Source organism: Homalodisca vitripennis, chromosome 5, assembly GCF_021130785.1.
Source record: "Homalodisca vitripennis isolate AUS2020 chromosome 5, UT_GWSS_2.1, whole genome shotgun sequence".
NCBI lineage: Eukaryota > Metazoa > Arthropoda > Insecta > Hemiptera > Cicadellidae > Homalodisca > Homalodisca vitripennis.
In genome coordinates, this window is record NC_060211.1 from 35,841,553 (window position 1) to 35,985,731 (window position 144,179).

The 144,179-nt window shown below is 34.8% G+C and overlaps 6 protein-coding genes across 6 annotated transcripts in view; 3 read left to right on the forward strand and 3 right to left on the reverse strand.

Moving 5' to 3' along the window:
- The window catches only part of LOC124363420 (protein TonB-like), a 4,839-nt gene extending 2,175 nt beyond the window's left edge, over positions 1-2,664 (reverse strand). The window contains exons 1-2 of the mRNA XM_046818671.1: positions 2,555-2,664; positions 179-229 (exon numbers count right to left, since the gene is read on the reverse strand). Of these exons, the coding sequence (XP_046674627.1) occupies positions 179-229 (51 nt within the window). The 5' untranslated portion in view covers positions 2,555-2,664. The remainder of the gene's footprint in view (positions 1-178; positions 230-2,554) is intronic.
- A 16,138-nt stretch (positions 2,665-18,802) lies between these two features.
- LOC124361997 (inactive angiotensin-converting enzyme-related protein-like) lies at positions 18,803-23,420 on the forward strand. Its single transcript, XM_046816130.1, has 3 exons — positions 18,803-18,909; positions 21,228-21,278; positions 22,621-23,420. Exons 2-3 carry the CDS (start codon positions 21,228-21,230, stop codon positions 23,239-23,241), a joined length of 672 nt encoding a protein of 223 aa, XP_046672086.1. The 5' UTR covers positions 18,803-18,909; the 3' UTR covers positions 23,242-23,420.
- Positions 23,421-48,340: 24,920 nt separating this feature from the next.
- Positions 48,341-65,525, forward strand: LOC124361999 (TIP41-like protein). Its single transcript, XM_046816132.1, has 6 exons — positions 48,341-48,612; positions 50,993-51,168; positions 52,308-52,487; positions 62,294-62,516; positions 63,036-63,194; positions 65,332-65,525. The coding sequence occupies exons 2-6, from the start codon at positions 50,996-50,998 to the stop codon at positions 65,446-65,448; spliced, it is 852 nt and encodes a 283-aa protein (XP_046672088.1). The 5' UTR covers positions 48,341-48,612; positions 50,993-50,995; the 3' UTR covers positions 65,449-65,525.
- Positions 53,042-54,449, reverse strand: LOC124361998 (KRAB-A domain-containing protein 2-like). Its single transcript, XM_046816131.1, has one exon. The coding sequence runs from the start codon at positions 54,359-54,361 to the stop codon at positions 53,366-53,368; it is 996 nt and encodes a 331-aa protein (XP_046672087.1). The 5' UTR covers positions 54,362-54,449; the 3' UTR covers positions 53,042-53,365.
- A 1,514-nt stretch (positions 65,526-67,039) lies between the features above and the next one.
- Positions 67,040-97,483, reverse strand: LOC124362000 (odorant receptor 33a-like). Its single transcript, XM_046816133.1, has 5 exons — positions 96,637-97,483; positions 79,436-79,535; positions 75,478-75,585; positions 69,629-69,784; positions 67,040-67,481 (listed from the first exon to the last, which is right to left on the reverse strand). The coding sequence occupies exons 1-5, from the start codon at positions 97,425-97,427 to the stop codon at positions 67,419-67,421; spliced, it is 1,218 nt and encodes a 405-aa protein (XP_046672089.1). The 5' UTR covers positions 97,428-97,483; the 3' UTR covers positions 67,040-67,418.
- Positions 72,907-104,053, forward strand: LOC124362001 (BTB/POZ domain-containing protein 6-A-like). The gene is made up of 2 exons (XM_046816134.1): positions 72,907-73,224; positions 103,018-104,053. The coding sequence occupies exons 1-2, from the start codon at positions 73,221-73,223 to the stop codon at positions 104,040-104,042; spliced, it is 1,029 nt and encodes a 342-aa protein (XP_046672090.1). The 5' UTR covers positions 72,907-73,220; the 3' UTR covers positions 104,043-104,053.
- Positions 104,054-144,179: the final 40,126 nt, after the last annotated feature.

Genomic DNA, 144,179 nt, shown 5'->3' on the forward strand with positions numbered 1-144,179 from the left:
TAAAATAGTAAATAAAAAATATATTTATATAAAAAATAAATAAGTATAAACAAATATTAAAAGAAATAAATATTAATATTTATTTTTATTTTTGTATTGCATAAAATTAAAACATGTAAAATTAAAACATTAATATTTTGTAAAAATGTAATTTTATCTTAATTTTTACGAACTGTACCGAAAAGCCCCACACTATGATCACCACCAGAGTCCATGCCAAATATCTCATCTGAAACAATTCATTGGGAGAGAGTAATGAAATTAAATTTATTTAAAATTTTTTAACATCTACATATACATAGAAAGATATATTAGTACATTAGATTCAGTCATACTCAGTTATAATCTATAATCAACTACATACACTCATTACTTATACTAACATGGGAGTGTTTGTTAACAAGAGAAAGGAGAAAGCCGAATTTTAATATCAACTTTTAACGATATGTGGTATGTGAGCGCGTTTTTGGAACGCAAAGTCTAATTTTAGAAATATTTTAATCAGTGGTATTTCGTTTAGGCAAAAAGCTCCCCCCTTCCATAAAAAGAGCTTAACACCAAAATAAATACGAATGTTCAACTATTTTGGTGCAAAGAAATCACGCAGTGGCGTAACTAGTACGTGGCTTTGGAAAAGACGTATTTTTCAATTTTATTGAAGATCACACCACAACGGGGGTAAGGAATAGATATGAATGACTCTTTATTTCAATATTTACAAAGTGGATTCGAATGAAAGAAAATATAATAATAAAAAGAAATAACTGCTTTTCTTTAATAACGTATAGAAAATAATAAAAAGTACATTTTACAATCAGAAAATGTAGAAGATTATTACATTTCAAACTTTTGGTTGGAAAAAAATTGAAAAAAGATAGTCGTAAACTCTAAGTAAAGTTAAAATTAGTTAAAGTTAAAACAACTCCAAATAAAAATAAAGAAGGACTTGTATATGCTGGATATTACAATACAATAATACAAAATTAAAAAAAAAATAATAAAAACGTATTAAAACCATTATTGCCTTAAAATATGTAATATTTTATCTTCATCTACTGTATCTAGTATAAAACAATCTAATTCTGAATTATTTAAAATTTTTATAGTTTGTTATCGTTTTAAAGTAGTAGTCTATTCAAATAAGTTCAGGGGTTATATTTACCATCCTTATACATTTATCTTATTATAAATTAAGAGCAACATAAATTCTTAAAATTAGACACTGAAATTTGTATTAATTCCAAAATGCAATTATTTCTTTCATTCATTTGTTACCTGATTTCTATACAGTCAATTATTTATATAGTTTTAATAATGATTATTTTCTGTTATTTGTGATACTAACGAAACCTCTGAATAGTCGTGCATTAACTTGTCTCGAACCCAAAGAATACTGATCTTTGGGTACGTATTAGATGATTTACAAAAACCATAATGATTCGGTTTGAGGATTCGATGTGTTTTAAGAAAACCGTATAGCCTGATGCATACGATTTTTTATAACTTTGTGTGTTACCACAACTTATTTATTATTTTAGTTACGTCAGATATATAAAATTCTACAATTTTATACCAAACGATAGATTTGGATTTGTACATAACCCGTCTCCCATAAAAAGAGTCTAAATTAGTTATTTATTCTTGCAACATAAAAAATACATAATTTTGAGATGCGTTGTACTAATCCTTCTACTAATTTAGTTTACAATAAAATATTTGGGTTCGAATGATTCTTCCTATGAACACAATGGCACATATCTGGTAATTATCTTTTATCATCAAAGTTTAAAAAACTTTACGTGTCCATGATTTTTACTCGATGTTCATAGATTTCTCCACCATTTCTATTAAAAGTAAAAGAACATAGGATCAACCATGTACCAGTGTCTATAACAATCCGAAACCTAATATTTAGTAAGTTTAAACAGAGAATTAAAAAAATTAATAAGTAGGCCTACTCGACTTTTGACACATCAGGTCTTGATTTTGTTCTATTTAACTGTAAAACAATATTTTTGTTCCACCCTCTGGAGCCAACATGCCAAAAAGTAATTTCGATGCTTGATTACAGAATAAAAATAAAAAAAAACACATAAGAACACACTTCTCGTTTTGCTTTAACAGACTCATTCATTACTGAGTAAACAACGTTTTTATACTTGCTAAATTCTACTATAATTTGTTCATGACGTTTTCTATGATCAATATAAGATTTTACAGTGGATTTAAAGATTTTTAAAGTAGATTTTACACATTACTTAGGCAGTAAAGTTTCCACCATTAACAGGGTTTTCAACCTAATCTCCACTCTTTTAACAAAAAAAGTAAATGAAGTAATAGTAGAAAATAAAAACCAGTTCTTTTAAGACTTTGTTTGTTAATAATTTAGCATGAACATGATTTTTCTTCAATCATAGTGGCACTCTATTAAAATAAATTTGTAATACAGTTTTTTTTAGATCCACTAAGACCGTTAATGAATAAAGCTAATTTTCTAATAAATCGATCTTATGTGTTAAAAATTATCAACTAATCTAGTGTTAAGTGACAATACCTTAACAGTTGGTGTGGCAATAATATTACAAGACCGTTTGTGTTCTATATATATTGTGTGATTTATATAAGCCAGTAAAGTGAACGAATTTACTATAAAAGTGGTAATTTGGAGAACCGACGACCGTAAAAAACGTGCTTTAAAGGCAACGGTACGTTAAAACCCACTCTGAGTTAATTGATTTCGTTTTAGAATAGAAGAATAGAATAAACTTTATTTCTCATAAATATGCACACATTCCAACATATTCAATACAAATATACAATTTTAATACCAATTGTATTGTTATCATGACAATGGTATCACACAATGGTACGTGGTTATTTCATTAATTAATGATTGTACAGACCGTTTAGTAATGATTTCGTCCTACGTATACTCGCTCGATTGAGAGTTAATGGTCTTCTTCGATATCTTCGAACGCTACTCTATCAAATTTTATGGCCAATTGAAGTTAGAATTGTTCATAAAACCCCCACAGTTTAAATTACATTAAATGCTATTGTAAGGCAGATAAAACATTCACTCATTAGTTGTTTTGTGAACTGAGGGTACAAAATCGTAAAACAATTTATTACAAGGAAAAAAAAATCAACAACCATGCATTGCATTTATTAGTTTAATTTTGTCTGAATGAAGCCCATTAGGAAGTCCTGGATATATTAATAACTGTTTTAGCCATGCCATCTCCTATTGTGTACCATGTAATATTTGAGACACATTTAGACCACTTTGACTCAGTAACTGGACTGAATTGTAATATATATTTCAGAAATATTATGTGAGGGGACTCTTTATACACTAATGTGATTCACTAAGAGATTCTTAAGATAAAACGGTTCAAACTCATACAAAACTTTTAATGGCTTCCCTGAAATCTAACCCGTGTCCTCTCGGTAAGATAGCCGCAGTCTTATCCTATAGATAGGCCAAGGGGATCTGTGCGCGTGGGCCGGCGAGGAAAAGGTGCGTCTTTCCGAGAACATTGGGCTTTCCCTTAGAGCCCATTCATCGTCATTCTCGTGGCACAAGAGGCAAGAACTGGAATATTTCCCCCCCCACCCCCCCCCCCCCCCACCCCCCCCCCCCCCCACCCCCCCCCCCCCCCACCCCCCCCCCCCCCCACCCCCCCCCCCCCCCACCCCCCCCCCAAAGGCAGGATTCGAATAGTAAATGAGCTTGACAATTACTGCCAGCCTAACCGACCACGCAGCTAAAGGATGACCGACCTTTCAAAATGCATGGCACTCAAAGGACAGTTTATTATTTTATTGTTTTCACACTTGAATATATAAATAACATTATATCATGTTTCCAAATCACGTTACGAGTATTTTAAATGTGATTATTACAAAATAATAGGTGCAGTTTTAAACTATGCAACAAAAATTACAATAACATGATTTACTCTTGAATGTATTTAAAATATTCTTTAATTTAAGTATTATAATAAATATCCTATTTTAGACACCTTTACAGGTCTTTAGGATTATCACAGTTTGAATAAATCAATTTTGAAAACAATAAAGAAATCAGTCATGAAAGATATGCTATCATATTCCTACTGTAAAGCTGTGGTTTTTTATGGTATTAACAATTAGAAAGGCCATGGATTTAACTTTTTCTGCCAACCGTCATTATAATTTTAAGTAGTGAATTTATTAATCAGGGATCCGGTACATCCATTTATAGTGTTACGAACGATGGGAGGAATTTATTACACGTACCGCAGTTTATTTTCTTCTATTCTATTGAACATGAGACGTTAAAGAATACCAAGGAAGACGATTACTAAAATTCCTTTGGACGCAACAGTACGGAACCCACATCTCGAGGAAATTGGGCTCTAAAATACTAATTTTTAATTAATTAATTCATTACTGCTTTCAGTGGATTTTTGTGAAAAGAAATTACTAGTATAAACGATATAAATAACACCATATCTGTTGTAAAGCACTTTATGTATATTTCATTTCGTTTTACTAATAAATTATTGTTTATCAGGCAAACTCAAGCCTTGCAGATACTGCGTTAGAAGAAAACCAAGTAGAGGCAATCGCTGAAGAAGAGGACGCGAGTCTTCCCGAAGATTTTACTCGAGGGCGAGACGGGAGGAGGAAGGACTGACCACACCACCGGACTTGAAACCCGCCGAAGACCCTCCTGGCGAAGACGAAAACCTCGGCCTAAGCATAAACTAAAACCAAAGCCAAAATTAAAACCAAAGCCAAAACTAAAACCAAAGAAAAAACTAAAACTAAAGCCAAAACTAAAACCAAAGCCAAAAACAAACCTAAATACACTGCTGATCCGAAAAATGACGGATCTTGGAACCAATTTACCCAATCATTCTTACATGCAGTAGTTGAAGGAGTGGGGTCTGAATTAGGACATCAAGCTTAGATACCTTACTGACATGTCGACAACAACTAATAGAAAAAAATAGCACTAGTCTTAGTGACTGTGTACCGTTTATTAACTTACAAAATGATTTGCAAGAGAAAGAAACAAATGGACAGGAGGAAACAACAGATGTTCCAGATGAAACAACAGATGTTCAAGATGAAACATCTGATGGTCAATATGATACATCAAATCTTGATGAACGGCGGAACATGTGATCCAGAAGGTTCGATCAGCAGTCCCACCCATCCAGGACGCAGTCAATGTCAGCGGTGCTTGATCTGGTTATCTCTCGATAGCCACCGTACCAACTACACTGCGCCAGAGACTGTGGAATTTACTATCTAAAATGGGAGATTTCTGGATTGTTAAACAACTTTAAGGATAAGAGAAGTCATTATTTATGCATGAGGTACTAAATGCAAATTTTAAAATTAAATGATTTCCCACATTAGAGTACGAAATGCAATTTAATTTTCCTATTTTCCAACAGGAAATACCGAATCTTTTCCTCATAAATCGAATTAGCTTAGTCAATCGTGTAGCTCAATGAATACGATATTTTATCAGACTGTCCTCTGATTGTTACAATGAGCACGATGGTAAACTATAGCGAGGAGTTATCAAGGTTTCTACAACTACTGCTAAAGGTCTCTAGTCGTTTATACGTAATATTAGATGAATTAAAGGTTTTTTTTTTTAAATAAATCGTATTGGTGAGCGTTAGCGGAAGCCTGTCCACTCGACGGCTGGAAATATTTAATTTCTGTCTCATGATATATCGAGAACGAACTATAGATTTGAAGTGTTTCGAACAGAAACCAGTAGAGATTTGATTATCAATCAATGGTTGGCTAAAGATGTCTTGAATTGGGTGTTTTTTAATTACCTTTAATTTTGGAGGACCACCGATTTCTTGACATGAACAAAAACCGGTGAAAATCACCATATTACGCCAATCGAGAGTTTTTCAATACAGGCGCGAACTAGCGTCTTGAAATAGAAGAACCTCGATTGACAATCACTGTTTTTACGGGGGCGAATAGGGACATAATTGATGTTAATTACTTTGGGGAATGGATATTTAAAAGTCTTTAAATGGGGAAAGCGTATATTGTCAGATTTAGCACTTCTGTACGACATGATAACAGGGTTGTCAATGGTTTCCAAACAAGGAAACAACTATTTGCTGACAAAATCAGACGAAAGGGAACCTGCTTTTTTCGTGCGTCTTAAAGAGAAACATGTAGAGGTCTTAAAGAGGTACTAATTGCCTTGGTGCTAAAAGAGCTGCAATAGAAGGTAACTTTGATGGTGAACTCTCAACAAGTAATAGCAAATTATCTGATATTAATGACCAAGTGTAATTAACTCCTTTTTTAGAAGGGTTTTCTCACTAGAAGCAGACAGGAACCGGTCTACAGGGGCCTGCAATAACGGAAAAGAATATATTTCAATTCTTTACGAATTGAAACTTCTTGAAAGCAAGAACTGGCCCCTAGAAGGATCCGTTAAATGTCCGAAAAAAGAAATACAAAATGTCTGTGCAAAAATTAAGCTACATTAAAAAAAGATTAAAAAGGGCTTCAGAGATTGCTTATAAAACAAGCACGACCATTCCATAAACCATTTCTAAAACCCTCTAATCAATTGCTGCAATCTCATCAGAGTGTGAGCGGGGCTTTGGTCACATGAACGTTAATGATGTCACCATCTAGATCGAGACTTACCTACATTCATGTATCAGTGCTGATATTTATCAGGCTGAATGGATAAAACACCAGGACATGGAAACCAGGGGACTACATCAGGACATGGCTACAAAACCGTTCAGCCGATGTTACTAGAACTCGACGAGGTCAACCTAACAGAAAATAAGTGGAAAAGGACGTATTTGCTAACTATTCAGTTATAGTTTAGTTTTACTTCGTTCTTTGTTATTTTTGGAATATAAATTTAATTTAAAGAAAGAGGTTATTATAGTAAAGTTCATTGAATCTTCATATCAATTCTTGATTACATGTAATAAAGTACTGCTAAATAAATAATTTAAATCCATAAAAATAAGATACCTATCTTATTTTTCTTATAATTTTCAATATAAATTAACGTAAACTTCCTTAAAGGCTCGATTTTATTCCGTGAGCATAGGTACACTTTACTTTTTAGGCCCGTAACTATTTTAGGTATTCCAGGAAAATCGTATATAAAGTTTCCTTACAATTTTTCAAATCTACCTAGCGTTCCGACACTGGAAAATTTTGTCACTACACCACTGCTGGTCGAATGGCAGTTTATGGAAAGAATCTCATTAACCAAACTTTGAACATTTGTATAATAAATTAATTAAAATGTGACATACATCTTAGTTTGGGAGGTATGATTAATAAAATTTTAAAAGTATTAATGAACATAATAAAATTATTAATGTTCAATTTATCTATTTGAATAAAATATTGGATGAATCTAAGCTAGTCTTGCTTGATATGTGAAATGAATTTAAATTTTTTACGATTATTTCCATAAAATAATACGTGCAAATGAACATAAAGACCGAATATAATGGAATTAGATTCGACACATAGTGAACCATAGTAACTGATATGTTATCATTAAAACATGCCGTTATTGAACAATGCACTATTGTTAGGAAAACAAAACAGCATTCTGTGCAGAAATTACTAACCATATCAAAATATTAAAAAAATCAATAAATAAACAATACAATACACAAATTAGAATTAGATCTAATTCGGTTTAAGAAACCAGATGCTTGACAACTATAGAGGACTTAGCTCAATTTCCTAAAAAAATGTAAGCTATTAAAAAACTCTCCCACTAATATTATGGATTATGCAACAAAATTAGATCCTGAACAATGGCTTCTCTAATGAGAGAATCCCACCCTACCTCATTTTATATTAGTTTTTTATTCAGTGAATTTTGAGTGGTGCTTTAGTTTTTTGACTTAGGCTAGGCATTACATTTTTTTTGCTTACTTTGTGCTCCATATGGTAAGTAGAATTATGGGAAGAGTAAAATTAGGCAAGAAAATCAGAAGCAATTTGAAAAGAAAGTCAGTTTCTAAAGGATTTGTCTAAAGATGATCTTCTAAAAAGATGCACCTCAGGAAAAACTCAAAAAACGCAAACGAGTCCCTACATGGGGTTATATGGAGTAAATGTCCAAAAACAATTTTTAACTACCAAAAGGAAGCTTGATGCCTTGGTGGCAGTGGGCATTAGCTTGTACAATAAGGGGACATGCCTAGACAATGACCAAGCTCTTTTTCTAAGGCTGGTATTTTCACCGGGGAGTAATGCAGTGCGACCCAAAAGACGGACTCTTCATCGTCTTCACCTTCGGAAAGAAAGAAGACACAGAAAAATAACAAGAAGTACAGGAAACTAGTTGAAAAGTGCCCAGCTGAAAGAGGAAGAAAATAAAAAAAAGTGGAGGGTGTTACATATGGTGCAGGAGAGTTTTAAAGCCACTAAAAACAAATGTTAACTTTTTACGGCCGTTTTCTCAAAACTTAGATTTAGAGGAACTTGCTTCACGTAAGTTTGAATAACTTTGTTACTATGATAGATATAGCTGTCAAATTTTTACCATAGTACCTTGATATTATGAAGAAGGTTTGTGTGTATAGGCAATGCAATACAAGGATTATTTCTATAAAAGTAGGAGAACAAAAAATAAAATTAGAAAAACTGAGGGATTTTTTTATAATTTTTATAAAATTCCTTTGACGCACAGTACGGAACCCACTCCGAGGAAATTGGGCTTAAAACTAATTTTTAATTAATTAATTCATTACTGCTTTCAGTGGATTTTGTGAAAAGAAATTACTAGTATAAACGATATAAATAACACCATATCTGTTGTAAAGCACTTTATGTATATTTTCATTTCGTTTACTAATAAATTATTGTTTATCAGGCAAACTCAAGCCTTGCAGATACTGCGTTAGAAGAAAACCAAGTAGAGGCAATCGCTGAAGAAGAGGACGCGAGTCTTCCCGAAGATTTACTCGAGGGCGAGACGGAGGAGGAAGGACTGAACACCACCGGACTTGAAACCCGCCGAAGACCCTCCTGGCGAATACGAAAACCTCGGCCTAAGCATAAACTAAAACCAAAGCCAAAATTAAAACCAAAGCCAAAACTAAAACCAAAGAAAAAACTAAAAAACTAAAGCCAAAACTAAAACCAAAGCCAAAAACAAAACCTAAATACACTGCTGATCCGAAAAATGACGGATCTTGGAACCAATTTACCCAATCATTCTTACATGCAGTAGTTGAAGGAGTGGGGTCTGAATTAGGACATCAAGCTGTAGATACCTTACTGACATGTCGACAACAACTAATAGAAAAAAAATAGCACTAGTCTTAGTGACTGTGTACCGTTTATTAACTTACAAAATGATTTGCAAGAGAAAGAAACAAATGGACAGGAGGAAACAACAGATGTTCCAGATGAAACAACAGATGTTCAAGATGAAACATCTGATGGTCAATATGATACATCAAATCTTGATGAACGGCGGAACAGTGATCCAGGAAGGTTCGATCAGCAGCCACCCATCCAGGACGCAGTCAATGTCAGCGGTGCTTGATCTGGTTATCTCTCGATAGCCACCGTACCACTACACTGCGCCAGAGACTGTGGAATTTACTATCTAAAATGGGAGATTTCTGGATTGTTAAACAACTTTAAGGATAAGAGAAGTCATTATTATGCATGAGGTACTAAATGCAAATTTTAAAATTAAATGATTCCCACATTAGAGTACGAAATGCAATTTAATTTTTCCTATTTTTCCAACAGGAAATACCGAATCTTTTCCTCATAAATCGAATTAGCTTAGTCAATCGTGTAGCTCAATGAATACGATATTTTATCAGACTGTCCTCTGATTGTTACAATGAGCACGATGGTAAACTATAGCGAGGAGTTATCAAGGTTTCTACAACTACTGCTAAAGGTCTCTAGTCGTTATACGTAATATTAGATGAATTAAAGGTTTTTTTTTTTTTTTAAATAAATCGTATTGGTGAGCGTTAGCGAAGCCTGTCACTCGACGGGCTGGAAATATTTAATTTCTGTCTCATGATATATCGAGAACGAACTATAGATTTGAAGTGTTTCGAACAGAAACCAGTAGAGATTTGATTATCCAATCAATGGTTGGCTAAAGATGTCTTGAATTGGGTGTTTTTTAATTACCTTTAATTTTGGAGGACCACCGATTTCTTGACATGAACAAAAACCGGTGAAAATCACCATATTACGCAATCGAGAGTTTTTCAATACAGGCGCGAACTAGCGTCTTGAAATAGAGAACCTCGATTGACAATCACTGTTTTACGGGGGGCGAATAGGGACATAATTGATGTTAATTACTTTGGGGAATGGATATTTAAAAGTCTTTAATGGGGAAAGCGTATATTGTCAGATTTAGCACTTCTGTACGACATGATAACAGGGTTGTCAATGGTTTCCAAACAAGGAAACAACTATTTGCTGACAAAATCAGACGAAGGGAACCTGCTTTTTTCGTGCGTCTTAAAGAGAAACATGTAGAGGTCTTAAAGAGGTACTAATTGCCTTGGTGCTAAAAGAGCTGCAATAGAAGGTAACTTTGATGGTGAACTCTCAACAAGTAATAGCAAATTATCTGATATTAATGACCAAGTGTAATTAACTCCTTTTTAGAAGGGTTTTCTCACTAGAAGCAGACAGGAACCGTCTACAGGGGCCTGCAATAACGGAAAAGAATATATTTCAATTCTTTACGAATTGAAACTTCTTGAAAGCAAGAACTGGCCCCTAGAAGGATCCGTTAAATGTCGAAAAAAGAAATACAAAATGTCTGTGCAAAAATTAAGCTACATTAAAAAAAGATTAAAAAGGGCTTCAGAGATTGCTTATAAAACAGCACGACCATTCCATAAACCATTTCTAAACCCTCTAATCAATTGCTGCAATCTCATCAGAGTGTGAGCGGGGCTTTGGTCACATGAACGTAATGATGTCACCATCTAGATCGAGACTTACCTACATTCATGTATCAGTGCTGATATTTATCAGGCTGAATGGATAAAACACCAGGACATGGAAACCAGGGGACTACATCAGGACATGGCTACAAAAACCGTTCAGCCGATGTTACTAGAACTCGACGAGGTCAACCTGAACAGAAAATAAGTGGAAAAGGACGTATTTGCTAACTATTCAGTTATAGTTTAGTTTTACTTCGTTCTTTGTTATTTTTGGAATATAAATTTAATTTAAAGAAAGAGGTTATTATAGTAAAGTTCATTGAATCTTCATATCAATTCTTGATTACATGTAATAAAGTACTGCTAAATAAATAATTTAAATCCATAAAAATAAGATACCTATCTTATTTTTCTTATAATTTTCAATATAAATTAACGTAAACTTCCTAAAGGCTCGATTTTATTCCGTGAGCATAGGTACATTTACTTTTAGGCCCGTAACTATTTTAGGTATTCCAGGAAATCGTATAAAGTTTCCTTACAATTTTTCAAATCTACCTAGCGTTCCGACACTGGAAAATTTTGTCACTACACCACTGCTGGTCGAATGGCAGTTTATGGAAAGAATCTCATTAACCAAACTTTGAACATTTGTATAATAAATTAATTAAAATGTGACATACATCTTAGTTTGGGAGGTATGATTAATAAAATTTTAAAAGTATTAATGAACATAATAAAATTATTAATGTTCAATTTATCTATTTGAATAAAATATTGGATGAATCTAAGCTAGTCTTGCTTGATATGTGAAATGAATTTAAATTTTTTACGATTATTTCATAAAATAATACGTGCAAATGAACATAAAGACCGAATATAATGGAATTAGATTCGACACATAGTGAACCATAGTAACTGATATGTTATCATTAAAACATGCCGTTATTGAACAATGCACTATTGTTAGGAAAACAAAACAGCATTCTGTGCAGAAATTACTAACCATATCAAAATATTAAAAAATCAATAAATAACAATACAATACACAAATTAGAATTAGATCTAATTCGGTTTAAGAAACCAGATGCTTGACAACTATAGAGGACTTAGCTCAATTTCCTAAAAAATGTAAGCTATTAAAAACTCTCCCACTAATATTATGGATTATGCAACAAAATTAGATCCTGAACAATGGCTTCTCTAATGAGAGAATCCACCCTACCTCATTTTATATAGTTTTTATTCAGTGAATTTTGAGTGGTGCTTTAGTTTTTTGACTTAGGCTAGGCATACATTTTTTGCTTACTTTGTGCTCATATGGTAAGTAAATATGGGAAGAGTAAAATTAGGCAAGAAAATCAGAAGCAATTTGAAAAGAAAGTCAGTTTCTAAAGGATTTGTCTAAAGATGATCTTCTAAAAAGATGCACCTCAGGAAAAACTCAAAACGCAAACGAGTCCCTACATGGCGTTATATGGAGTAAATGTCCAAAAACAATTTTTTACTACCAAAAGGAAGCTTGATGCCTTGGTGGCAGTGGGCATTAGCTTGTACAATAAGGGACATGCCTAGACAATGACCAAGCTCTTTTCTAAGGCTGGTATTTCACCGGGGAGTAATGCAGTGCGACCCAAAAGACGGACTCTCATCGTCCTTTCACCTTCGGAAAGAAAGAGACACAGAAAAATACAAGAAGTACAGGAAACTAGTGAAAAGTGCCCAGCTGAAAGAGGAAGAAAATAAAAAAAAGTGGAGGGTGTTACATATGGTGCAGGAGAGTTTTAAAGCCACTAAAAACAAATGTTAACTTTTACGGCCGTTTTTCTTCAAAACTTAGATTTAGAGGAACTTGCTTCACGTAAGTTTGAATAACTTTGTTACTATGATAGATATAGCTGTCAAATTTTTACCATAGTACCTTGATATTATGAAGAAGGTTTGTGTGTATAGGCAATGCAATACAAGGATTATTTCTATAAAAGTAGGAGAACAAAAAATAAAATTAGAAAAACTGAGGGATTTTTTTATAATTTTGTAAAATATTTCATAAGTAAGTTATTTTTTAAGTTACCAAGTTGATCATACAAAGGGATATTCTTGGTAGTGTTAGAAACAAACTAATATCCAACTTTTTAATATAGGTTTGTAAATAAAAAAGTTATTTAGAATTTTTTTTAACTAAAAATTTTTGAAAAGCTTCATAAAAACAAAATTAATTGTTGAGTTTTTGGTTTCAATGCATAAATCCTCTAATTAAGTCCTATTCAATAATAAAAAAAAAGTTTAAAACACCTAAAAAAGTCAAGATGAAAAAAAAATCTGAGATAGTGGCGGATCCCCTTAATTATATATTAAAGGTGAGTTTTCTAAAATATGAAGTCGCAATTTTGGTTACCTCTGATTATCATAACCAAAAACACAGTAATAATATCTATTTGATACGTTCCTATTTCAAAATTATCATAATGTGCCTTGATGATACTTACGCCTTTAATGCCATATTAAAGGTGAGTTTTCTAAAATGTGATACGAACTTAGACTTTATTATTTCTCCACACTGGCCTAAAATACTTCAAGTCATACTGATTTCTATTACATATAATGGAATGCTGCTGCAGTCTAATCACAGAGCCTCAAAATACTGCTCTATAAACTTTAAGTCTTTAAAGTTATTCTAGAACTGATCAGAAGATTGGAATATATTACAGTGACTACCGCTTATCACAGAAATGCGTCATTTAAAAAGGATATAATAATAATAATCTAGTCATATTAAACTTTATTTGCTCTTAAACAGGATTTACAAAAGATACATATGATAAAGATAATTAACAATGTATGAAACATATTGCATCTATGAAAGAATATGAACAATGTATGGTTAACAGAACACTATTCTACATTAACAGACACAAAAGAGTACGATTCCTCCAAGGCGAGCCTGTTCAGAGATTTCTTACATCATAATATAAGTAACTCATGCCAATTTTAGTATAAAGTAAACATATGAAATGAAAAAATGTAATAGTTTTATCAAGCTCTATGAAATAAATCGCTTATGGTATTGATAACATATAATCCAATAATAACAAAAAACAAAAAAGAAGAGTGGTTCAAAGTCTAATAAAAAAAGAGCGCAAAAATAAACTAAAATGCTTACTAATAACAATACAAACAAACAGCAATAAACTAAATAAAGCAGTTACCATTACTGATACATAACGCTAACAGAATTTGAATATAATTAAAAAATTAAAAACTTATGCATATAATATAACGGTACATAAATAATTACTGAGAACCACCTTTATACTAAACAGTAAATTTTCAATATCATTACCCGTAAACAACCATCTTTTTAGAACTTTACTAAACGAATGATTTGTTGTGTAATTGTTTTTTTAAATAAGCTGGAATACGATTAAACAATTTGGTCCTAGAAAATAAGTATTTTCATGTTTCGGGACAAAAAATCACAATTGTTTCTCAGTTTGTATATGCAAGTGCTATGTACAGCATATGAATTACTTCTTGCATAAAAGGTTTTAAGACCTTTGTATGCATACATATATTTTAAAAGTAAAACAACGAGAAAAGCAAAAATTGGATAAGATTCATGTTTGTGTTTCCGTGTAGTAAAATTTTTTGACTTATGATTACAGGATTAAGATTTTTATTTATGTCCCACCCCAACAAGTAATTAAATAGTCAAGCCTGCTGTGCACTAATGATAGATTCAGCATCTGCATTAGTTCATTGTTCGCATTTTCACCATTTTCCTAAAACAGTAAAAAAAAATCTTAAAATGTGAAAACATATTTAGTTTCAGTTCAGATCATTGTATTTTCCATGCTAGACGTTATCAAGCATTATATTTAAATACTTTAAAGAATCTACCGTTAGAATTTCATGCCAATTCTCGATGCAACGCCTGTTACTTTTAATACAATTAAAACATTGATAAGTATTACTGTACACTTCGTAAACTTAATTTGCCGTGAAGGTTGAAGTTTATAAATTTTATTTTGCTTTAGCTCTATATCATATCGTTTTTAATAAATTACAATTCGAGCATCTCCAAAGCAGAATTGACCTGCAATGCTATATCATCAACTTCGTTAGCAAAATATTAAAAAGCCGAATCATCAGAAAAACAAGTTGCATGCCCGTAAGTATTCCATTTCAAAGATCATTAATATATACATATATATATATATATATATATATATATATATATATATATATATATATATATATAATGTATGTATATATCTGTATATAAAAAAAAACACTGATCCCAGAACTGAGCCTTGTGGGACTCTACTTACTATAGCTCCAAATTCTCCTACAATCATTAAACTTTTACACACTGGCTTCTCCCAATCAAAGTACTAAACAAATTAAGAACGACACACCCCTAATACCACATTTATATAATTTAATTGAATAGAATTTTATGATTAACTGTGTCAAACGCTTTGGTGTAATCTAGGAAAAGCCCACTTACAGAACATCCGTTATTTATACCAGATTATACTTTTTCCATAGAATTAAGTATAGCTTGTCCGTCTCTGTGTTGTTTTAAAAATTATATGCTGTTTAAAAGCTTAATACTTTTCTTTTCACGCTTTCCCACATATTTTAGAAAAAAAGACGACAGGGAGAAATTGGTCTATAGTTATTACACTGTTACGTTTGGTCTTTCTTAAAAACCTGAATTACAATACTAAAACTGATTTCATACTATTCAGAAAACCCACAATCTGAACGCTAAGATTAATAAAATGCAATAGAACGTTACTAATTCTGGAAAAAATAAATGTTGTTATTTTAGAACTAATTCCATCTAGACCTGAAGACATGCCATTTTTCAATGATCCAACAGCCTAAGACATCTCATTTTCCAAAACCGGTTGAAGAAACATAGGATTACATGTAGAATAGTCATCAAAGCAACTATTATAATTTTAAAATTTACTTGACTTGGAACTATTTCCCCTCAGTTCTGATGATACATTCAGAAAATATTTATTAAATTGGACAGCAATCTGCAAGAGTTCATCAACAAATATACCATCTATTTCTAGACTATCAATGTCAGTCTATTTGTTTTCTTAAATATGATTTCTTTCACAATATCCCATGATTTAGGACTGTTTTTGTGTTTCTCAAATAGTGTAGTATAATAATCATTCTTTAACTTTCGAATTTCAGAGTTTAGTTTAGTTTAGTTAAGTTTATATAGTAATTAAATTCAAATGATATAAAAATAATATTATTTGGTTGTTTTATTTTTTTAACTTCTTTAATAGACTATTATTTCTAGTTGTTATGCGCTTAAAGATAGAATCACTTATCCAAGGCTTCAGCTTAACAATATTTTTTCTAGCTCTTAATTCTATTTTACATTTATTAATTATATTACTTGACAGTTTAAGAAATGTATCAAAAGCACATCATCACAAGAAACATCAGTTTATAAAAAATCTCCATCCCAATCTGTTATATCTGGAATCTCTGTAAGAGTTTATACGGTAGGCCTTATGACTGACGTTAACTTTGGCCTTGATATTGCTAAATGACCCGCCCACAATTTACACCGTCACAGCTGTAAGACAGTGATCAGTGATGTCACAATCGATAACCGAAGCTTTTAAAGTAATACAATATGTATTTGTAATTTTAGAAAGAATTTAGACAATATATGTTTGAGACGTCTCAGTCCTACGAGTAAGAACATTAATTAAAGATTGTAATCCAAAGGAAGATAATAATAATTTGTACTCGTCAATTAAACCACTATTGTCTAATTTAGCTGTGCTCGGAGGGCCCAAATACTACACTTTCCACAAATAAACGCTATCTATGTGGAGGGTTGTGTTTACGCAACAATCTCTTTAACTACTTTAAATTCACGATTTCAATTAGTATTGACAAATACGTTGTTTTAAAAAACACGTTAAACAACACTATAACAACTGAAAAACAAGGATAAGTCCTATTATTGCTATTATTTGGCATTCTCTTATCATTTAATTCCACCACAATCATCACTGTCACAAAACAGACTGATTTTAGCGAGTGTGATGAGTTATTTGAGCCAACACGATTCCTGAAAGGAGGGGTTTACACATGAGTTAAAGTAAATAATGTTTCCGGGACGCAGCGCATAATGATACCGCGCCACCCCTCCCGCCTATCACCACACACTACAGGTGGGCCAGTGGATCTGGGCGCGCGGCCGAGGCTGTACTACCCATCCACGAAACATTGACCTCACCTACGCGCTGTCATTCAGTGATTGATTTAATAGAACTGAACTACCGGAATACATTTTAGTTGGATATAACCACCAAAACAGTAAATATTCCAGTTCTTGCCTCTTGTGCCACGAGAATGACGATGAATGGGCTCTAAGGGAAAGCCCAATGTTCTCGGAAAGACGCACCTTTTCCTCGCCGGCCCACGCGCACAGATCCCCTTGGCCTATCTATAGGATAAGACTGCGGCTATCTTACCGAGAGGACACGGGTTAGATTTCAGGGAAGCCATTAAAAGTTTTGCATGAGTTTGAACCGTTTTATCTTAAGAATCTCTTAGTGAATCACATTAGTGTATAAAGAGTCCCCTCACATAATATTTCTGAAATATATATTACAATTCAGTCCAGTTACTGAGTCAAAGTGGTCTAAATGTGTCTCAAATATTACATGGTACACAATAGGAGATGGCATGGCTAAAACAGTTATTGATATATCCAGGACTTCCTAATGGGCTTCATTCAGACAAAATTAAACTAATAAATGCAATGCATGGTTGTTGATTTTTTTTTCCTTGTAATAAATTGTTTTACGATTTTGTACCCTCAGTTCACAAAACAAATAATGAGTGAATGTTTTATCCGCCTTACAATAGCATTTAATGTATTTTAAACTGTGGGGGTTTTATGAACAATTCTAACTTCAATTGGTCATAAAATTTGATAGAGTATCTATAGGATAAGACTGCGGCTATCTTACCGAGAGGACACGGGTTAGATGTCAGGGAAGCCATTAAAAGTTTTACATGAGTTTGAACCGTTTTATCTTAAGAATCCCTTAGTGAATCACATTAGTGTATAAAGAGTCCTCTCAAATAAGGTTTTGGAAATATATATCAGAATTCAGTCCAGTTACTGAGTCAAAGTGGTCTGGATGTGTCTCAAATACTACATGATACACAATAAGAGATGGCATGGCTAAAACAGTTATTGATATTCCCAGGACTTCCTAATGGGCTTCGGTCAGACAAAATTAAACTAATAAATGCAACGTTAATCATGGTTGTTGATTTTTTTTATCCTTGTAATAAATTGTTTTACGATTTTGTACCCTCAGTTCACAAAACAAATAATGAGTGAATGTTTTATCTGCCTTACAATAGCATTTAATGTAATTTAAACTGTGGGGGTTTTATGAACAATTCTAACTTCAATTGGTCATAAAATTTGATAGAGTAGCGTTCGAAGATATCGAAGAAGACCATTAACTCTCAAACGAGCGAGTATACGTAGGACGAAATCATTACTAAACGGTCTGTACAATCATTAATTAATGAAATAACCACGTACCATTGTGTGATACCATTGTCATGATAACAATACAATTGGTATTAAAATTGTATATTTGTATTGAATATGTTGGAATGTGTGCATATTTATGAGAAATAAAGTTTATTCTATTCTTCTATTCTAAAACGAAATCAATTAACTCAGAGTGGTTTTAACGTACCATTGCCTTTAAAATCCGTTTTTTACGGTCGTCGGTTCTCCAAATTACCACTTTTATAGTAAATTCGTTCACTTTACTGGCTTATATAAATCACAAAATATATATAGAACACTATATATATATATATAGGACACAAACGGTCTTGTAATATTATTGCCACACCAACTGTTAAGGTATTGTCTTATCACTTAACACTAGATTAGTTGATAATTTTTAACACATAAGATCGATTTATTAGAAAATTAGCTTTACTCATTAACAATCTTAGTGGATCTAAAAAAAATGTATTACAAATTTATTTTAATAGAGTGCCACTATGATTAAAGAAAAATCATGTTCATGCTAAATTAGTAACAAACAAAGTCTTAAAAGAACTGGTTTTTATTTTCTACTATTACTTCATTTACTTTTTTTGTTAAAAGAGTGGAGATTAGGTTGAAAACCCTGTTAATGGTGGAAACTTTACTGCCTAAGTAATGTGTAAAATCTACTTTAAAAAACTTAAAATCCACTGTAAAATCTAATATTGATCATAGAAGACGTCATGAACAAATTATAGTAGAATTTAGCAAGTATAAAAACGTTGTTTACTTAGTAATGAAGGAGGCTGTTAAAGCGAAACGAGAAATGTGTTTAATACCACCAAAACATGTATATTGTTTTTTTTATTTTTATTCTGTAATCAAGCATCGAAATTACTTTTTGGCATGTTGGCTCCAGAGGGACAAAAATATTGTTTTACAGTTAAATAGAACAAAATCAAGACCTGATGTGTCAAAAGTCGAGTACTTATTAATTTTTTTAATTCTCTGTTTAAACTTACTAAATATTAGGTTTCGGATTGTTATAGACACTGGTACATGGTTGATCCTATGTTCTATTACTTTTTATAGAAATGGTGGAGAAATCTATGAACATCGAGTAAAAATCATGGACACGTAAAGTTTTTTAAACTTTGATGATAAAAGATAATTACCAGATATGTGCCATTGTGTTCATAGAAAGAATCATCCGAACCCAAATATTTTATTCTAAACTAAATTAGTAGGAGGATTAGTACAACGCATCTCAAAATTATGTATTTTTTAAGTTGCAAGAATAAATAACTAATTTAGCTACTTTTTATGGGAGAGGGGTTATGTACAAATCCAAATCTATCGTTTGGTATAAAATTGTAGAACTTCATATCTGACGTAACTAAAGTAATAAATAAGTTGTGGTGGCACCCAAAGTTAAAAAAAAAATCGTACGTATCTGGCTATACGATTTTCTTAAAACACATCGAATCCTCAAACCGAATCATTATGGTTTTTGTAAATCATCTAATACGTACCCAAATATCAGTATTCTTTGGGTTCGAGACAAGTTAATGCACGACTAATCAGAGTTTTCGTTAGTATCACAAATAACAGAAAATAATCAGTATTAAAACTATATAAATAATTCACTGTAAATAAATCAGGTAACAAATGAATGAAAGAAATAATTGTATTTTGGAATTAATACAAATTTCAGTGTCTAATTTTAAGAATTTATGTTGCTCTTAATTTATAATAAGGTAAATGTATAAGGATGGTAAATATAACCCCTGAACTTATATGAATACTATTTTAAAACGATAACAGAACTATAAAAATTTTAAATAATTCAGAATTAGATTGTTTTATACTAGATACAGTAGATGAAGATAAAATATTACATATTTTTTACAATGGTTTTAATACGTTTTTTTTTAATTTTTTTTTTAATTTTGTATTATTGTATTGTAATATCCAGCATATACAAGTCCTTCTTTATTTTTATTTGGAGTTGTTTTAACTTTGTCTAATTTTAACTTTACTTAGAGTTTACGACTATCTTTTTTTTTCATTTTTTTCCAACCAAAAGTTTGAAATGTAATAATCTTCTACATTTTCTGATTGTAAAATGTATTTTTATTTTTTCTATACATTATTAAAGAAAAGTAGTTATTTCTTTTTATTATTATATTTTCTTTCATTCGAATCCACTTTGTAAATATTCAAATACAGAGTCATTCATATCTATTCCTTACCCCCGTTGTGGTGTGATCTTCAATAAAATTGAAAAATACGTCTCCCCCAAAGCCACGTACAAGTGACGCCACTGCGTGATTTCTTTACACCAAAACAGTTGAACATTCGTATTTTTTTGGTGTTAAGCTCTTTTTATAGAAGGGGGAGTGTTTTGCCCAAACAAAAAAACTACTGATTAAAATAACTCTACAATTAGACTTTGCGTTCCAAAAACGCGCTCACATACAACATGTAGTTAAAAGTACATATTAAAATTCGGCTTTCTCCTTCCGCACACTCGCATGTTAGTATAAGTAATGAGTGTATGTAGTTGATTATAGATTATAACTGAGTATGACTGAATCTAATGTACTAATATATCTTTCTATGTATATGTAGATGTTAAAAAAATTTAAATAAATTTAATATCATTACTCTCTCCCAATGAATTGTTTCAGATGAGATATTTGGCATGGACTCTGGTGGTGATCATAGTGTGGGGCTTTTCGGTACGGTTCGCAATAATTAAGATAAAATTACATTTTTACAAAATAGTAATGTTTTAATTTTATGCAATACAAAAATAAAAATAAAATAATATTATTATTTATTTTTTTCAATATTTGTTTATACTTATTTATATTTTTTATAAATACATTATTATTGATTTTTTATTTACTTTTTTAATTATTTTATCTTTATATTTATTTATATTTTTTGTATATTAATTGTTTTATCTGTATATATTTTTATTTTTTTACGTGCAGCAATATAATAATAATAAATAATATCAATATTTATATTTTTCAATATTCTTTATATTTTTTTATAAATGTATTTTTTATTTATTTTTATATTTATTTTTATTTACTTTTTTAATTATTTTTATTTATATTTTATTATATTTTTTATATATTTTTATTTTTATTTGTTAATATTTTTTTACTTGCAGCACGTGTTAAAGTGACACGTCCATAATAAATATGATTATTCAAGCTAAAACCGTTATCTTGGTACATCGCTGAAAGGCAGGATTCGAATAGTAAATAGCTTACTAAGGCATTGCTAAAACATATGGGAGCACTATAGTGTAATACAAATTACTGCCAGCCTAACCGACCACGCTAATGGTTGACTACCTTTCAAAATGCATGGCACTCAAAGGACAGTCTTATTATTTCACACATAATATATACATTATCATGTTCAAATCAAATCACGTACGAGTATTTTAATGTGATATTAATTAATATGCAGTTTTACTGCAACAATGTTATGAAAGAATTACAAAACCTGATTTACTCTTGAATGTATTAAAATATCCTTTTTAAGTTTATATAAATATCCTATTTAGACACCTTTACAGGTTTTAGATTATCACAGTTGATAAATCAATTTTGAAACAATAAAGAAATCGTATGAAAGATATGCTTTCAAATTCTACTGTAAACTGTGGTTTTTATGGTATTACAATAGAAAGGCCATGGATTTACTTTCTTATGCCAACCGAGAATAATTATAGTAGTGAATTTATTAACAGGGATCGGTACATCCATGTAGTGTACGAACGATGGGAGGAATTTATTACATGTACCGTAGTTATTTCCATTCTATTGAATGAGACGTAAAGAATACCAAGAAGACGATACAAAATTCCTTTGACGCACAGTCCGGAACCCACTCCGAGGAAATTGGGGTTAAAATTAGTTTTTCATTAATTAATTCATTACTGCTTTCAGTGGATTTTGTGAAAAAAAATTACTAGTATAAACAATATAAATAACACCATATCTGTTGTAAAGCACTTTATGTATATTTCATTTCGTTTACTAATACATTATTGTTTATCAGGCAAACTCAAGCCTTGCAGATACTGAGTTAGAAGAAAACCAAGTAGAGGCAATCGCTGAAGAAGAGGACGCGAGTCTTCCCAAAAATTTACTCGATGGTGAGACGGAGGAAGAAGGACTGAAAACCACAGGACTTGAAACCCGCCGAAGACCCGTCTTTATTCCAAGACCAAAACCTCGGCCTAAGCCAGCGCCACGGCCAGCGCCACGGCCAGCGCCAAAGCCAAAATCAAAACCAAAACCAAAAACACAACCTAAATACACTGCTGATCCGAAAAATGACGGATCTTGGAACCAATTTACCAAAAAATTCTTAGATGGAATAGTTGAAGGAGTGGGTTCTGAATTAGTACATCAAGCTGTAGATATGTTACTGACATGCCGACAAACACTAATAGAAAAAAATAGCTCTAGTCTTAGTGACTGTATACCGTTTATTAACTTTCAAAATTATTTGCAAGAGAAAGAAACAAATGGACAGGAGGATACAACAGATGTCCAAGATGAAACATCAGATGGTCAATATGATACATCAAATCTTGATGAACGGTGGAACTCTGATCCAGGAATGTTCGCTCAGCAGCCACCCATTCAGGACGCAGTCAATGTCAGCGGTGCTTAATCTGGTTATCTCTCAATAGACACCGCACCCACTACACTGCGCCAGAGACTGTGGAATTTACTATCTAAAATGGGAGATTTCTGGATTTTTAAACAACTTTAAGGATAAGAGAAGTCTCATGATTATGCATGAGGTACTAAATACAAATTTTAAAATTAAATGAATTCCACATTAGAGTACAAAGTGCAATTTTATTTTCCTATTTTCCAACAGGAAATACCGAATCTTTTCCTCATAAATTGAATTAGCTTAGTCAATCGTGTAGCTCAGTGAATACCATATTTTATCAGACTGTCCTCTGATTGTTACAATGAGCACGATGGTAAACTATAGCGAGGAGTTATCAAGGTTTCTACAACTACTGCTAAAGGTCTCTAGTCGTTATATGTAATATTAGTTGAATTAAAGTTTTTTTTTAAATAAATCGTAATGGTGAGCGTTAGCGAAGCCTGTCATTCAACGGGCTGGAAATATTTAATTTCTGTCTCATGATATATCGAGAACGAGCTGACTTATAGATTTGAAGTGTTTCGAACAGAAACCAGTAGAGATTTGATTTTCCAATCAATGGTTGGCTAAAGATGTCTTGAATTGGGTGTTTTTTAATTACCTTTAATTTTGGAGGACCACCGATTTCTTGACATGAACGGAAACCGGTGAGGAGGCTTGATGGTGAAAGGGTCTGATAAGGATGTCTTGAAGCACAGGATCACCATATTACGCAATCGAGAGTCTTTCAATACAGCTGCGGAGGCGCAAACTAGTGTCTTGAAATGGAGAACCTCGATTGACAATCACTGTTTTACGGGGGGCGAATAGGGATATAATTTATGTTAATTACTTTGGGGAATGGATATAAGTAGAAGTCTTTACAGTTTTTAATGGGGAAAGCGTATATTGTCAGATTTGGGCACTTTTGTAAGACATGATAACAGGGTTGTCGATGTCGATGTGTTCAGAATGTCTTCAAAACAAGGAAACAACTATTTGCTGACAAAATCAGACGAAGGGAACCTATTTTTTTCGTGCGTCTTAAAGAGAAACTTGGTACTAATTGCCTTGGTGCTAAAAGAGCTGCAATAGAAGGTAACTTTGATGGTGAACTCTCAGCAAGTAATAGCAAATTATCTGATATTAATGACCAAGTGTAATTAACTCCTTTTTAGAAGGGGTTTCTCACTAGAAGCAGACAGTAACCGTCTACAGGGGCCTGCAATAACGGAAAAGAATATATAATTCAATTCTTTACGAATTGCAAATTCTTGAAAGCAAGAACTGGCCCCTAGAAGGATCCGTTAAATGTGGTGAAAAAGAAATACAAAATGTCTGTGCAAGAATTAAGCTACATTAAAAAAAGATTAAAAAGAGCTTCAGAGATTGCTTATAAAACAGCACGACCATTCCATAAACCATTTCTAAACCCTCTAATCAATTGCTGGAATCTCATCAGAGTGTGAGCGGGGTTTTGGTCACATGAACGTAATGATGTCTCCATCTAGATCGAGAATTACCTACATTCATGTATCAGTGCTGATATTTATCAGGCTGAATGGACCAAACATCAGGGCATGGAAACCAGGGGACTACATCAGGACATGGCTACAAAACCGTTCAGCCGATGTTACTAGAACTCGACGAGGTCAACCTGACAGAAAATAAGTGGAAAAGGACGTATTTGCTAACTATTCAGTTATAGTTTAGTTTTACTTCGTTCTTTGTTATTTTTGGAATATAAATTTAATTTAAAGAAAGAGGTTATTATAGTAAAGTTCATTGAATCTTCATATCAATTCTTGATTATATGTAATAAAGTACTGCTAAATAAATAATTTAAATCCATAAAAATAAGATACCTATCTTATTTTTCTTATAATTTTCAATATAAGTTAACGTAAACTTCCTAAAGGCTCGATTTTATTCCGTGAGCATAGGTACATTTACTTTTAGGCCCGTAACTATTTTAGGTATTCCAGGAAATCATATAAAGTTTCCTTACAATTTTTCAAATCTACCTAGCGTTCCGACACTGGAAATTTGGTCACTACACCACTGCTGGCAGAATGACAGTTTATGGAAAGAATCTCATTAACCAAACTTTGAACATTTGTATAGTAAATTAATTAAAATGTGACATACATCTTAGTTTGGAAGGTATGATTAATAAAATTTTAAAAGTATTAATGAACATAATAAAATTTTATTAATGTTCAATTTGTCTATTTGAATAAAATATTGTATGAATCTAAGCTAGTCTGCTTGAGATGTGAAATGAATTGAAATGTTTTACGATTATTTCATAAAATAATACACGCAAATGAACATGAACACCGAATATAATGTAAATTAGATTCGATACATAGTGAACCATAGTAACTGATATGTTATCATTAAAACATGCCGTTATTGAACAATGCGCTATTGTTAGGAAAACAAAACAGCATTCTGTGCAGAAATTACTAACCATATCAAAATATTAAAAAATCAATAAATAACAATACAATACACAAGTTAGAATTAGATCTAATTCGGTTTAAGAAACCAGATGCTTGACAACTATAGAGGACTTAGCTCAATTTCCTCAAAAATATAAACTATTGAAAACTCTCCCACTAATATTATGGAAGATGCAACAAAATTAGATCCTGAACAATGGCTTCTCTAATGACTTGATTGACTTTTGTACTTGGTTCTAAAGATTGCTTCACTTTGAATTCCTAATAAGTTATGCTGTTTCAAAACATTAGTCTACGGACGATCTTACGCTTATTTCACGGTTTTCCTGGAGTGGTGCAGCTTATAGTTCAAAATCATCTTTCGGAACTATCAAACCACCAAAATTAAAAATTTTATATTTTATTAATCTAATGAAAAGTTACTAAAACCCTTTCAAAAATATTTTTATTGAAATACACGTGTTTCGGATTTTAACCATCATCAGTGTACATTAACCTCTAAATAAATAAATAATAAACAATGAAATATACACATGTGGACCTTTTAAAAATATATTAAATTTAAATGACACAGTTGTAAATTTTAATTAGTAATCTGTATCTAATATTTTAATTTTTTCAAAAACTGGATTTGTTTTATTTTTTAGATTACTATTTAAAATTTTATGAGGATCTTTATTATAACTTAGATATTTTATTTATATATATTTAGTAGCCGGGTGAATGTGCTACCATTACACCACAGAGCCCTCACTTTTTAAGATTCAATTATTTTGTATTTGGCAGCACCGAAGGCGCTGATGTCAATTAAAGAAAAACATCCCTCGAGATAGTACCTATCAGTAAAATATAAAATTCTAGAAGGGCTGATCAGAAATATAAATTGAAATGTAATGCAAAGGCAATTATGTAAAGTTAAAAAACTTAATAAATCATGAAAAACTCAAATATAACTTAAATATATAGATGGATATTAACAGAGAACACTTACCATTAGTGTGTTGGCGGATATAGCTGAGCAGCAGCAACAAAAAAGTGGATTTTAAAAAATTGCGACATTTAAAACTTCTTTTCTTACTAATTTTTCTAATTTTCCTATCGCAACGAAACAACAAAGTCTCCCGGTTTAAAAACAACACGCGACTGCACGACGAACAAATACACTCATTATTAAAAATTCCATATTCAATTAAAAATGAAATAATTTCGTTTCGGTTAAAACGTAAACTCTTTACGTGTCCTACTAAACACTCCGACACACACAATTCACTAGGGTTGGTCGAACTAGTGGATGGTTGATTCACCTACTGAACACGATATCTTGAGAACCACTGACTCTGCCCCGGAGAACTCAGATAACAGATACGTTATCAGGCTGCTATCAGTCCCGGCCGCAGATAATATTCAAGTAAACAGATTATCCAGACACAGCACACAAATTGAACATTAAAACATTAGAAACTTAACCACTTATGAATATACCCCCTAAAATCATGTTATTTGTCATTTGCACCCCCTAGTACTATATATATTTTTTGTTCAGGAGGGTGAGGAGAATACGTTGGTAACGTCAATTTCGTGATTTGCCGCCCCGGCCTTTTATCTTACAGCTACGTAATGTTTTAATATACCACCTTTAAAATATCATGTGACTTCAGCATCTAGTGTTTTCTCGTTGCCATCATGGTTACCCCCCTTGAGTGCCGCGGAGCCCGGAGCAGGCTCTTAGGTTATGGTCGCTTGAGTGCCGCGGAGCCCGGAGCAGGCTCTTAGGTTATGGTCGCTTGAGTGCCGCGGAGCCCGGAGCAGTCTCTTTAGGTTATGGTCGCTTGAGTGCCGCGGAGCACGGAGCAGGCTCTTAGGTTATGGTCGCTTAAATGCCGCGGAGCCCGGAGCAGTCTCTTAGGTTATGGTCGCTTGAGTGCCGTGGATCCCGGAGCAGGCTCTTAGGTTATGGTCGCTTGAGTGCCGCGGAGCCCGGAGCAGTCTCTTAGGTTATGGTCGCTTGAGTGCCGCGGAGCCCGGAGCATACTCTTAGGTTATGGTCGCTTAAGTGCCGCGGAGCCCGGAGCAGGCTCTTAGGTTATGGTCGCTTGAGTGCCGCGGAGCCCGGAGCAGGCTCCTTAGCATTCGATTTAGTACAACAATATTTTACAATGTTTCTGGCTGAAACTTTACCAGATGCCAATTAAAGAACTGTTTGACATTTTATCTATGCACTGTCTTCAGACATAACCAATGACAATTGCTAAACAAGAGCTGTTTTCAGCTGAGTTGCAACTGTGCAGTTGGTGGCCAGTTGTTTACGTCCATTGTGAGTGAATTCGATTGTGCCAGCTTTTTGCGTCTTATGTTGTTTTAATAGTTGAAATGGATGAAAGTAAAATTAGAAAACTTTTACAAGAAGACAGTATTACTTCAATTGAACATTCAGAAGAATATAGTGTTACGTTAGAAGCGACCTATTATGACAAAAAAACAAGTTTTTCTTCAAGATGATTTTTTTCCTTGTGAATACAGTTTCTAAAATATAATTACTATGTTTCTCACATGATTTCTGCTTGTTTTTAAATTCTCTAATAATATTAAATAATATACAAATAATATTGCGGCATTTTTACAAGATATTTTTTTTATTTCGGCACTCAAAGGTTTAAAAATGTAAAAATATTTTCTAGCCTGGAATATTACATGGAAAATAAATGACAAAAACCTACACCAAAATCATTTGTTTAAAACTCAATCAGTAACAAATTAATCATACGATATTCTCTCCTCATTAACATTGTATTGGACACATGTATATAACAATGTCTGGACCTCGAACTTCTCTGGATAACATCAGGATTCGAGGCAATTCTTCATCACTCGACAGATAAGAGATATATCCAGTGTTTTCCTCAACAGGCGTGATACACTTTCTGTATTAGAATGTAGTAGAATAATTCATATTCTTGGGTCAGAGTCTCTCCTACTACAATTTTCAACTGGAGCAAAATAGGGGGTTGACATCGTTGCCTTCTTTCCATCGGAAAGTTGACCATGATCATACACAGCATTGCCATGTAGAAGCGTAGCTTCCTCCAACCAGAGACTCATACTTTGATGTTCGGTGGTGCCTATAAACAGGACAATGGGTAAGACGTCATAACTGAGCAGACTCTCCAGTTGAACATACGTCCATGTTGAGTGGAATTTGTTGGTGCACAGAGTAATTAACGGATCGAGTTGAGAGGATCTTTTGAGACCAATTTCCAGTGACAATTCTGAGATTAAGATTTTTCGAAGTCAATTTGATCGTTTTCTACAATATACTTTTACATCTCTCTACTTGTCCACTATTGTAGAAGGGTTGTACGCATAGTTCTTCTACCTGAGATTATTCCACGTAAACTCTAGAAATCTTTTACCTCATAGGACATGAAAAATGCTTTCCTGTCTGAATGGGTGTAGGCAGGTGTCTTAAAAACAGTGAAGAGCTGTTTTAAATTAGCTTTGGCTGTTGTTAAAGAAACATATGTACAAGAGAATGCAATAGTAGATCGGGATTACTCACCAACAATAACCAGAAGATGAAGATTTTTACTTACGGTAGCCAGGTGTACTTTGAAATCTAAACTCAGCATTTCAAAAAGGTGTAGCCTTAAATGTGAACCTCGGTGACGGATGACGGTAGAATCTTGATTTCACAGAATCACAAACAATACACGAAGCTGTTCTACTCATTATTTCTTCCAAACAGAAAGGTGTGTTTACAGTGTATGCAATGATGAAGTCAAATAACACCAGGGTGACAACGTGACACGTGAACCTCTTTCACAGCCAAAAGAAGACTTAGTAAAACATCTCAAAAACAGCATCAGCTGCCGCGTAATCGGATTCTAATATATAAACAGTGCCGTACTAGAAAACATGACAGTTCCAATCTCCAACGCTTGATCTTCTAATTCTTCACTTTGCTATGGAAAATCTTATAAAGCATGAAAGCCACAGACATCTGGTATGTTATCACTTTGAAATGATTACCGATAAGTTAAGGTTTCATTTACGCAAAGCTTTAACTATCGCCTGAGCCTCTTTTTCTAAATAGAATGGTTCTGCCTTGATCCACACAAAATTCTTGCAAAGAACCCAACAGGACGATCTGCCTGGGATAAAGTTGCAGCAATAGCATTTCCCGGTGCACCCTCTCAATCGTGAAAGGCATTTGAGGATCAATGCATGTTACAACAGAGTTTTCTATATCAAAGGCTTCCTGTGATAAAGGAATAGTACAACGTGCAAGGAACACTATTTTCTGAAATACGAGAAATAAGATATGCATAGTGACAGAACATACCTTATGATCTTTTCAATAAACCTGCAGAGTCTTTGGAATGAGGCAGTTTTCTTAGAGACTTCATTCGATTAGGATCTAGTTTAATGGACCTATTACCAATCAAGTGTCCCCGTAGATTGATAAACCTAAAATAAAATAGGGATTGCGCAGTATTTATTGCATTCATTGTATCTATTCCTCTATGAAATGGAGCAGCACCATTGGTTACGCCAATCTCCCATCTTAATGGAAACCTGACGATAGGCAGACTGTAGATCAATAGTGTTCAAGAAACTGTAAATAGCAAGGAGAGTCACTCGGTTCGATTACGTCTTCTTTCAAAAAGCAATCAGATTTGTTTGCTACGACCTTAATTTCACCTTAAGATTTATGTTGTGATTTTATGGCAACAGATTTATAGCCAGGGCTTAGTTAGATTAGTAGATAATGAAGCAGGAGGAACAGCTGCAGCTCCTACACTACAAACTGTCAGTGGATCTTTATTGTCACCAAACATCAATTTCATACTAGCTCGTTTCTTCAATATATTATCATGCCCAATTATTATATTATAAACAAGTCTGGCTAGAGAAAGAGTGTTGTAACTCTGTATTTATGTTCGAGTAAAGCAAAATTTACCGTCTACTCGTCTGCGATTTAAAAAAAAAATTACTTCGTTTATGTCAAAGATACTGTTCGCGTTGAAGGAAATTTTTGAAACCTAAGATTTGTTGCAGTGTTTCATTTTGCAAAACTAAGAACTTACCCGATAAATTAAGGCAAAATCTTGTTTAACATTAACTGCAGCTGTTAAGAGTCATCTTTTCTAGACCATCCAAAAGTGGTTACCCAATATATCCTCAAACTTGGCCTTTAAGCTGTATCTCTTCCATGTTGATTAGTAAAACGCTCGAACCTTGGAAAAATGTTCTTCTTTCACACAAGCAATGCAAGTTTTATTTCTAGCACGCGGCACCAAAGTGAATACGAGGACCTTGGTACAAATACGCGAGCTTGTAAACACAATAAAAATAACTAATAAGTTGCTAGATTATATATTTAATATTAAATGTTTCAACATAGTATGCCAATTACCACTAAACTATTAACTTCTTACAGAAACAGCATCCCACCACTATGCCACAAATAATATTAAAATAATATTAAATCCAGACTTAACTGTTTACAGACGCGTTATTTTCACATAGGCTACGTTTTCAACTAAATTTTAACTCAGGTAAAACTACACCTTTTTTTGAAAAACATTATGTAATTTTAGGTAAGCAAATTTTTGTTTTCTCGTACTTTTCAAGATTCTTAATATTTTATCCAAAATATCTATTAAAATTTCAAGATAGTGGACGATTATAGTTTGAAAAAGTAATGGTTATAGCTCAGTTATTATGCATCGTAGATCTGAACATAAAAGTGTTTTCGAATTTCCTGGACATTTAAAATCATGCTTATTTTTGGTCAACATGATTCTTAATATTTCTTAAGGGTTTTCAGACTGTGGCCGTACAATTTTTGAATAATATGCTATGTAGTAACACTGTGTGAATAATTTGTTTAAACTAAAGTTGGGACTGAGTTATTTATGCAGGCCACAGAACAAAAATCGTCCAAATCTCAAACAAATTCTCTGAACCGATTCAGCTGAGCTATGGTGTTCCTCAGGAATCAATACTCAGTCCGATTCTTTTCCTCATCTATATCAATGACATGGAGTCATCACTACTGCATGGAAGACTTGTGCAGTGCGCTGATGACACGACACTTTGTTTCACCAACAAATCAAAACTATTCTGAAACAGCATATCTTTCTTGACACAGAAAGTGTTGTGTCCTACACTTCAACAGCCTCAACCTCAAAGAGAATTCTTCAAAATCAAATTTCTTGACTTTGGCGTTGCGATCAGGAAACTTTAATGACGGGCCAGCCGTTTTATTGTATGACTGTTTCCTGGAGGAAGTCGACTGTTCAAAATTCCTCGGAATATTCCTGGATCGGGGATTGACTTGGAATTATCACATTGATCATGTTTGCTCAAAACTGGCCTCGGGCATCTATGTGTTGAGGTCTTTAGCCAAATACTGCCCCATTCAGATACTGATGACGGCTTATTATGGCTTGATCTACCCCCACCTCACCTACGGTTTGGTGCTGTGGGGAGCCAGCTCAAACTATCAATTTTTCAGAGCATTCAAATTGCAGAAGCAAGCAATTCGCATAATCGCACAGTTAAGGTTCAGAGAAACATGCAAGGAAGCTTTTAAAAAAACTGCAACTGTTAACTCTGCCGTGTCTCTACATCCTAGAGACAATCTTTTTTGTATGTCTAAATGTGCCATGACACGTGGCCGAGACATACATTCGTATAGGACAAGAGGCAGAGATACCTACCGAACTGGAAGTCACATGTAATATTTGAAGGAAGCCACTCCCAGTCTGATTTTTTCAATAATATTTTACGTATCATGTTTTGCCTAAATTATACTACAATATTTTATATATGTTTAGCGATAGCTTTCATGTGTATCTTTGTGTCCAGTTACTGTCAGTATATAGGGGCAGACTAATGTGAATAAAGCAAAGCATGTGGCGTGGGTAAAGTGGCTGAAGAGTGAAAGGCCTACTAGCCCATCCCTGTTAGGCCGGCCACACACGTAACGGTATACAGTTGGAGGAATTTAGCTGTGCTCGTGCAGCCCTAATACTACCCTTTCAAAAAACGAACGCTATCTGTGTGGCGGGTTGCGTTTACGTGCTAGCCGCTGAGATGAAGGCGCAAGAATCTCTTAACGACTTTTAACTCACGATTTCGATTTGCCGATTATTATGCACACATACGTTATTTTCAAAAACACGTTAAACAACAATATAACAACTGAAAAACAAGGATAAGTCCTATTATTGTTATTATTTGGTATTCTCTTATTATTTAATTTACAATCATTTCAATAATATTTAATTAATTTAAATGCTAGAATATAATTTTCTAATAACAAATGTTACTTACAATGATTGTTTTTTCATTGGGTTCTTCAATTCCACTCAAGTTGTCCTCCTCTTCTGGGTCACTGTCACTGCTGTCTGTATCCGAACCAACTGATATAATAAGGGATTCAATAATATTGTCAATCTGGGGTTCTGCGGCTGCATAGTCCCTTTCGATTTTTGTCTACGTGCTTGCACTTTACTGACCACTCTTCTGCGCCCATACTTGATATCTTGTCTTCGCATAGAGCTTTAGCTTGATACATAGTGAAAGATGTATTTCTCATAACCACATGATGTTGACTTCGGCCCAAATTAACTCAATGGGATTGAGGTCTGGGTGGTAGGGCGGAAGTCGTAAGATGTCATGACCCTGTAGTTGAACAGTTTCGTCCAAGGCGTACCGGACATGCCTTGGTTTATATAGCTGCACAAGTTTGTAGAGTTCAGGATAAAAGGATATCGTCGCAGAATGGTATTCCGTTTTTTGAAAGCCACAACTTCATATCTTGCTTCCTACTTTCAGAAGTAGGAGCTTTATAAATTTGTATGTTATGGCATGGCGCGTAATTGAATAACAGTACTGAATTTGGTTCCAAATTCGGTAACACTTTTTCCTTTATCTACTTCATAAAAATGTCCCCATTCACGTTGTCGTGGTAGTCTCCACTATGGTTGCTTGCTTTCCAACATGTAAAAGCATTGTGCAAGAACCCTTTCTCTCCATCTGTATGGATAATTATTAGTCTTTCGCCTTTGGAAATCGGCACGTGTAACCCTTCATTTGAGCCATTTGACCAAGTTTGGTTAGATACGTGAGACGATAGTATATAAGATTCGTCTAAATAAATTATGGGGCGTCCTTGCTCCCTGTAATTTTTCAACGCTCTCAAGTATGTTATCCTCTTCTCTCGGATTTCTGGCTTTTCAATTAATAATTTCCTTTTGTTTGCCGTCTTTCTCCAAGTAAATTCCAGGTCTTTTAATACCCATCTAAAACTTTTCTCACATCCCTGGAAATATATTTTGTCCCTTAGCGCCTCCCTCAAAAGTTTTGCAGTCGGTATTCGATGTTCTTCAACATGGAAATTGTCAACTATTCTACGTCGTTGACGGTTTTTGTTTGGTGTAGTAAAACTTGCCTCACACATGTTACTAACCTTCAACTTGTTAAGTTAACTGTTTATTTTAGTCACAACTCGCTCTGACACTCCAGTTCCTGCAGCAGTTCTTTGACGAGCCTTTGACAACGGAATTTTAACAGTTTGATGGTCTGCCTCTTCCTTCATAAATTTATAAACATTACTCACAATTTCGCGAGCCTGACTATGAATAGGCTTTTGACTTTTGACTTTAACTCAACAGACATTATCGGTAAAAGCGAAGCACAAGCTACACTCAGCACTGTCACAAAACAGACTAATTGTGGCGAGTGCGATGAGTTATTTGGGCCAATACGATTCCTGAAAGGAGGGTTTTAACCATGAGTCAAAGGAAATGTTTTCGGGACGCAGCGCATAATGCTACCCCGCCACCCCTCCCGCCCATCACCACACACTCCAGGTCACGCGCACAGCTAAAGTCCTCGAACTGTACATGACAGGTAAACCTGTACAGGTCACCTGAGCAGGCAAACCGGAGCGTGTGTGCCAGTCGCTGCAGGCGAAAGTGCACAGGCGAAGCGACCTGCGCAGGTCACCTGACAGGAACGGAGATTTGGTATCTTGTACCTGCGCAGTCGTCAGTTATACCCTAGACCTGAGCGTGTGTGTGAGTACGTCCGGTCGCCTGCGCAGTAGTTTTGTTTAGTTCAGGCTTCTTCCTGTGAAGAGAGTGTCTTTTGTCTTTGTGTTTTGTAGTTAGCGGACTATCTTGTGGCTACTGGTGCTAGTGATGTCGAGTCGTAAACGCAACCAAGTAATTGAAGAGTTTATCGATATGTATAAACTCGAGCCGTGCCTGGGGCGGGTAAAAAGTAAAGAGTATCACGATCGCGAAAAGAGAGATGCAGCTTATGCGAAACTTGTGCTCAAGTTGAAAGAACTGGAACCCGATGCAACAATCTCTCATGGGGAAAAATCGATTTCCTCATAACCGTGTCTTTCTTTTCAATTAATGGAGTCACGAGTAAGAACAGCTGTTCATAGGCGTCTTCATCCATCCGCAAATAATTACGGAAGTCTGAAGGCTCACCACCCAAGTCTTTCAATAATCTTGTATGAGTGTATTCATTTCTTTTAGTAAGCCACTTTTTACTCCACATTTTACGTTTAAACTTCTTCTTCTTCTTCTTACTGTTTAAAACCACACACAATCCGACTAAAGCTATCATATCATCTTCATCTTGTTGGCTCGCCATCTCTCAACTGAGCTAAACGTACGGTGTACCGTTACGTGTGTGGACTCTAGTTTGCACAGGTATACATGACAGGTAAACCTGCGCATGTTTACCTGTCATGTATACCGTTACGTGTGTGGCCGGCCTTAAACACGAAGCTGTGCGCTCCAGCGCGTGTGAGAGTCGGACGTCGCGCACCTGGCTCGGGTCCCCCGCTCGGCAAATGTCGGAGGCGCTCGGGAAGTTCCGATCCCCTCCACAGTAACTACTCATTTCCCTCCCTACAACCGATTTTGCCAGCGCTCCAAGCGGATTTTTGAAACATCGTACTCTGATTTCTGGCCTGTGGTAGAGCGCACCCTTAAATAAGTTCGGAGGCTAGTCTCAACCAACAAAATGTTTCAAAATGGCGGCTATTCGTATTTGTGAAAAATCTTTATCTGGGGTATTTTATAATATAAATAAAAGTTTAAAAATTGTGAATCAATTTTTATTGTTTGAAATTTTTCGGTAGGGGAAAACGGGGTAATGGAGGTCACCTAAGGGAGAAATTCAATACAAAATAGAAAACGTGCGAATAATCTTTTAGAAGCCGGTGGACGTATAATGTTATTAGTTATGTCATATGATTGTTGAAATACGTTACGATAAAGGTAAACTATATTACAATGTAAAAAGTTTAAAATGTGCTTTGACCCGTTTTCCCCCACCTTTGGGGTAATGGTGGTCAAGTATTTCCTAATGTAAAACAAATGGGAAAATAGAAAAATAACATTTTACTAAAGACAAACTTTTATTAAGCACAACAAACAATAAATTTGAATGAATTTAAGAAAAATATGACATTTTCAACAACATTACTCACAAATATAATCGTTTGGAGTGTCGAAGCCGCTGCAGAATGCATGCACCCAAATTCCACAAGAAGTGCATCTGTACCATTCCTCTTAGTCTTTTCCATAGTCTCCACATATGAAACAGGTTTCTTCTTCTTCTCCGGACAGCTCATCGAATTCGTCATCGTCACATATGGGATTTTCGTCAACATTTTTTTCCTCTTCTTCACTGTTTGTAAAAAAATTTAGATTTCGTCAAGCTTTCTTTCCTTAAATTATTTTTTAGATTTCTTATATTTGTGGGTCAAATTATTTTTCTTTGCATTCTCAATTCTTCGTTTCCTTTTCAACTCTTTTCCCGTTCTTTCTCTTCTTTTATCTTCATCCTCTCTAATATTAGATTCGTTTGTGGGGTAGAGGTCAATACTTCTGAATGTTGTTTTTTAGTCCTTTTTTTGTGTTCCTACAGGCATTTTCTTTGGCAGTGGTATCAAATTTTCATCTTCTCTATCCAGTCCTGTGATTCTATTAATACTCACGGCTTCTGGTTTGCGGACACGAAGTGGATTCCTTTTTATAAAGCCCTCAAACCAGTCTCTTCCAGCAAGTTTAGTACTTTTTGAAAAGTTATGGGGTAGATTCATGGATTCAGCATATTCGTAAGCGATTCGCCGAATTTCCAATGGAGATAATCCATAAAATAAACTATTTAACAGCTGGAGTCTGGCAGTCAGTAATTTCTCGTCTTCAGTTGACAAGACTGTCCAACGACCAAGTTTAGGTTTTCCTACATTCTCCTTACATTTTCTTTTCCTCAATGTTTCAAATGGGATGTTAAACTGTTTACTGGCAGTTCTTACCGAGTTCCCTGCTTTGACAAAATCGAGAGCTTGTTTTAGATGATCCTCAGACCAGCTCCCTCTAGTGGTTTTCCGTACATATGTTCTATGCATATCTACCTGAAACAATAGAGTAACCAATAGCGTCTTGTATTGTTGTAAATGTAATACTTAACGTTTAAAACAATGTGGGCTAATGAGGGTCAGGTGACCCCCATTCCCCACGAGATTGACCACCATTACCCGCATTGTAAACAAATAATTTTCGACACATTTAGAAAAACCTACTTGCCCTAATTATTAACATTAACACCCGCGCAAATGTTTAGAACAACATTATCTACGTACCAGAATATGAAATCTAAGGAAACATAATGGTGTTATGGTACTTACAGGCTGCTAAAGTTCATTTAAAATAATAATAAAAGTGGCACATACACAAAGGCCTCACTCGGCTAATGGTGGCGACTGAACTGCCGGCTCTCGTAGGTTAGCTCTCGAAGCTGATGACCAGAGCGCAGCACCATACACACCTCTGCACGGCTGTTGCTTTTTCTAATACTGATGTGACCCCCATTACACACTGACTCTCATTACCCCACTCTCCCCTACTATAAAGTTTTAAGATGTCAGCCATTCCAAGGTTTTAGAAGTATACAATAACATTGATTTAATAGTATTCAAGTCCATGATTTGGAAACAAAGTTATATGCTTATCACAATTTTGTCTTGTAATATTTATAAATGTTTAAAAGTGGTAGAGTACACGTATACCAACACGGAAACGTGTCAGAGTTATCGTACGATCGGTCTTGTGCAAATTAAAAGTTTAAACTAATAACACATCAATAGTTTATACATATCGAGATGCCAAATTCATGTGAAAACTACCTTACCGTTGACTAAGCCGGATGATATGTTTATAATTAAGGTAGGTTTTACGGTTTGATGAGAAACTCATTTCTGTTATTTCTCTTAAGGAGATACGGCTTCTAGTCTCCCTTACCTGCCTTCTCACCTCAAAACACCATAACATTCCGATCACATCAAGATAGAATCTAAAACTGTGTGAACTCGCAAGCCACTGTTACATTATAACCATCAGTCAACTGTTGGCAAGACTGGCTGGATCAGAAATAATGTGGTGTATTTGCTGTGTTGTTTTTTAATTGAATTGAGTATTTATACCTAAGTTGCAAGAGTTTTGACTTCCTTGATTAATTATTGAACGTCTGTTGAATGCCTCATATTAAGCGGAAAACTCTGTAAGTTCCTCTAAGTAGTTTGACAGTTTTATAACACTGCCGCGCATCATTGGAGCGCATACATCTCACTGCTGCCAGAAGCTGGGAATATTTCCCTGCCTGTAACTGCTGGCGCTGCGCCGCGCCGCTAGCCGCGGCCGCTGCCTGTATTACGGCTGGCAGCGTTTGCGCCTGGAATATTTGAAGGCAACTCTAACATCTTTACTGCATGCGGTACTTGTATCAAGGGTTTTGAAGGCACTGTACAATTTCAACTTATCACTAACTCTAGTTAAAACTCTACCAACAGTGAGTCATCGGTTAGACTTGTGATTTGTTTCAAAAATGGTTCTTACCAGGGCTAAAACTAAATCTTACAATCTGTCCATTGATTAAATTCTTAAAGACACTTTGAATCTTGATGATGTATCTGAGACTTTGGTTACTGATTTATGCATGGTTTTAAATAAACTAAAAGTTAATTACCCTGAGATTGAACTGGACGATTTGGAATCAACTGTTGCACGGTTGATAACTTCTCTGAGTGATGCCGTGACTCGAGGCTCCAGCCTTCAAACATCGCTTGACACCTGCCAGCGTGAGACAGCCCAACTTGAGTCCAAATATCAGGATGAAAAAACTCGAAGAATCTCGGACTTCAATGACTCGATAACGGCACAGGATGTAGTTAATGAAGAAAAAGACTCTTTAGCTCATGAAAATAGTTGCCTGAAATCTAGTATTAGTACACTTAAGGATGAAATTAGTTTAATGGAAAGCCAAAGTATTACTGTACAAAAGTTACTATCTGAGAAGGAGAGTTTTATCTCGAATCTTGAAAATCAAATTGAGCGGCATCAGAGGCAAAATGTCGAATTAATATCTGTTCAAAGTAAATTGGCAGCTCAGTTGCGAGATGCAGAGGAAAAATCTTGGCATAACAGTAGGTGGCTAGAAGATAAAATTATTGATTCCTATTTCGAATCCTTTGCTGACAAACAGACGAGTAAAGATTCGGAAACTCTCTTTTTCGGTCCATCTGTTACGCAATTTGTTAAGTTGGATGATTCTAGTGATGTTTTGCCAATTCTAGAGGAATTATCATTTTATAACTCAAAATATGCGTTTTTTTGTGTAGGCAATAACCTTGATAAAAGTAAAAGTGATTCTGGTGATCACTGGAGTTTACTATTCGTAGACTTGTTTGTAAAGCAGGCATTCCATTTTGATTCGCTTGGCAAACACAATCTCTTAAGTGCGAAAATTTTGATCGAAAGACTTAATGCTGGACATACTCTTGATGAGGTGGATTGTGCAAAACAAAACAACAACTATGAGTGTGACTTGAATGTCTTGATGTATGCTAAATTGATAAATGAAGCTTACTGTAATAAGATGTTGCAGATACCGTTTCTTGATTGGTACACTAATGTGATATTGCATGTAAATTCTGATTTAAGTGAGGTTTGTTCTTCAAGTAGCTTGATAGTGTCGCCAACTGATCAACCTGAACTCATGAAAGTACAGCTTAAATCAGCTTCCCTGGAGGCTGGAGGGGAGCAGTCAGATGAGTTAGGTTGGGTAACTGTCCAAACTTCCAGTAAAATTCATCCCAGTACCTCTCTTGATGTCTCTTTTGAGCACAATAATCCTTACTCCATCCTCTCTTCCCTTGACGAATCTGAACCTCCTTGTGAGGTGGTAGGGGTAACTCCAAGAGTAAGTGGAGATTTTGGTGGTAGTCCAATAAGATTGCACAACTCTCCTAGTCACCGAGACACAAGACTTCTAGGTCAAACAAATGTGCTAATAGTAGAACAAATGTAATCAGTACGGAAGTGTTAAGCTTAACACCAGAATATTGCGATGAGGAAAATGTCTCTCCTTCTGTTTCTGTAAGACTTCCAAGAAGGAAAATTAGGTTGTTAACCGACAGTCATGGTAAACTGCTAAGTAACTTGTTACAAGAAAAATGTAATAGTGGTTCTGATGTACTTTCTTTTGTCAGACCTGGTGCTAAGTTGGATCATGTTGTACATGATATAGATGATGTATCTAGTGATTTATGTAAAAATGATTATTTGATAATTTTTTGTGGGACCAATGATGTAAACTCTGGACACTGTAGTATTGAAGATTTATTAAACTCATTTACCAGATTATTGACATCGACTAGCAACACAAACGTGATTGTGGTTGGCCTTCCTTATAGACGGGATAGGCCTGATCTAAATAGTTTGATTTCTAAGATTAATATGACAATTTTTAAAATCGTTTCACAGTTTGTTCATGCCCATTTCCTGTCACTCAGCTCAGTATTCAAGCCTCAACTTTACACCAAATTTGGCCTCCATCTTAACATTTCAGGGAAGAGGAGAATAGCTAGTCTCCTTTTTAACATGATGCCTGTTGACTGTAGCTCCCAAACCTCTCCTATGCCTGTCTTAATTAACCGAGATCTCTCATATAACTATATGTCCGAATCACTCCCAGTTATGTCGGATACAGTGCCGAAAGACACCTATCCTCTTAAGAATGACTGTTTTTTGAGGGCTGTTTGCCGAGAGTGGATAGTGTTTTAATGAATGGTAATTGTTCTTTGGTGAGCAGGCCTCTATTACGAAGTCTCCGAGTTATCCATCAGAATGTGCAGGGTGCCAAAGCAAAAATGCCTCAAATTGAAGTTTTACTTGATCTGTACTCCCCAGATTTACTTTGTATCTCTGAGCATTTTTTTAATAAAGCGGACCTAGACTCTTTCAGCATGCCTGGCTACTGTATTGCTTCGGGGTACTGTCGTTCTATCTTAAAAAGAGGAGGCGTTTGTATTTTATTTAAGGAACTACTTAAGTTTTATGAAATTGATATGTCTGAGTTCTCGATTGAGGGTGTTTGTGAGTTGTGTGGTGTTAGAGTTGAGTCTGAAGCAAATAGTATTACTTTTATATGTGTCTATAGACCACCTAATCAGAGCATTTCTGAAATAAATTATTTTTTTCTATCGATTCAGCATTGTTTGGAAACCTGTATCCTTCTTGACAGATGGATTGTTTTGTCTGGTGATTTCAATATAGATTTTTCACCATTAGTCAGTCATCTAAAATTTTTATCGATCTGATGAATTCGTTCGGCTTGGTGAGCACAATAGACACTTTCACTCGAGAATTTAATGGTTCCAGTTCACTCATTGACAACATATTTAGCAATATTTCAAAGAATATGTTTTCACCTCAGGTTCTAATTACTGGAATTTCCGATCATCATGCGCAAATTGGAGACATTGCCTCATTTGTTCCTTCAACCCACAATATTATTAAATTTACATTCAAGCGGTGCTTCACCCCGGACGGCATTCGGGTCTTGTGGAGGGTGAGGGTGAATCATGGCATGAGCTTTTTGGAGCCGCTGATGTTGATGAAATGTTTGACTTATTTCTTGCAATTTTGTCATTTCATATTGATTGTGTTTTTCCTACAAAAAAGATTAAGTTCGGTACATGGGGCACTCAGATGAGGATTTCTTTGGACGAAGATCTAAAAAAACTTCATAATCGCCTTTTGTTTCTCTACTCGCTGTCTAAGCATCTTGACTCTTCTCATCCTTTGAGAGTTTCTTTTATTCAAACCAAGAAGGAGTTTAGGAATCGCAACCATTCCGCCAAAGCGAAAAAGTATTGACCTACATCAGCGGGGCTCAGAATAAACAGCGAGCTGCTTGGAATGTGGTTAAGGATCTCATTCCTGATAAGAAAGCTAAAGCCTTCACACATATTACGCTTAATGACGAGAATGGCGATCTGATGAACAATCCTAGGATGATTTCAGAGAAATTCAACATCCATTTTGCAGAAATAAGCCAGAGTTTGAGAGATTCTGAAGGTAGTTAGTTCTTCATTTGTTCCTCCAAAATCATTGTCTTCATCGAGTGTGAGTTCCTCTGTAATTTTGCTCCAACTGATAAGAATGAAATCATCTCAGTCGTAAAGTCCTTGAAAACAAGCAATTCATCAGGATCTGATGGAGTTTCATCCAGGATTTTGTTGAGCTTTATAGATATATTGGCTGATCCCCTTGCACAGATTGCGAACTCGTCATTTGAATCTGGGAAGTTCCCATTACACTTGAAGCTCTCAATTGTAAAACCTATATTTAAGAAAAAAGGAAGTCCAAATGAACTTAGCAATTACCGCCCCATTTCGATCCTTTCTACATTTTCAAAAGTTCTTGAAAGGCTTGTGCTAACCAGACTTTCCAATTACCTGTCTGTCAATGGAATTTTACGTGACCATCAATTTGGCTTTCGTGAGGGATTGTCTACAGTCAATGCAATTTTTAGTCTTCTAACTGAGGTATCAAACTCATTGGATAACAGGAATCACGTGTTTGGCCTATTTTTGGATCTTACGAAGGCTTTCGACGTTGTGGATCACGGGTTGTTGCTCAAAAAACTTGAAAACTTGGGTATTAGAGGGAAAGCTTTTGATTGGATTGCTTCTTATCTCCTGAACCGTAGACAGATTGTTGAAATTCCTTTTATTGATGATACAGGGTGCTTGAGAAAACAATTTTCTGAGTAGCGAGAAGTACGCACTGGAGTTCCCCAAGGCTCCGTACTTGGTCCTTTATTATTTTTACTATTCATAAATGACATCCATCGAAGCGTGAAAGGTACCAAGTTGTTTTTGTTTGCTGATGATACCTCCTTGGTCATCTCTGGTTGCAATCGAGCCGAGCTTGAAATCCAAACCTTTGTTCAGGCCAGTAATTTGCTGCAGTGGTTGGGTGAAAACTCTCTGTTTGTAAATACATCTAAAACCAATTTTCTTGATTTTGGAATTAGAAAGTCTGCTAAAACGTTGACTGAATCTCAAAACATTATGATTGGTGAGTCAGAAATGTGTCATTCTTTGAATGTTAATTATCTTGGAATTGTTTTGGATGATCAGCTAAACTTTTTAGTCACATTGATAAAGTCACAAAAAACTTAAGCAGCTGCATATTTTTGATGTATAGACTATCCTGTTTTGCTAGTGAGGAAATTCTTTTGCTTACTTACTATGGCTGTTTTTATCCTTACCTTTGCTATGGAGTCTCTATATGGGGATACGAGAGTAAAAAAACTCAATATGTTTTTCGTCTCCAGAAAAGAGCTATAAGGATTATTTTCAAGTTGAGTCGTTCCCAGTCTTGTAGAGGTTTCTTTCGCAGTAATAATATCCTTACGTTCCCATCCATTTATATCCTTCAGTGTCTTTCTTTTTACAAAAAGTATCCCCACCTTTTTTCAGTCAACGTTAATCCAGCCCATAATTACTCCTTAAGAAAGAGAAACAACCTAATCCTACCCTGCCATAAAACATCTTTTTTGAAAAACAAAGTCTTTACTCCTGCATCCGCCTTTTTAACTCTTTGCCATCCTGGTTGAAAATTGTTGTGGACGATAGGGAATTTCAATATCGTCTGAAAAAATTTCTTATTTCGAGAGAATATTACAGTGTCCGGGAATACGTTGAGGATAATAAATTGTAGATCACTCCTGTTATATTGATTTGGTCTTGTTGTGTTTGATCTGTCAGTAGTGTATACTTTAAGTTAGGATATTATAATTTTCTTGACGAATGCCTATGCATGTTATGTTTTTGGCAATAAATGAATTGATTGATTGATTGATCTGACCTTAATTGCTACAAATAATACAGTGTTCGTTAAAAGTATGGATGCACTCTGTTTGGTTTTGTATTGATAAATGTGGAGGGATGGAACTCAGGAAATAGAAGTGAACTTTTTAGTTACTGTTACAACTTTGCCCATTTCCCCATAACGTGCTCAAAATTTTAATACGTAAAGACCCATTAATCCAAACATCCAAGCTCAGATCACGTAACCGTTACCATGTAACAATACAGACACTAAACAATATCTAAAACTAGTAGTATATTTTTGTTTCCATCGGTAAGAGCTATGCACCTTAATGTAATAAGTACCTAAATGTGCCATGATGGCGTTAAATCAATTATTATAATTTGGTGAAACGCCAATTTCAGCCTTACTCTCTTTTCCGTTATGCCAGTATACATTCCATAATATTTTTTCCCATAGGGACACCACACGAAAACTACAACACACGCAATACACTACATGGGAATCATAACATATATATTCCTTTAGCTTGTTCTGCTGAATAAACTTTTATGGAATTTAAATGTAATGTCATTATCATTTAAATCGATCCACAGCATATCATAGAGGTTGACAACTTAAATAAAAATCTGCTAGTATTGGAAAAACGCACGAGCAGCAATGAGTCCAAGATTATTGCTCTCGAGGAAAAGTACGATACTTTGTGTGCCTCAGGTCCTACCTGTGGCCCGGAGGAGATTATGGCAGAAATGCATGATCGCATCCGTCGTTCAAGAAACGTAATGATCTTCATCCTAACTGAATCTCATGATAGGAACGTTGAAACCCGCAAACTACACGATCGTTCTCTGGTCAATAAATTGCTAAATTCTACTCTTCCGGATATTGACTCAACTGTTGTTAAGATCTTGAGAGTTGGCAAGACTAAACCTGACCAGAATCGGCCTATCAAACTGATCTTTGCATGTGATTCTGATGCAAGATCTTTTCTTGCAGGCTTCTTTTCTGCTGCAGCGACCCAAGTCGATCAGAACTTTTCAACTATTAAGGTTTCTAGAGACAGGACTCCTCGAGAAATAGAACACCTAACCTGGCTGAGATCTGAGCTGAGCAGGAGGTTATCAGGTGGCGAGAAGGACCTGACTATAAAATTTATCAATAACGTCCCACAAATTGTATCAAACAAAAAAAAACGTACAACTTCCAACGGTACAAAGAGCATGAATTTGGATTGTTACTTCCAAAATGTCAATGGCATGAGAATGAAACTGGTTGAGTTAACTAAGGCACTGGCTACTGCTGCCTATCATATTATTGCTTTGGTTGAAACCAATTTAGGCCCTGAGATTAGTGATTCCGAGCTGGGATTTGTAAACCATAATATATTTAGATGTGACCGATCCCCTCTGACTAGTGGTAAGTGCAGTGGAGGGGGAACGCTTATTGCGGTTCACAACTCTTTGCAATGCCACATGATTTCATCTGGCAATCACACTACTGAAAGTGTATTTGTAAGGTGTACTTCCACGATGCCTCATACAACAATTGGCTGTGCCTATATTTCACCAAATCATGAAGCTTCTACGTACTTGAATTTCTGCAGGTCTGTTGATGAGGCTGTTGGCTGTGGCCGAGGGTCTGATAGTTTGCTCATTGTTGGTGACTTCAATTTACCTCACACTGATTGGCTCGACGATTCCAGTTACTTTGATATTTCTTCTCGTCACATTATGAATATGACTGCTTTCCATGACCTTAAACAATGCAATGGCATAGCAAATCAACGTGGAGTCACTTTGGATCTGGTATTCTCGTCAGTTGCTGCCACGGAAGTCACGCATGCTGTGGACGTACTTCTTACAGAAGACAGACATCACCCTGCTCTGGATATTGCGCTCTCCCTGGACTTGCGTACGACACGTCCGTGCACTAGGTACATACCTGATTTTAGGAAGTGTGATTTCAACATGGTCTTCAGTCGGTTACAGGCTCTTAGTCTCCCCTATATTGACAACTCGGATGAAGTGGAACCTAAATTTTCGTTGTTTTGTCAATATCTCTCGTCCATCATTGAACGGAGTACTCCCTTGAAGAGGATTGCAGAGACTCATTTTCCTAAATGGTTCTCAAGAAGACTTATATACCTGATAATCGAGAAGAAGGCTGCACACAAGAGATTTAAAACTTCTGGAAACTTTTTGGATCATGAAATATTTTTAAGGCTTCGCCGAAGATGGAAGTACTTGGCCTCAAACTGCCACAGAAACTACATTTCAAAGATTGAGGAAAGCATTCCACACAACATTAAATCATTTTGGGCGCATTTTAAACAACTTGAAATGTAACTACACTATGCCACTTGAAATGGGGTTGAATGGATCTGTGGCTAGTGACTCCTCAAGTATATGTAACCTTTTTGCTCAGCACTTCTCTTCAGTTTTCTCGAACCCAGCAATTGATATCCCCTCCTTTGACTTTGGTTGGAACAGTACCCTTTCTCGGATCACTTTATCTGCCACTGATGTCCAGAGGGCACTTGAAGATCTTGATCACAACAAGGGTGCAGGCCCAGACGAAATCCCTCCTGCGATATTGAAGTACTGCGTGCCTATACTTGCATTACATTTGTCCTTGCTGTTCAACTCACTTCTAGGTGCTGGGATCTTCCCATCATGCTTGAAGACTGGATTTGTCGTTCCAATTTTTAAGAAAGGCGACAGAACAGAAATAAGTAACTATAGACGTATAGTGATTCAATCATCCTTAGCTAAGGTATTTGAGGCCCTCGTTCTTGAACAAATCCAATTCTATTTAAAACCCTTTATACACGAGAGTCAACATGGATTTCTTCCTGGTCGCTCCGCGATATCGAATCTCCTGCTGTTCCAGGAATTTGTGATGTCTTCCTTCGTCAGTGCATGTCAAGTTGACTGCATATACCTGGATTACTCTAAGGTGTTCGATAGGGTTCATCACAACCTACTGATTGCAAAACTTGAGGGTTATGGCGTTGGTGGTAAACTTCTGGATTGGCTTCAGAGCTACCTTGTGGACCGTTCTCTAAAAGTACAGTGGATCCATCTCGGCACCCTTCCCGGTATTATCTGGGATCCCTCAGGGATCTTACCTTGGGCCCTTGTTGTTCATCTTGTTTATCAACGACATCTTCAGAGTGGTCTCAGCCTCCTTTCTTTTGTTCGCGGATGACATGAAGATTTATGCTAGAATCCTCTCTTCAGATGACCAGGAGAATCTACAGAAATCCCTTTCCAGCATTGTTGAGTGGTGTGTGGCAAATTCTATGGACCTAAATATCTCCAAGTCCCAAGTTATCTCGTTCACTCGCGCTACGTTAACCTTCAACTTTAACTACCATATAGGTGGTGTGCCCCTTAACAGAGTTGATCGTCTGAGGAACCTTGGAGTTATTTTGACCAGTTCACTAAGTCCTTCTGATCATATTGCGTCCATCACTTCTAAGGCATATACTCTCCTTGGCTTTATTGGAGGATCGACAAGTCTCGGGCTTCAAGTCACACGACTCAATGCTGGTTTTGTATAAATCCATAGTGCGACCAATGCTTGAATATGAAACTGTGATCTCGTCCCCTTACCAACTAGAAGGGGCCACGTAGAAGACTTGAAGAGGGTGCAGACACGTTTTTTGAGGATGCTGGGAGCTCGTCTGGCCTACGCCTATATGGAAACGTCTGTTCTCCAACTGGAACAGCGTTTTAATCTGCAGTCACTGTACCATTGGCGCATCATCTTCGATCTTCTCTTCCTGTTCAAGCTGATCAACGGACTGGTGGACTGCCCTGCTCTCTTGGAAATGGTTGATTTGAGCGTCCCTAGGGGAACGAGATCACGGACTGTTTTCTGCCGCAAATTCCTGCCCACGAACTACGCATGCAACAGTGGCGTTGCAAGAATTCTGAGGCATGGTGGTGTGTGGTCCGGGCAGGTGGATTTCTTCCTGGGGTCTCTTCGCCTTTCAAAGAAAAAATAAAGCAAATTGTTAACTAATTATAGGTCCTAATACTCAGTAACTTTGTTGTGATGTAACTTGTTATTGTTATTCTCTTGTCTTGTTAAAATTATTTATTTTGTTACTAGTCTTTGTTATGTTTGTTACTGTATTGTTATCTTATTGTTTTGTTGATATTATGCATGTTGATATTCGATTGTTCTGTTAATACCATTTTCATTGTTACAATTTATTGCAATGTAATCTTGTTAAGATTGTCTTGGTAAACTAGAAGTTTTGATTGCATGTTGTATGTAAACATAGTTTTAAGTTGTTCTTATACCTAGATAAATAAGTCATTTTTTTAGTCATAGGCTAAATGGTTATTTACCGTTGGAAGAAATAAATAAATAAATCATAGTACAGCTGGGAGCCACAACGAGGAAGTCTAGTTTTCCCACTACGTACATGACGGTAGCATTGTTTTGTTGTTTCTCCTTCGTGTTTACAGACGAGACTTAAAATGAGAGAGAGAGAGAGAGTGAGAGTTAATGACAGAGTTCAGTCATAGTAAAAAGTGTAAGAAAATAATTTTTTTGGATTGTTTGCAAACGTTTTGTCCAGTCCAGTTTCATTTAATATAAGGATTAGAGCCCCATTATACTGCATTTCGTTTTGTAAGACGTTCTATTTGAAAGATCAAGTGTTTCCTTTTTGTTTATAGCGATTCTTAATACAGGTAACAATCATGAAAGCAGTTTTATTCAGATAAAGTTTATTTAAGGTTACAAATATGATTTTGGTACCAACATAGGCCTATGTGATTTAATTTTTTAAATATGTTGTGTACTTTATTTGGATATGTAAAAATTATTAAACTTTATTTGAGTTACTCTATTTTTAGTTGTAAGAAGCCTAATTTCTTTTACACACTTGGCTACTACTTCAATTTATAGCCTAGCTTACAGGTTCAAAAATTACAATAGGTAATTACTCTGGATGGAGGATAGCCATTGAATACATTGTTATTGTGTATATATTCAATATAGTATATTGAATATATTTGCTATAAGGGTGAATATTTACTTTCACCGCTTTACATTATTTGTTATTTCAAAAGGCAAATGCTTTAACCTTGTAGTGTTAATCAACAATATTTTTTTGGGCAGGGTAAGATAAGCGGACCCGGTTTTTCATATCGAAATTGGCAAACGATATTACTTAATCATAACCATCAATATAATCAATCGATATTGATTAATTATTTTGAATTATTAACTTAAATAGTCTATATCAACAGCTGTAAACACTTTAAAATAATAATTATTAAAAAAGGGCAGTCAATTTTAGAAAACTACACGACATTGCATTGAAAGATGATAAGACATAAATAAAATGTATTGTTTTTGTAGCTTCAACATGTTGGACTCGTACCGAAAACCCCATTATGTGAAATTTGTGGGAAAGAAACAAATGTAACTGTGAGAGGAGCAAATATGATCGTCTTCAGTTTTCCTAATTTTTGTTATAATAATTTGTTTCATCACTATAAATATTAAATTCATATTTTAATTTAAAACATATGATTGTTATTGAGGTCTAGCCTATACTAGATACTTTTATATCGATTGATAGTCTAGGATTTGAGATGCGAATATTAGGTATTGAAGACTACATTCTTCGATATAAAAAACCGGGTCCGCTTATCGTACCCTACCCATTTTTTATTAAACAATATACTTTAGCTGCAGTATAGTAAGCGTCCAACACTCAAGCGATTGATAATATCGAATTATCAATATTCATGAGTAAATAATCCTTGCTACACCTACTAACACCAAATTATGTTAAGTTATATGTTAATTACACTGTATTTCAAAATACAGTATTTAAAAAGTAATAATGTTATGACGAATAAAACACCATCTAGAAAATGTAGCCTATTTATAAAACAGTATAACATTTACTTTATTTTTACTATTTTGAAGGATAAAAGTGCGTAACACAAATATAACGTGTATAACCACTCCACTAGCAGCCATTACAGATCTGAAGTATTAGTGTCAGTAACAGGTATTTCAGTGATTACCAGGATACTGTTCTTTCAGTAACAGCTGGGCTGAATGATTTGTTCCCATAACGATTTTTAGTTTTGGGTTACTCTGTATCAAGTAACAGTCCAGGCCATTACGTTCCAGCAATGAGGCATATATTAGCAATAGAAATATTGCTATTACTATACAATGGTATTATGCGATATAAGTAGGTTTAGATTACGTTGTTGTAAATATGTTACTAGAAGTACCAAGGTTAAATATAACCTTCACAAGCACTTACTCGATCTGAGCTTGAATTTGGTTACCATCTCGAAGGATATTTTTCCTTTATCGCCAGCATTGCAGGGTGATTAAAGATCATTTTATGTAATGTATCTAAAGTAAATGAACACTTACAGTACCAACTTGCATCAAATACTAGCAGTTACATGCTTCTTCGCATGCAATTTCATTTTTTTAAACATGGACACTATGAGCCTATTATTTTTAAATGGTAGGCTAATCCAAATAATCCTGAGATAAGTGATAATCACTAAAATAAAATTTAAAAGTAGTGCAATGAAATCTATGTAGGGTGTAAAAAATGTAATAAATCACATAAAAACCCAATATTAATATATAAATGGACAGTAATAGAGAACACTTACCATTAAAACGAAATAATCTCCTGAAACACCCTGTATAAAAACATATAAAAAATGTGTACCTTTTTATATGCTTGAAAATTTTTTTCTCTGTAAGACAATTCTATTAGTTGAAGAACATTAACCATTTCAAGCAAATATGATGTAAAAAAAGTTTAACATTTTTAAGAAACATGTAAAAAGACAATGTGAGCTGAACATTTTCGGGTATATCATATATTAAAACCTGATCATTTGTGAGAAAACTGATGTTGTTGTGAACAAAGTGTTATACATTGAAACATACTATACTATAACACATGTAGTAGTAGGTAGTGAAATACAACATTTACACGTTAGACAAAAAAGGATATACATAAAAGCTGCTGTACTGAAAATCTTTTCTATAATTCTCATTGTATTTCTTCTTTTTAATTAGAAGATGGCATCTTCTGTGAAAAATCCTGTGGATATAACACGACTTCCTGTAAATAAGGAGGAACACAAGTTTGAAGATTGGATCATTAAGTACCAGAAGAGTCACATTCTAAGCTCCAAGTGTACCAATAATGGCGCATGTTCACAAGAAACCACTGATGAATGTCAGTTTTGCAGGTATAATAATTGTTAGAAAAACCTTATCTTAATTAAAAAAACTCGGTGCTCCCACAGCCTCTCAGTTTTGGTCATTCATTAGTTTTCTATTATTATATCAAAGATTATGGGATTTAGTACTTGTTCTGCAGTGTTCAATATAGGTGATGAAACGTATCGACCAGCCATAGCAATATGTGTAGCATGATAGACGCCCTGCATTATATGCCAGGATTCGATTTAATTACGCACTGCATTTTACTGGAAAAATTCAAATTTTGTAAGTTACATGACTTTTCTACTAAGTTACTCCTTACTTGATGAAGGGCATATCAAAAATAACAGGAGTTATTAGACAGCTTTATGGATATTTAACTAAGGCTGAAGTACTGGCCCAGAGGAGTTGCCTCTGGGACCAATTATTTTCATTTTGTACACTGAATTTGGTAGCTAATTAAATCATGATCATTAATGCATATGAATTATGAAAATATAGCCATTTTATTTTAATTAATATCTGTAAAACTGTTGAATCAATTTCTAAAACTGATTTGGATTAATATGAATTCATAAGCTATAAGCCATCTTATATACACATCTTTTCTTTTCCTCTGCTTTCAAATTAATATGTTTTAAGAAATATTTTTATGAACAAAGAATTTGTTTAGTTTTTTAAACCTCATCAGATTTTTTAATATTTTAAACAGTATTTGTTTTTGGTAATTGTTTGCTACCTATGGTAAGTAACAGACGCCATTTTATAGTTGTTGATTGAATATTTTTACCTTTATATATCGGACATGTTACGTTTTAGGTAGATTTCATAGAATCCAAGTAAGTAAATTATTGCCATATTATGGTTTCCTGTTCCAGGAACAAAAACATCAGGTCTCATGTTAGCAATCAAATCTAAACAACATGCCCACATTAATTAGTGGTAAATCGGAAAATTTGATATTAATACTAAATTTACAGGTTCTCGCCGTTTAAATCAGATTATCAAACAACATAAATAAAAATAATGGTGGTAACATATGCCACAAATTAAATGTGTGCCCAACCTCTTTATCAGCACAAAATAAAATTTAAATTTATAAGGAATTTATTCAATCTGTATTATCAGTCCGTACTCATACAAGTCGTTTGTTCTGTATGTGTAGGTATAGCCGAGAGCTGAGTCTGCCTCACATGCCAGATATGGTGTTCCCCAAGAACGAGTTGTGTGTTCAGCATGTGTCAGGGGTCACTGTGTCATTTAATGCTCTGGATGCGCTCAAGCAAGTCAACAATGGCAAGCTCGACATTAAGATCGCCTGTGCAGATGCTTGGAAAGAGTCTCGGTCAGTAACCAATCAATCCATCTGTTTAAAGAAGCATTCATTTTAATGGCGGAAATAACTAATGCTGTCAAGTGCTTTTAACAAATTTATTTTACCATATGAAACAAAAGAATGTTGCTGTAATTGTTTTCTTATATATGTTACCGGCAATGTGTACAATTCAGGCATTGTATGGAATACCTAGGCATTGTATACATTGCCGAGTGAATCCAGGCAAAGTATGAAATAAACTCATTTCTTAACAATTGTACAACTTTGCCTAGGCATTATATAGAATGTCGAAAGTTTTGCAGGCAAAGTATAAAATGAACAACAGTGTTAAAAATTGTTTATTGCAAATAACAAACATGAAATGTATTAAACATAGGATCTGAAAATCCTCATATTTTACTAGAGTAAAATTTAAAAGTGAAATATTAACTTAAGAAATTACTTGTTACAGCAGGAAAGAGAACTATGGCACTTCGAGTTGCATTTTCGATTGTTTTTAACACAAGCACATTAAACAATGTGGTTTGACATTTAGGTTTGCAAGTGCATCTCACAAATCCTTGGCCGCTTCCTGTTGACTGAGCTGTTGCAACGGTACGAAGTCCTGTTTCTTGATCAGGCACGTCTTCTACTCGAACTAGGCTTTTTTGGCAAACTGTAAACTGTGACCTTGCGTACAGTTGTTTCAAAACTCTGTTGGCGGTCCCTAATTTGTAAAACCCATCTTCTGTCGTATCCATGACCACTGCCAGAATATTTCTCAAGTCACCTCTTCCTTTGTCAACGTCAGGAATTGGAACACGAACAGTGACTCCTTTGGTGACGGGGGGAAACTTTTTATCGGAATTAGCTTTCATTTTCTTAGCTTGTTTTTCAAGACAAGCTTTTCACCTCTTCCTCTCTTTATCAATATTTTCCGAATTAAAACAAGGGACACACAACAGGGTTTTTTCAGTATCATCACACCCCTGAATTGAATGGCCACATGAAATATGTATGTCCGCTAAACATTTTGTGCAGTTTTGTTTCTCATTAGTTTGCTGCAAACAAACGCTACACATTTGTAGAAGGCTAGAACTGACCGAGACATCAACGGTTGCCTCATTAACTTCTGAAGTGTTATGATTGGTTTGGAGTGGAGGTTCTAGACTTGACATTGTTTGTGTTTCTGTTGTGTGCATGTTATTAACCACTCTTTCCAAATCTTCTTCGCTGTTAATGGAATCCAAAATGTCTCGAGGCAGAGAAGATGTTGTAAGACCGACCTTTACTTTACAGCCGAAGAGAGCCTCATAGGGCGTTCTTTTGATTCCTGAATGTAAAGCTCTATTTTTCATAAGTTGCACAAATCTCAATCCCTCACTCCAACGGTCAGTTTTTTCATCTTGCATCCAAGTCGAAATCATGTTTTCAATATCTTGGTTTGCAAGTTCTACACTACCCTGACTTTGAGAATGATGTGGTTTGCCATGAACGATTTTTAACGTAGGCCAATAATCTTTTAAATTGTAAATTATTTTGTTTGCAAACTCCCTTCCATTGTCTGACTGCAATATACTTGGTGCTCCAATGAGAGTAAAAATATCAACTAGGTGATATGCTACTTCCTCAGCGGTTTTAGTTTTGAGAGGCTTAAGAATCACAAATTTTGTCAAATGATCCTGATAGACCATTATGAACTTAAACTCCCTGTCGGGCTGTGACTGGAAATCAATTAAATCTACTTGACAACGAGAATTAAATTCTGATGAAATCAGGGGCTTTACTACCACTCCTCTTTTCGAACCCTTTTGTTTCTTCTGACATGGCTCACACAAACTAATGTATAGCTCAACATCATGACGTGTAACATTTTTGTACTTAATATCTAGCTCTTTTAACATTCGATCTCTTCCACCATGACCAATAGCTACCTGAGCTTCATGGAGAACAGTAAATAAATCTGAATAAATAAAATAAATAAATAATGACTTTATTTTCAAGCGAATTTCAGTATTTACAAACTGCTTTTCAAATTAACTCAGGTCAATTACATAATAAGCTGAAACAGCATAAAATAAAGTATACAAGTGGCTACCTAATAACTTAAATTAATTTCTTTTAACTTCCTTTTAAAACTTCTTAAGGGTAGGGTTTTAACAGCAGGTGGTAGGGCATTGTATTCCTTGGGTCCAAAGTACGAGAATCCCCTCTTGCCCCTCTCCAGGTGAACCCTCGGCAGTTGCAGCATGGCGTCCTGCCGAGTATGACGATCCCTGACCGCCAACCGCAACATCAATCTTTTGTTCAGGTACTCAGGTCTACCAGTGTCAAGAACCTTGTGGACTATGGTGACAGTTTGTCTCCTACAAATGACAGTACTCCTTAATAGTTAACACACTTGCTTTCCGGCGGTAACTTGTAATATGGTCAAATTTACGAATATTGTAAATAAACCTTACTGCACAGTTTTGGAGCCTATGAAGAATTGTAAGTTGTTCCTGACTCAAGCTGTAACCAAACACGGGAAGTGAATATTCGATTATAGGGAAAATAAGGGCCTGCACAAGTTGCAACTTTGCAGCCTCAGGAAGAATATTTCCCATATCAGCATTTAGGGTCTGTTTACCAAAGTGCATGACCGAACACTTTTCAGGGTTCAGCCTGAGACCGTGATCTTCTGACCATTTACTAACTGCTAACAAATCATTTCTCAGCTGAATACAAGCCTCGTTTGCCTCTGAGGGATGGTAAGATAGCAAGAGTTGACAATCATCTGCATAGGCATGCAATGAACAGAAATTTAACTGGCTGTCCAAACCTGCAACATACAAAATAAACAGAATTGGCCCCAAACAACTCCCCTGGGGAACTCCTACAGCTTTAGGTAACCATTCTGAAAACTGACCATCAACCTTTGTCACTTGAGACCTGCCTCTCAAATACGATGAAAACCACCTCAGAGACAAATCATCGAACCTGTAAAACTTCAACTTTGCTAGTAAGACATCATGATTTACCGAATCAAAGGCTTGTCTGTAGTCCAGGGCAGCTACGACACTGCACATTTTGTTATTTCTGGCCCTGCAGACTTCATCGACCATATTTAAAAGTGCAGAGCAAGTGCTGAAGCCTCTCCTGAATCCTGACTGTGTTTCGGACACGATTTTCTCATTTTCAATATATGAAATAATTTTTTCTGTCACGACCTTTTCCATCACCTTTGATATAGTTGGGAGTAAAGAAATAGGTCTAAACTGAGAGGCAGTAGAAGCATTTGGTACTTTGAGGAGCGGAACCACGACGCTTTTCTTCCATGCCGTCGGATAACAACCATCCATCAGTGATTTATTGATAAGGTGAGTAATTACTCCAGAACAGTATGGACTTAAGCCTTTCACCATATGGATGGATATACCATCTACTCCGAAAGCTGATGAAGAAATGCTGTTTATTACTTGTCTTATTTCATACTCACTCACTTGCCTAAATTTAAAATCACTCCTGGTTTCACTGTGTGAGTTATTTTTATAAAAATTAAGCATATCTGTACTTGAGGTGTTTCCTGCACCCATTTGAGCAAAGTAAGTGTTCAATACATCTGGAGTTATTTTGCAGGTATTCGTATTATCTTGACCAGTATTCATCGCTCCTTCTCTTCGCATCACCTTCCAGAAAGCTTTAGGATTTTTCAGATTTAAATTTTTTTTTTAATAATTTTTCTTTGCAAGCATTATGGCATTGTTTAAATTATTTCTCAATTTGCAATAAGATTGCTTAATGGTGGGGCATTTTGTTTTTACATAATCGTTCCTCAATTTATTTTTCATTACGGTTAGTCTTTTTATGTAATCGTCACGCCATGGTGCTCTATCTTTAGTGACACGCTTTCTAACTAACGGAACACATATGTCAAAGATATTTAATATAGCTTTTGTCAGTTTTTCGGTCATTTCATTGATACACTTTAAATCTTTAATCTCGTCCCAGTTAGTGTTTGATGCAAGATCAATAAAACTCTCCATATCGAAATCTCGAAAGTTTCTATAGGCTATATACTTAGCTTCCCTTTGGCGTTTGTATCGAGAAATATCACAAAACACAAGCTTATGATCAGTTATCTTTCTTCCCCTTGCATCAAGCATGATTGAAGTGTCTATTAAACCTACGTGTTTAGGAACGAAATTTTTGTCTGCAATAATGTGGTCAATAAGTGTTGATGACGAATCTGTGGTGCGTGTGGGTTCCCTTATCAACTGAGAAAGACTTAAAGAGCCAAACAAATTTGTCAGATATTTCACTTCAGCCTTAACAGGCTCAAGAAGATTAATATTCAAATCTCCTAGCAAAATGACTGAGTCCACACCTAAGACATGATCAATAAAAAGTGACTGCAACAAGGAACCCAGACAAGTGTAAGGAGTTTCAGGAGGCTTATATGCTATACAGACACAAAGTTTGTGGTTTCCTATGTCAGTTCTACAACAGATGTACTCCAGCCGACTGTCAATGTTGTCAAGAAAAATCTGATTTAAAGTCAGACCGGACTTCACATACATACCGACTCCACCACCGGATTGAAGTTTTGAAGTCTGTGGCATCATTCTGTCACTTCTTAAGAGATTGTAGCCAGCCACCCTGAAACAATCTGAGGGCGTCATTGGATTAAGCCACGTCTCGGAAACACCTAAGACATCAAAATCGAAATCCTCAATGACACTGCAAAGTTCCTCAAATCCTGTATTTAGTGACCGGATATTTACATGTCCTATCCTTGAAAACAAGGCCTCCTGCTGGACTCGTTTCCCGATGGCCGAGCCTGAACACGGTCCACCGAGTCCGTGTCACCGATTTCAGAATAAAGCTCTGGGCCAGCACTAGATCCAGAGGACACATTATTATTAGCTAAGGGAGTCTCTCCAACACAGATAGACAAGTTTAGAGCTGATGGCGCCGGCTCCCACACCCCAGAGGCATCCTGAACGAGATTTTGGAAAATAAAATTCCCCAAATTTCGACTTCCAATACGATTTAGATGTCTTCCATCACGAGCTAGATGGTGATAGCCAACAAACCGATGATGAGCCACAACAAACTCCACACCAAAATTGCTGCACATGAGGCTAAGCTGATCATTTAAAGAAGACAAAGCATAGGGATTGATGTCCCTGCGAGGAAGAATGCCACCGACAACTACCCTAGTGTCAGGAAAACTCCGTCTTGTCACACTCAACAGGTCCGCCATACTGTGCAGGACAGCGCGCTTACCCCAACCACCATTGTATCCAGGCCCTCCGTTGTAACCATTTACAAGATCATTTGTTCCCACATGAAAGAATATACATTTTGGTTTCACCTGTACGTAATTAATGATCTTTTTCTTGATGTTAAAAATCTTTGCCCCTGGATTTACATCTACCGTGGCACCATTGTCAGCACATCTCTTACCAGAGAACTTCAGTAAAGAATCTCCGATAACCAATGCGCCCGCCAAAGATCCTATTGACCTCTCGTACTTTGGAAGGTGTTGCTTTGAACTAGAGCTATTTACATTTTGCTTGTGCTTAGATCTAAGTTCACGATTTCCATGTAAAGACACTTTCTTATAACTACCTGTTTGTACATTTTTTATGTAGCTTTTCCGTTTTACCCACCAATTTCCACATGATGTTTTTACAGCTTGTTTATTTTTCTTCTCTGACAAAAGAGGTTCACTTAAAGCTAAATATCTATTTTCACAATTTATACTATTTTGCTTGTTAGAATTTTCTACAGTAGAACGAGGATTACGTCTACGTCTGGGTTTTACAAGGTGCCATTTAGACTGGATTTCACTCTGCGCAGGAGCATTTTCAAGAGACTTACAACTTAAACTAGATGAACTATTTACAATATTTACAAGATTACAGTCGTCTTCAGATGACCGTTCAGACACAACAATGGGATCAAAAGACGTCACTAGACGACCACAGTCAACTACAGACTCCTTACTCATGCGCTCATCTTTCCCAGCAAAACTAAGATACCACTCACGAAAATTTAACTTGCCAGGAATTCTTACTCTACAAAAACCATCATTGATTAATTTCGCATTTACCAAAATATTCAGTCCGCATTCAAATGAGTTCCTCTGTTGTGCACAGGGTAACTCGATAAATGTACTATTACCAAGACCAAGATTCTTGGCAACAGCCCTTGCAGAAGCAGCATTTTGATTAGTTAGTGAATCCAGGTGAAACACATTCCTTGCCGCAATATCCACAAAGATCAAGCTCCAGTGTGAACCTGAATCGTCAGTCAATGTTATAGGATTATTATTAATACATATAAAAGCATATTCTGAAGAATAAAATAACAATTCATTTAACATCGAGTTTACAATGTCTGAATCCCCATGCTTGATCAACTGACTCACAGTTGGGCCTAGAAACAGAGGTTTACACATTTCCTCAGTATAACTAGATGAAAAAGTCTGGAAATAACAATCGAGAATTTTATCGTCCAGCCACCTGCTGTATAGCTACGATTTTGCATTGGCTTCCTTTAATTGTATTTTCATGTTAGAGACAAGTTTAAAAGCTTCTGATCTGGGCTTTAAACAGTTTTCTAATCTGTCATTGAGATTTAAAATTATAGATTCTTTTTCGCTTATTTTTAATTGTAAAGATTTAAAATCATTAGTCAAATTGTCTAGGCTAGTCTTAACGCTACTTAAACTATTTTTTAAAACTACGTTCTCTTTTAAAATGTTGTCCTTTTCCTCTGTCAAAACATCGTGCACATTAAAGGAGTTGTTCAGCTCAGAAAGTCTATGCTGTTTTTCTTTGTGGAAACTTTCCTCTAGAGTGGCGACTTCGATCTTCAATGCAGCAGCAAGATTTTCCAGCTTAGAGTTGTTTTCTAGGGATTTGTCAAGCGCCAAGATCAAGTTTGCCAAGCCCGACTCCAAGTCATTCAAACACATCCCCGGATTATTGGCCACAATTTTTGTAAAATTTCTGCACAAATCCACGAGTAATGTCTCAGAAGATTCATCGAGATTTGTGGCGTCGTAAAGCGCTTTGTCCAAAACAGAAAATGGATTCGATGACATAGCGCGTGTCAAAACCATTTTTGCTTTCTAATTTAAAACTACAATATTAGTGCCTTAAATATAATAGAAGCAATATCAATGACGGGCTGCAAGAATATTGCATTAACTAAATGCGGGCAACCAGACAGTCCGCACTGCAATCAATAGAGTCAAGGTCCAGTACCGTTATCAGCTAACAGATAGCCTGTGATCACGGGAATTGTCCCTCAGCTTGCCACACTGATATGCGCTGACTGATTGCGCAATAGTTTTGCCAGTTCATATTTATAAAAAGAAAATCATGGAAACAGGAGGCCACATTGACCGAACTGAGGCGGCCTTAACCTACCGACATACACACCGACTATATGGCTAACCACATCAGTCGAGACACATATTTATACCGCTCTACATGATACCTGGTACTTTCATCCTGGTTCAACTACTCAAAATCGTCTACAGTCTATTAAACCAACTGAATTTATTACAAAATTGAAGAACGAACAAATTTCCGACTTCACTTTGCAGCACAGTAGTGCCAACACTGAATCGTGGACATAAAATTTTACAACACTGTCTCCTTGTTTTAATGGGTGTATTAGTTTTTGCACATTTTCTACGATCATTACATCATACCTGTTGAGTAGCCAGTAGTGACGAGGTTCCTTTCTGGGCTTGGCCTTGGCATCTTCGACCTCCAACACCAGCTTCTTATAGTCGTCTTCAGTCAAAAAAACACTATTTTTAGCACTTGCATTCCGAATTTTTACAAGTTCGGTACTAAAACGAAGTTTCATTAGCGATAAACGATCACTAGAACTACTGATACTACTGTTCACTTGTGACATTTTCAAGCAACAATACAGTGGCACGACAGAACAGAACTGAAGCGTAGGCCTAGCACAATACTGTGGCGTGACGGAACAGAACTGAGAGCAGCGTTATAGCGGGGATGGGCGGGGGGAGTAGGTGAGGCAAGCACGTTGTAACTTGAAAACAATGGAACAGACAGATTTTTAACTCTGCCTGAACTCCAGCAGGCATTCTATAGAATGCCTAGGCAAAGTATGAAATGTTTAAAATTTCACACTTTGCCTGCTTACTTTTGGCAATGTATAGAATGCCTAGGTATTCTATACAATGCCTGATTTTACACTTTGCCAGTAACATATACAATACACAGTAAAGTGTTATTTTCTTTACATCCTGACTTAACAATTTGGTTGTAATAGAAATTGTGAACCCTTCAAATAATGAAAATTAGAATCTATTGTTTAGGCTTATAAAGTACTATAATTAAGGTTAATAAACAACAACTGATTTTATTTAGCTTAATTCTAAATTATCTAGGTAATCCAGATAAAAAGTAACAACAGTTACATCTAGTAGACTACAATCTATGTGAAGTTTATAATCTTGGGATTGAGATTAAATTACTTTCATTTTAATACAGCCAACCAATGTCCTAAATATAAGAAGGTCAGAATCTGACTTCGAACACTCCCTTTGAAGCAGTCGACAAGAACTATGTTTTTCGCTGGACAGATTAAACTAATGTACCAATTCCAGCTCTAAATTTTCTAAAATATCAAAAACCGTTTACTATGAAGACGGATAAAACCCATCTTATTTCTCTTTTGACAGAAGTAGTTTTCTCTGATCTGTAAAATATATTTTCTTGAGTCGAAAACGAAACAAAATCAACTATAGAATAAAACATTCTAAGAACAAAGTAAATTCAGTGGCCATAATTATAAACTTTTTGAAATACTTTCTTGATTGTGTCAACAAGGCAAACTCAACATTGGCGTTGGAAATATAATTTATTTTAACCAGCAATGGTCATAAATGTGCCTACTAAACTGTGTGCAAAGGAGCGGGTAACTGGTAGCAGTGCAGATATTACATACAATGTAATAACTTATATGTTTAACTTTTATTATACTCTGTTATGGAAGCTATCTAAAGTTGCATTTTGACAAAGGTAGGCTTCTCAGAGCTGTGTTTATATATTAGGTATGATTCTTGATCGAGAGACAGGCAAAATCAGCAGCATTGGAGTTAAAAATACTAAGACTGCAGTTGATTAAAATGGCCGTAAACATACTCTTTTTAACATATTTTCTTGATCGTGTCAACAAGGCAAACTCAACATTAGCGTTTAAAATATAATGGACTCGAACCAGAAGTTAAAACCAACGAAGTTACTTGTGGAACCACAGGTAACTGCTAGTTGAAAATGAAAAAAACACCGTCACTATCTATTTTGAAAGAAGTCAACTATCAAATGATTAAAAATAGTTGGAAGTCATGCATCTGAGAATTCTGTAATAAAGGTTCTAAAATAGATATGTCAGAATAAATTTAACTGGAAACTCATTATGTAACAGTATAACTACAAAGAGCCGATAGCTAAATAGTTAAAGGTGTTAGACTTTAGATCTGAGTGAGAGATAACGCAGATATGTGACTAGAGCACGTACTATAAGTACAGTAAGAATTTGTGTTTTAACAACTTTCTTCCTTTTTCCATAAGGTCACATAGGATAGTGAAGTTCATGAGACTGGCAGTAAGATTAAAAAGGATACCAGTCCCCCTTAAAATACTGTACTAACTATTCAAAATGTGTAAATGATTCACTAAGACATTTTTTTGATCTTGCATCATTTCTCTTACGTGACTCTGCAATGACAAAGTTTTTAACCTACACATCTTTGGTATTTCTGTATAAAAATAATTGTTTCAAATACATTGATTGTAAAGGCAAGAGACCGGACTGGCAGACAAGGAGATTCAATCGTTCGACTGGACATTCAGCACGGATTACTGTGGCAGTCTCTCTGGCAACTGGACAGTGGAATCCACAGAGCTCAGGATAGACATGGAAAGGCTCAAGCAGAAAGAGAAAATCCTCTTCTACCATGAGGTGAACCTGTTCGAGGACGAACTCCATGACAATGGCATTGCTTCGCTGAATGTTAAAATTGTATGTATCACTTCATGTCTTTGGATAATTTTAACCCTATGCACTTGAAGGCAGTATTTATAATTTGTCCTTGGAGCTCGTATGGTCAGCTCTACTGGCTGTCGCCATTTTGTTGAAAGCACGGATTAATATTTGCCATAATGTGCTGGCCGATCTGAATGGACAGTACGTGCTAAAATAATACAAGCCTACGAGAAGCCATATTTGGTCAGCACTGCTACCCATCCGAGCGGAAAGGGTTAATGATCTATGTCAAGGGAAGTTTAAATGAGGTACCACATGCCTCTCCTTTACTTTTAACAATGTTCCTAAAATAACCCATATTTCCCAAAAATACCCATTACAGATTTTTGGGGGGGGGTTCAAAATTATTTTATTGAATTCCCCCCACAATAGGGGGGGGGGATTCAGTTGAAACTGAGTTTCTAACTTCACTTGTTATACCGTTCCAATCAGTGGGCGAGATGATTTGGTTCACCCTGTATATGTATAGCTGACATATTCAATCTCTTGCCACAGCGGGTGATGCCATCAGGGTTCTTCCTGCTGCTAAGGTTCTTCCTGCGTGTGGACGGTGTGATGCTGCGGGTCAATGATACTCGCTACTACCACGACTTCACCACACAGCACGTACTGCGGGAGTTCACCTCACGTGAAGGTCAGATGGCCCAGCTACAGGTAATTAACTCTATTGTGTGAGCGTTAGCAAAGGCTATTATCACTCGATAATTTAATTTCTATGTGTTTATCTCGAAAACTAAACATAAAGTTATTTACTATACATTCTTTTATCTATGTGTATGTAGAAAAGATTTGGGATTAGCGGAAAACTATTTTCAGATTTAGTGAACATTTTGGGGTTACTTAAATCCAAAAAAAAAACTGGTAAAAACTAGTTTTTGTGTAACCATTTGAAGACTAAGCGATAAAATTAGTTTCATTTTTAAATACACCAGCCATTAAATCTAGTTTACTTGCCAAAAAGGCCAGCCCTAAAATAGCGCTATTAACACACTCGTACAGTTGTAAATAGTAGTATCAAATGATTTTTGTATTGTTTACTTTGTACTATATTTAAAAGCCTAAAAATAGTGTTTTGATATTGAAACTTATTTGTCTATTTTATTGTATTAGTAATTTTTTACATTTGATTGTTAAAAACTAGGGGAAAAAATCTTTCAAGGAAACCATTATTATTGTAAGAAAGTATAAACATTTTCAGAAAAATGCAGAAAAATTCATGTGAATACCTTCAGAAATAAAGTTTTTGGAAATATTTTTCCAGAAACGTATTTGTTTTTTATTGTCACTGCCTTCCAAAATGTGTCTTTATACTGACTAAAAAAAGTGAAAAAAACTCAAATAATTATAATTATTTGAAAAGATATCTATTTATGTTTTGTTTGATATTATATTAAAAACTAAAAATACAGAAGCAAGGGAGTAATGTAATGAAGTGATAGATGCCGATGGGGTGATTCCGTTTTGTGGAGAACTGATTTCGTGGTGCAGAGATATTTGCTTATGGCTATTTCAGAAATATAATTCCAGAGCCAATACATCGGCCTGTGTGTGTCAAAGGGTTAATGTTCCCATTTGCAGTAGCTTCACCGTTGTTAGATCATTGACCTTTTGGTGCTGATGGAATGAAATTTATTTTAATGATTAGAGAGTTTGTATTAGAGCCATTACTCATCTTCAAATATTTCATTGACATGTGGTCGATTTCCTCACGGTTGAAAGCAGCGTGTTGTGGTCCCTTTCTTGAAAGCTCATGAAAGGGATGATACGATTAAATGATAAGTGAAATATAATTAAAAAATTATAATAAAATAAATAAATACAATCTGAATAAATATAATCAAAATACAATTGGTTGATGTGGTTGACACTATAAGATTGTATTCATTTTGAATATACTTCACACACAGCAAAACTCAAGGCATTAACCTGTTGACGAAGTGCGCACGGCATTTGCCGTGCCGCTATGACGGTCCATACTGAGTGCCTCATTGACCAGTGACAGACTTTTAGGGAGTAAAACATAAAAAACTTTTAAATGTTAATAAACTTGTTTATTGTAGTTTAAATGTATATAAAAATACATTGTAGATTGTTAAAACCAATAACCTCGTTTTAAAACTGTGTTAGTGTGTGATACATCTCAAAACAAGGATATATAGAAAGGGTGACCTCACATGTTGAACATTCATAGTTGGTTTCTTTTCTTCTTTGTCCAGTTCGAGTGGTGTGTTTACATGCACACATAGCACTGCCTGAGTAGTTTACGCTTCTTTGTGTCATTCTGGGGAAGTGGCCTTATAAAATGGCGACCTTGGAGGCGTAGCAGGTCTTGTGTCCCGCCTCCGTAAAATAGTTTTTAAAGTTATCACCAGGTGCCACCACGATACAGGACTAGCAACACTGTACAGCGACACTATTAGGAACAACTGAAAAGTTCCAAAAATCTCCGCTAGACGCCACAATAAGTCAGTGAGAACGAACTTACAGTCATTAGTCTGCAACGGAAAATGCCGTGCTCCCTCATACGGGACCAAACGGCAAATGCCGTGCGCACTCATTTGGGTATGTTTTGCTGTACTCGTCAACAGGTTAAGGTAGTTACAGAAATAGTGTTTTTATTTTCAAATCTTATAAGTGTGAAATATAAACAAATTTTGTCGTTGCCAATTGAAGGAGTAATATTTTACAATATAAGTTATTTTAATAAAATATTTGCACACTATCATATCTAATTATTACAATCGCATGTTACTTTCCTTGATGGAAAACAATTACTTTCACTCTGTTGCAGATCCCTTTGCCAATTACAACTGACCCAAACGAAGTCGCTCCTCTGTTACCAATCAAGACGGCTAGATTCGAGAAACTCACATATCCCACAACTCAAGAAGTGTTGAATGTCACATAGCATTAAATATATTTCCTTCCATTTCTCTTGTTATATTTATAATGTCAATACATTCGTTAATAAAATATTTGTACGTACATTTTTGTTGTATTTGTAGATATTAAAAAAGAAAAAGAAATTTATAAGATTTTACTCCCTTGTATTAAATAATAAGAAAATCGATCCTAAGGATTGAATGGGAATAGAGAAACTTTTTACAATAGTGTTAAATAGTATCACATGTATAGAATACGAGAGGTGGTTAAAACCTTCTCTGCGACACCAGTCATGTACTGACTTTAGGGCAGCTGAGATAGTATCAGTGACTGTCTGTCGCAGTGAATGTGTTACACTATGGTTCATCTCTAGCTACAGAATATGATGTTAACACCTTCACTGTGACACCAGTCATGTACTGACTTTAGGGCAGCTGAGATAGTATCAGTGACTGTCTGTCGCAGTGAATGTGTTACACTATGGTTCATCTCTAGCTACAGAATATGATGTTAACACCTTCACTGTGACACCAGTCATGTACTGACTTTAGGACAGCTGAGATAGTATCAGTGACTGTCTGTCGCAGTGAATGTGTTACACTATGGTTCATCTCTAGCTACAGAATATGATGTTAACACCTTCACTGTGACACCAGTCATGTACTGACTTTAGGACAGCTGAGATAGTATCAGTGACTGTCTGTCGCAGTGAATATGTTACACTATGGTTCATCTCTAGCTACAGAATATGATGTTAACACCTTCACTGTGACACCAGTCATGTACTGACTTTAGGACAGCTGAGATAGTATCAGTGACTGTCTGTCGCAGTGAATATGTTATACTATGGTTCATCTCTAGCTACAGAATATGATGTTAACACCTTCACTGTGACACCAGTCATGTACTGACTTTAGGGCAGCTGAGATAGTATCAGTGACTGTCTGTCGCAGTGAATATGTTATACTATGGTTCATCTCTAGCTACAGAATATGTTGTTAACACCTTCACTTTGACACCAGTCATGTACTGACTTTAGGACAGCTAAGATAGTATTAGTGACTGTCTGTCGCAGTGAATATGTTATACTATGGTTCATCTCTAGCTACAGAATATGTTGTTAACACCTTCACTTTGACACCAGTCATGTACTGACTTTAGGACAGCTGAGATAGTATTAGTGACTGTCTGTCGCAGTGAATATGTTATACTATGGTTCATCTCTAGCTACAGAATATGTTGTTAACACCTTCACTGTGACACCAGTCATGCACTGACTTCAGGACAGCTAAGATAGTATTAGTGACTGTCTGTCGCAGTGAATATGTTATACTATGGTTCATCTCTAGCTACAGAATATGTTGTTAACACCTTCCCTGCGACACCAGTCGTGTACCGACTTTAGGACAGGTGAGATAGTATCAGTGACTGTCTGCCACAGTGAATGTGTTATACTATGGTTCATCTCTAGCTACAGAATATGTTTTTAACACCTTCCCTGCGACACCAGTCATGTACCGACTTTAGGACAGGTGAGATAGTATCAGTGACTGTCTGCCACAGTGAATGTGTTTATACTATGGTTCATCTCTAGCTACAGAATATGTTGTTAACACCTTCCCTGCGACACCAGTCATGTACCGACTTTAGGACAGGTGAGATAGTATCAGTGACTGTCTGCCACAGTGAATGTGTTATACTATGGTTCATCTCTAGCTACAGAATATGTTTTTAACACCTTCAATGCGACACCAGTCGTGTACCGATCTTAAAAAGGCAGGGATGGTATCAGTGACTGTCCGCCACAGTAATTGCTCTAGAATTGTAAAACCAAATGATTATTTTAGTATTTATTTGTGCACTAGTTAATTAACATAAAGAGATGTGAATGTGGGTTTAGATTTGCTAATATCAGACTAGACATATAGATATAAACTAATACATCTGTTGTATTGACTAGAGATTGTGAAAGCTTCAGCAGGCGTCAGCAGCTGACTACATGGATCTGTTGTGGGTTGACAACAAGAAGTTGAGATAGGAGTAAGCAGCTTGAAGAATCTGAAATTAGAATCTTTACTTAGAAAAGTTGTAACTTTTTTTGTAAAGATTTAGTCAAATGATTGATGGAAGTTTGAGTGGTTGTTTATGAAAAAAGTATTGGTGATGTTGATTAATTATAAATTACGGTAATAACTGCACTTGTTTGGGGCAATGAGTCTTTAAGAAGAAAAGAAAGTGAAACAAACTTTTCTTTCTTGAATCTTTGATGGTATACTAAATGGAGTCTTGTGGAAGAGAAAATGCTCACTAATAGCGAAAAATAAACACCCCAAAACTTGAAATAGAGTTAGAGTTCATTTAACTTATTTGTGTGCCGCCTGAAAAACTCATAATATAATTAGGAGGGCAGTTTCAAAGTCCATGTAATATCAGAGAAATGGCTACATTGTTTGCACAGAGGTTTCTAATCACTAGTATACTTTGGAGTTGACATTTTCCAACTGTATTACTATGTTACTGTACTTTGTGTCAAAACATTTGAATTCGTCCAAGTTTAGTTAACTACATTATGAAATCTTCAAATGGTTCCAAAACAATCTCAGTGATTTTTAAAGGAACAGTTTGCAGCTTTTTCAGTGGAATTTAACTGTCTGGATGAAAAATTATTACGTGAGTAGATTGTCAGGGATGACAACACACACAAAAAAGACAAACAATATTTCTTCAGGTGAGAAGGCTGCATGGCTTTTTGGAAATGTCCAAGTGCAACTATTTTAAAAGGAAAAAAAACCATTAAAAGGCTTACAGAAAACAGTTCTTTTATAAAACATCCCACCTAATTTCTATACACTTTAATGGCAACAGTGAAGGATGCATGATTCAAACTGAATCCGTGTCCTCAGTATACCTCTCTTGGACTGCCATTTGCTTCATGACGTTTAAAGAATTACTACAGTGATTCAAAAAGATACATGATTCAAACTGATTGCATGTCCTCAGTATTCCACAGTACCTCTCTTGGACTGCCATTTGCTTCCTGATATTCAAAAAAATTACTACAGTGAAGGATGTACGATTCAACCTCAATACATGTCCACAGTATTCCTCTCTTTGACTGCCATTTGCTTCCTGATATCCAAAAAATTTACTAAAGTGAAAGATGCATGATTCAAATTGAATCCATGTCCTCAGTACTTCACAGTACCTCTCTTGGATTTGCCATTTGCCTCCATTTTACAAAACATTTCTAAAATGAAGGAGGAGGCATGGTTCAAACTCAATCAACATCGACTAGGTGAGTCCTTCACAGATAAGTCTAGTAACCATAGGTCAGAGGATACCAGAATGGAATTTATATAAGTCACAAGAATTTTCATAATAGTCACCAGTTTGCATTGTAGAAGCAGATTAATTAATTTTTCGTGAAATCGAAAACGAAGTTTTCCAAAGAAAGAAGTTAATTATCAACTGCTCGTTTTGGTGGGTGGTGAAGTTGAGGTGTAAAGAAGTAAAAATATATCATATAACTATGTAATATTTTTTGGTACATGTTTTAAAAAAAACTAACCAGTAGACACTTATATAAAAGTTTTATTAGTGTCAACCAATGTGTAATGAGACAAGACCGATTATTTGGCTGAAAATTGAGACTTAGTCCTTGTATCCTTAGTTTCACTAGTGTCAACCGATGTTTGATGAGATAAGACCTATTATCTGGCTGAAAATTGTAACTTTTATTCTCTGTATCCTGTTGGCTGATGCCGCCATAACTATTATTAAGCGTACGACAGTAGTTATAAGAGTTTAAAGAAGAAAAAGATGTTGAGAAATATCATCATTGGTAATTTTCATTCTTTTAGTAACCTTCAATTTCAAATACAATTAAAATTAGTGCGGCTTATTACTGATTTATCTCTTAGGTGAAATTCCTCTTTCAATTTCACTAAAAAGTAGATAGTTTGCTTATACAAAGCACCTGGTCTATTTAAATTTGGAAATAAACCTTACAATAATTTTTATTCGATTTCTTCTAGTCTAAACCACTGAAAAAGTAAGTGGACTTAGGGATGTAGAGTGCTCTCTAATCTGTACTTGTAACAGAAAAAAATTCACACATATTCAAATTTTTTCAGCTTCTGAAAATTGGTTTATCAAATATCGTTTTTTTAAATTGCACACGATGTTCATCTCAGAGAGATTTTTACCTGGCTATATGTCTTCATGTCGACAGTGTAGATACCACCAGCCGAGAGGCAGATAGGTTTGTTGCACCGTGTCATCACCACATGGAGAGTCTTCTTGTAGCTACGGTCTTGACCAATCCAGGGACTGTTGTAGCAAGATTGCCTCATCCTCTCCCCCTGTAGGTAACACACTACATTTATATGGAATAAACTAATAATAGAACATTCATGTACACAGAGTTACAAGATTGGATTGGAGGAGGAATAGTATAAGTTGCTGAGTAAGAAAATTTGTAAAGAGTACCTTCTTTCATATATATACACAAAGAGAAAGAGATTATCAAACAGAATAAGGAGGAGAGTCGATACAGTACAAGGTTGATGGTACTGATAAAAAGTGCAATGGTCTTAGACAGGATTTGAACCTGTGCTATCTCTAAGCCCAACGCTCTAGACCATTCAGCCATCGACTCTCCCATCATGATCTTCCAAATGAATGTAATGGATGTTCCTAAATTGTCACATAAGGAAACTAATTGAAATTGTTTACTCATGTTAATTCTGAATTAAAATAAAACAATCCAAAATTATATTTAACAAAATTAAGTAAATTTTTTTAAATACTATAATTGGCACTAATCCCCAAAATTAATACTAGATCTTTGTCACTGACTCTTATGTATCAAATAATTGTTGATTTGGGTAGGTGGTATTAACATGTCATGTCACATTGAAGATTATTCATATCATAATTTTACATAATGTAAAGTGAATCAAGCAGATCAAATAACATAACTTGCTGAGATTTCAACTGCCTCGTACAATAGAACAATCGTTAGTAAAATGAAATGAAGAAGAGTATTTTCTTAGTTCATTGAGAACTTTGCAGTACTTTGATTGGTTGTCGTGTTGAGCCATTGTGTTTCAGAAAGAGTTACACTAATATTTGAAAATGTAATTGTTCTTCTCTCTCGTTCTGATTGAAACGGAATTATAACAGCCTAAACTAGTGATTTCAGGTATGTTATGAGTATTGTAAAAAGTATCTTGTGAATTAGTACAAGTTGTAAACCTACATTGTTACTTACAAATACTGATCAGTTATTTTCATTTTACGTTATTTTTCAATACATTTTTTATGTAAGTTTATTTGAAAAGAATTTCAATCAATTTATATCTGACAACATTATTTCATTTTGTGGATTGAAAACTTAGTTAAACCTTGAATTAGACAAATGTGTTTGTTCCATCCCCAGTCTTCGGCATCACTCATACTTCAGTTATCTGAGATAAATACATGTTACTTTTCCTGTATGCTCAGTTACCGTTTATCCAAAAATAACACATAGTGTATATATTTTCTAAAGAACTGTGACGTTACAGTAATAACTAATCTCAAAAGAGTCATAAAATTTCACTGTAAATTTTTACCATTAAAACCAAACTTTTAAATGCCATCACCCAAGTTGCTAAACCATGTTACCTACGAATGGGACAGACAGATCCCTTTTTTACTTCCCCATGAGGATTAACCTTATTCTGCCTGTCCTCGTGGGGTACTGGCTTATGTGAAATTGTATCAATCAGAGTAAGGAGTAGAGAAGGTACAGTACAGGGTTGATATTACTGATAAAATAAAAAGTGCAACGGTCTCCGACAGGATTCTGTGATTATCTCTAACTCAGACTCAAAGTCCGACGCCCTAGACTGTTCGGCCATCGGCTGTTAGTGTGGGACAGTGTCTATACTACATTATTTATCTAGAGTTTCAGTGATGGCATCCAGCGTTGTGTCTAGATTTGCTTGTTATGGAAAATTCTTATTAGATAATAGTTATTGTGAATTAGACAAAAGTGGGCTTGAATGATTTAATATTGAGGCTCTGTACTGCTGTTTGGAACACTTGCAATTTCGTTGTCAGAAGTCAGAAATCCTTTATTCAGAAATATACAATGTCGTAACTTGCAAAAATAACCCAGACACTAAAAATGGCGTGTGTGTGGGCATTATAATTACCCACTATTTTCCATTTTATGTTTAGCCTACTTTCATAATGGTATTCATAATACAACAACCAATACATCTAAATACATTCTTACCATCCTACATCACATCTATCACTTATAAATATATAGAGCTAGTATGTAAATAAACACTTAAGAAACAGCAATAACAATAAATAGAATAGTTCATCTAAATAACAATAACAATAAACAAAACAGAAAAGTAACAAAGCTAATGAACTCATCATGCAAAAGAATGTTATAATTGACAAATAAATAGAAAACAAGAATATTACCACCAGAGCACACAACAGCTCTCATGCATATCACTCAGTCAAGACCATGTACGGGTTTTCCTCAATGTACCTTACTTTTTGTTTGGAAGCAAAAATACTTTCGGCTAAACTTATGTACATTTAAGCAACAAATATACTCAATAAATTATATATAACAACTATAAATAAACTATAAAAACCTCATAAAACAAATATAAACTCTGACAGAACATAACAACAATATAAACTTTCTTCAAAAACACTTCAGAAATTAGTGAACAATAAAATGCAATAGCAAACTCAATTTATTATCTTTAACAAATAATTCAACAATAACAACAAATAGCACTATTAATGTTTTCAACAAGACATAGACTATAAATATTAACAAATAATTTCTATAGCAACAATAGTACACAAACAAAAATTATTTTACGTAAATAAATAAATAGTAACAATAATACATAATAACACCACATAATTAAATTTTTGTTAACTTATTAAAAAAGTCATAATTTTCATTTTAAATTTAGGTTTCTTTTCAAGTATAATGCTATTACCAAAATGTCTAATTATTTCATTGTAAAATTTTGGACCCAAATAACGAAGTTGCATTCTGCTGCGTTCCTTGTTCAAGTTTACCAATTCAAGTGCAATATATTGTGTAAATCTCGTCACTCTATTAAACTGTCTCATTGGAAACTGCTCAATTCTTACATGTACATACATCAGACAACATAACTTGTGTATTTGCTCAAAAGTAAGCATATATTCATGTCTCCTACAATAATCGTGTGGTCATTCTTTAGAGCTAAAATATTTTCGAAATCATAATTAAATAGTGTATAAGTAAATTTACATTGCCTACACATTCCAAACAATGTCAGATTAAAAGTAAGATTGTTGTAAGTTATCTGAAAGACTGATAAGCTCAGTGAGTGGTCTGCAGTGAGATAAGTCTGTGGGTACATTGAATATCAGAGTCCACGTAGATAAGAACTCCACCTGCCTGATTATCTGGCCTCGGCTGGAACAACATGTTGTAACCTGGTATGGAAAAAACCTGTCCTCTTCTCCACTCTTAATCTACACTTCGGTCAATACTATAATTCTGTATTGTTTAGTAACATTGTGTAAACTAAGCCAAAACTTTTGTAAATAGCTACTCCTTCCTTTTAATAATTATCTTACAGGGAGGCGTACTGTTGATTTTAATTTTTACTTGAGATAGTTTGGCCACTTCTACCTGTCAACCTGCCCAGCAGCACAGTGTGTTGAGGCAAGCCTGGCATCTACCATTTTCCATCCCGGATTATTCCGTAACATCTTATACTCATGGGTAAGCAATACTTTCTAAGAATTTCAGTGTATTATACGTTGTTTAGTTTCATTTTTCTCGTTAAGATGTTTGCTATCTGTATACACTAATATCTTCAGGATGACATTGCAAATAACTAATATATGAGTTTGACTAAGAATGTGCACTAGGTGGACGACAGGATGAAAATTCAGCCAGTCCTAACCCCCTTCACTTGTGTGTGTTCAATTTAAAGTTTAAAAATCCTTTATTCATTGTAATACGGAACATAGTTTTACATCAATCATCCTGAATGCACCGCATGCAGGAATACATTTGACCACATCAATTTTCTTTTGTTCTAATTGTCTTTTAACAGCAGTCTCTAGCCATTAAATATTTCATAGCTTCTTTTTATAATCATAAACATAAATACTTTATCATTTAAGTGTGTTCTTTTATCAATATACAAACTACACCATAAACAAAGTAAATAACAAAATAATAAATATCAAAAATATATAACAATAACATTAAACTTAATAGAAATAGCAATCTCAATTCATAACAATAACAATATAAATTAGCAACAATGTAACAGCAACAACAACGTCACTATAGAACATAAAAAACAAATAACAATAAGTTAATTTGTGTGTATAAACATTACTTATGAACAAATTCTAACAGTTTAATTTTTACTTTATGTTTTTTTCTCAAAGATAGTATCATTCCCACAAAATATTATAAACTTGTAATAATTGACCGGCCTCCCATGTTATAAAATTGATGCCTACTAACTTCTTTGACTAAAAATGGAATTGATATTGACACAATCTGACCTGATCTAGTAAATTTGTTTTGTTGTTTAAAATCAAAGTTCTGAATGTACATAACCATCAAATACTTGTATAGCTGTTCAAATGTTAAAATATTTTTCTCAGCGAATACATAGCTTAATCTACAATTACGTTTTATATTGTACTAGCTGACCTGGCCACGCTTCGCTGTGGCTTTGTCACCGTACGATTGATATTATCTACAATTGTGCATTATTATGTATTTTCATAGATTTACGTAAAATAAGTCATAAGTACGCATCATCTAAATTCCTTATTGCATTATACTGTATATAAATGAATTACCCGCGGCTTCGCACGCAATTTCCCGTTGAAAACAGTACACTATATTCACTTATTCTTTTTCTATCACATTCTAAACATTGCTGAGATAATTGATAGTTGTTCCATCGTGAGCCTCTTGGGCGCATATGAAGGTATGTACCATATTCCTGCCTCTATCTTTCGTGGTTTTTGCTAGGTGTTGATAAGTTATTCAGAACAATTAATGTATATGGATGAATCTCGGTAAACTAATTAGGTTATAAAGAATCAAATTCGGTCTGTTAAAATTAATTTTCCTGTCTAAGATATTTCCAGTATTATTTAGGAGTGTGCCTTCAAGAAAATGTATCAAAGAAACCCAATTTCGATCATAAAGTGTCTTCTTTCGGCTCTTTTCATTTACCTTCCATGTAACCAAATTCAATTACCTTATGTGCAAACATTCACGGATTTTTACAATGAGGTTGTTTTCATAATAGCGTTTAATAGTATTTTCATTGCATTAGATAGTTTATTGATCATTGGTGCAATCTGAATTTAAAATTAGGCAATGACGTCTTCTATGCAACCTGCATTACACTACTGATCAAGCACTTTACAATCAAAATTTTCTAAATTTTAAATGTAAACAAATGTTTCTGCCTCTTTGATGAACTTCAGCTAAAAGTATTAACAGCTGTTAAGTATCAGTTCGCTTTGTATTATGTGTCGTAGCGCAGTCTGTCGGATCCAATTTAAAACACTCTAACATCAACAACGATTTATAATTAAAAAATTAATTAAATAAACTATTTAAATTGGACCAAATTTACTCTAGTATGTATGCCTATGTTACTTCCAGGAACGTGTAGAATCACTGTACAAAATTTCACGATGTTTCGTGCATTGGTTCCAGAGTTATAACGGAACATACAAACAAACATTCGCATTTATATATATAGATATAATTCATAAGGTGTGCCTTTCATTCATTACAGGTGTGTTTGTGGACCTACCTGGTCCCAGCTGCAGTCACTATTTGCTAATACTATTCACATAATTGACTGGTTATTTCAAGAGATTGCAAAATTGTTGTGTGGCACACAGCGGTAGATGCACGTAAAATTTTCAAGTACCCTTACTCTTGTACTCTGTATAGTCTCATTCTTGTGTGTTCTGTCAATTATCTCACCTCGTTAGTAAGAAGCTGGCCAAACCAACAGATGAGCCACAACTGCAACATGACAGGCACCACCTCCCCTAGAGACGTCACTGTTGTCACTGAGATGGAGAGGGGCGACTGTAACAACACACTTAATATAACAATTCAGTTGTGAACATGAGCAATGAATTTACCATTACCAATTTGTAATTTCAAACTGAAATTCGATTCTGACAACTGTATCCACATTTTTCTACTTTTTCTAATTAATTTTCAGTTTGAAGTTATTAAAAAAGTTTTTACAAAAATATCCTTTAAGGAAGAATAAATTACCTGTCAAAGATAGCTTAAAAATAGAATATTTCAATTGTGCTACTTAAATAAATAAGGATTATAAATTATATTCCAAAATATTTTACAAATTACCATCGAGTATTTACATGGCACTGGGATTTTTACAGAGGTGTAAATAATGGAGGGGGGTAAAATTCCTTCCAATATAAATAAAGAAACAAATGCCTTTATTCATTCAAGCTTTCCTCAGATACAACTCATGTCATGTTTAAGTAATACATTTTTTAATATTACAGTAATAAATTATACTTTAACAAACTTACATCTGAAATGAGTTTAACTAAACTATGCAACATAATAAAGAAATAACTTAGTTTATAATATAAAAAACTTTAGAGGTAAAACATCTTAATCTTTTTTCAAAACTTAAGAAGATATGTCCTTTTGAAACACACAGGGAGAGAAATGTACGCTGTTCGGCCAAAGTACAAGAAACTTCTTCACCTCCCTTGCCACTTTGGGAAAGTGAAGCTTTCGATCATGGCGGGTGCTTCGTTGTATGATCTCCTCTTGGTATTTCAGGCCCTCACTCAGGTACTGGGGCTCTTTGAGCTAAAGAACCTTGCAGATCATACAGCTAGTAAGTATCCTGCATATGGTTTCCAGAGGCACCATATTAAAGACCTCTCGGCAACTAGACACATGATTGAATTTTCCAAGATTAAAAATGAACTGTGGGGCACAGTTCGGGAGTTTTTGAATTCATTCAGTGTCACCTCTTGTGATGATATTGCCATATGCAGGATAGCAGTAAAAAAAACAGATAGGACTGCATTTTGCCCAGAAGTAGATTCTTGAACTTGTAAAGGCTCCTGAGCCAGCCTTAGACACACTGGATAGTGTACGTGAAATGGTCATGAAAGTGAGTTTGCTGTTCAACATAGGTCCAAGAATTTTGACCTTTTCACAGACTGTCAAACTCCCTCCACACAACATAACATTTACGCCACTTTTGTTGTAAGGGCCTCTACTAAGGGTTGGGGTGCTGTGTATAGAACAGTGTACTTGCCAACATTGAGAATCAGTCCATTGATAATTGACTATTCGAGAGCTCTCTCTCTATGTCTGAATTCAACTGATCAATGGCAGTTTCCATCTGGAAAGACACATAAGACATTTGCATCTGGAAAACCAGCTATGAACAATTTGTACAGATTTGGCTCTGGGCAACTGACTTGTGAAACACATCTTTTCCTCAGCAAACATCCAGGTGTTTCACTTCCCAGCCTGGTAACCTGTGTAGTCGATCATTCAAGTAAGGCTTACAAACACACACAGTATTCCTTTCTTGTAAACATTATCTCATTCTGCATTAAGTCAACAGCTTTAAATTAATCTAGTAATACTAAGAAAGTTCAAGTTAAAAAATCTTTATTCAGGAAAAAGTTGAATACATGCAAAATATAAACATTTCGTGCAGAAGACTCAGATAACTAATACATGAAGTTATTTTTAACTACATTAAACTACAATTAAATTGACAATTATAATAATATACTTAAATCTAGGCAGTATTATTTTATTTTAGTTGGTTAGTTTATATTTATTAACAATACTATCAAATATAGACATTACAACTATATTAAAATGTATAAATAAATAAAACAATAACAATATAAATAACAACAAACAACTACAATAACACCAAAATATATTTTTTTAACTCTTTAGAAACATGCAGTGATAACATTTAGTAAAAAACTAACAACTGGCTCCATCTTATATACTATCGAATTAAGAAACTAAGATCTAATTTCAAAAATAATTTAATGCTTTAATTATAAATTTTAGTTTTTCGTCTAAAGTAATTTCATTTACAAGGCATTTTACAGTTTTGTTAAATATTTATGGTCCCATGTAACAAAATTGGTGTCTGCTGGATTCTTTAATAAAATTTGGAATATGGATCTGTATAAATTGTGATGCTCTAGTTTCCCTGCCAGCAACTATAAGAGTAAATTCATTAAAATGTTTATGAACGTACATTAAGCAGCTTTGTTTATAAATTTAAAAAGTTAGAATTTTTTTTTAAGGTAACTAATTCTATCTCTTGTTATTGACGTTAAAAAGTACACCTGCCCTTGTCTTTTGCATCCAGCATCAGCATGTCACGTAACAGGTTGGTAAGTGCAGTGCAGGTACTGTGATTTTTTTTTCGAAATCTGACTGTAATAATGGGAATATTCTAGCAGTGTTTACAAAATCCTTCCCCTTTCGCACAACTATCTTTTCAAAAATATGGGACAACTGGTAGGATGGAAATAGGTCTTAAATTTTCAAGAGCAGCTGATGCAGTAATTTTTTTAAATGGCCCTATTATGCTTAATTTCCAAGATTTTGGGAAGACTCAATTTTTTTGGAAACTGGTTTATAAGATGAGTGATGGCCACGAATGCAAAGGACTCAAGGATTTTATTATTTGAATCAATATACCGTCACTGTTAACTGCTTTTGATTTCATCTCATTCTAGCTTCTTTTTCAGTGACAGTAGTATATTATCGATTAATTTTGTTCAGTAGTATTGTAAATTCAGAACAGTATCATCAACATAATTGATACATCCCAATTCAGCAAAATAACTGCTTTCGGTCCATACCTACTGACAAGACTGTTCCCAAAATTAGTCAGAACATCTTTGACATTTACTTCTTAAAGTCCAGTCCAATTTTAACAGCTTGATTTATGTCGCATAACTTTTATTAAAATTGTCTTAGGCACATTAATGACCACTCCGAACTGATGTGACACATACATTATTCGAATAAAATATAGCATCACGAAAATCCTTGACTTTTTTTACCAATCTCTCTTTTTTTTAATATTCTCAATAATTTTTTAAATCCTACAAATAAAAAAATATATTTGGATAACAACAATCCAACTTGTGCAGCAGTTAAATGTTTTAATTATACCTATCGAGTTTATTCACATTTAGATTTTTCAGATTTATTACAAAAAAGTTGTGTGCTCTTTAATCAGATTCACCTCCTCCTCCTCCTCCCCCCGCCAAAAAAAAGCCAAGCCATAGCTATGGTACTGGATTGTTGTTACAGTTATACCTATAGTATATATTTGTTATTTTTCATATAAAAGTCTAAATTGAGAAAAATAAGTGGTTATTTTAAATTATGGAGCAATTTTGAATTTTTTATTATTAAGAATCAGAAAGTAGAATTAAATCTATTTCCATATACAGAAAGAAACAATGATGTGTGCTTGTGTAGGAGTTTTACACAGTCTAGCAGAAATCGGTTAATTGTAGCAATCAAAGGATTAAATAGAACAAAAAATATTACTTTACTGATATTCTTTATAATTGATTTTTATTTATTAAATATAACTTTTCCACAAACTGCCCTACAAGTTCAATTTGTGTAATATTTATTCTAAACTGGTTTCTTCAATTAATTCTGTACAATAATATATTATCTTAATAAAATTACTAAGTGCCACATAAAGAGATCTAACTTATTGGTACATGCAAAATTCTGTTCCTTATTCTGTCTGTGTATGTTTTGTATAACGTTTTACGTTCAGGCGATACAGTATCTAATGATGACATTACGTATTTACTGCATCCAAAGAAGAATTTTTCTTAATTTTTAGTATAAAATGCATTAAATAAAAACTTACCAATGCCAATCTCATTGCATTCAGACAAAATATGAAAGTGCAGCTCTCTAGGTACTCCAAGATGATGATCTTGAATGCTCCGTTCAGCAACGAAATGCACCTTAAAGTATTAACATTAGATGAAGTAAAGTTTTTCATAAACATAAAACAGCTTTAATAAACGTATAATAAATCATGTTTTATAAATTTCTTATTGTATGTTTTAAAGCTCATGATAAAAATAAACCAAGTAATAGTACGGGAGCTAGCAACGTTTCTAAAACAAGAATTTCAGGTCAGCTGATTTTTTGATATGCTGTCTTTCTTGCTCTTTCGGTTGGAGTCCGGGCCATCTGGCTGGCGGTAGTGGTTGCGTTTATTAATGCGCATCTTACATGCACAGGTAAAAATCCTGAAGTTTAAAAGAATTTTTTTATGCGTAATTTTCAATTTTTTCCCTTTAGATAGATCTACCAGACATTAATTTTTTATTGCCAGACATTTTTACTGTTGTTAATTATGTGCCATACGCGAAATTTTATTTTTTTTAATAAAAATTTCAAAGTATATTAGAATGTCTGTAATTTTTATATTATGTTATTTAAACATAAAATAATCTAAAATTAATTTGCCAGACGTTAATTCGATTGTTAAATATATTAAATATAAATAAAAAAGTAATGAAAATTATTGCGGTATGATGCTTGTGGTTGGAGAGAGACAGTTTGAAGTGCAAGAGAGAAAGAAAGCGACGGCAGCGCTTCGGCAAATGGACAATACATGGCGTCAGTCTAAAGTCACATGTTTGTGTTGTGTTTGTGTTATTTGTCAATTTGTGTCAATCCCACATGATGATTGAGAGTAAAATCATATGTTTAAATAACATAATATAAAAATTACAGACATTCTAAAATACTTTGAAATTTTTATTAAAAAAATAAAATTTCGCGTATGGCACATAATTAACAACAGTAAAAATGTCTGGCAATAAAAAATTAATGTCTGGTAGATCTATCTAAAGGGAAAAAATTGAAAATTACGCATAAAAAATTCTTTTAAACCAGGATTTTTACCTGTGCATGTAAGATGCGCATTAATAAACGCAACCACTACCGCCAGCCAGATGGCCCGGACTCCAACCGAAAGAGCAAGAAAGACAGCATATCAAAAAATCAGCTGACCTGAAATTCTCTCTCGAAAATGTTGCTAGCTCCTATACTATAAATAATTTCTCACACTCCACTAACAAAAGTAAAAGTGTTGCAGAATGTTACACTTTTATTAATGGACTGATGTGTTTAATTACAAAGAATCATGTATAACTTCACCCTCAACTGCTTCAACACTGTTTAATAGACATTTCTTTGCAAAATCGTTCATACCGAGCTTGATCCTGCCACCTGTAAGGACTAAAGGACTAAACTAAACTAAATGACTAAAGGAGGAGTAACTTGCCAGATTTTAGCTCTGAACTATCTCATTTTGCTCAAAATACAAGCTCCTGAAGACATTTGAATTATCTGTTAGATCACAACGATCTCAGATCTGAGCTCATGAAACCAATTTTTAGTCTTCAAGGTTATCCCTAAACCATTTAGTACGAAAATACCGTGTGAAGTCATTTTTATGGTCCCGTTTAAAAACTTGTTCTGGATCCTAGTCAAAAGATGATCCAAGGCTCCTGCAGACATCTGAATTATCTGTTAGATTACAACTATCTTAGATCTGAACTCATGAAACCAATTTTCAGTCCTAAAGATTATTTCTCAACTGTTTAATACGGAACTATCTGTGATCTTGCCATCAGGTTAATACTGAGCTTATGAAGTCATTTGCTATGGTCCCGGTTAAAAACTTGTTTGGATCCTAGTCAAAAGATGATCCAAGGCTCCTGCAGACATCTGAATTATCTGTTAGATTACAACTATCTTAGATCTGAACTCATGAAACCAATTTTCAGTCCTAAAGATTATTTCTCAACTGTTTAGTACGGAACTATCTGTGATCTTGCCATCAGGTTAATACTGAGCTTATGAAGTCATTTGCTATGGTCCCGTTTAAAAACTTATTTGGATCTTAGTCAAAAGATGATCCAAGGCTCCTGCAGACATCTGAATTATCTGTTAGATTACAACTATCTTAGATCTGAACTCATGAAACCAATTTTCAGTCCTAAAGATTATTTCTCAACTGTTTAATACGGAACTATCTGTGATCTTGCCATCAGGTTAATACTGAGCTTATGAAGTCATTTGCTATGGTCCTGGTTAAAAACTTGTATGGATCCTGTTCACCTGTCCAAGTTAATCCACATCCTGAAGTTACTCCTGAACACATCTGAACTGTTAAATCACAACTATCTTAGCCCTGAATTCATGAAGATAATTTTTTTTAATCCTCAACTATGTAATGCAGAACTGTCTTTGATCTTGACATCGGATTATTACTGAGCTTGTGAAGTCGTTTTTTTATGTCCCGGTTAAAAACTTGTTTTGGGTCCTGACCAAGAGTTAATTCAGACTCCTAAGAATGACAATACTTACTACAGAAGTAAGTGCCATTCTGAATGTCAATATTTGGTTTTATGTCAAATTGGGGGTGGCATTGTAATAGCAGGATTAAGTTAATGTGTGTTTTTATGTTTGTGTTTTTGAACAAAGATGCTTTTAGATGGAGACATACTTCAATTTAAGCTGGCTCAATGTCCTCAGAATACCCACTAAACAACTTCTAAGCGTGCGTTGTTATTACTTGGAGCTTTTATTATTTAGAAAAATAGTTTTCCCTCTTGTCTTCTGCGTTTCAAAAGCTAGGAGACTAATATAGCATTAAAAGTATTTACCCGGAAGTTGCCAGAACTTATAATATAATATGCTTGAAGCAATTCAGTAAATTCTTGCGTGACACGTTATACATGATAATGACAATGTCAAACACACTGACCGCTTTGTTTGCAATTTTATAATTGAAATCCTTTTATAAATGGGATATCCTGATGCAGATTCTTTCATTACAAATATTGTTCTCACTTGTAAAATGGTCTTTATACATTTCTATGTCATCACCTACCCTATTTAATCTATGTCCATTGTGTTTGTAATGCAATATTTCAATCACATTTGCTACACTTGTTTATCAATGATTGTATGTATTTAGTTGCTCAGCGAATTTTATAAGGGGTGAAATGTTCTCTTTTTGTGTATAGAACAGTAAAGCTCACATTTCATGGTGTTTCTTCGGCAGTCAGGCGGTTTGCAGGTTCAAAAGTGAAGGCGTCGTTCGCAGTAAATTAACAAAACCTTCTCAATCAAATCTGAGTTAAAAATTAGACATTTAAGTAGTGGTTTACACAATTACCCACCCAACATAATGACTTCAAGAGGTCCATAACATGCATGACTAATGCAGAGATTTTTATCGGCAGCTCTAGAATAAAAGTCAAGATGGTAGTTTAATAATAATTTGTCATGTCATTCTAAATTACACACACCAAAACAGTACATTTTTACTCATCTTGTAAAACAATTTGGTGCAACAACTGGGTCACAAGTTTCCAATTAATGAATTTTCAAAGTTGCAGTTTGGTTAAAAGGCACGAAAACCGATATCTTCTTCGTTTATTTTGACAATTTTGCTATTTTATTTACTGGGAGATTTTGTTTTTAAATAATTTGCTTTATAGGGTTAAACTCAGAAATAAACAAATTATTTTTTTTAACTTTTTTTATTTAGCCTAGCTCCACGAGTTAGTTTATGGTCAACATTGGATAAATTGTTCAGGAATATTCAACGATAAATTAGGCAACTAATCGATGAGGGAGTTGTGCATATTTTCTGTCCAAGTGTCCTCTTTAAAAAATCCACACCAAAGGATCTAGTACTTTTGGTTTTTTACCTATCGCATCCAGTGTGGATTCTCAAAAGCCCAGATCCTAATGTGACATTTCACTTCTTCATTGCTCTAGAAGTTTGCTTTTGTCACACCTTAAAACCTTGTGAAAAATATTATTTTTCATAAAGGTAGTTATCCCCATTCAGTTCTTGATGTAGTGCAATTCGGTATGGGTGCGTTTTATTGTCCTTAAGGATTCTGAGAGATTCTGTTCTAGATTAGTCACATGAATTGAGCTGAACCGCAGCCAAACGTCTGGTGCCTTATTATCACTTACAGGCCTAGTGAGCTGTTTCCCTTTGCTGCTATCCAGTTGTACATCTCCAGTTTCAAGGACACAACTAGAACGTCTTTGGAAAACTTTTCGTGAATGATGTTCATGGTCTGGATAAATTTGAGCGTACAGAGCAGCAATAGCAGCTGTGAAGGTCAGTAAACATTCACTTAACACCATCAACATCGAGAAAACTCCTTGTTGATGAATGGCATATTTGACAAACAATAATATACATATCACGGCCATGTCACAAAAGTGACAATTAACTAAAAAAATTATATGTGATAAGTCATAGTTATCATTTCTCACAATCTTGGTCAAAAAGGTTCAGTAATTGTCTATATCATCAGAAAGTAACCGAATATAATTTATAACAAGGATCAACCACTGAGCTGTGAGGGAGACCTGCAGGGAGCACCGCTCACTCACAATGGAGTTTGGCATGACGTGTAGTAACCTTCAGAAGTAATGAGTGGGCGATTAAATCGTTTAGTCCATATAAAGCTGCTGGGAGAGACGGAGTGAGACCTGTTTGCTTGCAGCGGGGGTTGGATATTCTCCATCCCCTGCTGTGCAGGAGCTCTGTGGCCAGCCAGGTACATTAACTTGTCCTATAAGGTATTCAGGGTAGTGTTGATACCGAAGCAGTCCTAAGTCCTTTAGGCCGATATGTCTGTCCTCCTTTTTTCTCAAAACCAAGAATATGATTGCTAGGTTTGTTTGGGAGGGATAACTCCTGGAGTGCCTTCTACATCCAAATCAGCATGCTTACACTCCAGAAAGATCATGCTACTCAGCCCTGCATCAATTGGTATGCAGGATTGAGAAGGCGCTGGCAGGAAAAGAAGTAGCCACAGGTGTCTTTGTGGACATCGAAGAATCTTTAAAAAATAGGCACTCAGGCGATTGTCAATGCGGTATCTAGACGTGGTATTGATGATCAAATATGTGACGCTCAAGGGTGGCGTTCTCTCTCCTATTGGTGGAACCTAGTGGTGTCTTTGAACAATAGTAGTGTCTTTGCACAGGGGTACGCGGATAACACTGTGATCCTTGTGAGTGGTAAGTTCAACACAAAAGTCACGGAACTGACCAATTCTGCTCTGAACATGGTGGGGAACTGGTGTGATGGGATGGGCCTTAGTGTCAACCCCACCAAGGCTGCCATGGTTGCCTTTACTAGGAGACGTCAGTTGGAAGGTATTGGTCCATTCTTACTGAGAGGCTCTTCCATTGCGTTAAAGTCCGAGGTTAAATACCTGAGTGTAATCCAATTGATAGGGTTCTGAACTAGGGACCCCATCTGGAAAGGGTTATCGAGGGACGTAAGCTGAGACTTTTGTATTGGCTTTATTCTCCATGGTTAGACCTGCACTAATATTTGGGGCTGTTGTCTGGTGGACAAAAACGGAGGCCAAGATGACGGTAGCCGCTCTGGCTAGCACCCAAAGGTTGGTTTGCCTTGCTATCATTGGGGCTTTTCCAAGTGCGCCGGACGCAACTCTGAACCGTTGCATCAACCTCGCCCCTCCTGGACATTTTCATTCAGGCTACGGAAAGAGGAGTGCCTACTGGCTTTAACAGGCGGGACTCTGGTCGGTCTTAGTTTGCAGAGGGGACACTGCAGAATTAGCATCCTGATTCAGGGAAATGCTCTGCACATGGTAGCGGATCAGATGCCACAAAGAGTTTCATTCGAAAAACCCTTCAGGATTGTCATACCTTCCATAGAAGTTTGGACGGTGTGAAAGAATCCTCTTCCACCAGAGGAGCTTGAATGGTTTACAGACGGCTCTAAAACAAAAAGTGGCACAGGCACCAGAATTGTGGGGTGAGACCATGTAGGGGAGCTGGTGGTCCATACCGGTCCTTATCCCACAGTCTTTCAGGCAGAAGTCACAGCCATTGTGAAGTGTGCTCGGGAGGATCTTCTTCTCGTCTGCGATTTAGGAGTAAGACGATTAGCATTTTCACAGATAGCTAGGCAGCATTGAAGACGTTGGACTCTTATGTGTACTTAACTCCAAACTTGTCTGAGATTACAATCAAATCGTTTCTTCCAAAAACAACAATGTGACTGTTTGTTGGGTTCCTGGATATAAGGGGATGTCTGGAAACTTAAAAGCTGATGTCCTGGGTAACTTGGGCTTAGCGTACAATATGATTGGACTTCAACCCGTTCTGTGGCATTTCTAGGTGTGAATTATTCGGGGCTGTCTCGGAATGGGTTCACATTGAACATGAGAGTAGTTGGAGGTTGCATCCGATGTGTGTGTGTGTGTGTGTGTGTGTGTGTGTGTGTGCGCGCGCGCGCGTGTGCGTGTGCGTGTGCGTGTGCGTGTGCGTGTGTGTGTGTGTGTGTGTGTGTGTGTGTGTGTGTGTGGCTTGTTGTTCTCTCTAATTACAAGTCGAAAATACCTTTCCCATGACACCCCACAAGGCAGTGTTGTTATTAAAAGTTGTCTGTACAACCCCTACTTCAATTTAAATCAAAATGTATGCCCTGTTCTACCTTCTCTAATAACACGGTATTGATTAGTATAAAACATTTTATCAATCTTTTAGGCAAGCACACCATATGGAGATATTTTACCATTTTTATTGGAAACTAATCCCGTGTTGTTTGATTCCACGTTTAGATGATGCCTGGAATAGTTCTCTTACTAGTACTGCAGAATCACGTTGGCCAGCCGTTGGGTCAACGTCTTTGGGTGTTTTGCCTAGCACAATTTCTTTTGCTTTTCTGCTTTTCGTTTTGTCGCAGCAATCAGAAGAGTCCTGTGTGTGCCTTCCGCCATGATTTCAATAGCATTGAAGTTAAATGAAGGTTGTGATGCAAAAATAATTGGAATTTCACGTCACCGTTCTTCGCTATTGCGCACAATTGCGCCAGTGTTCTGTGACATTTTTGTCACCTTATATCAATTTGTGGGCTCACACTTTTCAAAATGCCTTTGATTTGAGAAGAAATGGACTCTGTTAGCCCAACATTACCGTACGTTATGACAATTAGATAAAATATTATATCAACTCTGTTGTATTTCTTGTTTTAATACAGTATATCACAAATCACGGACTTCTAATATTGTGATACATTTAAATAAATAATATTCAACTCTTTTAAAGGCAGAAATGGCAGCCAAAAGTATCGTAGTGCGACAATATAAAAGTTCAAATGTTACATATTAACAGTAAATCAAATTGTATCTCATAGAAAAGGGTTTGCTTTTTTTAACGATGACTATTTATTGAAAAGTCCTCTAACTGCGTACTAAAATGCAAATAAATATTCTCATAACGTAATTATTTTCTAAAGAAGAGATTATAAAACTTCAATATTTTGAAATTTCATTAAACAAACTGATACAGAATGAGAGCGATAAGAAGCAAAAGTTATCGCGTACGACAGATAAGATAAATGCTCTGTTCCTTACTCTTATAAACTTAAAATTCTTCGATTTTATAGTCATTTAGATTTAGATGTTCCTTTGTTAGTTGGAAATAGTTGTAAAACAATTTATAGACCTTTAATTTTTATTAAAATCCCTCAAGAATCTGAAAATAACACGCTGTGTGCCAATGTCATAAAATCTAGATTTCAAAATGGCCAAACTTACACCAGCTGCTAAAAATGAATATCTGATATCTGATGATGTCTGATATCTTGATAATTTTATAATCAGTCCAAATCCAAGTAAAACTCTTTAGATTTCAGGGACTGTAAATACAAATTGAAAGCACATTATATTTTGATTTCACAGCTAAATGACCAGTTGTTTTTTAACGCAAATTATAGATCGAAAACGCTCAACATCACTTTATTATAATAAATGTTTCTTAAAAACGCCCAATTGCCCACTTCTTCTATATAGTTTAGGCTACATGTTAACAATAATAGTGCTAACTACAAGACTGATAAATAATAATCTCAGTGGAACTTTCCGAACTTCAACAATTCAGTCGTCTTTGCTATCCAAGTGGCGGCAAAATGTTAGTCATTAATGTTTGATGCTTGAAAATAAAAGTTTAGAACCTCATATTTCCAATGTTGAATGTAGCTTCAATTTCACTTCCTCTAAGTGCAACGTCTGGAATCCGACAATGTCACAGACTTGACTCCTACTTAGAGATGGGAAATGCCGTATTAGTCAATAACCTATTATCAAAATAACGTGGTTAGTTGGTATTACGTTCCAGTAACCTGTTACCGTGATAACACGTTACCAGCCGACCCACGCTCGGTATTATCACCATGCTGTTACTGAACTGGCGTTAAGTTGCAAGTATGAGTCAGACTAAATCTACGTGTGTGGGGCAGCATTGACAAATCATACGAAAATTAAACTAACTCAGTAAAATGTAATCGTAAACTGCTTTGAAATATACTAATTACTAGCGGACCCGGCGCGCTTCGCTGCGCATTTCAATAAGTTTCCCGCGGCTTCGCACGCAATTTCCCGTTGAGAACAGTACACTATATTCACTTATTCTTTTTCTATCGCATTCTAAACATTGCTGAAATAATTGACAGTCGTTCCTTCGTGAGCCTCTTGGGCGCATTATGAAGGTATGCATCGTATTCCTGCCTCTATCTTTCGTGGTTTTTGCTAGGTGTTGATAAGTTATTCAGAACAGTTACTGTATACGGATGAATCTCGGTAAACTAATTAGGTTATAAAAAATTACATTCCGTCTGTTACAATTAATTTTATGTCTAAGATATTTCCAATATTATTTTAAGAGTGTGCCTTCAAGAAAATGTATCAAAGAAACCAAGTTTCGATCGTAAAGTGTCTTCTTTCGGCTCTTTTCATTTACCTTCGATGTAACCAAATTCGATTACCTTATGTGCAAACATTCACGGATTGGTATAATGAGGCTGTTTTCATAATAGCGTTTAATAGTATTTTCTTTGAATTAAATAGTTTATTGATCATTGGTGCAATCTGAATTTAAAAACACTACTGATCAAGCACTTTACAATAAAAATGTGTTAAATTTTAAATGTAAACAAATGTTTCTGCCTCTTTGATGAACTTCAGCTGAAAGTATTAACAGCTGTTAAGTATGAGTTCGATTTGTATTACGTGTCGTAGCGCAGTCTGTCGGATCCAATATAAAACACACCAACATCAACAACAATTTATAATTAAAAAAATTAATGAAATAAACTATTAAAATTGGACCAAATACCTCTCTAAAAGTATGCCTATGTTACTTCCAGGAACGTGTAGAATCACTGTACAAAATTTCACGATGTTTCGTGCATTGGTTCCAGAGTTATAACGGAACATACAAACAAACATTCGCATTTATATTTATATATATATATATATAGAAGATACACGGGTTATTTAAATTTTTCACTGCACAATACAATTATAGTATAACAAACTTAACTAACTCACTACAGTGTAATATTTATATTAGTAGACTTCTTTTAAATAGACCACTTATAATTAATGATAAATGAGAACGAACAATTGGATGAGAATAAGTAAATATATTTTATTTATTTATCATTGTTTTTCAATCCGATATTTTACTCCCTCCACCCTGTACCATCCTGCTCACTCCATTACGTTATTGGTTTCTCAGTAACGTAATAAAAGACAAGTGTTACCAGAACTCCGCTATGAGTTACGTTAACGAGTTACTGAGTTACCTAATACCAGAAAGACGTTATGAGAACGCCAAATCATTCAGCCCATCTGTTACTGAAATAACAGGGTGTTACTGGTTACACGTTGTCCTAGTAATAGGTTACCACTGAATAACAATGTTACTCAGGAGTCCGTGATGATTTCTTCATCTCCGACTGTTTTTATAGATCTTTTCGGACTAACATGACGTAATATTCCATACGCCGCACTAGGGCTAACACGCACTACAGCGGCCGCGGCCACGGCCACGACAGCGGCCAGCCGCTCGCGGCCAGTTTTAACATTAAGAACAATGTAACAACACGCACCAAGCGGTTGCGGCCACGACGCGGCCACCTGGCCGCCGCGACCAGAATTTTCTGTCTTGGCCGCTGTCTTGGCCGCCGCGGCCACATGTTTTTACGCGGCAATGAAAACACGCAGTTAGATGAGACAACGCGCACTGTCAAGCGACCAGTGCGCGGCCAGATACAGTCGAGGTGAGTCTTGTTTGAGGTTAAGTTTTAGATTTTGAAATGGCTGAGGTTGAATTTGATACCGAAAGGTTCATTTTAGCTATTAAAGAAAGGCCATCTTTGTGGAATATGTTATTAGACGGAGTATAGTGACAAAAAACATAAAGAAGAAGATGTGGGAGGAAGTTACTCTTTTGTTTGGGGGGCAGTGGGTTGCTCCAACACAACTGAAAAAAATAAACTATGTAAGTAAATTTTTAATTTATTACACATCACTAAAACAACTTAACATTGTGCCTATTCAAATGTAATAATGTTAGTTAATTTCCACTGCTCTTGAGTGACATAGAAGTAGTTTTGCGATGAGACTGTCCTTCTCACAGATAGTTCTTTTGCCACGGCACTGCTCCTTCATTGACAAAATATTCAGCTAGGATGTTTCTTGTGTTTTGAGTTGTACTGACGATTGCGATGTGTACTTTCAGAGTCATCGTTGTCAGTTGGGGAATTTGTACAATGTGTCCACAAACTGTAAACCATCCCTACTTCGTACATAATTGTGCAAAATACAACACGCTTTAACAATGTCTATAGCCAAATCAACATCCACATTCAAAGGCCTGTGAAATATGCGCCATTTATTGGCTAGTATGCCAAACGTACACTCAACATATCGTCTGGCTCGACAGTGGCGATAATTAAATGTCCTTTTAGTGTCATTGAGCTGTTTTCCAATGAAAGGGCACTACAACACTCTGTGTGACAATGAGAAGGCGTCGTCGGCAAGAAACACAAAAGGGATGGGTGTAGACGACGAACTTGAAATCGCTCTGTCCTCTGGGAGATCAATTGGTATCAGCAAGTATTCTTTGGTGTAATGCAGATTGTTGGAATATTGTAGAGTCTCCACACTTTCCATAAGAGCCAACATCTATAAAAACAAATTTATAGTCAGCATCTGTCACTGCCATAAGGACGATGGAAAAGTAATGTTTGTAGTTGAAATACAATGATGCACTATTTGGGGGTTTCACAATCCTTATATGCTTTCCATCAACCGCGCCTAAAACAATTTGGAAAGTTTGCTCGGTTTTCAAATTCTGAAGCAATTCTCAACCAGTCATCTTTGGAAGGTTCGGGATAGGCATTCATTTTTGAGAACATTCCATAACGCTGAGCAAACTCTTGCAACAATCCTCTTTTATGGTAGTAGCTCCAAGTCGATAGGAATGGTGCAAGTCCACAAATGAATTTCCAGTGGCGAGATACCTTGAAAAAAATACATATTACAGTTATTTTATGTAAAAATCAATGCTACAAAATGTGGCAATAAAAAATATTGAACACCTACGTGTTGATCTCTGCTTGGTAATTTTTAATTTCAAATTTCGCAATGGATTAAATTGAAAGCACCAGCTGCTTTGGCCCCCACTTCTAAATGGTTAATTTACAAAATTGGAAAAATCGAAGTGTTTTTTTATAATTTAAAAATTTATTTTTAAGCAATTTTCTAAGAAAAATATTTTTTGCTGATTTTGTTAAAACGCGTTTTTTAAAGGAGGTATTAAACACATTTTTTTCATTATTCAGTGAACTTCGATTAATCGAGCTTCTTTCGACCGAGACTTCTGTTGCACCGAGAGCCCGCCAACAGTTGGCCTTGAGTAGCGACAGAGTATAGAGGGGAGGGGAGCTCCCCTTAACGTTGGGCTGCTACTTTCACATTTTGAACCGTATAGTTTAAAAGTTTTTATTGTTTCAATTTTGAAAATTCTTTCAACTAATGTGATTTATTTTATTGTATGTGAATTTAAAACATCAAACCACTTTATCAATTCTAGTACCCAGTAAATTCTTAATTCCAGAAATTTAAATGTTTATTACATTTACTACTCCGTCTATTAGTTTCAAACTATAATGTTTCTATTAACCGAGATTCTCATTATCCGAGATTACTACAAGCCTGTAATCCCCCCGGTTAATCGAGGATCTACTGCACTTGTGTTATTTAATTATTACCCTTCTTATAAGATTGAAAAGAAACAACCAAATTGTTTTATTACAGGTATGACCCTTCAGAAGATGTGGAAGAACATCAAAAGATTCATACGCCAGAGAGAAGCGGAGGCTGAGTGGAGTAAAAAGTGGTTCGGCTGCTGAGAGGAAAACACCTTACGTGTTTTATAATACACTTACATTTTTAAACACCAACAATCCCCCCCACAAACACACATTCAAATGTTGATCGTCAGGATCCGGATAATACAGATCTTTTACATTTAGACATTGAAGCCCCTGCCGCGAACCCAGATCCAACCGGGCCGTATGAAACGCGGGTTTTAGCAAAAAAAACGTAAAACCTAAAGACGAAGTGGGGACAACAATTGGTAAAAATACTCAAAGATTCGGCTGAGGAACGGCGTAACCGTGAAATTGAACTGACATCTGATGAGGACAGGTTGTTCCTCATGTCTCTAGTTTCAGATTTAAAAAGAGTTCCTGAACACTTAAAACTATCTGTTTAAACGTCAGCTTATGGCTGTTTCTGGACAAAATCAGGTAACTCCAGCAGGAAGAACTTCATATACAGGGTACGCACAAAATCAAAATTACCAGTACCCGTCTCACTCGGGCAGTAACGCTCAATTCGCTCCAGGCTACTCCACAACCCCATATGGATATCCTTCCCGCCAACACACTTCAACCCCATTATCATCTGGAGCATCTAGTGAATACAGTGGAGGTGACATAAACAGTGCTGAGTCTCCAATATTCACATGTTTCGATGCAACTGAATAAACAATCACACTTCAGTTTGGATTTACTACATAGTTTTTGTATAATGATTATCTCTTGGTTTTGTCATTTGTTTTATTACATAATAATTAATTTGTATTAATTAATATAAATAAACATACCTTAATGTAACTAGTAGTTTTTCTTCAACTCCTATGCATGGCCGCATTGATGTGTCTGTTCCCCTTATACTATCTGCAATCCTTGTTGAGTAGTTATTGATCAAAACTAGCAACAGACATTCTTGTATAGTTGAAAAATTTCTCTTCATATAGCCGTAACTCATAAAAGGAATGTAAAAAAAACTGTCCTCTTGTAGGCCTTGATTGCAGCATAAGGGTGTATCCAATACCTCCTTCTTCTACGTTTAATGTAGTGCCTGTACACATGCACTGTTACGGCTATCTCTTCGACGTCCATTAACGCAACTGGGACACAGCGGCCAGAGCAGACAAGGAGAACTACTGGCCGCGCGGCCAGCCGCCGTGTTGGTCGCTGACACTGGTCGCTGGTCGCGGTCGTGGCCGTGGCCGCGGTAAGAGGAATGTGAACTGGAACTAAACCCAACATTCACATTGAATCGACCTTTCAAACCATATCCGCTTTTTGTGTCGTATACGGTTCATTTTGGTTTGAAACCGTACTCAACGTCAAATCTTGAACAAGAACAGTGTACTGTGTCAACAGAAAATTGTTCACGATAGAGATACTATAATATTATTCAGCATAAAAGTAATAAAAAGTTTATATTTGTATACAAAACGTAAAGTGAGAAGTGGGCGAGATATTCAATGTGTAGAGAGAACGCACTAGGTCTACGTTTATTATACAAGCAATTAGTATCATTGTAATAAATATAAAGTTATTTTGTTCTTCAAACTGTAATTTAATGAAACAAATAAGTCACAATTTGTGGGTAAATTAATTCAAAGATTCACTCGTAAAACTTACTTTTTAGTAATTTACCTTTACAAACTTATTTTAGTGTACCCAGGATCAGGTTCTAGGCTAGAGGAAATTAAATATAAAATAAAAATTTCGTTGACAGTAAATAATAGAGATTAAAGTAATATGAGTACTATATTTTAGAACTCGGCTACAGTGTCAATATAAAATCGTGTGTAATTAAACAGTGTTAAAGCTCATTTTATTTTCTACTAGACTGGTATGTATGAACAACTTGATATTTAAGTTGATAAGTAACAACTGTCGAATCTCTGACGATTCCGTACTCGCTAACTTACTTTTTGGGCTATCTACACTCTGATACAATATACCGTACTCACTAACTTACTTTTGGGGCTAAGTTACACTCTGATACAATATACCGTACTCACTAACTTACTTTTGGGGCTAAGTTACACTCTGATACAATATACCGTACTCACTAACTTACTTTTGGGGCTAAGTTACACTCTGATACAATATAATATCAATGGAAAGACGAGATGCTGAACTTTGGCTTTCGTTTGTAAAACATAACTTACTGTCTGATTCTTTATTTTGTAAAAGTAAAGATTTACGTCACTTGAACATCGACGAAATTTAGCAACTCTGAAACTTTCTTTAAGGGTTATTATTTTTGTAGAGAATTATGATGAGCATCTCTAAAAAGTTCCAATTTACATGTCATTTACATCATTTTCACACTCTCTATGAAAACTTAGATAAGGTCTAACAAACTGACTTGTCACACGAAAGGTATATTTTGGATTTCTAATGCCTTTATTTTGCCCTGATAAGTCGTAACCATATGTATAACTCTATGTAGGAATAAAAATATTACATTGTTCAAATAGTAATAAATATTAGTAAATCAATACTTATCCAATATGTATTATTTTTGAACGAGGCCTTTCGAAATCAAAGGTTTCGATCCTGTTAAGAAAAAGATTTACAGAATTTTAAATACGCCACTTTCAACAGAAAACTACAATAAAGAACTAAATTACATATAAAATATTGATATTTTCAATGGTTACACTACTTAACTTATTAACAATATACCAAAAAAGCATTGAAAAGAAGAACTAGAAAAGATGACACAACATTAACCCCACCTCAAGACATAAAACACGAATTTATTTCCACAACATACTGCACTTTCTCGAACACTTCGAAAATAAAAAAACATACAAGTAAAACTTTCACTCACAGAACAAGCAACAAACTATCCCAAATTTTAGGAAACCCTAAAAACAAAATTTCGAATTATAATAAATCAGGAATTTATGAAATTGGATGCGATGACTGTGACAAAATTTATATTGGAAAACAAAAAGAACAATAAAAACACGATTTAAAGAAAAACATAAATAATAAAGAAGGCCCTATTGAAAATTTCAGTCTCTTTTCTTCTCAAATTATTAAAAAATTAAACTGTAGTCATATCTAATTTTTCATACTGGCTTAAATATTTCCAACAGTTTTGTATTTGCATATCTAACCCGTATGGTATTTTAATACAAATTGTAACAAAAAGCATGTAAATATTTATTTGTGGAGTCGTCTGATGATGAAATCTTTAGTTTCAAAAGGCTTTATCCAAACAATAAACCATATTGGAAAAGTATTGTTTTACTACAATTTAGTAATTGTTTCAATGTTCACGGTTCGACTCGGAAAAATGCTTGTTGTGAGCCTCATTTTAGTTGTTATATTGTGGAGTTTTTGAAAACAAACTCGTTTTCTCATAACTATCAAGAAGCATTAAAATTATGTAATTCAATGCCCATATTGACACATAGTTTGGTATATAATCAGTCGCTGACATATTTATCCAACAACACACTTTGATAAGTAAAATGTCATTTGTTTGTTGAAAAATGGGAAAGACCTTACTTAACTGGATCACGAAATTTTCTCAGAACAGTGATAATTAAATAATTTAGTTTCACAGAATGTTTTGCTGACATGAGGAAGTGTATATTACTCAAAGAAAACAATTAATTGTATAGTATTAGTTAATTGTTGTAAATATTTCTAAAAACTTATTGCATAATTACGACCCCCTTTCACGGATACATATAATTAGTTCTTAAATTTACTTTCTCAAAGATTTTAAGTCTACATTTTAACTTGTCTAGGAGTATCTGAAAGTGGTTTTAAAGGAGTACTAACGGTTATAGCAGTTTGATCGCAAAAGGCTCTGTTTGGACTGTTTTAACCGTCCATCGCAGGCTCGCTCAAATAATAAATATTACGGTTGTTTACATTCTTCAGTGGCGTGTTTATTTACTATTTTCGACTGTAAAATCTTCAAAGTTGTTCTAAGGCGTTGGCTCCCAGCGGCAGAATGTATAATTACAGCTTTGCCGAATATACTGTCATTTTCGGTTCTTCCAAATCATTGATCATTGTTACTCCTAGCTCCAAACTTTACACCACGGACTTCCGAATAAGCTTCATTAGAAAAATATAGGAAACACATGTTGCACCGAGAGAAGAAGCCGAAGCTACTCCGCGTAGGTGGAAGAATCGCTACGCTTGCAAGTTCACCATTTCCCACGCCCTCTACCAGAAGGGAAATCGGCTGGAGAAAATTCAAAACACTGCTTTGCGTACTCAAAAAAGAAAACACCGGGTGAGCTTAAGAGAAACTGCATATTTGTGCTCTTAAATGGAAAGAGCACTTTGCCACGTATCCGTGTTTAGAAGATTATTATACTATGCCAAAATCCTGAAATAAAATGTACAGTTTACCGCCTAGAAGGTTGAATAACGCATTATTTTGGTCTTTCATAATGTTAAAATACATTTTGAATTAATACAACTACGAAGTGTTCTTTACTCCCTGGAGTCCACAAATTAGTTTTGCTTGCTTTATTAGACCCTAGATATGTTGAAGTGTATAGCTGTCCTTAACATGGTATAGTACTCCTCAACGCGTTAAGGTGTATCAGAAGTTATCCTCATAATCATCCACACAGCAATAACCTCCTCAACGGTATGATTTCTTTCCCGTAAACGTCAATTCACTCTTTTTTAATTCACTAAATGCCAACTACCATAAGAATGTCATATAATATTTTGTTGCATTAAAAATACTAACATCCGTAAAATATGAATTTCGAATACCTCTCTACTCACATGACACAGTAGTTCTATGTATACTTTCATAGTACATGACTCTTACTTACTGTAAAATCTTCTGGTGATGTTGTATGCACTCTTTGAGACAGCAGTTGTTGTAATACTGAACGTCACCCCTGTGAGAAGCTCTAGAAGTCATGACTTTTGCTGTTTCCGGTATGTTCATGAATGCCCAATCCAGTATCCTCATCTCTCCCTGGAGGCAGAGGATGGAGGAGTACAGAGAGCACTGCCAAGATATGTGATATATGATGATGATCAAAGAGATCATCATTTCCACCGTGTAAATGGTCAGATACAGGTAGACGGAGTCTATATCGAAGGGGAACCAGGGAGAAAGAGGCAACGGAATTTTCTCGTGGGAATCCTTCATGAAGTTTATGATACCAAAAATCATCGGGCTGATGAAGAAGAAGAAAGTCCCAAGAATCGAGGAAATTATAAAAACTCTTTCAACAATTTTAACCCTCATGGTGGCGTCTCTCTTAGCAACGTGTTGTTTGTCGGAGAGAGGTGTGGAGTACTGGTACAATCCCTGTTGCAGCATGGTCAACAACTCTTCAATCCGGTCGTGGTAGAGGCCAAACGTGAAAACGAGGCTGGTGCCATAAGTTATGGCACTGACATCATTTACCACCCGGAAAACTTCTTTGTTGTCGTTCCAGTGGACACTGAGAGAAATGATAGCCTGAACTAGACTGGTTAACATCACGAATAGCTTCATCACCAAGATACTGCTGCCCTTGGAAGGTTTTGTAGGACAGACTCCTGTTAGCTGCAGGCAAACATCGGTAAGCCGTGAAGCAGGCACCTTCCAGCCATTCAAGAACTGCACCATTCTGACCTTTATAACAATCCAAAGGAACCTCACTTACATTATTGTTTTCTGTATCTTTTTTTATACAGATTATCTTAACATGCAAGAGGTAAAACCTGTGGCAGTTTACCACACTTTTTGAATTTTTTTTAGTATTATTATGAACATCAGCAGGTTAGGAACTCGCTTATCTCTTCTTATATATTTCTTCACAATATCTTAACATGTGTTTGTCTTTTACTCATTTTGTTTTCAAAATAATTAAAATGTACTGTACACCCAATTCGGCAACATTCCCTGATAAAAATATTTAAATTTATGTATACAGTCATTCACTTATAATAAATTCAAGTTTCATTTTGCACGTTGTTCTTTCATTATACACACTTTCTTTTGGAGTACAAACAAATTTTTTACTTACACACTTAAAAAAAGTATATGAGATCATTTGCTTACGCTCAACCTCTTGTGTATTCTAAATTTTACGAAAAATTACGATGCAGTACTTTTAATATGTTTTTTATTTACACAATTTGATTTTCAGGTAATTTAAAGTAGTATATTCGGCAACACAGTACTCAAACTAATCATGTTAATTTTTATAAGATTTCCTGTTGAAGCAAAATAATTAATAGTAAAAAGTAAGCATGAGCAAATTGCCTTCAAGCAACCTCTCGTGTACATGGAGCCGGTGACACCTCTCACATGTTAAAATTATTTTAACTATAACAATTTGAGCAAAGTCATGTCATAATATAAAGTATAGTACTGTCTTGTTTAGTTCACCCTCTATTTCTTTATTCGTATTTTTAAAGACATAAAGGTATAAAAGTTCAAGCTTTGCAAAATGTTTCTTCTAATCAAGACCTGTTAAGGTAGTGTCAGAAAAATATCTGATCAGGTTTAAAATGGTGGCTATATAACATTTTCACATTGAAATAAATCAGAAAAAAAGAGTTAATGAAATATTTATAAGAACGGTGAAGTGTGGGTTTCTTTTCGATGGACATTTTGATTCCAAATTTAATTCACTATGGCAAATAATAACAGAAAATTAAAGATGTAACTATGCCTTATCCTTCACTTTAACTTCACTAATCGATTTATCAATGTCGCTTAACTGCTGATTAATAATCAGCTGATTGTTGAATTTACCAGTTAAGATTACTAGCTTGTTGTAATTTTCCACATTCGTTATACAATTTGTTTGGATTCAGTACATATTGTTTTGCCGAATTGATTTTTAAATTTCTTACTTATTTTGACCTGACAAATCAAGTGGTGAAATTTGACAGAGTAATTTATGTCCTCGCTGTATCTGCAAACAAAAATTCTTCATTTTACCTTGAAAACAATTATTGCCATATAGTTTTGTAATGCAATTATAAGTCAAATGAACATTATTTTCAGAATTATTGTGAACGTTGAAATTAATAAATAATTTGCATAGTGAATATCTGATTTTGATATAGGCTAATAGCATATACTGTACTCACCACGCTGCTTTTTAGATGTCTACCAATAGGCTTGACTTGGGTGTTAATTTTTCTTTGTGTTGGCGGACCAAAGTAACCATACAATTTATCATTCTATTTAGTACTCCATTGCCTTGTCATCTATACACAGTTCCCACCCTGTAATATTATCAAGTCTGCTCTAGAATTCCCATTGTTGTCTATTCGCTTGTCGATGTCTCTGTAATTTGGAAGGCACTGAATTTTTGCAGCATTTCAATTATTTGGTCATCATTTTTGCTTTCATTGTTGTTTTAATTCATTATTTTCACTGCTTTACAATTACGCGTTGAATGTATGTGTACTTTTTAAATTAGTCCGCAAACATTATTAGGCCTATTTGTGTGAATAGTTTTTTTTTTTAATTAACTATATATTTTTTATTAAATTATAAAATTAAAAGTTATTTTATAATCACTTGATTCAGGGTTTTGACTCCTTTTTGCAATTAATTAAAATGTTAATAGTTAATGCGAATAAAATATATCTAGTGAACTTGAATAATGAACTTTTTTTGTAAATATCTGATGAAAATAATCCGAGATTCCGGTGTGCTACATTTAAATATTACAAATACACATTACACTATGAAACTATTAATCAACCTTTTAAAATTAATTAGTAATTAATTATGTTTACTCATTATAATTTACTTTTTATAGAAGAATACAGAATAATCTCATTATTTGAGATTTTCCCATTCTGGTATAATTAGATAAGAAGATTCATTTGTACATCATTGATTGTACAATTATATACAGTTCGACACATAAATATATTTGTAACACTTATTCTGAAATCTGACAAAGGAAAAGATTTTACGAGCATTTAATTTATTTTCTAAAAGCTTGGACTTGATATAGTATAGTAAATCAGAAATTATGCTTGCAAATATTTTCACTTATTGTTTCAATGTTATTGTACAACTATACAAATTTTGTATGGTAATTATCTCAATATCTAACGAGGTATCAAATAGTCCTTCTAGCTCAGTTGGAAGATGTAGGTAGATTTTGTGAGAAATGAAATATTAATTTTTGTCGTAGAATTCACCTGTACCCAATGCTCCGCAAACTATTTCAGATATAAATTAATTGCCAGATGTAAATAAATAAACAGCAAGTTTTTTTTAACGTTGTATGCATTCCAAAACATTTTTTTTATCAAGGCTATAAATAATGGGGATTCTTTGATTTGAATGACATCTTATTAGAAAGAAAATAATGGTGTATTAAGTTCACCAGTGACCATAGCCAATTAAGTTATTAATAAATTCAATTTTTGTAAAACTTAAAACTTGTTCCATCAGTTCTTGGTGCTTAAACATCCTTATGTTATTCAAACGTAATCGATGTTTTGAATCAGTTTGTAGTACAAAAAGATGATTTATCACAAAAGGTTTAGGAAATGTTATAAGTATTCCACTTTCTGTTTTTTCGGCAGGTCCATAATTAACGGAGTTGGTTTTTAAATTTTGAGATAAATGAACTTTTTAACACATTGAAATGAATGGCTTCAATTACGGCTGACTACAGACGGATCTGACTTTTGCCTTGCCTCTTGATGTCACTTTAACAGCAACGATGCCTGTCGATGGGTTTGTCCTATTTATACATTTATTTTTTTATTTTATAAAATTTCGTCATCACATCTGCTAGTAATATGTTAGGTTGTTCTGCGTGTTGGCTTTTTGATCTGTAATATACATCATTCCTGATTTTTTTTCTTTCACCTCTTTAAATCTTTCCTTTACACTATTTTGTAGTATCTACGCAAAATGAATTTTAACACCGTACTATCTAAATACGGGTTTTTTTTTGGCTTGGGAGTGTGCCATTTCCTAGGCCACTTTAAAATCATGTGTATAATATTCGTAAGTAAACATTTAACTAGTATAGTAATAAGATAATGGAAATTTGATAGTAAATTTAATGTCCAATTAGTTACATAATTTTATTCTATCAACTGTATAGTAACTACATTTATAACTACTTATTGTGGATTTGTGCTACATTTTATGTACATTCTTAAGAAGTTCTATCTTATTTTACAAACCGCACGCATGTAAATATTTTTGAAATAAACTATGATTCAATTCAATTCAAATTCAATTCAGAAATAGTGTCAAACTGGCAACAAACTTAACTAAATATAGTTGTAACTTGTTTAGCCTTTTTTTAGACAGTTACTGTTTGCACAAGCCGAGTTATAATAATATTATAAATTTGAAAGTAGGTTTGCTTGTTACGTTTTCACGCGTAAACTATTCAACCAATTGAGCTGATATTTTAGGCTACATGGACATTTTAGGTTCCCTGGAATGAATATAGGCCTATTCTTATTTTGTTATCCGGGCTACGCCCCACTGGTCTTTAAAGCTGTGAAATATTAATTAACAGTGCATTTATAATGTAATCGCCTGTTCTGTGTAAACATTGCCTATTGTTTACAATTTGTTTACATTTATAGTGAGTACAAATATTCGTAACGCCTTTTTAGATTTTAGCGATTAGGTAAGTACTCATCTATCTTGCAAGATGCCACAAAACATAAGATGGTCAAAATTTGACACCGAAGACTCCCTTTGAAGCAGTCAGCAAGATTTCGCTACGATGTGAGTTTGCTTAACTGTGCTTTTTATCTAATGTACTAACTCCAGATCTAAACGTTCTAAAGTATTATCAATATTTTTTATTTTATAAAGAAACAAACGCGTAGTGTCATTGTTACTGTACTTTTAGCTGTACATTTTTATCAAATATTATCTATAAAAGACAATGCTAGTCTACTATCTATCAAAGTAAATTAGAATGGTCATTAATATAAGCTTTTTTACGTATTTTCTTGTTTGTGATTTGTTTTAACAAGTCAAACTGAACATTGGCGTCGGTAATATAATTCACTCGAACCAACAATGGTCATACAAGTGCAACGCCTACTAAATTGCGTGCAAAACAGCAGGTAACTGCTAGTAGTGCAGATATAAAAGACACTATTTAACCTTTACTTTATATTTAAATACTGTTGTGAAACCTAAATTATTAGCTGTCTTTTGACAAAAGTAGGGTTCTCAGAGCTGTATATGTATTTTTGTTTTAGAAAAGAAGCAAAATCAGCAATGGGACAAAAAATAACATCGAAGTAAATTACAATCACCATAAATATACGCTTTTTAACATATTTTTTTATTGTGGCAAAAAGGAACATTGGAAAATATTACTCGCTCGAGTCAGAAGTGCTCATACAGGTGCAAAACTACGAAATTGCGTGCGAAGGGGCGGGTGACTGCTAGTAAATATATAATTTTGTTTCAAAATCTATCTAAAACTATAAATATTGTATTTACATGTTTTTAGAGAAGCAAATACTTCTATGATCTGTTCCATGGTACAAGATAACTGAGATATAATCTTTCCTTTTATCATATTCCATTTACTATTTTATCATAAACAAATTTATCATTTTCATCTGCATCTGGAAATAGTCAAGTTGACACTTTTGCACAAATTTGAACAGTCACCACAGGTTCACAATTAGTAAAACATAGTAACTGAAAAAGTAATTTATTTAATTTACACTAAATTAATTGTTATTAAAGATTAAATGAGTTATTTGAGTTAAGTGTATATAATAATTTGAGAAAGTTGTGTCAATAAATTATTAAATAATCAATGGTTTATCATATGTACTAATCAAGCATAAATGATATTAGTACTTAAAATAATTTTTTAACAAAAAATACTCAATGGTAGAATGTTTCAGAATGAGGGATTACAAGGGCTTCCACAGACCTAATTAGAGCCCCCAATGGTGTAATCAAGAAAGGTTAGACTTATCTTTGTGCTTGAAGATACAATATCAGGGAGTAAGCTCAGATACCACTATCAGTTCTATTCTTAGACCCAATGTGGTGTTTTGTTACTTTTCCTTGAGACAATCTAATGAAATAGTGCTATTCTAAATTTAATGATAGATAGTTTAATAGATAAATTTGGAAGTATAGTGCCAAATACTCTTGTTTTAATCAGTTAGTCGTGAGTGATATTAGTGTAATGATATTTTGAAATAAAAAACTACATTATCAAACTGTGTTGCAGAAAAGGAAGTGGACGATGATTTACCACCCCATACCAAGTACTGGTTGACTGACACGTCTAGAAATGATTGCTTCTTTGTCTTGGGGACAGAATCAGGACACACTGAAAGGATCGGAGCAATAAAGTTCTTGCTATTTGCATACAGTGAACCTTTGCAGAAAATGCTAGGTAACAGTGAATTGGCTGAACAGGGAGATGTGAGAGTCGTAGATATTGAGCCTGAAACTTTCTGGAATTTCATGAAATGTGTTTATGGAGGCAGTAGTGTTGTGATTCCAAAACTTTCGTTTTGTGAGAGTGTCAATTTGCTTTACGTAGTGGAAAAGTACTTAGTTACAGAGATAAAACCAACAGTTGTGTCACATATTCTAGACTTGCTTCCAAAGGACATTGACAATATATTTTTTGCAATTTCAAATTCATTTTGTTATTCACATGAGAAAATAAGGAAATTGACTATGGAAATTTTGGGAACCAAAATGGACCAAATTGTTTCTTCCGAAAAGTTTCTGCAGCTTAGTGCTGAAGCACTGTTGTTAATTGTAGAAACAGACTGTTCTAATATAAGTGAACCCAGTGTTTGGGAGGCTGTGGTCAAGTGGGCAAAACACACAACAGATTCAGACGATGGAGAGGTTTTGAGAAAGCAAATACTTCCACATCTGAAATTTATTCGTTTCTGCACTTTCACCTGTGAAGAATTTTGTGAAAAAGTAGTCCCGACTGGCATACTGACTTGTGAAGAAGTGAATGAAATATGTAAGTTTTTTGGTACTAGAAGTACAATAATGCTAAAAAGTGTTTCTGACTCAGTTGATTCTCGATGTAAAATGGAAGTCAATAAAACATTTGTTTATACTGTAAATGATATTAAAAACCTGACTACTGAACAAGAATCTCCCAAATTCTTTTTCGAGAATTACTTATGGAATATATCTTTGAGAAAAGATGGATGGAACTTAGGTTTTTTTCTGAAATGTGGAGGATACTCAGAAGATCTGTTGGTCGATTCATTTAAATTTTAAATTTATTCTTTTCAACCAAGAAGGCAAGCCAAATTTATGAGAATGTTTCTCATAAGAAATACATTTAACCAAAATAAACGTAGGTCAGTGGGTTGAGCTCATTCTATCCTTGGAATGAACTAATGGATGATTCAAATGGATTTGTAAAAGATAACACTATTATTGTTATGGTGCATATGAAGCTTGAACCATAAGGAAAAAGTAACTTGTTTTACTGCAATGCTTCGCTGAAAAAATGTTTAATACATCAATAATACAACTTGTGGCGGTAGGAAGACATTAAAAGTAAACTAATCATTTGAATATGGTATAAATTTGCTTCTAGTAATAATGGAATATTATAGTAGCTTAAAGTAATCATATAAAAATGCAACCATGTCTTAAAATTAAGTAAAAATTCTAATTTTTAATAACTAGTTGCATGATAATATTTATTTAGTTTCATACCATTTATTTGCAAAATAATGAATCAATAAATTAACTAGTAACGATTTTATATAATTAATTAAATTTAAAATAACTGTTAAGATACAAAATATGTGTCAGCTGAGTATTTTATATATAAATAGTTTCATACCTTATACTAAAATTAACACAACATTGTAAGATCTAGTTCTTTTACTAAAGATTTAAGTACATAAATAACTGATTTAACTAACACTTTAAATCTAATATACCAAGTAATTTTAATTATTACATATAACATGTGTTGTGTATATACGGTACTGCAGTTGAAACATTATAACAATTAATTGTAATGACATTTAATTTAATAAAATATGTTTCATAACTATGACTGTAATTTTAATAACTCCTTGTGAATTAAATGTGTTTTCGTGTGTTTAAGTTATTCATTCTTAGGTGCCTGGTTAATATATAGGCCTATTCTTAATTCCAAAAATTCTCCTGGCTACACACTCACTGGTCTGTAAAGTTTTGAAAATCCCATTTTGGTTGTGGCTTCGCATATAATGTCGTAGGCTTTGTACATGTATGAGCATTTCTGGTTTTAGTGAATTATATTTCCAACACCAATGTTGAATTTGCCTTCTTGCCACGATAAAAAAATATGTTAAAATGTATATTTATGGGTAATTTACTTCGTTCTTAGTAGTTTCTGTTCCATAGTTGATTTTGCTTTGTTTCTCGACCATATCACAGATCAGAGAAACCTACTTATGTCAAAAGATAACCAAGATGGGTTTTATAACAGTCTTTAAATTTATAGTAAAAGTTAGATAGTAACTTTGCCTTTTATAATTTTAAACTAGTTTTTTGTTAAATAAACTGTTGTTATCTTTTGTTGTTATTGTTGTTGTATGGCTCGTAATTGTTGACTCGTTTTTATATTTAGTTATTAGTTTGGTAGTCGTAGTATTTTATCCTTCATTAACTTATTATTGTTATTTAGTTATTAGTTTCGTAGTCGTAGTCGTAGTATTTTATCCTTCATTAACTTATTATTGTTACTTATTATTTAATAGTTTGACTAAAATGCCTCCAGTAACGAGATCAAGCGAACTGCTGAAATGTTATTGACGGTCTATTTTTTATTGACCAAGATGTTATTGATCTTGCATCTATCTTATATAACGAACTGAAATCTGTTATGGCTACGTTTGGTGAAGGTGCAATTAAACAATTAGTTTCCTCATATTAGCTTCCCTGATGAGCAAATTAAATGACTTATCAAAGGAGAATAGTGAACTAAAACATGAGGTTGAATCCATAACTAGCAATCTAGCGTCTATGGAACATCGTTGCATGGACTTAAATAATAGTTATAAGGATAAGTCTGTGGCGTGTGGTGAGCTAGAGGAACAATATGACGCTGACATAAACAAACTTAATGCTCAGCTAGTCAAGTGTAGAGAAGACAACGGCTCTATTACAAGAGGCAGTGAACCGGCGGGTTAACATAGACAATGACATGCTGCTTGTAGAGAGCCGCGAAAAAAAATTGCCGTACTGACAGCGGGAGCGCCAGTGTCTGGTGACAAGTATTGAGGTACTGGAGGCCGACGTGAGGGCTCTTCGGGCGGAGTTGAGACAGGCGGAGTCACGGGCGAGACAGCGGCGGACCTCAGCAGACGACAGCCTGCTGGCCGAGATGACCTTGGCTGAGGCTAGCTGCCCTCCTCCCCCATGCTACATTGACGGCGGCTCATCAGAGCACCACATCAGCCCGCAACAGCATCGACCAACCTACCAGCCTCTCTAGTCTTCCGGTGCCTCATGCTGTCACTCCCACACCCTCAGCAGACCGTCGGGACTGCAGTTTTAAGAATGTTTTGTTGATAGGTGACTCACATTTGAGACACGCTAGTAGTAAGTGCGTTTTCAAAGGGGCCTATCTTGAGTGCTGTCCTGGGGGGAAAAATAGTAATATTAAGAATAGATTGTTAAATTATGTAGGTTTAAGTTTATCTGTAATTTATAATTCATGTTGGTGCCAACAACTTGAGGAAAGGGTATCGGGGGGGGTCCTGGGTACAACGGAGGGCATGGTAAGCGGGAGGCCCTCCACAGCATGGCGGATCTGCTGTTCACTGTCAAAACCAATTTTCAAAAATTCTAAAATTTTCTTGGACAGTGTACTAATTCGACGTGACATTGGCTATAAAGCTCTACATGACTTCAACCTTCAGTTGGAGCTCATGTGCAATAACTTCGACGTTGAATTCGTCGAAGCTAACACTTGTGTTAGCAGGCGGGACCTCACCCGGGATGGTGTGCACTTCTCCAGGAGAGGTGTTACTCGCTTGGGATCTCTATTTGTGAACGCTATTACTGCGGGTTTGCGGTATCTGGATGCAGCACCAGCCGATGACCTAGGTGAGGACATGTCTAGTCTCGATTTGAGTCCCGGGCCTGGGAATACCATCAGCGGGGACCATGACCCCTCTGGGAAGCTGCGATGTTTCTCTGGTCCCGGGAAACTAACTGGGATGGGGGGCACGGGGCGTCTCAAAGTCGCGCACCTTAACATTAGATCCCTCAATACAGGGTTTGAGGAAATGTGTTCATTTGTGCGTGACTTTGACTTTGATGCAATTGGGATATCTGAGACATGGCTTCACTCGGCACCCCATCAGACAATTATCAGATGACTGGGTACACACTTCTGCGATGTGATCGGCGTGCTGACTTACACGGCATTGCAGACGCGGTGACAGGTGGTGGCGTTGCCTTGTATATTAAGGAGGGAATCTCCTTCGAGCAGCACACACTTACTGAGGATGTGGGCCCTGGTATGGAGTCTCTTTGTGTTGTCCTGAGGATAAGGGGGAGTAAGGCTTGGTTTATGTGTGGTATACAGGCCACCACATGTAAGGTACACCTCACTGTCAGCTTTGTTTCACTCTATCTTTGTTAACTTGGCTATCGGATCGAACTCCATTATGTACTTGGGCGACAACAACATAGATTTATTGTCAAATAGTTGTAATGAAGCCAAGTACTTACGCCGACTCTTGAAAGAATACAATGCAATACAATTAGTAAATGAACCAACAAGAGTGACAGCAACCTCTTCCACCTTGTTAGACCACATAATAGTGGACAGGTCGGTCGAGGTCGAGAGGACCGGCGTCATCGATGCAGCAGGCATTAGGGACCATAGAGGGGTGAAGATAACGGACCACAAGTTGATATATTGTTGCGTAAAAAGTTAAGAAAGAGAAAAAAGGGCCAAAAATGATAACCTACAGAGATTTTTCAAAATTCAACCCAGAAAGTGCTGTCAAAGCAGTCGCGGAGATTGACTGGAGAGAGCAATGCACATTGACGGGGTTGGCAATATTGAGCACTTCATCACTACCCATGTTAAAAGTGTATTTGATTCACATGCTCCAATTGTATGCAAGAGAGTGACAAAAAAGAAAGCCCCGTGGAGGAACGATGTCCATAAACAAGCAGACTAAACTAAAAAAACAAACTCGTAAGATATATTGGAAAACCAGGGACAGTAAAGATTGGGAGATGTATAAAAGAACACGCAATGAATTGAATGGGATGGTGTGGAGAGCAAAGAGAGATTTTTTCACTGAGAAATTATCCACTAACAAGGATCCCAAAGATTTTTGGACTTGTTTGAAACAGTGTAATATAGTTATGAAAAAACAGAAATGAAAACATTCCACACCAACTGAAGCTTGATGACATCAATCAGTATTTTGTCAATATGGGGAATGGAAATGAAGCCAGAGTTGAAGAAATCGATGTCTTCAGAACTAGTAAGAGAATTGAATCGATGAATGATTTTAGCTTTTCTGCTGTCACTGAAGATGATGTAAAAAAAGCACTAAATGAAATAAAATCTAGAGCTGTTGGTAGTGATGAAATATCCATCCAAATGATTAAGGCCGTGAGTCCGTATGCTTTGGGTGCAATTACTCATCTTATTAACAAAATCATTGATGAGCGGTGTGTTCCCGCAGAGATGGAAAATGAGTGTTGTTCATCCATTGCCAAAAGTAACGTCCCCTAAAAGTGTCCAACAACTGAGACCCATCTCGATTTTACCAGCATATCGAAGATTATGGAAAAAATGTAACACGTCAAATAGCACAGTATATGAACGAAGTAAAACGTATTGCCAAAAACACAATCTGGATTTAGAAAAAATCATAGCACATGCACTGCCCTGGGTAAGTCTGTTCAGTGACTTAATTGATGCGAAAGATAAAGGGATGTGTAGTTCACTAGTGATACTGGACTACTCACAAGCATTTGATTCCCTTAACCATGAACTTTTGTTACGCTAAGATGCATTTTTATGGCTTTGGCAAAAATTCAATCGAGTGGGTAAAATCATACCTAGGAGACAGAAGTCAGGTTACAAAGATGGGAAGTGAGACGTCAACTTCACTTGTCAAAAGGCGAGGTGTTCCTCAAGGAAGTTGTCTTGGACCTATATTGGTTCAACTTATATTACGTCTGACTTCCCAAGTTGTGTTCAAAGCTGTGCAGCTCACCTGTACGCAGATGATTGTCAGTTGCGCTTGTCATACGAGCCTGGCTCCATTGATGAGGCTATTGAGAAAATAAATTCCGACCTAGTGAACATCAACACTTGGTCGGTTAACAATGGCCTTAAACTCAATATAGGTAAGTGCATTGTCCTTCATCTTGCCCCACACAATCTGGTGCAGGCCCTTGGTCAGAGAGGAGTGAGAGTAAGGCTCAGTGGGGAGAGCCTGTCTGTCTCTGAGTCAGTCAAGACTCTCGGAGTTGTGCTTGACAGTAAGCTCACCTTTTCTGATCATGTCACTCATGCTATCCAGCGTGCCCTTGGTAGGCTGAGGGGTCTGTACAGATTTAGAAGTCTGCTGCCAGAATCCGCTAAGCTCCGGCTTATGAGTTCTCTTGTTCTGTCTGTATTTTATTACTGCTATCCTGCATACGGCAACAGTATCTCTAGGGGAGACATAGATTCGGATTCAAAGACTGCAAAACTCTGCAGTTCGATTCATTTTCAATTTGAGGCGCTTTGATCATGTGTCACCCTTCCGAGATGCTGTCCAGTTTGTCCCCCCATGGAAAATGTATGCAGGATCCTGACATGTGGCATGATCACAAGGTGCTTTGCGCTGGGGTGAGCCGCGGTACCTGGTCGAGAAGCTCCAATTTCGGGAGGAGGTCTCTCAACGCAGTGTCCGCCATGGTGACTTGCTTCACTTTCCCAGAGTCAAGCATGAGTTTGGGAGGAGGAGCTTTCTTACTTTGGCCCAAAGTTGTACAATGACCTCCCCCAGAGCCTTAAACAGACTTCTGTTACTGTTTTTAAAAGTAAACTAAGAAAAATGATTGTACAGTAATTTATTTGTCTTGTTTGGGTGTTATATTTAGTCTATAGGTTTTAGTTTTTTAATTTTATTTTCCCAGTATTGTAAATAGTGTAAGATATGACAAGAGTTGTTCTGTAAAGCAGTTGTTATACTGAGAAACGCTTGCAATAAAGGCATTTTTATTTATTTATTTATTTATTTATTTATATCTAATACTTATTATTTGCTAACAATGTACAGTTCTTGTAGCAGAATACATTAACAATGACACTATTTACATATTTATTTCCTTATAAACTGAAAAATGTATTAAATATTTTAGAACATTTAGAGCTGTAATTGGTGCATTAGTGCTAAAGCACATTCCAGCGAATTTTCATATAGCATAGTTCTTGCTGACCGCTTCAAAGGGAGCCTTCGGAGTCAAATTCTAAATATTGTATGTTTTCAGACGTCTAATAGGTGAAATTTAAAAACTTTGAAAACTAAATAGTTATGCCTTAGAGAATTTACAACATTATACATAAATGTAAACAAATTGAAAATGGTGGTTAAATCAAATAAACATATGGTTTTGCTGTCATAAAACAATGTTTACATAGAGTAATTTATTACATTTGAGTACCTACAGTTTGAAGAAGGTAGATCTCCTTTATAACTAATATTGTTTCACACGTAGAATGCAAATTGAAGGCGTCGTTCGCAGTAAATTAACAAAACCTTCTCAATCAAATCTGAGTTAAAAATTAGATATTTAAGTAGTGGTTTACAAAATTACCCACCCAACATAATGACTTTAAGAGGTCCATAACATGCATGACTAATGCAGAGATTTTTATCGGCAGGTCTAGAATAAAAGTCAAGATGATAGTTTAATAATAATTTGTCATGTTATTCTAAATTACACGCACCAAAACAGCACATTTTTACTTATCTTGAAAAACAATTTGGTGCAATAACTGGGTCACAAGTTTCCAAGTAATGAGTGTTCAAAGTTGCAGTTTGGTTAAAAGGCACAAAAACCGGCATCTTCTTCGTTTATTTTGACAATTATGCTATTTCATTAACTGGGTGATTTTGTTTTTAAATAATTTGCTTTATAGGGTTAAACTCAGAAATAAACAAGTTAATTATTTTGAACTTTCTTTATTTAGCTGTACTAGTTAGTTTATGGTCAACATTGGATAAATTGTTCAGGAATATTCAACGATAAATTAGGCAACTAATCGATGAGGAAGTTGTGCATATTTCTGTCCAAGTGTCCTCTTTAAAAAATCCACACCAAAGGATCTAGTACTTTTGGTTTTTTACCTCTCGCATCCAGTGTGTATTCTCAAAACCCCAGATCCTAATGTGACATTTCACTTCTTCATTGCTCTAGAAGTTTGCTTTTGTCACACCTTAAAACCTTGTGAAAAATATTCAGTTATCCCCATTCAGTTCTTGATGTAGTGCAAGTCGGATGAGTGCGTTTTATTGTCCTTAAGTATTCTGAGTACTGATTGTTGGCTAATTCCTGCATCTAACTCTTCTAGATTAGTCATATGAATTGAGCTGAACCGCAGCCAAACGTCTGGTGCCTTATTATCACTTACAGGCCTAGTGATCTGTTTCCCTTTGCTGCTATCCCGGTAGTACATCTCCAGTTTCACGGACACAACTAGAACGTCTTTGGAAAACTTTTCGTGAATGATGTTCATGGTCTGGATAAATTTTAGCGTACAGAGCAGTAGCAACTGTGTAGGTCAGTAAACATTCACTTAACACCATCAACATCGAGAAAGCTTCCTTGTTGGTGAATGGCATATTTGACAAACAATAATATACATATCACGGCCATGTCACAAAAGTGACAACTAACTAAAAAAATTACATGTGATAAGTCATAGTTATCATTTCTCACAATCTTGATCAAAAAGGTTCAGTAATTGTCTATATCATCAGAAAGTAACCGAATGTAATGTATGACAAGGATCAACCACTGAGCTGTGAGGGAGACCTGCAGGGAGCACCGCTCACTCACAATGGAGTTTGGCATGACGTGTAGTAACCTTCAGAAGTAATGAGTGAGCGATTAAATCGTTTAGTCCATATAAACCTCCTGGGAGAGACGGAGAGTTTGCTTGCAGCAGGGGTTGGATATTCTCCATCCCCTGCTGTGCAGGAGCTCTGTGGCCAGGTACATTAACTTGTCCTATAAGGTATCCAGGGTAGTGTTGATACCGAAGCAGTCCTAAGTCCTTTAGGCCGATATGTCTGTCCTTTTTTTCTCAAAACCAAGGAGATGATTGCTAGGTTTGTTTGGGAGGGATATCTCTTGGAGTGCCTTCTACATCCAAATCAGCATGCTTACACTCCAGGAAGATCATGCTACTCAGCCCTGCATCAACTGGTATGCAGGATTGAGAAGGCGCTGGCAGGAAAAGAAGTAGCCACAGGTGTCTTTGTGGACATCAAAGAATCTTTTAACAATAGGCACTTAGGCGATTGTCAATGCGGTACATAGACGTGGTAATGATGATCAAATATGTGACGCTCAAGGGTGGCGTTCTCTCTCCTATTGGTGGAACCTAGTGGTGTCTTTGAACAATAGTAGTATCTTTGCACAGAAGTACGCGGATGACACTGTGATCATTGTGAGTGGTAAGTTCAACACAAAAGTCACGGAACTGGCCAATGCTGCTCTGAAGATGGTGGGGAACTGGTGTGATGGGATGGGCCTTAGTGTCAACCCCACCAAGGCTGCCATAGTTGCCATTACTAGGAGACGTCAGTTGCAGGGTATTGGTCCATTCTTACTGAGAGGCTCTTCCATTGCGTTAAAGTCCGAGGTTAAATACCTGAGTGTAATACAATTGATAGGGTTCTGAACTAGAGACCCTATCTGGAAAGGGTTATCGAGGGACGTGAGCTGAGGCTTTTGTATTGGCTTTATGTCTCCATGGTTAGACCTACACTAATATTTGGGGCTGTTGTCTGGTGGACAAAAACGGAGACCAAGATGACGGTAGCCGCTCTGGCTAGCACCCAAAGGTTGGTTTGCCTTGCTATCATTGGGGCTTTTCCAAGTGCGCCGGACGCAACTCTGAACCGTTGCATCAACCTCGCCCCTCCTGGACATTTTCATTCAGGCTACGGAAAGAGGAGTGCCTACTGGCTTTAACAGGCGGGACTCTGGTCGGTCTTAGTTTGCAGAGGGGACACTGCAGAATTAGCATCCTGATTCAGGGAAATGCTCTGCACATGGTAGCGGATCAGATGCCACAAAGATTTTCATTCGAAAAACCCTTCAGGATTTTCATACCTTCCATAGAAGTTTGGACGGCGTGAAAGAATCCTCTTCCACCAGAGGAGCTTAAATGGTTTACAGACGGCTCTAAAACAAAAAAGTGGCACAGGCGCCAGAATTGTGGGGGTGAGACCATGTAGGGAGCTGGTGGTCCATACCGGTCCTTATCCCACAGTCTTTCAGGCAGAAGTCACAGCCATTGTGAAGTGTGCTCGGGAGGATCTTCTTCTCGTCTGCGATTTAGGAGTAAGACGATTAGCATTTTCACAGATAGCTAGGCAGCATTGAAGACGTTGGACTCTTATGTGTACTTAACTCCAAACTTGTCTGAGATTACAATCAAATCGTTTCTTCCAAAAACAACTATGTGACTGTTTGTTAGGTTCCTGGATATAAGGGGATGTCTGGAAGCTTAAAAGCTGATGTCCTGGCTAACTTGGGCTCAGCGTACAGTATGATTGGACTTCAACCCGTTCTGTGGCATTTCTAGGTGTGAATTATTCGGGGCTGTCTCGGAATGGGTTCACATTGAACATGAGAGTAGTTGGAGATCGCATCCGGTGTGTGTGTGTGTGTGTGTGTGTGTGTGTGTGTGTGTGTGTGTGTGTGTGTGTGTGTGTGTGTGTGTGTGTGTGTGTGTGTGGCTTGTTGTTCTCTTTAATTACAAGTCGAAAATACCTTTCCCATGACACCCCACAAAGCAGTGTTGTTATTAAAAGTTGTCTGTACAACCCCTACTTCAATTTAAATCATAACTTATGCCCTGTTCTACCTTCTTTAATAACGTGGAATTGATTAGTATCAAACATGTTATCAATATTTAAGGCAAACACACCATATGGAGATATGTTTACCCTTTTTATTGGAAACTGATCCCGTGTTGTTTGATTCCACGTTTAGATGATGCCTGGAATAGTTCTCTTACTAGTGCTGCAGAATCACGTTGGTCAATTTTTTTGGGTGTTTTGCCTAGCACAATTTCATTTGCTTTTCTGCGTTTTGTTTTGGCGCAGCAATCAGAAGAGTCCTGTGTGTGCCTTCCGCCATGATTTCAATAGCATTGAAGTTTAATGAAGGTTGTGATGCAAAAATAATTGGAATTTCACGTCACCTTCAAGCCATTCTTCGCTATTGCGCACAATGGCGCCAGTGTTCTGTGACATTTTTGTCACCTTTTGTCAATTTTTGGGCTCACACTTTTCAAATTACCTTTGATTTGAGAAGAAATTGACTCTGTTAGCTCAAAATTAACGTACGTTACGACAACAGAACATATTATGTCAACTCTGTTGTATTTCTTGTTTTAATACAGTATATCACAAATCACGGACTTCTAATATTGTGATACATTTAAATAAATAATATTCAACTCTTTTAAAGGCAGAAATGGCAGCCAAAAGTATCGTAGTGCGACAATATAAAAGTTCAAATGTTACATATTAACAGTAAATCAAATTGTATCACATAGAAAAGGGTTTGCTTTTTTTAACGATGATTATTTATTGAAAAGTCCTCTAACTGCGTACTAAAATGCCATTAAATATTCTCATAACGTAATTATTTTCTAAAGAAGAGATTATAAAACTTCAATATTTTGAAATTTCATTAAACAAACTGATACAGAATGAGAGCGATAAGAAGCAAAAGTTATCGCGTACGACAGATAAGATAAAATGCTCTGTTTCTTACTCTTATAAACTTAAAATTCTTCGATTTTATAGTCATTTAGATTTAGATGTTCCTTTTTTAGTTGGAAATAGTTGTAAAACAATTTATAGACCTTTAATTTTTATTAAAATCCCTTAAGAATCTGAAAATAACACGCTGTGTGCCAAGGTAATAAAAACTGGATTGCAAAATAGCTAAACTTACACCAGCTGCTAAAAATGAATATCTAAACATGATAATTATAATCAGTCCAAATCCAAAGTAAAACTCTTTAGATTTCAGGGACTGTAAATAACAATTGAAAGTCACATTATATTTTGATTTCACAGCTAAATGACCAGTTGTTTTTTTAACGCAAATTATAGATCGAAAACGCTCAACATCATCTTATTATAATAAATGTTTCTTAAAAACGCCCAATTTCCCACTTCTTCTATATAGTTTAGGAAACATGTTAACAATAATAGTGCTAACTACAATACTGATAAATAATAATCTCAGTGGAACTTTCCGAACTTCAACAATTCAGTCGTCTTTGCTATCCAAGTGGCGGCAAAATGTTAGTAATTAATGTTTGATGCTTGAAAATAAAAGTTTAGAACCTCATATTTCCAATGTTGAATGTAGCTTCAATTTCACTTCCTCTGAGTGCAACGTCTGGAATCCGACGATGTCACAGACTTGACTCCTACTTAGAGATGGGTAATGCCGTATTAGTCAATAACCTATTATCAAAATAACGTGGTTAGTTGGTATTACGTTCCAGTAACCTGTTACAGTGATAACATGTTACCAGTCGACCCACGCTCGGTATTAGCACCATGCTGTTACTGAACTGACGTTAAGTTGCAAGTATGAATCAGACTAAATTTACGTGTGAGGGGTAGCATTGACAAATCATACGAAAATTATACTAACTCGGTAAAATGTAATCGTAAACTGCTTCGAAATATACTAATTACTAGCGGACCCGGCGCGCTTCGCTGCGCATTTCAATAAGTTTCCCGCGGCTTCGCACGCAATTTCCCGTTGAGAACAGTACACTATATTCACTTATTCTTTTTCTATCGCATTCTAAACATTGCTGAAATAATTGACAGTCGTTCCTTCGTGAGCCTCTTGGGCGCATTATGAAGGTATGCATCGTATTCCTGCCTCTATCTTTCGTGGTTTTTGCTAGGTGTTGATAAGTTATTCAGAACAGTTACTGTATACGGATGAATCTCGGTAAACTAATTAGGTTATAAAAAATTACATTCCGTCTGTTACAATTAATTTTATGTCTAAGATATTTCCAATATTATTTTAAGAGTGTGCCTTCAAGAAAATGTATCAAAGAAACCAAGTTTCGATCGTAAAGTGTCTTCTTTCGGCTCTTTTCATTTACCTTCGATGTAACCAAATTCGATTACCTTATGTGCAAACATTCACGGATTGGTATAATGAGGCTGTTTTCATAATAGCGTTTAATAGTATTTTCTTTGAATTAAATAGTTTATTGATCATTGGTGCAATCTGAATTTAAAAACACTACTGATCAAGCACTTTACAATAAAAATGTTTTAAATTTTAAATGTAAACAAATGTTTCTGCCTCTTTGATGAACTTCAGCTGAAAGTATTAACAGCTGTTAAGTATGAGTTCGATTTGTATTACGTGTCGTAGCGCAGTCTGTCGGATCCAATATAAAACACACCAACATCAACAACAATTTATAATTAAAAAAATTAATGAAATAAACTATTAAAATTGGACCAAATACCTCTCTAAAAGTATGCCTATGTTACTTCCAGGAACGTGTAGAATCACTGTACAAAATTTCACGATGTTTCGTGCATTGGTTCCAGAGTTATAACGGAACATACAAACAAACATTCGCATTTATATTTATATATATATATATAGAAGATACACGGGTTATTTAAATTTTTCACTGCACAATACAATTATAATATAAAAAACTTAACTAACTCACTACAGTGTAATATTTATATTAATAGACTTCTTTTAAATAGACCACTTATAATTAATGATAAATGAGAACGAACAATTGGATGAGAGTAAGTAAATATATTTGATTTATTTATCATTATTTATTTCAATCTGATATTTTACTCCCTCCACCCTGTACCATCCTGCTCACTCCATTACGTTATTGGTTTCTCAGTAACGTTATTACGTTACTGTCTTATCCAGACAAGTGTTACCAGAACTCCGCTATGAGTTACGTTAACGAGTTACTAAGTTACTTAATACCAGAAAGACGTTATGAGAACGCCAAATCATTCAGCCCACCTGTTACTGAAATAACAGGGTGTTACTGGTTACACGTTGTCCTGGTAATAGGTTACCACTGAATAACAATGTTACTCAGGAGTCCGTGATGATTTCTTCATCTCCGACTGTTTTTATAGATCTTTTCGGACTAACATAACGTAATATTCCATACGCCGCACTAGGGCTAACACGCACTACAGCGGCCGCGGCCACGAGCCACGACAGCGGCCAGCCGCTCGCGGCCAGTTTAACATTAAGAACAATGTAACAACACGCACCAAGCGGTTGCGGCCACGACGCGGCCACCTGGCCGCCCGCGACCAGAATTTTCTGTCTTGGCCGCTGTCTTGGCCGCCGCGGCCACATGTTTTTACGCGGCCAATGAAAACACGCAGTTAGATGAGACAACGCGCACTGTCAAGCGACCAGTGCGCGGCCAGATACAGTCGAGGTGAGTCTTGTTTGAGGTTAAGTTTTAGATTTGAAATGGCTGAGGTTGAATTTGATACCGAAAGGTTCATTTTTAGCTATTAAAGAAAGGCCATCTTTGTGGAATATGTTATTAGACGAGTATAGTGACAAAAACATAAAGAAGAAGATGTGGGAGGAAGTTACTCTTTTGTTTGGGGGCAGTGGTGCTCCAACACAACTGAAAAAAATAAACTATGTAAGTAAATTTTTAATTTATTACACATCACTAAAACAACTTAACATTGTGCCTATTCAAATGTAATAATGTTAGTTAATTTCCACTGCTCTTGAGTGACATAGAAGTAGTTTTGCGATGAGACTGTCCTTCTCACAGATAGATCTTTTGCCACGGCACTGCTCCTTCATTGACAAAATATTCAGCTAGGATGTTTTCTTGTGTTTGAGTTGTACTGACGATTGCGATGTGTACTTTCAGAGTCATCGTTTGTCAGTTGGGAATTTGTACAATGTGTCCACAAACTGTAAACCATCCCTACTTCGTACATAATTGTGCAAAATACAACACGCTTTAACAATGTCTATAGCCAAAATCAACATCCACATTCAAAGGCCTGTGAAATATGCGCCATTTATTGGCTAGTATGCCAAACGTACACTCAACATATCGTCTGGCTCGACAGTGGCGATAATTAAATGTCCTTTTAGTGTCATTGAGCTGTTTTCCAATGAAAGGGCACAACACTCTGTGTGACAATGAGAAGGCGTCGTCGGCAAGAAACACAAAAGGGATGGGTTGTAGACGACGAACTTGAAATCGCTCTGTCCTCTGGGAGATCAATGGTATCAGCAAGTATTCTTTGGTGTAATGCAGATTGTTGGAATATTGTAGAGTCTCCACACTTTCCATAAGAGCCAACATCTATAAAAAACAAATTTATAGTCAGCATCTGTCACTGCCATAAGGACGATGGAAAAGTAATGTTTGTAGTTGAAATACAATGATGCACTATTTGGGGGTTTCACAATCCTTATATGCTTTCCATCAACCGCGCCTAAACAATTTGGAAAGTTTGCTCGGTTTTTCAAATTCTGAAAGCAATTCTCAACCAGTCATCTTTGGAAGGTTCGGATAGGCATTCATTTTTGAGAACATTCCATAACGCTGAGCAAACTCTTGCAACAATCTCTTTTATGGTAGTAGCTCCAAGTCGATAGGAATGTGCAAGTCCACAAATGAATTTCCAGTGGCGAGATACCTTGAAAAAAATACATATACAGTTATTTTATGTAAAAATCAATGCTACAAATGTGGCAATAAAAAATATTGAACACCTACGTGTTGATCTCTGCTTGGTAATTTTTAATTTCAAATTTCGCAATGGATTAAATTGAAAGCACCAGCTGCTTTGGCCCCCACTTCTAAATGGTTAATTTACAAAATTGGAAAAATCGAAGTGGTTTTTTTATAATAAATTAAAAATTTATTTTTAAGCAATTTTTCTAAGAAAAATATTTTTTGCTGATTTTGTAAAACGCGTTTTTTTAAAGAGGTATTAAACACATTTTTTTCATTATTCAGTGAACTTCGATTAATCGAGCTTCTTTCGACCGAGACTTCTGTTGCACCGAGAGCCGCCAACAGTTGGCCTTGAGTAGCGACAGAGTATAGAGGGGAGGGGAGCTCCCTTAACGTTGGGCTGCTACTTTCAATTTTGAACCGTATAGTTTTAAAAGTTTTATTGTTTCAATTTTGAAATTCTTTCAACTAATGTGATTTATTTTATTGTATGTGAATTAAAACATCAAACCACTTTATCAATTCTAGTACCCAGTAAATTCTTAATTCCAGAAATTTAAATGTTTATTACATTTACTACTCCGTCTATTAGTTTCAACTATAATGTTTCTATTAACCGAGATTCTCATTATCCGAGATTACTACAAGCCTGTAATCCCCGGTTAATCGAGGATCTACTGCACTTGTGTTATTTAATTATTACCCTTCTTATAAGATTGAAAAGAAACAACCAAATTGTTTTATTACAGGTATGACCCTTCAGAAGAAGTGGAAGAACATCAAAGATTCATACGCCAGAGAGAAGCGGAGGCTGAGTGGAGTAAAAAGTGGTTCGGCTGCTGAGAGGAAAACACCTTACGTGTTTTATAATACACTTACATTTTTAAACACCAACAATCCCCCCCACAAACACACATTCAAATGTTGATCGTCAGGATCCGGATAATACAGATCTTTTACATTTAGACATTGAAGCCCCTGCCGCGAACCCAGATCCAACCGGGCCGTATGAAACGCGGGTTTTAGCAAAAAAAACGTAAACCTAAAGACGAAGTGGGACAACAATTGGTAAAAATACTCAAAGATTCGGCTGAGGAACGGGCGTAACCGTGAAATTGAAACTGACATCTGATGAGGACAGGTTGTTCCTCATGTCTCTAGTTTTCAGATTTAAAAAGAGTTCCTGAACACTTAAAACTATCTGTTAAACGTCAGCTTATGGCAGTTCTGGAACAAAATCAGGTAACTCCAGCAGGAAGAACTTCATATACAGGGTACGCACAAAATCAAAATTACCAGTACCCGTCTCACTCGGGCAGTAACGCTCAATTCGCTCCAGGCTACTCCACAACCCCATATGGATATCCTTCCCGCCAACCACACTTCAACCCCATTATCATCTGGAGCATCTAGTGAATACAGTGGAGGTGACATAAACCAGTGCTGAGTCTCCAATATTCACATGTTTCGATGCAACTGAATAAACAATCACACTTCAGTTTGGATTTACTACATAGTTTTTTGTATAATGATTATCTCTTGGTTTTGTCATTTGTTTTATTACATAATAATTAATTTGTATTAATTAATATAAATAAACATACCTTAATGTAACTAGTAGTTTTTCTTCAACTCCTATGCATGGCCGCATTGATGTGTCTGTTCCCCTTATACTATCTGCAATCTTGTTGAGTAGCTGATCAAAACTAGCAACAGACATTCTTGTATAGTTGAAAAATTTCTCTTCATATAGCCGTAACTCATAAAAGAATGTAAAAAACTGTCCCTCTTGTAGGCCTTGATTGCAGCATAGGGTGTATCCAATACCTCCTTCATCTACGTTTAATGTAGTGCCTGTACACATGCACTGTTACGGCTATCTCTTCGACGTCCATTAACGCAACTGGGACACAGCGGCCAGAGCAGACAAGGAGAACTAACTGGCCGCGCGGCCAGCCCGCCGTGTTTGGTCGCTGACACTGGTCGCTGGTCGCGGTCGTGGCCGTGGCCGCGGTAAGAGGAATGTGAACTGGAACTAAACCCAACATTCACATTGAATCGACCTTTCAAACCATATCCGCTTTTTGTGTCGTATACGGTTTATTTTGGTTTGAAACCGTACTCAACGTCAAATCTTGAACAAGAACAGTGTACTGAGTCAACAGAAAATTGTTCACGGTAGAGATACTATAATATTATTCAGCATAAAAGTAATAAAAAGTTTATATTTGTATACAAGACGTAAAGTGAGAAGTGGGCGAGATATTCAATGTGTAGAGAGAACGCACTAGGTCTACGTTTATTATACAAGCAATTAGTATCATTGTAATAAATACGAGATAAAGCTATTTTGTTCTTTAAACTGTAAATTAATGAAACAAATAAGTCGCAATTTGTGGGTAAATTAATTCAAAGATTCACTCGTAAAACTTACTTTTTTAGTACTTTACCTTTACAAACTTATTTTAGTGTACCCAGGATCAGGTTCTAGGCTAGAGGAAATTAATATAAAATAAAAATTTCGTTGACAGTAAATAGAGATTAAAGTAATATGAGTACTATATTTTAGAACTCGGCTACACTGTTAATATAAAATCGTGTGTAATTAAACAGTGTTAAAGCTCATTTTATTTTCCACTAGACTGGTATGTATGAACAACTTGATATTTAAGTTGATAAGTAACAACTGTCGAATCTCTGACGATTCCGTACTCGCTAACTTACTTTTTGGGCTAAGTTACACTCTGATACAATATACCGTACTCACTAACTTACTTTTGGGGCTAAGTTACACTATGATACAATATACCGTACTCACTAACTTACTTTTTGGGCTAAGTTACACTCTGATACAATATACCGTACTCACTAACTTACTTTTGGGGCTAAGTTACACTCTGATACAATATATATCAATGGAAAGACGAGATGCTGAACTTTGGCTTTCGTTTGTAAAACATAACTTACTGTCTGATTCTTTATTTTGTAAAAGTAAAGATTTACGTCACTTGAACATCGACGAAATTTAGCAACTCTGAAACTTTCTTTAAGGGTTATTATTTTTGTAGAGAATTATGATGAGCATCTCTAAAAAGTTCCAATTTACATGTCATTTACATCATTTCACACTCTCTATGAAAACTTAGATAAGGTCTAACAAACTGACTTGTCACACGAAAGGTATATTTTGGATTTCTAATGCCTTTATTTTGCCCTGATAAGTCGTAACCATATGTATAACTCTATGTAGGAATAAAAATATTACATTGTTCAAATAGTAATAAATATTAGTAAATCAATACTTATCCAATATGTATTATTTTTGAACGAGGCCTTTCGAAATCAAAGGTTTCGATCCTGTTAAGAAAAAGATTTACAGAATTTTAAATACGCCACTTTCAACAGAAAACTACAATAAAGAACTAAATTATATATAAAATATTGATATTTTCAATGGTTACACTACGTAACTTATTAACAATATACCAAAAAAGCATTGAAAAGAAGAACTAGAAAAGATGAAACAACATTAACCCCACCTCAAAACACGAATTTATTTCCACAACATACTGCACTTTCTCGAACACTTCGAAAATAAAAAAACATACAAGTATAAACTGTCACTCACAGAACAAGCAACAAACTATCCCAAATTTTAGGAAACCCTAAAAACAAAATTTTTCGAATTATAATAAATCAGGAATTTATAAAATTGGATGCGATGACTGTGACAAAATTTATATAGGCAAACAAAAAGAACAATAAAAACACGATTTAAAGACAAACATAAACAATGAAGAAGGCCCTATTGAAAATCTTTTCTTCTCAACTTATTCAAAAATTAAACTGTAGTCATATCTAATTTTTCATACTGGCTTAAAAATTTCCAACAGTTTTGTATTTGCATATCTACCCCATATGGTATTTTAATACAAATTGTAACGAAAAGCATGTAAATATTTATTTGTGGAGTCGTCTGATGATGAAATCTTTAGTTTCGAAAGGCTTCTTCCAAAAAATAAACCATATTGGAAAAGTATTGTTTTACTAATATTTAGTAATTGTTTCAATGTTCACGGTTCGACTCGGAAAAATGCTTGTTGTGAGCCTCGTTTTAGTTATATTGTGGAGTTTTTGAAAACAAACTCGTTTTCTCATAACTATCAAGAAGCATTAAAATTATGTAATTCAATGCCCATATTGACACATAGTTTGGTATATAATCAGTCGCTGACATATTTATCCAACAACACACTTTGATAAGTTAAATGTCATTTGTTTGATGAAAAATGGGAAAGATCTTACTTACCTGGATCACGAAATTTTCTCAGAACAGTGATAATTAAATAATTTAGTTTCACAGAATGTTTTGCTGACATGAGGAAGTGTATATTACTCAAAGAAAACAATTAATTGTATAGTATTAGTAATTGTTGTAAATATTTCTAAAAACTTATTGCATAATTACGACCCCCTTTCACGGATACATATAATTAGTTCTTAAATTTACTTTCTCAAAGATTTTAAGTCTACATTTTAACTTGTCTAGGAGTATCTGAAAGTGGTTTTAAAGGAGTACTAACGGTTATAGCAGTTTGATCGCAAAAGGCTCTGTTTGGACTGTTTTAACCGTCCATCGCAAGCTCGCTCAAATAATAAATATTACGGTTGTTTACATTCTTCAGTGGCGTGTTTATTTACTATTTTCGACTGTAAAATCTTCAAAGTTGTTCTAAGGCGTTGGCTCCCAGCGGCAGAATGTATAATTACAGCTTTGCCGAATATACTGTCATTTTCGGTTCTTCCAAATCATTGATCATTGTTACTCCTAGCTCCAAACTTTACACCACGGACTTCCGAATAAGCTTCATTAGAAAAAATATAGGAAACACATGTTGCACCGAGAGAAGAAGCCGAAGCTACTCCGCGTAGGTGGAAGAATCGCTACGCTTGCAAGTTCACCATTTCCCACGCCCTCTACCAGAAGGGAAATCGGCTGGAGAAAATTCAAAACACTGCTTTGCGTACTCAAAAAAGAAAACACCGGGTGAGCTTAAGAGAAACTGCATATTTGTGCTCTTAAATGGAAAGTATCACTTTGCCACGTATCCGTGTTTAGAAGATTATTATACTATGCCAAAATCCTGAAATAAAATGTACAGTTTACCGCCTAGAAGGTTGAATAACGCATTATTTTGGTCTTTCATAATGTTAAAATACATTTTGAATTAATACAACTACGAAGTGTTCTTTACTCCCTGAAGTCCACAAATTAGTTTTGCTTGCTTTATTAGACCCTAGATATGTTGAAGTGTATAGCTGTCCTTAGCATGGTATAGTACTCCTCAACGCGTTAAGGTGTATCAGAAGTTATCCTCATAATCATCCACACAGCAATAACCTCCTCAACGGTATGATTTCTTTCCCGTAAACGTCAATTCACACATTTTTTAATTTACTAAATGCCAACTACCATAAGAATGTCATATAACATTTTGTTGCATTAAAAATACTAACATCCGTACAATATGAATTTCGAATACCTCTCTATTCACATGACACAGTAGTTCTATGTATACTTTCATAGTACATGACTCTTACTTACTGTAAAATCTTCTGGTGATGTTGTATGCACTCTTTGAGACAGCAGTTGTTGTAATACTGAACGTCACCCCTGTGAGAAGCTCTAGAAGTCATGACTTTTGCTGTTTCCGGTATGTTCATGAATGCCAAATCCAGTATCCTCATCTCTCCCTGGAGGCAGAGGATGGAGGAGTACAGAGAGCACTGCCAAGATATGTGATATATGATGATGATCAAAGAGATCATCATTTCCACCGTGTAAATGGTCAGATACAGGTAGACGGAGTCTATATCGAAGGGGAACCAGGGAGAAAGAGGCAACGGAATTTTCTCGTGGGAATCCTTCATGAAGTTTATGATACCAAAAATCATCGGGCTGATGAAGAAGAAGAAAGTCCCAAGAATCGAGGAAATTATAAAAACTCTTTCAACAATTTTAACCCTCATGGTGGCGTCTCTCTTAGCAACGTGTTGTTTGTCGGAGAGAGGTGTGGAGTACTGGTACAATCCCTGTTGCAGCATGGTCAACAACTCTTCAATCCGGTCGTGGTAGAGGCCAAACGTGAAAACGAGGCTGGTGCCATAAGTTATGGCACTGACATCATTTACCACCCGGAAAACTTCTGTGTTGTCGTTCCAGTGGACACTGAGAGAAATGATAGCCTGAACTAGACTGGTTAACATCACGAATAGCTTCATCACCAAGATACTGCTGCCCTTGGAAGGTTTTGTAGGACAGACTCCTGTTAGCTGCAGGCAAACATCGGTAAGCCGTGAAGCAGGCACCTTCCAGCCATTCAAGAACTGCACCATTCTGACCTTTATAACAATCCAAAGGAACCTCACTTACATTATTGTTTTCTGTATCTTTTTTTATACAGATTATCTTAACATGCAAGAGGTAAAACCCGTGGCAGTTTACCACACTTTTTGAATTTTTTTTAGTATTATTATGAACATCAGCAGGTTAGGAACTCGCGTATCTCTTCTCATATATTTCTTCACAATATCTTAACATGTGTTTGTCTTTTATTCATTTTGTTTTCAAAATAATTAAAATGTACTGTACACCCAATTCGGCAATATTCCCTGATAAAAATATTTAAATTTATGTATACAGTCATTCACTTATAATAAATTCAAGTTTCATTTTGCACGTTGTTCTTTTATTATACACATTTCTTTTGGAGTACAAACAAATTTTTTACTTACACACTTAAAAAAATGTATTAGATAATTTGCTTACGCTCAACCTCTTGCGTATTCTAAATTTTACGGAAAATTACGATACAGTACTTGTAATATGTTTTTTATTTACACAATTTGATTTGCAGGTAATTTAAAGTAGTATATTCGGCAACACAGTAATCAAACTAATCATGTGAATTTTTAGAAGATTTCCTGTTGAAGCAAAATAATTAATAGTAAAAAGTAATCATGAGCAAATTGCCTTCAAGCAACCTCTCGTGTACATGGAGCCGGTGACACCTCTCACATGTTAAAATTATTTTAACTATAACAATTTGAGCAAAGTCATGTCATAATATAAAGTATAGTACTGTCTTGTTTAGTTCACCCTCTATTTCTTTATTCGTATTTTTAAAGACATAAAGGTATAAAAGTTCAAGCTTTGCAAAATGTTTCTTCTAATCAAGACCTGTTAAGGTAGTGTCAGAAAAATATCTGATCAGGTTTAAAATGGTGGCTATATAAAATTTTCACATTGAAATAAATCAGAAAAAAAGAGTTAATGAAATATTTATAAGAACGGTGAAGTGTGGGTTTCTTTTCGATGAACATTTTGATTCCAAATTTAATTCACTATGGCAAATAATAACAGAAAATTAAAGATGTAACTATGCCTTATCCTTCACTTTAACTTCACTAATCGATTTGTCAATGTCACTTAACTGCTGATTAATAATCAGCTGATTGTTGAATTTACCAGATAAGATTACTAGCTTGTTGTAATTTTCCACATTCGTTATACAATTTGTTTGGATTCAGTACATATTGTTTTGCCGAATTGATCTTTAAATTTCTTACTTATTTTAACCTGACAAATCAAGTGGTGAAATTTGATAGAGTAAATTTATGGCCTCGCTGTATCTGCATACAAAAATTCTTCATTTTACCTTGAAAACAATTATTGCCATATAGTTTTGTAATGCAATTATAAGTCAAATGAACATTATTTTCAGAATTATTGTGAACGTTGAAATTAATAAATAATTTGCATAGTGAATATCTGATTTTGATATAATAGCATATACTGTACTCACCACGCTGCTTTTTAGATGTCTACCAATAGGCTTGACTTGGGTGTTAATTTTTCTTTGTGTTGCCGGACCAAAGTGACCATACAATTTATCATTCTATTTAGTACTCCATTGCCTTGTCATCTATACACAGTTCCCACCCTGTAATATTATCAAGTCTGCTCTAGAATTCCCATTGTTGTCTATTCGCTTGTCGATGTCTCTGTAATTTGGAAGGCACTGAATTTTTGCAGCATTTCAATTATTTGGTCATCATTTTTGCTTTCATTGTTGTTTTAATTCATTATTTTCACTGCTTTACAATTACGCGTTGAATGTATGTGTACTTTTTAAATTAGTCCGCAAACATTATTAGGCCTATTTGTGTGAATAGTTTTTTTTTTAATTAACTATATATTTTTTATTAAATTATAAAATTAAAAGTTATTTTATAATCACTTGATTCAGGGTTTTGACTCCTTTTTGCAATTAATTAAAATGTTAATAGTTAATGCGAATAAAATATATCTAGTGAACTTGAATAATGAACTTTTTTTGTAAATATCTGATGAAAATAATCCGAGATTCCGGTGTGCTACATTTAAATATTACAAATACACATTACACTATGAAACTATTAATCAACCTTTTAAAAGTAATTAGTAATTAATTATGTTTACTCATTATAATTTACTTTTTATAGAAGAATACAGAATAATCTCATTATTTGAGATTTTCCCATTCTGGTATAATTAGATAAGAAGATTCATTTGTACACATCATTGATTGTACAATTATATACAGTTCGACACATAAATATATTTGTAACACTTATTCTGAAATCTGACAAAGGAAAAGATTTTACGAGCATTTAATTTATTTTCTAAAAGCTTGGACTTGATATAGTATAGTAAATCAGAAATTATGCTTGCAAATATTTTCACTTATTGTTTCAATGTTATTGTACAACTATACAAATTTTGTATGGTAATTATCTCAATATCTAACGAGGTATCAAATAGTCCTTCTAGCTCAGTTGGAAGATGTAGGTAGATTTTGTGAGAAATGAAATATTAATTTTTGTCGTAGAATTCACCTGTACCCAATGCTCCGCAAACAATTTCAGATATAAATTAATTGTCAGATGTAAATAAATAAACAGCAAGTTTTTTTTTAACGTTGTATGCATTCCAAAACATTTTTTTTTATCTAGGTCCATAAATAATGGGGATTCTTTGATTTGAATGACATATTATTAGAAATAAAAGTTGTATTAAGTTCACCAGTGACCATAGCCAATTAAGTTATTAATAAATTCAATTTTTGTAAAACTTAAAACTTGTTCCATCAGTTCTTGGTGCTTAAACATCCTTATGTTATTCAAACGTAATCGATGTTTTGAACCAGTTTGTAGTACAAAAAGATGATTTATCACAAAAGGTTTAGGAAATGTTATAAGTATTCCACTTTCTGTTTTTTCGGCAGGTCCATAATTAACGGAGTTGGTTTTTTAAATTTTGAGATAAATGAACTTTTTAACACATTGAAATGAATGGCTTCAATTACGGCTGACTACAGACGGATCTGACTTTTGACCTTGCCTCTTGATGTCACTTTAACAGCAACGATGCCTGTCGATGGGTTTGTCCTACTTTATACATTTATTTTTTTATTTTATAACATTTCGTCATCACATCTGCTAGTACTATGTTAGGTTGTTCTGCGTGTTGGCTTTTTGATCTGTAATATACATCATTCCTGATTTTTCTTCTTTCATCTCTTTAAATCTTTCCTTTACACTATTTTGTAGTATCTACGCAAAATAAATTTCAACACCGTACTATCTAAATACGGGTTTTTTGGCTTGGGTGTGTGCCATTTCCTAGGCCACTTTAAAATCATGTGTATAATATTCGTAAGTAAACATTTAACTAGTATAGTAATAAGATAATGGAAATTTGATAATAAATTAATGTCCAATTAGTTACATAATTTTATTCTATCAACTGTATAGTAACTACATTTATAACTACTTATTGTGGATTTGTGCTACATTTTATGTACATTCTTAAGAAGTTCTATCTTATTTTACAAACCGCACGCATGTAAATATTTTTGAAATAAACTATGATTCAATTCAATTCAGAAATAGTGTCAAACTGGCAACAAACTTAACTAAATATAGTTGTAACTTGTTTAGCCTTTTTTTAGACAGTTACTGTTTGCACAAGCCGAGTTATAATAATATTATAAATTTGAAAGTAGGTTTGCTTGTTACGTTTTCACGCGTAAACTATTCAACCAATTGAGCTGATATTTTAGGCTACATGGACATTTTAGGTTCCCTGGAATGAATATAGGCCTATTCTTATTTTGTTATCCGGGCTACGCCCCACTGGTCTTTAAAGCTGTGAAATATTAATTAACAGAGCATTTATAATGTAATCGCCTGTTCTGTGTAAACATTGCCTATTGTTTACAATTTGTTTACATTTATAGTGAGTACAAATATTCGTAACGCCTTTTTAGATTTTAGCGATTAGGTAAGTACTCATCTATCTTGCAAGATGCCACAAAACATAAGATGGTCAAAATTTGACACCGAAGACTCCCTTTGAAGCAGTCAGCAAGATTTCGCTACGATGTGAGTTTGCTTAACTGTGCTTTTTATCTAATGTACTAACTCCAGATCTAAACGTTCTAAAGTATTATCAATATTTTTTATTTTATAAAGAAACAAACGCGTAGTGTCATTGTTACTGTACTTTTAGCTGTACATTTTTATCAAATATTATCTATAAAAGACAATGCTAGTCTACTATCTATCAAAGTAAATTAGAATGGTCATTAATATAAGCTTTTTTACGTATTTTCTTGTTTGTGATTTGTTTTAACAAGTCAAACTGAACATTGGCGTCGGTAATATAATTCACTCGAACCAACAATGGTTATACAAGTGCAACGCCTACTAAATTGCGTGCAAAACAGCAGGTAACTGCTAGTAGTGCAGATATAAAAGACACTATTTAACCTTTACTTTATATTTAAATACTGTTGTGAAACCTAAATTATTAGCTGTCTTTTGACAAAAGTAGGGTTCTCAGAGCTGTATATGTATTTTTGTTTTAGAAAAGAAGCAAAATCAGCAATGGGACAAAAAATAACATCGAAGTAAATTACAATCACCATAAATATACGCTTTTTAACATATTTTTTTATTGTGGCAAAAAGGAACATTGGAAAATATTACTCGCTCGAGTCAGAAGTGCTCATACAGGTGCAAAACTACGAAATTGCGTGCGAAGGGGCGGGTGACTGCTAGTAAATATATAATTTTGTTTCAAAATCTATCTAAAACTATAAATATTGTATTTACATGTTTTTAGAGAAGCAAATACTTCTATGATCTGTTCCATGGTACAAGATAACTGAGATATAATCTTTCCTTTTATCATATTCCATTTACTATTTTATCATAAACAAATTTATCATTTTCATCTGCATCTGGAAATAGTCAAGTTGACACTTTTGCACAAATTTGAACAGTCACCACAGGTTCACAATTAGTAAAACATAGTAACTGAAAAAGTAATTTATTTAATTTACACTAAATTAATTGTTATTAAAGATTAAATGAGTTATTTGAGTTAAGTGTATATAATAATTTGAGAAAGTTGTGTCAATAAATTATTAAATAATCAATGGTTTATCATATGTACTAATCAAGCATAAATGATATTAGTACTTAAAATAATTTTTTAACAAAAAAATACTCAATGGTAGAATGTTTCAGAATGAGGGATTACAAGGGCTTCCAAAGACCTAATTAGAGCCCCCAATGGTGTAATCAAGAAAGGTTAGACTTATCTTTGTGCTTGAAGATACAATATCAGGGAGTAAGCTCAGATACCACTATCAGTTCTATTCTTAGACCCAATGTGGTGTTTTGTTACTTTTCCTTGAGACAATCTAATGAAATAGTGCTATTCTAAATTTAATGATAGATAGTTTAATAGATAAATTTGGAAGTATAGTGCCAAATACTCTTGTTTTAATCAGTTAGTCGTGAGTGATATTAGTGTAATGATATTTTGAAATAAAAAACTACATTATCAAACTGTGTTGCAGAAAAGGAAGTGGACGATGATTTACCACCCCATACCAAGTACTGGTTGACTGACACGTCTAGAAATGATTGCTTCTTTGTCTTGGGGACAGAATCAGGACACACTGAAAGGATCGGAGCAATAAAGTACTTGCTATTTGCATACAGTGAACCTTTGCAGAAAATGCTAGGTAACAGTGAATTGGCTGAACAGGGAGATGTGAGAGTCGTAGATATTGAGCCTGAAACTTTCTGGAATTTCATGAAATGTGTTTATGGAGGCAGTAGTGTTGTGATTCCAAAACTTTCGTTTTGTGAGAGTGTCAATTTGCTTTACGTAGTGGAAAAGTACTTAGTTACAGAGATAAAACCAACAGTTGTGTCACATATTCTAGACTTGCTTCCAAAGGACATTGACAATATATTTTTTGCAATTTCAAATTCATTTTGTTTTTCACATGAGAAAATAAGGAAATTGACTATGGAAATTTTGGGAACCAAAATGGACCAAATTGTTTCTTCCAAAAAGTTTCTGCAGCTTAGTGCTGAAGCACTGTTGATAATTGTAGAAACAGACTGTTCTAATATAAGTGAACCCAGTGTTTGGGAGGCTGTGGTCAAGTGGGCAAAACACACTACAGATTCAGACGATGGAGAGGTTTTGAGAAAGCAAATACTTCCACATCTGAAATTTATTCGCTTCTGCACTTTCACCTGTGAAGAATTTTGTGAAAAAGTAGTCCCGACTGGCATACTGACTTGTGAAGAAGTGAATGAAATATGTAAGTTTTTTGGTACTAGAAATACAATAATGCTAAAAAGTGTTTCTGACTCAGTTGATTCTCGATGTAAAATGGAAGTCAATAAAACATTTGTTTATACTGTAAATGATATTAAAACCCTGACTACTGAACAAAAATCTCCAAAATTCTTTTTCGAGAATTACTTATGGAATATATCTTTGAGAAAAACTAAAAATGGAAAATACGCCTTAGGTGTTTTTCTGAAATGTGGAGGAGACTCAAAAGATTGTTGGTCGATTCATTTACATTTTGAATTGATTCTTTTCAACCAACAAGGCAAGCCAAATTTATGAGAATGTTTCACAACGCATACATTTAACCGAACTGGATGTATCCAGGGGTTTCAGATCATTAATTTACCCTTGGAATGAACTAATGGATGTTTCAAATGGATTTGTAAAAAATAACACTATTATTGTTATGGTGCATTATGAAGCTTGAACCATAATGAAAAAGTAACTAGTTTTACTGGAATGCTTCGCTGAAAAAATGTTTAATACATCAATAATACAACTTGTGGCGGTAGGTAGACATTAAAAGTAAACTAATCATTTGAATATGGTATAACTTTGCTTCTAGTAATAATGAAATATTATAGTAGCTTAAAGTAATCATATAAAAATGCAACCATGTCTTAAAATTAAGTAAAAATTCTAACTTTTAATAACTAGTTGCATGATAATATTTATTTAGTTTCATACCATTTATTTGCAAAATAATGAATCAATAAATTAACTAGTAACGATTTTATATAATTAATTAAATTTAAAATAACTGTTAAGATACAAAATATGTGTCAGCTGAGTATTTTATAATATATAAATAGTTTTCATACCTTATACTAAAATTAACACAACATTGTAAGATCTAGTTCTTTTACTAAAGATTTAAGTACATAAATAACTGATTTAACTAACACTTTAAATCTAATATACCAAGTAATTTTAAATATTACATATAACATGTGTTGTGTATATACGGTACTGCAGTTGAAACATTATAACAATTGTAATGACATTTAATTTAATAAAATATGTTTCATAACTATGACTGTAATTTTAATAACTCCTTGTGAATTAAATGTGTTTTCGTGTGTTTAAGTTATTCATTCTTAGGTGCCTGGTTAATATATAGGCCATAGGCCTATTCTTAATTCCAAAAATCCCACCCCCCCCCCCCCCCACCCCCCCCCCCCCCCACCCCCCCCCCCCCCCACCCCCCCCCCCCCCCACCCCCCCCCCCCCCCACCCCCCCCCCCCCCCACAATGGATACCCTCAATTAGTAAATTAATAAGTGCAAACGAACCAGAAGAATCATTCCTTCCTGGAGGTCAGAAAAAACAGAATTGTGGATAAAATTTTGCGTTTATGTTCCAATCCCTTCATGTGCCCGGGATTATCGGAGAAAATTAGAAGAGAAGGTAGAAAGTAAACAACATTAGAACCGCGTTTTAAAACACCACAAACACTCTTGAGACAAAGTCTCGATAAAAAACAACAAAACCAAAAAATGGCCACACCTCAGGATTCCCACAAAAACTGTGTTTACCAGTATAAAATGGTAGCTTCTCGAGCAATATGGGAATACATAGCGCTAGAACAAAAAGACCCACTAAAACGTAAGGATAAAAGAACACAAAGAGGAAACACGAGAAAGGGTTTCAACAGAAAAGTCAAAAATTGCACACCATTGTTGGACTCCGAAGACCATCATATGAATTGGGCTGAAGCCCCACATAATAACATCCGGGAACCACATTTCTTCAAAAGGAAAATTAAAATTGAGCGCAACATACATTAAATTGGCAGACCCAACCAATCAGTTCAACCATAAGTCGAGATTAGGACGCTTTGGTTTTGCCAAATTTCTAAGAAAATGATACTGAAAGAGAAAAACACAATAAGTATCAAAACGGATCGGAATTATTTGTAATAAACCAATGCGGGAGGTCACAATATGCCTAGAATCTGATTTAGAGTCCAGTTGCATGATTGGTTTGGCCCCTTTTTTGTTTAAGTATGTTTTAATCACCTATTAATAAGTTATAATTAAATGTAACATTAGGTTTTTCTGACCGTTTGGAAGGAACATAAATAAAATAGAATATGGTTTTAAAGAAGTTTCATCTCGCATGAACCAATAATAACGAAAGGGCCCATTCCTGTTCCCCTTCCCTTGTATTTTTCCGCCATCTTGTTTTAAGCCCGTGCCGTTCCACCGATTTGCCAAATTGGCTGTAGTCCCCTCTGGTCCAGTCCGTAGGTGGTTTAGTAGATAGACGAGATGAAAGACGTATTGTGACCTGTATTCCGTAGTTTTAGTTTTTAAATGAATTATGTGTTTTGTAATAGTTTTTTGTATTAAGTGCAATGTCTTTAGTGTTAGTGAAGTTGGACAAAACAACCATGTAGGTTTTGATTCCTGACAGGCGTGCCACAACGCCTTTAGTAAGATTTGTTTATTTTTAAACCTAGTTGGTTAATTATGTATTAGGTTAGTTCTTTACCTGAAGGAAGATATCAGATTTGCAGATCTCGAAACGTAGAGTTGTTACTATTTTCTTGTTTTTCCACTGAAACGATGGCAAAATGTCCCGGAAAAATCCCTGTTTTCCTACACAAAAACAATGCTTTATTATCGACAAAACTTATATCAATGGTTAAGAACATTTGTGTTAACCAGTTTTTAATAACCTAAAAGCAGTAAAACAAATTCTTCAAACTTGAAATACAAAACTAACAACCTTTAAAATCACCATATCTTAACCGAGTTCATTTGATGACATTCTTTAATTCCCAATTGCAAAAGTAATTCTATATTTGAGGGGCATGAGAAATGGTTTGAAATAAAATAATAATGTGTTTGGAGGGCATCTTAGTGCTAATTCTCTGTTGTCGCCAATAAATTTTCACTATTTCATTTCATTTACATTTCATTTATTTGGAGTCAACGGTAAAACCATTTCGTGTACATATCAAAGTAAACAGATTGGCACAAAAAAAAACATTGGCCAGAAATTAACAAATCCAATTTACATATCGCCAACGACTTAATTGTAGATAATAGAAAAACAATATTATCAAATATTCAAAGTTTAACATAAATATACATACAAATTACGCCTACATCAAAATAAATACTCAAATCGATTAATTATAAATAATGTGAAAAATATTTAAAATAACAGCTGAGGTTTTAATTTACCACCTATTAATAAATAACTAAAAATAACCACCTAATAAAATAATCCTTTAACAAACAACCCCCCCCCCCCCAATCTAATAAATAATACATTTACCACCATCCAAAATCAAACAACAAATGGTAAACAAATGGCACGCCAGACATTAACATAATATACATATAAACATTAACACCAACATGCACCAAAATAAGTATAAAAATCGATTAATTATAATAATAATGAAAAACATTAATTAAATAACAGCTGAAGTTTAATATTAGCACCCCCATTAATAAATAACTGAAAATACCAAACCTAATAAATAATCAATTAATAAATGGTACATCTAATAAATAATAAGCATTTACCACACGAATGCCAAATAAATAACAAAATAATTTAAATATATAAATAATAACCGAAAAACAACATTCATGCAACAACCAAAGCTCAATATCACAGCGGATATAAATCAAAATATTTAATAAAACGGCTCGATTTGTATAGATCTACAATGCACGTTAAAATAAAGTCCATGCAGAGATCCCTCCGAAAGGATTTGCTTGAGGAACACCAAAGAACTCAACACCACTCAATCAGCTATGTTTTCCTTTCCTCCGTCATTCCATATCAACAATCTCTAAGGAAAATCGGCCAGTTTGGGAGTACTCTAATGTAGAAGCTTCGCTCGTGAATTATGATATTGATAACAGAGCTTTATAAAATAGAATTTACAATGTATTAGGTGTTTTTTAATTGTCGTCGCTGGCGCCGTATGGACTAAAATTTAAGTTAGTAAATATTTATTTTCTATATGCATTTTCACTATTTAAATGAAGTTACTGTAATACTTATAATTTTTATAAAATTCTTAAATATAAACACAGGATTATTCACACTATACAATTTTTGAAAAACTTTAGCTTGAAAGTACTATCAGCTCATTTAGTGTAAGTATGTTAAAATTTAAAGTATGAAACAGTGTACAATACTGTACACAATGTTTTAATTCAACCATAATAATCTCAGCTAACTTACTTTTTATAAATCTTTTATTTACACATAAACATTCTTCTTGTTTTCAATATAAATAATTTTATACAAAATAAATTAACCTCAAGTTAATCCAGAATTTCTCAAGATAATGCGTTTTAAGTAAAACCAATTTTTGTAATTTAATTTGTTATTTATAAGTAAGACCACGCTAGTTTTTGTGTTGTTTTACATTATTCCCCACAATGTTGTATTACTAACCATAATAATATGTTATGCTCGCTATTTAGAAACCTTAAAACGAGATATAAAAAGCACTTAAAATAAAAGAAATACTATTTGTAAACGACCTGAGATAATGTGAACAAATTTATTGAGCTATAATGCATAATAATATATAACCATCTGAGTACAAATTCCCACCCCAAATAATATAAACTGTGGTAAAAAAAATGTTGAATGTGAATTATTTTAATCACAATTTTGGTGATGTAGTGGTAACAAAACGTCAACAAATAATTTTTTCACCCAAGTAAACAGATAAATATTAAAAATGGTTACGTAAATTAATAACTAATGAAAACTATTTCCAAATCATACATCATATTCCCACTGTCAGTTACACGTTTATATTTCTCATGCATTGGGTGTGTTTAATTTGATACTGGATAAAAAGACTATGCTTATAATATTATACTAAATCATGATTTATTGCCGTATTTGTTACAACCGTACACAAACTTTTTTTTCACGTCCAAAATATAAAATCCTGGGGTGATAAAATGTCTCCAACCTATCACTAGTAGTTATCACAATAAGGAGGTACAACATTTTTATTGGCTTGATTATTCTTTCATTAACACCTTACTTCCAGGTACAAGGTCCTGTTATATTGCTCTGTGATGTTGATCTTCTTAGGTTTGTGTATGTATTTGACTGGAATACCCTTGAATAAACTGGTTATCGATTTTCTAATAAGCGGGGGTTTCCATGAAAAATGGCTCCATCAGTGTTTAATAAACCATCTTCCAAAATATTTGTTACAGTTAATACAGGTAATTTATAAAAGAATTAGTTGGACCTGATTATTAGAGAGCATAGACGGAGTACATTTGAAAGGCTGCATAACAATTTTGAGGGGCTTCTGAAGACAAGTTGTTTAACGTTAAATATTCTCTTTTCAGATCTCGCCATGGCCTCCTCTTCATCTCCTTCCATCATCTTTAGTGGTGATGCTCATATTCGTACCTCCAGCGCCTCCACCTACGCTCTCCAGGAGATATCCCAGACAAAGCAGCCCTCCGTTAAGAACCCGACGATTGGACTCCATCTCATATTCGCAGATTCCGGAGAAAAACGCTTTGCAGAGTTTTGCCTGTGGAAAATGAACTCCAAGTGTTTACCTCCCAACCACCCGCACCCCCACCGACCCCACCTTCCAATCCCCCAAAAACCTAAATAAAAAACAGAGGAAACTTAACTTGATATTTCCTTTTCAATGAGTTGTCCTTTCAGGATACAGGTCATGACTCCTAGTGGTTATTTGCCGAAGGAATTTTGGGTTTTTTAATTACTACTGGATGTGAATATTTTACGTGGTTTAAGATAATTGTAATTTATTTGTTGGATTTTTTTATGTTTATTAGATTTTAAGATGCTTCTACATGTAAAAATATTAAAATTATTCACATAAAAGTATTACATAAGTGTTTTATTATGCGGACAAACATCAGGGCAAGTAACTTTGTGTTGATCATGAAATCAATTAATCTATTCATCATTAGAGTAGTCTGTGAAAAAAATCGGTCAGTAGATAAGTTTCCAACATTTTCATAACTGCAATCTATACAATATAAATTCCTTTAATGCATCCTTGAATCAAAACGGTTATGGCAATTAAAAATTCTTAATTACTAATATAAGGAAATATTTGCGTCAATAATTTTTAGAAATATTACATTGATTAAAAAAAATTTATTAAAATAACACTCAGTTTTCTTGAACTTAGGCACTTTTTCATTTCCTGTTCGTTGGCGTTATGTTGAGCTAATCTTGATTCTACTTCATTAGATAGATAGCGTAGGAGATCCAAATTCTTCCTTATTCATAAGAAACATTACATAGGACCCGAAAGGTTTTAAAACTTGGTACTACTGATATAATCATATGGATAACCATTAATTTGCATACCTCTACTGAATTTATAATTTGCTGCATTTGAGTGATTGACCTTAGTTAAAATTCTCAAACAAATTTAATTAATAACTGAATTTTTGAAATACATGCGTTTTATTTGAGTTACTGATATTTGAAATTGTATGTCTTCGGTCAAAACCTCGTCTGTTAAACGGCATGTGTATTAGACATTGTAACTCTTCGTTTGGGAAACGGAATGAACATGGGATCTAGGAAGAAGGTTAAGAGAAAGATCTAAAATTTTGCTGAAGAGAAGATGGATGTCATTAGACTGAGATTCAGTTAACTTAGGTTGTTGAAGTTAACCTAGTATAAATATTAATTAGCATTTTATACCCTTTATACCCCAGCCATTTCTGCTAAATATCTCCCAAAAATCCCGACGGTAAATCTAAAATGATTACTGTTTGAAATACTGATTCTTGCACACACACACACACACACACACACACACACACACACACACACACACACACACACACACACAACACACACACACACACACACACACACACACACACACACACACACACACACACACACACACACACACACACACACACACACACACACACACACACACACACACACACACACACACACCACACACACACACACACACACACACACACACACACACACACCACATACACACACACACCACACACACACACACACACACACACGTTATGATACTGATATATTATATTTATAATAAATATTCGTAGTGAGTACATATATGCTAACTCTATCCAAGCGTGCAGTTAAAAATAAGTAACTGATATACGTCTTATTCCTTTATGTGTCTCAGTAAATAATTCAAATATGGGACATTTTACAAATTTGAACGTTTTCAAGAGATAAAAGTTTATTATGGATTTCTAGTATTAGTCAAACTATATTGTAAGCACAGTATTAAATTAAACAACTTATGTAAAATATAAACAAACAAAAGTCAAGAATAAGAATAGCTAAGTAATAAAGTCAAACAACAAAATACTGCCCATTTAAAAAAAATAGATTGCGTATTTTAGTTGCCATTTACAGTTTATTATCATGATTTTTGCAATGCCACTTATTGTGTGTTCCATATAATTTTAAAAAATACTGTATAAAGTTTTGTTTATCTCTTTATAGAAATAATATTTCGTCAATATTTTGGTTTATTACAAGTTTAAGTTTCGTTATTTTTTATATTTTAAAAACAATTATTGTGTGGGTATACTTACATTACTGGCGTAGTGGTTTTATGCAGGTATTTGACAAACTTATATAAAGATTTGGATCGATGGGATTAAAATAAGTACAGGTATACAGTAAGTACAAGATTGTATGTGTTTCTGATAATAAAATCGAACGAATTTGGTTAAGAAATTAATCGGAAATTGCATTGCTAGTTCTTAAATCTGTAACTTAATCTTGTTCTTGGAAATGCTTAATAAGCATTTTAAGTTCACGTAAATTAAATAAAAATGTTATAATGTAAAAAAAAAACAGAATGTTATAATTTCACGAGACATATTGTTAAATGATCGATGTATTTGGATATGACTGTATCAGAGTTTCAAGTTCTTAATACCTTGGTTCTTTTGGTAATAATAAAATATTTGGTTCTCGAAGGCATGATGCATTGAATTCATAAACCTACATTGTAATAACCAGTTCAAAAATGAAAGACTATCACAGTTCTTCAGTTCTTTAAATACCATCAAATTTCTTTAAAACACTTCTAACAATTTTCAATTCTGTCAGATAGATTCCTTGTGGGGTGTTAACACACCACGTCCAATCAAGAATATATATTGCAAACAACTGTAGTTTTTGGAAATAAAAAACCGTTATTTTCACATGAATTGTTTTATAGTAGGATGCTATGAGCAGACCTTTTGCGAATAAATCAATTAAAAATCAATAATTTACGAAGAGCACCTCCATTGTTACTGATAAGAGAGGGAAAGTTATCAATAGCATGGCTCCACCGCTATCGATTTACTCAAACAATAATCTCCCTCTCAACCAACCATGCGGGAAGAGGTTGGATAACATAACAGTCGACTAAACCAAAAATCTTAAAATCAACCAGAAAGGTCAAACATTTTGCAGTAAATTAATTTATATTATAAATATACTATATCAATTCTTCTTCTGATACCCAAATTTAACTATCATAATGATCTTTCACTTACACACATTTAGACGTTATTCCACCCAGTGTCCCTAGACACTACAATCAATAAAAGGCAGTCTAGTCTCTAAACAGTAACACGCTTCTAATCAGAGACGTGTGTTGAATTGTCTGCTATGTCTACGTCCGTCATTGCTGCGTTAGAAGTCAAGTCAAATAATGTCTTCGTAGAAAGGATCGAACATGATCGAAAAGCATACTCACGATTAGTATTTAGATGAGTCTGCTTTTACTATGCCTACTGTATTGCGAGCATTCATTGATCAATATTGAATAAGTTCCAAATTCCATTATTTCTGTTTTTTTTATTTTTTATTTAGATTTAATTATTTGACCTAACGTTCTTAAATAAACTTCTTTAGAGATTAACGTGGATTTTAAATCGAAATAATCAAATCGGAAACATGATATTAGTTATTCATAAAACTCGTTAGTAACACTTTGCGATAAAATTAACAACATTTTAAATTTTTAACAAGATGTACTAAGGACATATATTGTGCGTTTTTATGTCAGCAGCATATGGCCACAACAATTCGTGTAACATTTGCAACACGCTTCGACGTCAAAACATCAACTAATTGATATACAGACTGGTGTTTGCAGCCCTACATATGTTACAAGAGGAGAAACTGTTGATGTTGACAACAAATCGAACACGTAAAATTGGGGCTGTCTGTTAGTTCAGAGGTGGTAGTAAAATGTGTTATTTTAAATTGTGTGTACCTCAACACGGTGAAGGATGAAATGTATATCATACCTGCATTATGTGTTAAAACTGTGTTTTGTTAAGGCTATTTACGAAATTGTACGTGAGTACTAGAAACAGTGAATGAATGATGTCTAAAGAGGACGAGTGATTATTTTTAGACAACTTTTTAATATAACATTGAAGGAATTATCTACTGCAATGGGTTTTAACTTTTTGAGGTTTTTGTTTTTTACGATTTCAGTGTATGTGATGATTATGCGATCTGGGTTGGGGCCCCTTATGGTCGATTGAGAGGGAGGCAAACTCTGTATTAGTAAGGAGAATAGTTGGGAGAGGAAAAGTGAAAGTAAGAATGCTGGATTGCCACACCCTTCTCCATCACTCTGGGGGTTCACCTAATATGGCTAGAAATTACGATTGGAAATTTGTTTGTTGATTATTGTTCTCTATTTAAGTTTTAATATGAAAAACGCAATAATTTAACTCTTAAAAGACCGTAACAAAACACTAACACAGTTTAAAAACAGAATGATTTGTGGTGGTGACGTATCTGTTTTCAGCGTTTTCGACACATCAGCGACGGAAGTTAAGTCGAATTTATGTCGGGACCAGCGATCACATAAGACCAATAGATGGAGCAGTGGGGTTTGCCCGTTGAAAGCCGACTCTGGTGCGCGATGCTACAACAATGGTGGCGACCTTGAGATGATTCACCCTAGTGGCGAGCGCTCAGACTGCGTTCGCTGCTGTCTGGCAGGTTTTAGAACATGAGAAGGAAGATGAAGATCTCGACTATTTTATTATGATATTGTAGGAAACACTTTCAAATGTAACGCCGCATATTGTGGAGTACCTTTCTCTGGTTTTATAGTAAGAACGTTAAGAAATAAAATAGCCTGTAGCGGGTGCCTGCAGCTGTTACAGGCTAATTAACTCAGTCAAAATAAGGCAAAATAATAAGGATGCAACCTCGGAATAAAAGATAATAAGCTAAAACTTTGCATACGACTTTTATTTTGATGGTATAAAAACTTACCTCAAAATCTCATATAATCACGTGTACGCGACTTAAGATATTTAAGGTCAAACTTCACGAAAATCGGTTTTTTGCAGATATCTCGTTTCCCTTACGCTAAATGACTTTTGAATGTGGTTAGAGGATATTGTAGAACGGAACATTCTCTTCAACTTTTGACTGAAGTAATTTTATGTACGTTTCAACCCTTTTTTGAGATATAGCGCAAAGAGTAGGGAACCGTTTACCTGTATAATACGATAATGCGAGGTCAGCCAGTAGAATACAATAAATAAATGAGTTTATATTGTTAATTATTCACTTAATATTATTATTATTACTTAATACATATTATTATTGTTATTATTACTATTCAATTTTTATTATTATTTATTATTTTAATAGTACCATATTTATAGATATTTGTTTTTACACTTTTTCTTTTTTTCTGCGATTTAATCAGCTACTTGACCACAAAACAAGCAAGATGTTTTTAAAATCAAATACCTCTTCTCGTTTTTTACGAGGTGGACTTTTTGCAGTTGGAGTTTCATCGTATTCTGCTACGTCGCTTCGATGCAGCAATTGAATTTTTACTTATATACACTTTTCGACAATCAACATGCACCTTCACAGAAGTCAAAGTATTTAAATAATTTATATTACCGTTATTTCTGTCAATACTTGCAGTTTTTAATGTTTGTAAGCCACGCACAAACTCTCACAGAAGCACTTTCTGATATTAATGTATTACAAATAAAACAACAATCAGCCATTTCAATTAAAAGATACACTCAAAATCGTACGTCTGTTAATGCTAAGATGTCGTTTTCAACTAAACGGATAAAATAAATTTTTATCGGTTATAGAAATACTAACACAGAGAAATACCCTACCATTCCCATCATCAAGTAAACTATCTCACCACCACTACTGTACTTATACATAGAAATTCCAAACTCATTCGTTACGGTGTGTAGAAAGTAAAAAAAAAACCGCTCATATATAACAATGGAGCATCTGCTTACAGCTTCGCAGAAACAGCAAACGTTCGAACAAGAGATCTATATTTCGAGATATAATATTCATAGTAATATAGTAATATGGACTAAAAGTATTTATTTTAATATTGTATGTTTGGTAAAAATGAAATAAGTATTATTTAGAGAATATATAATTTATAATTAATATCTATAAATATGGTATATTAAATAATAATAAAACTTGAATAATAATAATAACAATGATAATAGTATTGAGAACCCTTATTTATTGCATCTTTATTTTACCGGACTAAATGAAGAAACGCAATACCGCACACAGTTTTGATAAGTTGTAAAAAACCGAGGAGGACTTTTACAACCTTCTGAAGGTGTTGTGAAACTTTGTTTTGTTATGTGAAACAGAAGTAAAGTTGCGTATTAATAAAGGCGACGTGACAACTGGTGAAAAAACTATATGGACAGAATGGTAAATTCAGTGTTTACGAAAGTGTATCGGTGTAAATCTAGTTCCCAGGAGGGCATTGTTAGTTTGAACAAGATCCTGGGGTAAATCACCTTATATTAGTTAAAAAAAGCTATTTGAAAAACAATACTTCAACAAGTGCGACGACTACATCACCACTGCAAAAATGTCAGTGCCTCATTACACAAAAGCAGAATACGCAGTCATTTATTAAAAACATTTTTAGGACAGGTAGAGAGGTACGTTTTATTGTAAGCTTTGGATATTTATGTTTCTAATTTTCATATTGTAATTTCCATTATATTAAATACATTATTTATAAACATAATAAGTCTATGTCTAGTAGTTTACTTTATTGTACCTTATATTGCCTCAAGTTTAGTTAATATTTTAATTGCACTAAATGACAGTTTTCTATTTAAATAAAAATGATAAGCGAATGCCTTATAAATGGGGTTTAAAAAATGTTTAACATATTAAAAATAATTAATTACATTTAAATGAATTTTAAATTTAACGATATGTTTGAGTTTTAATTTAAGAGCCGAGAGCGGCCTGGAGTGTAGGCGATCTGTTTTAGGTCGGGCGATGCGGTCAGGGTTTTCGCCTATATTCTGCCGATAATATCAGGAAAACGACTGGTCTTAGAAAAAAAAGTTTCGAATGAAAAAAATAATTCAACTCTTTATCTCAAACTATTCCCGCTTACAAAACTTGCCTGTCCTAAAAACAAAAAAAATTCCTCACAGACTTTTTCATGTTACGATTTCAAATGTGTATAAAACTTTTACAGTTTTTTTGCTCATTAAAATTATATAGATGATCAAAAACTGGTTAATTTGAGTTGCGCCATTGGAATCGGTGTTTTATGAGATATACGTAC

Coding starts and splice junctions, on each gene's coding strand:
- LOC124361999 (XM_046816132.1), top strand. CDS start 50,996: ATGGCATCTTCTGTGAAAAATCCTGTGGATATAACACGACTTCCTGTA. Junction 62,517..63,035: donor CTTCGCTGAATGTTAAAATT/GTATGTATCACT, acceptor CTCTTGCCACAG/CGGGTGATGCCATCAGGGTT. Junction 63,195..65,331: donor GTCAGATGGCCCAGCTACAG/GTAATTAACTCT, acceptor ACTCTGTTGCAG/ATCCCTTTGCCAATTACAAC.
- LOC124361998 (XM_046816131.1), bottom strand. CDS start 54,361: ATGTTAAAAGAGCTAGATATTAAGTACAAAAATGTTACACGTCATGAT.
- LOC124362000 (XM_046816133.1), bottom strand. CDS start 97,427: ATGGTGCAGTTCTTGAATGGCTGGAAGGTGCCTGCTTCACGGCTTACC. Junction 79,536..96,636: donor CATCACCAGAAGATTTTACA/GTAAGTAAGAGT, acceptor TAATACTTTAAG/GTGCATTTCGTTGCTGAACG. Junction 75,586..79,435: donor ATGCAATGAGATTGGCATTG/GTAAGTTTTTAT, acceptor GTGTTGTTACAG/TCGCCCCTCTCCATCTCAGT.
- LOC124361997 (XM_046816130.1), top strand. CDS start 21,228: ATGAGATATTTGGCATGGACTCTGGTGGTGATCATAGTGTGGGGCTTT. Junction 21,279..22,620: donor TCATAGTGTGGGGCTTTTCG/GTACGGTTCGCA, acceptor ATTGTTTATCAG/GCAAACTCAAGCCTTGCAGA.